The sequence below is a fragment of the Parambassis ranga genome, chromosome 19, assembly GCF_900634625.1.
Source record: "Parambassis ranga chromosome 19, fParRan2.1, whole genome shotgun sequence".
Classification (NCBI taxonomy): domain Eukaryota; kingdom Metazoa; phylum Chordata; class Actinopteri; family Ambassidae; genus Parambassis; species Parambassis ranga.
In genome coordinates this window covers 21,613,632-21,751,459 of record NC_041039.1, presented here as the reverse complement: position 1 = coordinate 21,751,459, position 137,828 = coordinate 21,613,632, and the positions used below count along the sequence as shown (strand labels likewise).

The 137,828-nt window shown below is 42.7% G+C and overlaps 5 protein-coding genes across 11 annotated transcripts; 2 read left to right on the top strand and 3 right to left on the bottom strand.

Moving 5' to 3' along the window:
- Positions 1-45,580: 45,580 nt before the first annotated feature.
- Positions 45,581-49,584, bottom strand: alx1 (ALX homeobox 1). The gene is made up of 4 exons (XM_028431679.1): positions 49,265-49,584; positions 48,642-48,946; positions 48,248-48,376; positions 45,581-46,315 (listed from the first exon to the last, which is right to left on the bottom strand). The coding sequence occupies exons 1-4, from the start codon at positions 49,452-49,454 to the stop codon at positions 45,971-45,973; spliced, it is 969 nt and encodes a 322-aa protein (XP_028287480.1). The 5' UTR covers positions 49,455-49,584; the 3' UTR covers positions 45,581-45,970.
- A 3,434-nt stretch (positions 49,585-53,018) lies between these two features.
- On the bottom strand, positions 53,019-79,548 carry lrriq1 (leucine-rich repeats and IQ motif containing 1). The gene is made up of 27 exons (XM_028431346.1): positions 79,333-79,548; positions 78,987-79,083; positions 78,852-78,910; positions 78,383-78,443; positions 77,984-78,135; positions 77,810-77,884; positions 76,240-77,658; positions 75,937-76,089; positions 75,490-75,640; positions 75,061-75,254; positions 74,420-74,547; positions 74,239-74,312; positions 73,911-74,004; positions 70,036-70,215; positions 67,345-67,704; positions 66,643-66,826; positions 65,857-65,982; positions 65,441-65,515; positions 64,569-64,705; positions 64,132-64,203; positions 63,970-64,058; positions 63,205-63,306; positions 58,146-58,242; positions 56,995-57,055; positions 56,348-56,468; positions 53,804-53,962; positions 53,019-53,130 (listed from the first exon to the last, which is right to left on the bottom strand). Exons 1-26 carry the CDS (start codon positions 79,483-79,485, stop codon positions 53,829-53,831), a joined length of 4,548 nt encoding a protein of 1,515 aa, XP_028287147.1. The 5' UTR covers positions 79,486-79,548; the 3' UTR covers positions 53,019-53,130; positions 53,804-53,828.
- An 8,747-nt stretch (positions 79,549-88,295) lies between these two features.
- On the top strand, positions 88,296-105,119 carry slc6a15 (solute carrier family 6 member 15). The gene is made up of 12 exons (XM_028430575.1): positions 88,296-88,430; positions 90,940-91,419; positions 95,156-95,313; positions 95,954-96,080; positions 96,160-96,341; positions 99,699-99,809; positions 100,823-101,064; positions 101,182-101,380; positions 101,528-101,720; positions 102,279-102,438; positions 102,630-102,792; positions 103,866-105,119. The coding sequence occupies exons 2-12, from the start codon at positions 91,113-91,115 to the stop codon at positions 104,244-104,246; spliced, it is 2,223 nt and encodes a 740-aa protein (XP_028286376.1). The 5' UTR covers positions 88,296-88,430; positions 90,940-91,112; the 3' UTR covers positions 104,247-105,119.
- Positions 105,120-106,632: 1,513 nt separating this feature from the next.
- Positions 106,633-130,117, bottom strand: lrrk2 (leucine-rich repeat kinase 2). Of its 3 annotated transcripts, none has more exons than XM_028429932.1 (52): positions 129,495-130,117; positions 128,983-129,068; positions 128,627-128,736; positions 127,101-127,189; positions 126,700-126,834; positions 125,978-126,112; positions 124,905-125,036; positions 124,447-124,566; positions 123,778-123,938; positions 123,606-123,685; positions 123,424-123,530; positions 123,216-123,345; positions 122,977-123,101; positions 122,042-122,169; positions 120,984-121,128; positions 120,572-120,711; positions 120,339-120,464; positions 120,070-120,240; positions 119,592-119,856; positions 119,285-119,473; positions 119,004-119,119; positions 118,604-118,676; positions 118,322-118,518; positions 117,984-118,234; positions 117,703-117,851; positions 117,523-117,616; positions 117,254-117,440; positions 116,997-117,178; positions 116,552-116,775; positions 116,332-116,459; positions 116,009-116,227; positions 115,729-115,930; positions 115,540-115,628; positions 114,830-115,017; positions 114,603-114,757; positions 114,381-114,527; positions 114,057-114,248; positions 113,811-113,957; positions 113,604-113,716; positions 113,323-113,513; positions 113,070-113,230; positions 112,759-112,929; positions 112,458-112,558; positions 112,132-112,344; positions 111,628-111,821; positions 111,437-111,509; positions 111,156-111,346; positions 110,808-110,960; positions 110,304-110,530; positions 108,847-108,915; positions 108,609-108,741; positions 106,633-107,051 (listed from the first exon to the last, which is right to left on the bottom strand). In XM_028429932.1, the coding sequence occupies exons 1-51, from the start codon at positions 129,628-129,630 to the stop codon at positions 108,623-108,625; spliced, it is 7,626 nt and encodes a 2,541-aa protein (XP_028285733.1). In that variant the 5' UTR covers positions 129,631-130,117; the 3' UTR covers positions 106,633-107,051; positions 108,609-108,622. The 3 variants fall into 3 exon arrangements, with proteins under 3 accessions (XP_028285733.1, XP_028285734.1, XP_028285735.1); XM_028429933.1 differs by having other exon boundaries at positions 111,156-111,343; positions 129,495-129,630; XM_028429934.1 differs by lacking the exons at positions 123,424-123,530; positions 123,606-123,685; positions 123,778-123,938; ... (6 more) ...; positions 128,983-129,068; positions 129,495-130,117 and having other exon boundaries at positions 122,977-123,096; positions 123,216-123,243.
- A 12-nt stretch (positions 130,118-130,129) lies between these two features.
- LOC114451384 (proton myo-inositol cotransporter-like) lies at positions 130,130-137,414 on the top strand. 5 transcript variants are annotated; one of them, XM_028429938.1, is made up of 11 exons: positions 130,130-130,262; positions 131,800-132,269; positions 132,341-132,500; positions 132,582-132,790; positions 132,874-132,982; positions 133,128-133,291; positions 133,468-133,582; positions 134,377-134,502; positions 135,339-135,457; positions 135,628-135,780; positions 136,075-136,944. In XM_028429938.1, exons 2-11 carry the CDS (start codon positions 131,828-131,830, stop codon positions 136,299-136,301), a joined length of 1,824 nt encoding a protein of 607 aa, XP_028285739.1. In that variant the 5' UTR covers positions 130,130-130,262; positions 131,800-131,827; the 3' UTR covers positions 136,302-136,944. The 5 variants fall into 5 exon arrangements, 4 of the variants coding, with proteins under 4 accessions (XP_028285739.1, XP_028285737.1, XP_028285738.1 ...); XM_028429936.1 differs by lacking the exon at positions 130,130-130,262 and adding an exon at positions 130,865-130,965 and having other exon boundaries at positions 131,803-132,269; XM_028429937.1 differs by lacking the exon at positions 130,130-130,262 and adding an exon at positions 130,878-130,965.
- Positions 137,415-137,828: the final 414 nt, after the last annotated feature.

Sequence of the window (137,828 nt, the reverse complement as noted above, 5' to 3'; positions counted from 1 at the left end):
GACTCATTTTGGCCGAGCGCTGATGTTTATATATATTTACAAGTGTGAAACCCATGACAAGATGACATCATTTTTTTTAACATTAGTCATGTTAAGGCCAGTTTTTTTCCTGTATTTTAAAAGGCATAAAAACACCACACATGTATCTTAAAACCATCAAAACCAGTAAGCATGTTAATTATCTTATCTGTCTGTATCTTGTGTGTTTTGAGATGATCTTTAATTAACCCTTCACCTTGCCTAACCTTAACCAGACATTTTTTTATGCCAAATCCACCACAATTAAAGAGGAAAGGTAACCGAAGGTGAAAACAAAACAGCTGGCGGCATCAGAGGGACTCCTAAGTTAAATTCTGCCAGGTGGCATGGACCTCCTCCGTCCCCGGCCTGCCTCTTTACTCTGACTTTTGCTGTGTATCGGTCACATGACATCAGCGAGGGTCCACTTGAAGCCGGATTCAGAAGTGAGTCAGACCTTCATGTTAATTTGATCAACAGGAATGAATGGCTTTAAATGACAGGTTGGTGCTTCTGCTGCTTCACGCCAGCCTCCGCTCCACTCACGCTCCTTGTGCTGTCGTCCTATAGAATACATTGTAAGCATGTTGCTTTGTGTCAAAGATGTTGGCATCTCTTCAAATCAATTAAATTTTTCTCCAAAGACCTGTTGGGCCATGCAAACTATTAATCTGGGCCGACTTCAACATGTCAGCACACGCTGATGTGTCACAGGTCACATGTCTGTGACGAATATTTCAAATTAACTCACACAATAAAAGCCTTAGAATGTGATAGTGTCTCTCATCATAGGAATAAAAACAAATCTGACACTTGAAATTAAATTACCAACAAGTTCCTCTGCATCCATCATTTAAATACTGTTAATACATGGATCCAGTAATCATAACTGAAAGATTGAAAAGCAATTTGCATGCTCTGATTGGTGAAGAAACAGCTGTTAGTCCATGCAATCCGCTGATTTGATTTGCAACACATTAAAATGTTTGTCTTCACGTTATGTTTTCCAGAGAAACTCCAGTATGTCATCTTATGCATGTGCCAAAAACCTGCTCTGCGTTTGTTCCCACAACACACCCGACAGTAAATGCAGTGTGATTTTTGCCCGAAGCTAAAACATGGTACTCTTTAAGTAACTTCTCCAAACTCAGAATAGGGCCCATTTTTGTGCTCAAAAACTCAAAGAGCATTCCAACCGTCCAGCACGGAGTGTGTTCTTGCAGTGGCCTTTCAGAAAGTCCCAGCAGCCACATCTGGGTTCAAGTTCAAGCAACGAGTCAGGACTTGTCAAATTAGTTCAAGGGCCTGGGGCTTAATTGCCTCAATCAAAGCACATTTGGAGTGCCACCCCATCAAAGAGGCATGAATCATTTGATAAAAGGAGCAATAAACTGTCACCGCTGCCAGGTACCAAGGAGCAAGCAGACATGCAAAAGTGAGAGTGTGCGTGCTGCTGCTTTAAAGAGGGGGAATTTTAGGAATATGATCCAGGTCGTGTGGTTGCTTCTTGTACAAAATATAATGTGGTCACCAATGCAAATGAAGCTGAGCGTCAACATTAATGGCCTCTGTGCAAACACGCACTTCAAAGGCTCCCTCTTTAATCCTCCCACCAGCACTTCGCTCACAGTAAACACATTTGATTTTGGCATGGATGTTAATTTTCCTCTTTGAGAGCTGCTGTGCTGGCTGTTTGCTTTTCTACAGGTGTTCTCCAGCACACACACACAGCCTTTCATTACAAGAAGGTGGAGACACTTGTCGCCACTCGGTGAGGTGGAGGCAGAGACAGAAAAGCTGGTCTCAGTTTGATCAGACACCAAGAAAGAGGGCATGGATGTGCCGAGTTTACTGCAAGCAATTGTAGAGCTGTTATATTTACTGTTTACTATTTCCCTAGAAATAACAAAGTCAGCTGTGTATCCTTTTTATTTGTCTTCTGTGGAATCGTAGCCCATTTTTCTTTGGTGAGTCCTTTAATATCCTCCACATCGGATGGTGTCCTTGTTGGAAGAGAAAACAACAAACAACTGCCAGCTGCTTTAAGTTTGATTACCATTACCAACAATTGATTTGTATCATTTATGCTTGAAACCATGATGTGTCTTCTTTTGATTTATTTCGTCTCCAAAAGAAAAAATACCTATGGTCATGAGCTCTGGTGACCGAAAGAATGAGAATGAGGGTGGCTGGGAGCTCCCTTAGAGATAGCGTGAGGAGCTCAGTCACATCGAGAGGAGTCAGCTGAGGTGGCTCGGGCATCTGTTTCAGATGCCTCTCTGGGGAGGTGTTCCGGGCATGTCCCTCTGGGAGGAGACCCCATGGGAGACCCATGACATGGTGGAGAGACTACGTCTCTCGGCTGGCCTCAGGATTTCACCGGAAGAGCTAGAAGAAGTGTCTGTTGAGAGGGAAGACTGGGCGTCTCTGCTTAGACTGCTGCCCCCGCAACACGGCCGCCGATAAGCATTTTGAAGATGGATGGATGGATGAAAATCGAATGATTCACACACAGTCATTTCATGCACAGCCAAAAGATGATTTCTCTGATGATATCTGGCTCTGAGGGAGGACAAGGACCTGACCATTGACTCCTATTCCTCTGTGATTGCCTGACAGTGGTGGTCTGATTGGTTACTTAAGTAAACATGGAACTCTTTCATATCACCTTCCCTCTTGAGAAGACTTGCCACATGATCTCTGCAGCGTTTTGACGTAGTTTATGGATTCCACAATCAGCTGCTGAGTGGTGACCTGAGTGATGTTGTTGCAGCCGGGTCGAACAACATCACCTGCTGAAGGAGGAGGAAAGACAAACTGCTGCACTCAGACATGTTTAATTATGACGTACATTCTGCAGTGGAAACTGGATTTTGATTTCCACGATGAAATTAAAGACAAAAAACTTCTTAATTCTTTATATGGAGGACGTTTAATCTGGTTCTCATTTAGTTAAAGTTAATATAGCTAATAAAATCATTGCAGTGCATTTGCTTTGTCTCCACAGCAATACAACATTTATCTGGCCTCCAAATCTGCAAGAAAAGGAGGTTTCAACCACTTTTAGAATATCTAACCAACGTCAATATAAAACACTGTTTTACTGTAAGCCAAATGATTATTGTCGAGATTACGAGATTTAAGTCTGAACAAGTATTATTTTGTGTTTTATTGCTTCTCCCTGTGCCTCAAATATTATGTTTTAATGCAACAGCAGCAGCCGGTGTGTCCAAAAATATGTTGTTCAAGGTTTGATATAACCTTTGTTGTACTCCTCTGTCTGAAGGTGTCATCTCCCACATGGACATGGTGGCAATGTAGGTGATATATGTTCCATATATGCATATATTTCTGGAATTTATAGCCTAAACTTCATGATCTAAGGGTAAACATGAGCTGTTGTGCAGATGTCTAAGTGCGTAATGTGTTGTGGCAACTCTTCTGTTCTGGTGAAAAATGAAATAGAGACTTCTGCCGGCCGACAAGGATTTATTCTTTGCAAAGAAGGTTAATCAAACACTCTAGCAGTCAGAATGGGGAGAAGAGAGCATTTATACCTGGGGAAGGCACTCCCCTAGCAAGTCACAGCCCTCTGTGTCTGTGACCATATTTAGCATTGATTTCCTGGAATGTGGGATGTTAATTCACACCAAGAGGATGCCTTTCTGGAGTCTCTTGTATATTGGAAAAGGTTTAGACATCAACATGGAATGGCAAAAGGCAAGAGGATCTGTCACCTTTGTGAGAAACAAGAGGTGGGGTGTCGCAGGGAAGTGAACTCCAAGATTAAAGGAGAGGCTGCATATACAGAGACTGAAATTACCATCAAAAACGTGTTTTTAAGGCAAACCATGATCTTACCAAACCCCCTACCAGTAGTTTTAATGCTTAATCCAAAGTTTGGGTTAAAACAAAACAGCTCATGGTGTCAGGGGGATGCAAACACAGATTTCTGTGTAAAGGTCCATCATACCCCACCATCCCCAAACTAACCTCCTAATGCAGACGCAGTTTATCACATTTTATCATAAACAAACCAATCATCCACCCTTCTCCTGCTGACTCAGATGAAGTGTGAGATCATGCTGCCCCACAATGGAAGCCAATTTCCGAGAGCCAGGGTGGAGCAACACCATTTTGATCTTCATGTGTGGAGGACATAGTATATTTTTTGACTGGATTCCCTTATAGCATGTCACAGGAGGAAGAGGACTTTGAAGAAATGCTCCGTGTTGGATCTGAAATGCCTTTGATGGAGGACAAGAGGCTCTCTGGTTTCCTGTGCCATGAGGAGGCTGGATGACGGCACTAATCTAAACACACTTCCTCTCCGCTTTGAAGATGTGAGATTATAATTTGGGCTCTACTTCCTGAGAGAAGTCCTATCATTGATGTGATGTGATATACAATGTACACACACACACACACATTCATATGTGCAGCATTTATGCTAATGCCTATTACACTGTTTGTACAAAGCAAACAAAGAAAATACACAACTCACAGCAGCTGTTTCTTTCACGGCTCATCGCCATGGTAACTGGAAGCACAAGCAGCTCCTTGGCAGTGGACCCCATCTCTGTACTTCTAAAAGGTGCAAAAGTCCCCACGGAAAACTCTCTGCACAACATTTCCTGCTTCAGTCACTGTAGTTTATTTTTATGCGCCCTGCTTTCAGTCTTTCCATAAATTCATGATGTTTACCAAAGTAAATCTTTCAGAAAATGAAAAGAAATACATTCAGACTGTATTTGAATAAACAGTCTGTTGTTGTGCTTTTCTCTTGACAGCACTGAATTTACAGCAGAGATCTGACGTCGTGTTGACTCTGACACAAAGAAGGTCGCATTCCACTGCTGCCTGTGGACATGAAGGATGAAACGGGGGTCTGACCTGGCCTTGCTGGGCCAAGGCCCTCTTTCCAATTGCTCCTGTGCACCCATGAGTAGAGGCTTCCTGTGGTGTTTCCTGACAAAAAGAAACAGCAGGAATGTGGAAGATATGAAATGAGAGAGCTACACTTGTTTTTACAAATGCTCATTTTTATGGTTCATTATTTTTTTTATTTTTTTTGAGGGGAAAGCTCAAAACTTACTAACAGCTTATAAGGCAACTTTGGTCTTTAGAAATATATTCAGTTTGTGTGTCATGACCAAATGTCTTTAATTATGTTGATTACTAATTGTTAACAAGCTGCAACACTGTGGGGTTAAGGGCCAAAACCTGCAGTTCCCCAAATGGCCACGTCTCCCTAGAGTGTAGAGTGCACCTGAAAGACTACAGGAGAACAACGAGCCTGTTTATAAACTTGTCTATAATGCTTCAAAAATCCAAAAATGTAAAGCAGAGACTTGAGCAGTGTTTTTCGTGGACAGACTCCAGCAGGCTGGTAGCAGGCGGCGCAGGAAGCGGGGGAAGCGGTGTGTTTGTGCAGAGAAAGAAAGGTCAGCATTGACAATGGAGCCTGGCTGTGTGTTGTCTGGAGGAGGAGGAGGCTGTAAATCAGCAGTGTCAGGACACACACTGACTCATAGATCCATATGTTGTCAGACAGCCTTTTTACGTGAAAAATGTTCTGAGGAAAATAAAATACATAGAGACATGTTTAACTTCAAAGACGTGTGTCTTCATCCTGTCTCTGCTGCACAGAAATCAAAAGTTTTGATTTTGTTCTCATGGATAATGAGAGGTGAAACAAAACGAATGAAAGGTTAATGTGGGATAAATCTGTCACAGTTGTGTTATTAAGAGAAGAAGAAAGGAACCTGATTATCGGTGCAGACACAGAGCAGGAAGAATGCACAGTTAACCTCTGAACCGGCCTTACATGGAACGATGAAGGTCAGGTCCTCTCTGCTTCTATATGGCCTGATCAGATTACCGATCATAGGTTTGTCTTTGCTCTCCTGCAGTATTCTCATTGTAAAAACTACAATGAGTGATTTGATTTTTAACTCTTTCTGCTGTAGGTGTTGTCACAAGGCTGCACATAGAGTGATGCTTTATAAATACTTTTATTTAAGGATAAAAGTAAAATTAAAAAATGTCATGTTTTCTATAGATTGTGACTTCAACGTCAACATCTCCAACTTCCAACGACACAAACGCTCTCACCAACATGTTCTCTATGGAAAAATGAGCAGAATGAAAGGTGTCAGTGTGTTCAGCAACACTCTGCTGATGGCCTCTGTGCTTCGTCACATGTCCAGCTGTGCTCAGACTTTTGTTTAAATGATTTTTTCAGGGGGAATTCACAGCAGCTAAACATTTACTGTATTTGGCTTTGGAGGAAATGGACTCATGGAAACCCCCCCCCCCCCGAACACATTTATGATCACCTGTTCAGGCATTTCCTGCAGCGGGCCTGTGACATTGTTTTTCTGTGACACAAGGACTGAGGTGCATGTTATAGCTGAGGACAGCCGGGAATCAAATTACCAGACAAGAACAAGTGGTACAACTCTGAGAAGCTGCTGCACAGCATGTGAAAGCTGAGCGGCTCAGAACTTATGCAACAACACACATTTATTTACCTGACAGTATTTGAAAGACTTTCCTGGCTTTTCTGAGTTTAGACCTGACAAAATAGAAATCTTATAACCAGGATGTCATGCCTTCAATTGGACGTCATTGTACTATAAAAATGCTTGTTAGCTGAAGTGCTAAGGTGCTCCCAACCTCTTTGTCCATATTTGAAGTTTAGGCAGACTGCATGATTATAAGGTAAATACGATGCAATTAAAATATTAAAACTCACAATAAATAAAATATGTATTTTACACTTTTTTTCATTATGAATGATTCTGCTGATTATTTCTAAATTAGTACTGAAGAAGCATTTTCTGAGGCTGTGAACAGAAAACAAAACAAAACTGCAGTTCCACAAATGGCCACTTGAGGCTGGTTTCAAAAGTGAGTCAATCAACAATAGTCAAAATGTCCAAATTAACAGCAGAAATAAACATTTTTACAATAGCAATAGTTCTAAGTAGGGTGTATTTTCAAGATGTCTATCTTTGTTCACAGTTTATTTTTCTTAGTTTATCACACAACAGTACAATAACATTTTCCTATTATACACTGATATACTATACACTGATAAATTATACAAAACTGCATAATTTAAAGTGCACAGACATGACTCTTTTCCCAGTCCAGATTAGCATAATGACATAATTGCATTTATTTGAAATTAGGTTTAATTTCATGTCAGTAGTAAATCTTTAAATTCATAGAGCACTTAGGAATAAGTAAAAAACAAGAAGAATAGGAAGGTTTACACTTTTATGTATCGTATAACAAAAACATTTAAAGTGGCTAAATTAGGCTACAAAGATTATCAGTGAAACATCATGTAACTTCCAGGCTTGCCTATTAAAATATGGAAATCCTATGACTCATCACAGAAAGTGTATTAAAAACCCATTAAATCAGTGCAAACAGTGTAACTACATAAAATAAATAAATAAAAGTGAGCCTGAAATTAATTTAAACTTCCTACTGGCATTAAAGGAGCCATTGTTATGATCATGTTAAATGGCTTCCGTGACCTTTATGACTATGACACATCACCAAAATCAATCCTGCCTGCGTGGACTCTGCAGGAATGTCTTTTTGTTAAACACGTCGATGTCCTCAGTGTTTCCATTAGCTCTGCCCATCACATTAACTCACTTCAGGGAGACGTGGCGTGTCGTAAACAGCAGCCCCTGCAGGAGCGGTGACATCACAGTCCATCCCCTTCCTCTGGACTTAAGTCAAATCTCATCTTAATTATCACTTTGCCGAAGCCATTTCACAGTGGAGATGAACAACCCCCGCAGACAGTAAACAAACAAGTGAAGCATCATCAGAAAGGTTGATTGCACCACAAATGTGATCACAGCCAACAGTAAACAGTAATTACTCCACTTGTGGCTTTTTATCTCTTGTACATATATGAATATGCTAGAATAGCCTTTTCGCGGTGGTTATTAATGTTTGTAGGGAGCTCGAAAAGTGTTGGAAGATTAGAAAAAAACAGTCATAGAAAAAGAAAAATCGGCCCACGCAGAACGAAAAGGAGAAAACTAAACATCAGACTGACATTGACAGGAGAACAATAGGAGCCAGCTGCTCAACAATAGCTTTAAAACATAACCCTTTCCTGTTGCCCCTGAAACCGGTTTGTCACAATGCGAGAATGAGAAGAATTAAAAGTGGAACATAATCGCCCGCTCTGATAACCTGAGAAGTAAACAGATTAATCTTTCTGCCAGGGAGCTTTTTGCACAGGCATTTGGTTTGAGCTCAGTTATTAATGTGTTGGATGTTTTGCTTTCTAATGTCGCTTCATCTGCAAATGCACCACACTTTGTTCCGCACACATACTGTTTACACCCACATTAGAAAGGCCAGTACACGTTAAAACAGATTAAACTACAGCCGACAAAATAAGATGGAAAAAGTATACTTCAATGATGTTCAGCCAATGAAGGAAGGACCAGTGTGTTTTTGTGCTTATGAGCACCTGCAGATATGAGTTGTCTTGTACTTTACTGGCAATCTGCAGTCTCACAACTAGATGTCACTAAATCCCATACACGGGTCCTTTAAAGTGAATATACATTGCTTTAAAAGGTTAAAGGTCTCCCCAATAATGTGACGTAATGTGAACGTGTGGAGCTTTCACATCAAATATTTTGTTCAGTTTTGTGCACCAGATGAGCGTATGTATACACATTGTGGTATGTGGGAGGAAGCTGGAGTGAACCCATGCAGACACAGGAAGGACGTGCAAACTCCATACAGACAGGCACCAGCCAGATTTGAACCAGGAAAAATATGAAAAGTCCACCAAAACTTCAAATATAGGCAGAGTGGAGCTGAGGCGGACGGGCAGTAGTAGGCAGCTCATGGTGGTTATGCCCATAATAACATATGTTTTCAAGTAAGTGCATTATAAGAAAAATCAACCCTGTCACAAAAAAGTGAATTTATTAATAGACACCAAACCTGTTTTTGTTGCAGGCTCTGAAAATATTGATCTCTGCTGTAAAGTTGGACGGTTCAACATGGGACAGACATTTTGAGCCAGCCCCTAGAGGCTGTGGGAGGAACTACAGTTTTTAACACATTGAATGTTCATGAATGTTCATGTTTCTGCTCCAGAGGTTTCTGCTTGTGGTTGTGTCCATGTTGTCAGACAGACCTTTAAATCCTGTACTCAACGTGCTGATATATATGAAGATGTATTTTTAAAAATCAACATTGTCCAACGTTCTGTCCATGATTGTAAAATCAAAGTGCTGCAGAGACCTTTGACTCCATCATTGTTCTCGCTCTGCTTTCCTTGGCTGCTTCATGCTGCCGTACTTTGGGGAAATGATGTCAGAGCGGACGCAGGGAGCACCTGTTGATTTACGCAAAGAGACGGGCAGTGAGCTGATAGGTTCACGACCCCCTGCCAGCGCTCGTGTGGAAGCACCTGGCTGGAGACACGGTCCAGCCTCTAATGTACATACACACTGTGTGTGTGTGTGGTCACAGTGGAGTGAAGCACCTCTTCTGGCAACATTCAAATACTGCTTATTCACACACACACATACTCGCTCAGTAATCAGAGGAAGCTGGTGGCAGAGGTGCTCTGATTCCAACAGGAAACACCCTCCATTGTTCGTCCATGGTTGCTGACCCACACCCACAGGCTGGCCTCGCATTAAAAAGTCATTTTTACACTATTTTTCATCACTCTGTCAGCCTTCTGTGTTTTAATATAGCCCCTCCAAATATCCTACATTCCACAACCATTTTAGGCATTAACATTTAACACCAGAGGGCGGCTGCTTAGAGTCGTTTAAAATGTCTGTTAAAGACCAGGTTTTACACGCATGAATGCATTTTTGTCAAAGTTAAAAAATTAGCTTTGTTTTTTAACTCATTGTGTATATATGATTTGTGTTGATTTCCTGTCTGTCACTATCAATCGATCAAACTTTATTTTTATGGCACGTTTCATGCAGGTTAGTGCCGTTCAAAGTGCTTCACATTAGACATTATAATTTGATCATTATTAAATAATTTTAAAATTAGAATACAGTAAAGAAAGTGCCAATGGCAAGACAAAAGCCAGATGTGTGGGTGTGTTTGTCCAGTGTAAAAGGGGCTTTTCCCTGATAGGCAGTTCTCACTTGAAGAGTCTTTGCTAGGGTTCCTTGGAGGCCTTAAAGTTTGAGAGGCACACACAGTACAAATGGAGGTGCACTGCAAAAACAGAGCACCATTAACGACATGGCCTAATGACTGCTGTCGGTGCATCTTAAAGGTACATTTCACAATTTCACGGTTACATGGAGATGACTCAAAAACAGCCACTGTAAATAGTTAGAAAAAAGTTACTGCCTCACTTCAGGGGTGAGAGAACAAGATTACATTGCTGCCGTTCTGTTTCCAAATGTATTCTTAATGTACATGTAGAAAAAACACAAGGTGTCATGCCTTCATCCCACTTTTATCATATTTAATTCTAAACAAACAGACACAGGCAGCTAACAACAAATGTAGTCTTGTGATTACTATATGTTTCCATTTGTATTCCTCCCATTATCTTCCTCCCCCAAAGGACCGGCCAATCAGTGGCTTTGATTCATCACTGCAAGAGACAGGGTGCCCACGCTATAGGCACTGAAAAATCACATTCCCATTACTTTGTGAAAACGTCTACAAATGCAGTAAGTGGGTGAAAGCACTTCATGGAAATTCAGCTGCCGCCTCCAGTGAGGTTAGAGAAGTGATGGAAGCAGCTCCTTAACATGTTTTTCTCCTTTTTTAGTCCTTAAATAGGTTTAAGCTTGTCAGGTTGTGAAAGAATCCTCATGCCCGTCTCCATTTTTACTGCTAAGGGACTCGGTGGAAGGGGCCGCCATAGCTGTCATGCACTTATGAGGGCTCGACTTCACCAGGAAAATGAAACATGAGGTTAATATTTCAGTCCTTGAAATGGAACGTGTGTGCGTATTTCTCCGGCCACCTCTGTATGTTTTTATGCGGGCTGGGACTCAATGGTAGCCAAAAATGTCTCTAAGCCTCATGACGGCCCTGGCTCTGCATTACTTTCTGTCAATCATTTTAAACCATAAAGAGATTAAAACAGTAAAAGTATTTATTCAGGCTTCTTCTGCAACACATACAACAACATATCTAGTTGACATGTATCATTTTTAGCATTTTACTTTATTATTGATCATATTTTTTGAAACATTTCCCTCCAATGTTTGGTAAAGAGACATCAAGAACTAATGAGAAGACTTCAGAATCTGGGTCCTGCCGTCTGTCATCCACTGAGTCCTCTAATCCACATCAGACAACCAGGAAGACCACCAGCGCCATAACATCCTGTTAGGTGCTGGAAATGCTACAAAAAGGTCCTTGAAAGTGCTTGAATTTGACTTTGGTTAGGTGTAAGAACCCTGTTATATGTCATTTAGGTGATGTGTTGTGAAAGATAATTATATTAGCTCTACATAGATGTATGACATAGGCAAGTGTTGACTCTGGGTTTGTCAGGGGGACGGATGGAGGTCAGCATGCCGATCAGCGAGGAGCGAACCTTGCAGAAAGATACAGGGAGAGAAACACAACACTACTGTTACTAGATATAATGCATGAAGTATATTTTATGTGATGCTAAAGCCCCTTTTCTGCATCCTCACAGGCCTGTTGGTGAATTAATTGCAGTCAGTCTGGTGCTTGCGCCTGCTCAGCAGAGGTGGACTTCTTTGTCTAAGGAGGATGTAACTGATCTTGAATCATCCCTGCTCATCACCAGGGTGAGCATCCTGCAGTGTTAGATATATTTTAGGAATAGTTGATCACCTTTGACCTAATCTTTCTTTTTTAACACTGGATATTATTCAGTTGAAGATGCAACACAGGCAGAGACTACTGTTTTTGGTAGCTGTGGGTACACAAGTCAGATCAAGCTGGAGAGTCAAGATAAAACTTTATTATTAATCCTGAGCCAGAGGTTTCAAGTCACATTAAATACAATTAAAGTACAAATAAGTGTCCATATAAATCCAGATCAGAGGTACAGTAAGCAGTATGACTGAGCACAGTATCTGTTGCATGGCTGAGAAGGTGCTAAATAAATACAAATATAGAGCAGTGGAGGGAATGACATTGATTTCCATTTGAACTATTCTGTCTATAGCTATGACTGAATTTCCATTTTCTACTTTGTAGCCAGATGCTGATTTCATGATGATGAACCGCCAACCACGTGTCAGTGAAAGGAAGATTATGAACATGGTGACAACCAGCCAATAGTTCCCCTCAGGGTCCACTTTTCTGATTGGACGATGGTTTTCGTGTTTTATCGCATCCACAGATGATCAATATTCTTCGTTTTGATGTGAAACTTTCTAACTAATCGGTTGCTATCGGATTACAAGGAAAGTGTGGTTTGTAAATTCTAAATTTGAAACATTTCTCACTTAAAAGCCCTAAAAAACAAAACAATAACTCATCCACAGCGTGCCTGAAGGCCCGGCCTGGGGCCAGAGCAGGCGGTCTGATAGTTTTGTCTAAAGAAGTCTCTGTTCTTAATCTGACTGAAGAGTGTCTGGTATCTGGTTCGGGGCCACGGCATCTATATAGGGGTGAAATGGGAGGTCTTGTTTTGACACCGTGGGACAGCTGGCTTTGTTCTCACTTATCTCCCCCTTCTGTAGCTAAACCCCCACATGCTGCTTCCCTGTGATGTCTGCCTGTGAGATAGCAGAGCCCGAAAACACTCTCTGCTCATCTGAGAGCATCCTTTGGATAAGGACTGCTCAATCACTTTAACATTCAATAATAAATGTGCTGACAAAAGATTCGGCCTAAAAGGAGGAGGAATGAGCTCAACACATGTTGGAGCCTTAGTGGAAAAATCCAGGAAGAAACATTTGATACCATACTAACAGTATATGTAGGAATATGGTCAGAAATGAGAAACTAGCTGCATAAGCTTCCCCAGACCAAGAGCAGGGAGGTCAAATCCTGCCTTCAGTTACATTTTATCTTTCAAAGAGGAAAGCTGACACCACGGCTGATTCTGTGCGAGCTGGGTAACGTCATGTGTTTGTTTGAGAAGAAAGGTAAGTGTAACATTTGCCAAGTTACTCAGGAGCCCCTAACATCAACTCTGAAGAGAAGGATGCTGCACAGTCAGAGTGGAATATTGATGCATTTCTTTTTGCTCTCTGTCAAACAAAATAGAGGACATTAGAGCTTTCAGGTTTAAATGTGGTTACTAGCATGCCATTTCACACCACTTCAGTTTCCAGTTTTACGTAGTTATTGTTATGAATGTGTGTATTTTAAGACGAGTCATGATGTTTACCTGGCTGGGATAGGCTCCAGCCCCCCGTGACCCTGCACTGCAGGACAAAGCCGGTTCAGATGATGGATGGATGATGTCTACCTGGCCCTCAACCCTGTTTTTATAAACAAAACCTAACAGCAAATGAAAATAACAAAGCGATGCTTTGACGTTGTTTTACGTGGCGTGAAATAAGATAAGATAAGATAAGATAAGATAAGATAAGATAAGATAAGATAAGATAAGATAAGATAAGATAAGATAAGATAAGATAAAACTTTATTAATCCCGAAGGAAATTCTTGTGCCAGAGGTATCAAGTTACATTAAATGCAGTTAAGTACAGAGTATAAGAGTATAAGTGTCACTATAATCCAAAATAAGAGTACAGTACGCAGTATGAGCACAATATATGATACATGGATACAAATATGGAGATGTAAGGTGCTAAGTAAACATAAATATAGACAAGTGGAGGGAATGACAGTGATGCCTGACATGATTATCTAGCGCTTCTCCCTACAGAAAGGGGAGGAGTTATACAGTCTGATGGCCACTGGCAGGAAGGACCTCCTGTGGCGTTCTGTGCTGCTCCTCGTAGTCTCAGTCTACCGCTGAATGTGCTCCTGTAGGACAGCAGTGTGTCGTGCAGGGGGTGAGACGTGTTGTTACAAATACTGAGGAGTTTCCTCAGTATCCTCCTCTCTGTCACCTCCACCACAGACTCCAGCTCCACTCCCAGTACCGAGCCAGCCTTCCTGATGAGCTTGTTGAGTCTGTTGGTGTCGGCCGTCTTCATCCTGCTGCCCCAGCACACTACAGCGTAGAAGATGATGCTGGAGACCACTGAGTGGTAAAACATCTGCAGCATGATCTGGCAGACGTTAAAGGATTTGAGTCTCCTCAGTAGATACAGGCGACTCTGTCCCTTCCTGTATATTGCCTCTGCATTTGTGGACCAGTCCAGTTTGTGGTCAATGTGGACACCCAGGTATTTGTAGCTGTCAAATGCACAGTTACTGCCTGCAAAATATCATTACATCATCATGTGGCATTTATACGCATCCACACATGGTTAAGTCGTTAAACTTCCAGCCAGATGGGGGAGACAGAGGGGCTGCACCGTAGCTTTGCTATTGTTAGCAGAAGCGAAAAATGAGACATGTTTTAGAGCACAGACAGCAGGTCTGACTTTCAGACCAATATATACATATATATATATATATATATATATATATATATATATATATATATATATATATATATATATTAGAAAATGTATTAAAGCATAAAGTTTTTATATGAAGTACAAAAGTTAAACCTTAGTTAAACAGGTGTGATACAACACATGTGCATAATCCATCTGTACCATCTATGCTGGTGTGCAATGTTTGTACATAATTCCTCTTATCTTTTATTTTAGTGTACTATATTCTGTTTTATTCTACTTAACTCTTGCTCTGACTGTTGTTGTATTGCTGCTGGTACCTGAATTTCTCTGAGGGACCTTCCCAAAGGGATTAATAAAGTATATTCTATTCTATTCTGTTCTATTCTATTTGTATACGGTAATCATGAGATTTTTAAGGTGCACCTGAATTTTGGAAAAACAGCACTGATCCCTGATGAAGCTGCTTCTCTGAGCATGTGCAGAAAGCCTTTAGCTTGTTTGATGATATACAAATTGTGCTCCATCCCTGTGTGTACAGTCCTCTCTTTCATTTTCAAGGCCAGTATGGCACAGTTGATGCATTGTTTCAATTCTGAAATTGTCAAAACCTTTGCACATATCCATTACAGTCCATACCGTTCACTTTTCTTATAAGCATTCGACTCCCTGCCGACTCTGCAGCACCTGAGCGTATTGTTTCTCGGAGAGCCCGTGTGATTTGCTGAGCAGAGCTGCAGATTGTGTTTCAGCCCGAGGCTTTGGAGCGGCCATACGTCTTGGGAGAGTGAGAATTGGCTCCACGGGGGGAAGGCCAAACAAGTACCCACCGACCGGTTCTCCTTCTAATCCTATTGAATAGCAGTAAGAGGTGAGAAACTCTATCGCACATAAAAAGACAGAGGCCTCATTTTACACCCTGTGCTCCCAGATCCCGGCTTCCCACAGCCTGTCCACAACAGGAATTAATGGATTTGTAGGTCTGTGCAGCAGTGTTTGTCCTAAACACCTTGAGATTTGCATGAGAGCCTTTTCCGTCAGGGAAGATGGAGAGCATGACTTTGTACCCTTGTTTCCCTTTGGCTGCACTGAGCAGTGGATTAGTTCTGAACTCCTGCTTTTAGAGTAGTGTTTCATACACTTTGCTAGGTTTGACTCACAACAAGCACAACAATGCTCAGGATGCTGCAACGCATTCAACTCAACTGTGGACAAATTAAATATCTCTTCTTCTTCGTCTTTTTTTTTTATGTACCCACACAAAAAGGGAACACGCAGATCAAATATGTTTCCATTAAATTAATTTGCCGCTCTCAGCGCAGCTCATACAGGAAATGGAGAAGCTTCTCACAGCTGCAAGGAATTAAGACTGATTATAGATGATGAAGATTCAGCTGCGGGAACATCTCAAGGAGAAACGGCAACATCTGAAATGTTATTTGGAGGAAAGAGTGTGTTTATGTGTACAGCTGGAGTTAGCCTAAAATGTAGCAGTTGTTGCAGATTAGTGCTGATGCTCATGTTTTATTATAGCTTTACTCTGAACACGGTCTAATTAATTTAGCAATAAAATTCAGGCATATTAAACATATTTTAACACATCAGTGTAAATTTTGCCCAATTCTCTGTAAGTAAAGAACCTAAGCTGTCAGTCTTTAAAAAATCAAATGTTCACAATTAGCATTTAGCTGGCTGCTTAACTGCAGTCTCCAAGTACAGGAATGAATTTTACAGTAAAGTGGATGCTAACCAGCTAGCTAGCTATGAACTATAGCCTATAGGCTGTGTAATACTACTTTGAAACTCTATAGAATTGGAATGGTCAGTCAAGGTAGCCTGTAAGTCCAACATGGCAGGAAGAATGAATGGCATTGATGATGTAGTGTATACTGTGTTTATACCAAGCGGCAACCTTCGGGGCTCAAAGTTAGCCCATGTGGAAGTGTCAAAACTTGTAATTCTTGCTGCTGGGGGCTGGCTCCAAAAGCGAGTCATTTCCCATAGACTCCCATGTTAAAATGGCCGACTTCACAGCAGAAAAAAACATGTTTACAGCCTGGTACAAAAAAACACTCTGGTCTCAGATGATAGGTTCCCTTCTAGTGTCAATTGTAGGGGGGGTGAATTTTTTTACAACTCACTCGTTTCAATTGTATTCTGACTTAAAATTACGCATAATTATGGGCGTTGCCGCTTGAGTGACAGACAGTTGACGTATCACAACGTGAGTTTCCTGCTTCCACGATCGCCCGCCCCCCTAAACCCCGCTCGTGCTCCCCCTTTTTGTCCATATTTGGAGTTTTGGCGGACGTGACGCTGCCAACATGGCGGCGGTCATCAACGTCCTGGAACCTCCCACCGAGCCTCAGAACGGCTCTTCAGAAACAAACGGGTGACGTCACGGAAGCTCTGTCCATAGTTTTTACTGTCAATGGTTTATACAGAGACCTGACAACACCTCTAACATTTTGATTGCCCCCTAGTGGCTGACTGCAGTATAGGTCATATATCACAGTTTATTTGAAGACAGTTTATTCATATTTAATTAGTAATCACTGTCTAAAAAGGAGGGAGTAATGTTGGGCATAGTCTGGTTCCAAGATGGCGTCAGTTGGATGATGAGGGCAAACATATCTTACTAAAGGTTGGACCTTCAGTGAGATATGTTTGCCCTCATCATCCATCTGTGTATACAGGCAATGGATGTAGTACAAAAACATAATGATAAACAGAAGGAGCACCACAACCGTCACTACAATGGTTGTGTTCAACCATAGTCATATAGTCCTATAGGACATACCTCTGCTGATTATGTCCTCTGAATCTCTAAATATATCCTCTTGTTAATCATGTTTGCAGGTAACACAGGATGGAAAGAAAAGTTAGTTTTAGCCTAGCATGGATCTATTGGTGGGTGGCGCTGCAGTGGTTGATGAAGTTTCAGGTACTCTGGCCACATTCCAAAGGTTCCAAAGGTTAAGTGGGAACTCTAAATTGGCCAGTGTGAACCTCAGGTGTAACTGGTTGTTCATCCCTGTGTCGGATAAAGAGGGTTAACTGAGGATTGACCTATCACACAATTGACTGGGGCATCCTCTTTTGTGGCTTCTTGCATCAGGCAAGGTCCCAGAGGTAGACTGCCATGTAAGCCAGTACCAGTCACTACTGAGGGTGGATTCAGACACCCATGTGTCACACCAACACTGGACAGAAACAACAGCTGCTTATTGGATCCTGAATAAATCTGTACATGCACATTAGTTCTGGCTTCTAAGATTTCACCAGAGATAAACAACCCTAACCCTCTGAGCGTCTCCATCTGAGCTGAGAGACGCTCACATGTATCGGCCTCCTATATAGTTTCTCACGCTTTGAAGAACAGTGCGTCTTTCTAATTAGTCGACTGTGCTATGTAGGTTTGAAAATTGCCTCTGTGTGTGTGGATTCTCAGCGGTGATGACTCAAGGATATGAAAGCTTGATGCAGTGAGTCTTCATAACGCACGACTAGCACGCTAAAACGGTATCCAGGAGCTTATTACTTCCAGCTTATTAGCAACCTGAGAAAGTGCATGCAGTTCTTGTACGAGTAAATTGATACTAAGTGGTGGGATTAACTCAGTGTTATAGTGACAAATTAGTTTTGTCTTTTATTCAGCTCCGTCCTCTCTGAATGAGGATGAAAGCAGTGGATGTGTGACCCTGTAAAAGCACAAGGAAAGCCTTGTGTGCCTCAGCTTACGAACATGTGTTGAGTTTCAGCAGGAACAGGTCTAGACGTATTGATGGTTCCTGATTTGCCCTCAGGGTGAGCTGTTTTATCACCTGTGCCAGGCAGGTTTACCTCACTTCTAACTGGCATGTGGTTTCTTAATTTTTGCCAATGTTCGATCACACCCGCAGCTTCTCAAAGCCCAATAAATCACACGCGTCAACACTGCTGTAAAAACCTAAATCTAAACTACCTGTGTTGTGCCGCACACACATTTGCGGTTGCTGGGTGTTGGTTTCAGACTAAAAGCCTGTAATTTGTTGCTGAGAACGACTCAAAGACCAACACAGTGAGCACTCGGCAGAAACGACACTGTCATCGCATCTGTGTCGTCAGAACAAAGGCTCGGTCTCACCATGAGAAACAGACAAACGCACTTCAAACTGTGATCTTTTTGATTCTCAGCAGACTTCAGAGTGCTGAGTATAAATATCGGGAGGCATCTTGGACATTTAGCTCAAGTTTTCCTCCATCCCCTGTGAGCGCACAGCGCCGACATCTAATGCAGGTGTTTGCTTTAAGCTTCAGCGCCAGCTTTATGTCCGCATGACTGCACATTTCTTTCAGTGTTAACATGAGGCTACCCACGCATTAAATCACTTGGCCTGCAGCATACTGTGTCTATTAAAACATGTTCTTTTTCTGTTACTACGCTGTGCTATGAATGCACAGACTTTACTGGATTGATAAGAGGTCAAGTCTGAGCAGCTCAGGGCCCACTGCTGCAGGATAATAGGTTTTTATAGTGTAAAGAGCTGATGTTGTCACGGTCACTGGTAAGAGAGGACATGAGAGCCTGTGAGGGATAAAACTACAAATGAGCTTTGTAGTATGGTTCCAATCCACTGAGAGCTTGATAAACAAGTAAGTAAGTGATACTATGAACCAATCTTAACGACAAAGAACCAGTGAAGTTTGGGTAAAAAGAATTAATCACAGCTCAATGGATGCTGAGAATTTATTTATAAAAAGAAAATCTAATTGTAAGGGTTAATGAATAAATTAAATTAAAAGTTAATGTAGATAGATAATAGAAAATAACTTATACTATACATTTCATTTGAATGCTTTTGTTAGAGGACAGAGTGTTATTTACAAGCAGTGGATTATATTGATGATATCAGACTTGATTACCCATAATGCTCTAGGAGCTGAAGGGACATACAGCGTCATTACCAAGTGGCAGCCTTCGGGGCTCAGACTTGAAGCCCATGTGGAAGTGTCAAAACTTGTAGTTCACGCCGCAGCCACTGGGGGCTGGCTCCAGCAGCGAGTCATTTCCCATAGACTCCCATGTTAAAATGACCGACTTCACAGCAGAAATGAACACGTTTACAGCCTATATATGTATATATATATATATATATATATATATATATATATATATATATATATATATATATATATATATGTGTGTGTGTGTGTGTGTATCAGATTTCAAGAGTCGCCTTCAAAATGAAGGGTCATCATTCGTCTTCTCGCCCCCTGACCCTCCCACCTGGCCTTTGACTGCTTATGACAGGTTGTCTCAGGTGGATCAGCATTGTCTCACTCAAGGTGGATACATGCACACAGCTCACTTAAAGGAACAATTCACATCAACTTAAAAGCTGCCATTAGACATGCACCATGGTCAATGTGACCTCATGTAATTATTAGGGGGGCACTCTTCTTCTCTTCGCCTTTTATTGTTGTTTTTTTATGATTTTAAGGTCAGTGTTTGCATTCTTTTGGCCAAGACACACAAAAATAAGATAAAGTGGGTTTTTTCATAGAGTCTGAACAGTAGAATTGAACAAAAGAAAGGCTTGCATTGGGTTTAAATCTTAAATGATCACAGATACTAAGCGATGTCGCCCCATAGTCATCAAGCTAAATGCTGGACTCATTCTTCACAAGCTAATTATGTTCCAACCATTGTGACACTAATGTTGTATTTTTCAGACAAAGTAATCAACAGAAAATGAACTTTGTGTCTCTGTGGCTCACTTTCTGGAGGCGTAGCTAACTAATCTGTTTTATAATGCTAAGCATGACAGCATGCAGGCAGCAGTCAAAGCCAGAGGCCCTAGGTTTGTCTGTCTCATTCTTCTTGTAATAGAAAAAGTGTCACCATGACACTGGGAGACTCCAACTGTCACCATACTGGCAGCATCATAGTCCACCTAAACTCCAAATACAGGCAAAGAGGTGGAGCATAAGTGGAGCTGAGGAAGGCAGGCAGCTGCTGATGTAGAAAGCTCGCACTGTGATTCAACTCACACCTGTCATTCAAGGTGCTTATGCCCATAATTATGTGTAAGTCTTAATACAGTTAAAACAAGTTCTCCCTCGTACTACAAAGACGTAGGAATGCCTTACATTTGGCACAAATATTTGGCAAAAATGTATCAAAGTGTCAACAGGTCAAGGGTCAAGATCACTGTGAAGACATGTATTTAAATTTTGTGTAGCAGTAAATTAGTAAGTCCATTGCCTGCCTATTTTTGTGGGTGTAACTGCATTCAACTCTCCAAAAGGAAAGGAAAAACAAAGGTATTTATTTCTCTATTAAAAAACAAACAAAGGTCTCTAATAAGGTAATAAGTCTCTAATCAAAATATTGACATTTTAACAGGGCGCCTCACATGGATCTGAGGATTTTCCTTTAAAAGCTGCTGATCTCATGTGCATGCAGGTTTCAGGCCATGTTCATAAAGGCTGAGAGCAAAGCAGAGCAGCAATCAGCCGGTGTATTCTGACAGATATTAGGCTAATTAAAGCGCACAGATGTGCGTTATGCAGAGCGTCTCTGCTAATGAATTTAATTGTTTGCTGAGTAGTAAAAGCAGGAGAGGAAACACTTTAAGTGATTACGCTGTAATTTCCAGTGTGTGTCAGGACTGAAGGGGTGTTAATTCACAGTTTGGTTACCAGCGTTTCAACCAGCTTCAGCTCCTCCACAGAGGCCTGCGTGACCTACGGCAGCATTAAAGGACACCCTGCAAGTCACACCCAGAGAAGCAGTTACATTTTTTTCCCCTCTCCATATGCAAGGATGTTTTTATGACAAGTCAATTATAGGATTTTTTTGAGCATGCTAAAACACACCAAAAAAAATGTCAGCTGACTGCATGTTAGGCTGCCATTCTGATCAAAACAACAGATATTAGTACATTGATTGTATGTACAAGGGAGGAATTGTCAAAAAATTATTGAATTTACAAAAAAAAAAAATGTTTTCTGAGATTATAAAATCACACATTTGACAAGAAAACAAAGTCTTTTGGCTTAAAAACTTTGAAAGACATTGATGAACCTCCAGCAGCTGGTTGCTGGGTACTGGGGCCTGCATTAGATTTGGGATGAGCTAATTAAATTAGCAATTTAGCAAATGAGATTTAGAGATGAGGAAATACTGGTGATTTTGGCCCAGAATTATCATAAGTATCCGGACATTGAGAAGACATTACCGCGATCCGGGTCCATCCAGAAGAAAACAGGACACTCTGATTGGGATGTACTGATGGCGTTTGTGTAAGGATGTTGCAGAACATGAATGGTCATCAAAACATTATGATATTTTAATGAAACGAATCCTACATTTGCAAACCTTCAAAAATGATAAAAGGAGCATTTTCTGCAGAGTCTCTGTTAAACAGGGATTTGTATGCAGGTTGCTTATAGACCTCTCCTGGCAGCCGCTTTGAGCCTTTAAGATGCAGCTGAGATGTTGTGAAAACAATGAGGTCAGCCAGAGGATCCCGAGATGAGATATAAACCACTTTACCTCTCTCTCTCTTTTCTCCCTCTGTCTCTCTATCACGCATCTTAAAAGCTGCTCCTGAATAATTTCCAGGAGGTTTATAAAACAGCTCCATAAATCTGCCACACGCTGAAGTGAAAGTAAGCTGCTGTGCAACAATAGCCACATTTATATTGCTTTTTTCTCCAGTCTGCATACATTTAAGCCGTCTGCTCCCAGCAGAAGGTTTCCACTAAAGCTGCCTTTTTATAAGCGTTACTGTACAGTATATCCGTGGGATTATTTTAATGGCATGAAAGCTAATAAAATAAAGTATGTTTTTTTACACTCTTTGCATTGAAAGGTTGAGGTTTTCCTGTTATTGTGAACAGTCAATTAGTAACAAAGGTTTACGCATGGCTGCTCTCTGAGTGTTTTGTGTGGGTGTGATTGCGTGTGTTCACTGTGGCACATCAGAAGTCTGTGTTGGATCATGAGTAATATTACACAATCATTTTTGATAATAAGTAGCTTTCAAATCATATTCTGGCAAAGTCCCAATGCTCTTTGAAGATTGCATATAAAACAGACAGCAAACTGGAGTGGTCCACAAACACTGAGGCTGTGCACCAGGAGGGCAGGTGTACAGTTTACTTTCTGAGGAGACTAAGACCCCGTTCACACTGGGGAAATCAATCCAGCTAGAGCGGGATTTGGGCTGTATCTGGATATATCCTGATTTTTTTTTCTGAGTGTGAACACTGCGAATCCGGCTATATCCAGCTTGATTACAATCCACCTCATGGAGGTGGATTTAGCCGGACTGGCTCAAATGTGGCTCAGGTCTGAACGCAAATAAAGATAGCGAATCCGGCTAGCGATGTGATACGTCCGGTTAGCAACATGCTACTTCCGGTTAGCGGTGTGCTACTTCTGGTTCACGGGGAGCGACACAGGACAAAAAAACGCACGACGCATGCGCACACGCAGTCCTACCGCGGCCTGAACGGACTCTGTATATTGTGGTTTGGAGGACCACAAACTGGATACGTTCAGACCTAATTTCAAATCTGGCTATCACACACACGTGTTCGTGCTCAATCTGGTTAATCCGGTTTATTTGTTTTCCTCCAAACCGCTAGGTGGCACCTTGTGAAATTCAGAGTCCGTTGAGGCCGCATTAGGACTAGCAGGATTCGCTAGTCGCATTTGCGTTCTGACCTGAGCCAGATGTGAGCCAATCCGGCTAGATCCACCTCCGAAAGGTGGATTGAAATCAATCCGGATATATCCACATATGGCCTGAATCCTGCTCTAGCCAGATAGATTTACCCAGTGTGAACGGGGTCTAAGGCCCCGTTCACGTTCCGTTGCTATCAGATTGTAAAGAGAAGTTACACTAATTTAACAAAAAGTTTAACAAAATTATGGGTTGGATCCTCATCCCTCATACCTTTCCCTTCCTAAAGAACTTGTTTTGACCTGAAACTGCTGACTGTAGACAACAGTGGCAGGGGTCCAATGCCATGAGGGATCACTAAGATATCACACACTGTTTACACACTGATGGAGTGTGTACACACCCACAGTGGTGCTGACTGTGCCACTATGTACAACACAGCTGTACAGGAGTGGCTGGTAGTGACACTTGGGGTCAGCTGTGGAGCACCACTGAGACGATGCCAGGAGGTAGCAGGTGGCAGGATTCAGCAAAGTCTGGCTCGCCTTCCCCTGATATTAAACACCTGAACCATGTAAACCAGGCTTACGTCTGAATAATAACCTCTAGGTGTAGAAATGACCTGTAAGGCTGAACAGCATAATTAGTTTTCAGAAATGTCTTCTAACGCTGCAGTGACTGTACTGTCAGGCTCACACAGACGCCAAGGTGTGGCTGCCACAGTCGCTCAGCTGTGTCTCCTCACCAGGCACATCTTCCCCACCTGCACATATGGACTGTGTAAATGAGTGAGGTCTGGAAATAAAGCCAGCGACAGCTCTCACCATCACATCCCCTATCCTAATTAAAGGTCCTCATTACAACACAACACAAGTTCTCCATAACTTCCAGCTCGCACAGAAATACCTCAACAAGCCTCTTCTTCCTCTTGTTGTCATGATACATTACAGTGAAGCATTGATCACTTGCTACACACACACCAACAGCCACATGAAGCTGCAGGGTGACATATAAGGCTGATCCTTTTCCTGCACTTACACTGGAAACATGTTATAATAAGTGATGTGCATGTATTATGTCAGTGACAGTCAATCTGAAATTTGAAAAGGAATTACTCTAGGTCACATTGATCTACACCTGCTGCTAACAAGGGCTCCTGATGAAACCATCATAGACCACAATAAAACAATTTAACAGATTCAGATACACAGCATGGGGCAGATGGACGGGACAAAACAAAAATTAATTTCATTTTCATGTTGTCAGAACCATCATGCAGTAAAAAGCATGAAGCACAGGCATACGTGCAGATGGTATCAATAAAGTCACACTGATTGAACGCTTCTTTGCATCTTTACCAGCTGAATAGTTGCAATGATCAATTCATAAACATGTTATTACATACAGCATTTGACTGCTGATTCTCCCTCTCTATGAAATCTGGATGTTTAAGCTTCACTGGACAGGATGATGTATGCACACTGACATAACCTCCTAGGCTAAAATATGAAGCCAAACCTGCAAGTCCTATAGTGACCACTTGAGGCTGACTCCAAAAAGTGAGTCGATCCTGATGCTAACAGGTCTTCATCTTAAAATGTCATCAGAGATACAGTCTGTTACAAGGCTGTGCAGGGTAGTGTTTTTCTTCAACCTACCCTTTAAAGTTATATTAAAGCTTAGATTTCGCCATATTTGGATTAAGCAGGAGTTAGGTGGACACTGCCAAGATGGTGACTGCTGGAAAACACATGCTGTTCAAGCGTATTGCAGCTTTATATGAATATGTTTCGTGAACTGCAAAGTTATAGGACCTAAACACATAAACAAAAGGACTCTTCATCCAACGATTTTACTGCACTTTGCTGGTTCTGGTAGTGCCCTGTGTGTTTCTGGAAAAACCACAAAGCACTAAACTCTAAACCCTTACATCGTTTTTTTAATGCTTCACTTCAACTGTGAGGAAAATCAAAACTTAACCATGGGTGAATATGAAAGTAAAAAACAAAACAGCCTGTGGTGTCAGAGGGCCCTCAACCCCAGAGTCCTAAGAGAAAGTCCACCACACTGCATGTAACCCCACCCTACATTCTAACCCATCTCCATACTGGGACTTGCAGCAGCATCATTGGTCCCATTGGTCCCATGATCACATGACATCAGGTAGGGAGTAGGGAGTGGACAATTTCAGACAAAGCCAACATGTCATATCTGGGATATGTATTATCGACCAAATGTGGCATTTTTTCATAAATATATGTGAGAGCAGGTCCTGGCTTCTCTTAGAAGATGGTGATCAAATTCAACAAGTGAGGAGCTTTAAAACAGGTCACTGAATTTGTTTATTGGCTCAAACAGTCAAATGCAACAGACATATTTTCTCATAAACTTGTCCAGCCACAATATGAGTACATATTTATGTGTAGTACCTCTAATATTCTCACTTGTTAGCTCTGTTCTCTCCAGCTCCGGAGTGAAACATGCTTCATTGTGTTTTTCTGTCTGATATCTGGTGCAGAATCTATCAGAGCCTCTCTCTGCTGCTGGAAATGACACATGTGAGAGCAGAGGTGAGAAGCTCTACAAAACTCTCAGAGAGTTCGCTGAGAGTTTTCTGAGGGTTCATCACTGCAAACGACCCCTTTCACGTGTCACCTTTGGTTTGCCAGGCAGTGCTCTGTAACCTCCAAATGATTACTGAAGTTAGAGAAAGTGGCCATCATAGACTTTGTATATGCAGCCTGTGTGACATCTCTTTTCCCGCTGCGCTCGTGACACTGACTCATGTTCCCCGTCATCCTTATCTGGACAAAGTGGCTTCATGAATCATCAGAATTGTGTGACGTCCACCAGTGACAGCAAGAACAACGCTCCAAAACTATTATTATGGCCACACTTTCTTAACAAGTGCAGTGTTATGGATTAAACCATCCATCAGTGTAATAAGTGGCTAAAATCAAATGGTAAATATTGCAGTTAGGAAGAAAGGATGAAGGAATCTTTTCGACAAAATAAGACAAGATCAGAAAACAAAAGATGCTCGTAGATGTTCAGTGAATAAAAAAATATTGCATTAGTCACTTGTGAGTGAGAGTCGGACATGCTGTGAAAAGCTGTTATCTTTGTAAAGTTAAATAAAATTGGCCGTTCTGTAGCAGCGTCAATGGAGCTTTTCACAGATCGCCACAAAGCCACTCAGCTAAAGAAAAGCAACACAGACGCTGTAATTGTTGGATGTTTCGGTTCTATCAAACATGGCTCCCTTATGCAGTCTAGAAGATCACACTTTCTTCCTCTTTGGCCTGCATGATGAATAGCTGAGACATAACATTAAATAATTAAGCTTTTACAAGTTGACCGAATTTGTTTGACAATATTCAAAAAAAGAAGCATTCATCATGTTTTCCTGTTTTACCAGAACACTGTGACGACACTGTGATGGTAAGACTCTGTCATCACATACTGGATGCATCGTTATTGCCACGTACAGCCAGTCCTCACCAGGAAGACATAGGGTTAATATCTCAGTCCCTGAAAACTGAACATGTGATGACATTTCTCAGGCCGCATGCGATGGCTTTATGCCTTGTACGCACATTTCTCAGGTTATTGTTTTGGTTGTTTGTTTGGTTGTTTTTTTTTCACTACTTCATTGTGAAGATAATCAGGATTCAACCTGTATGCAGCACCCTCTCCTTTAGATACATGTTGACATAACTGGACTGCATACAAGTGCTTCCTTGTAGTCCGTGCATTGGCTGAATACCCACAATCCTCCTCTGAGGCCTACAAATGGACACAATGGAGATGCCATAAATTCTTGCCTGAAAAGGAGAAGCCCGTGTCTTTTCCTGCTGTTAAAGCACTTCCATTGAAGTCTACTGAAGTCAAGTTCAAAACTGAGGCCAAAGTCAGGTCAAGCTACTTTCAGACCCTGACCTGTGCGTAAGTGACCGTCCTGGTTTAATCACTGAACATGCACCCATTCTTCTTTCTTAATTGTGTCTCCCCTGAATCTGAACTGTCTAAATCCTATTTACAACATATTTGTCTTTCTTTTCCCTCCTTTATACGCTTTAAAATCCTATTTAGTTTGACCTTTACATCAATGGAGCCTTAGTGCTAATGGACCAAATAAACATCTCAACACAATCGTATCTCTGTGCTGCTGTATCAGTGTGGCACTGTTTGACTCACACTTTCTGTGCATGCCATTTAAAAGTCTATTATGGGTTTTCTTCTTTGTTGACCAATGGCAACAGTGAACTCCAAAGAAGGGCATCTAATCTCTCACCTCTCACTTCAGGTTTCTGGTAACCCGGATAGGTCTGGCTTCTGCATACCTGGGATTCCTCAGACCGCTTACCTCTGACTTTGCTGGCTAAATATTCACTCATTTGGTTCTCTTAACTTAATCTCCACCTCCAGACACCTTTCCTGGCTTCAGTTTTGGTTGACTGCATGACATATTTCTTGTGTTGACATCAATGACAGCCTGTCCTTGTGGGCTTCACATTGTAGACCTTTTCAGTACACTTTGTGTGTGTGTGTGTGTGTTTTCTTCTTCTCTGTAGTGTGAGAGCATTTAGTGGGTTTTAAAGAGCGTATTCATCCCTTCCTGTGGCGACTTAGCTCATTCCTCACACACTGAAAAGAAGCGCTGAATGCGGTGGGAGAGCGCTCGAGTGTTTATACCCACACATCTTCCCCTGGGCCTTCTTACAGTTGCCGCTGCTAAATCTATTTCAAAAGCTTACGTAAGCCAAGCAGAGGCCGCGGTGCCAAGTCCTATCAAACCCGAGGGGGTGCCCGGTGTGTGAATAAAATTTCAGTGTGGAAGACGGTGAATATGTTTGACCTTTTGTGAGGCGCGCGGTGAGGGTCTGCCTCCTGAGCTCTCCGGGGGCATTAACCTTATCTCAGAGTCGCATAATAGCCTATTGACTGCTGCCTGTATCTATCCTGTGGCTCAAAGTTTAATGGCTGCGGATGTCTTTTTCTCTAAGAGGACTTTTTCTGTACAGCATGCCTCTAACATTACTGGGATTAAAGGTTTATGTCCAGCAGTGTCAACACATATTTAATGTTTGCTTAAATGCAGAGGGACGCCTGTTAATTGTTGGTAGCACAGTCCACCTCTGGAAGCTAATGTTAGCAAATGCTAGCAAACTTACTGCTCTCTAAGAAGGAAACACAGCTAAAAAATAATATCTTATATTCAGAGTCTAAACTTTTGGACATCAATAATACACCCACAAATATATTTAGTGTAAATCGATTGTCAGGACCTAAGCAACCATCCATCCATCCATCCATCCATTTTCTACCGCTTATCTGGGTCGCGGGGGCAGCAGGGACACCCAGACTTCCCTCTTACCGGACACTTCCTCCAGCTCTTCTGGGGGAATCCTGAGGCATTCCCAGGCCAGCCGAGAGACATAGTCTCTCCACCGTGTCCTGGGTCTTCCCCGAGGTCTCCTCCCTGTGGGACATGCCCAGAACACCTCCCCAGGGAGGCGTCCAGGATGCATCCGAACCAGATGCCCAAGCCACCTCAGCTGACTCCTCTTGATGTGAAGGAGCAGCGGCTCTACTCCGAGATCCTCTCGGGTGACTGAGCTTCTCACCCTATCTCTAACAGAGTGCCCAGTCACCCTTCGAAGAAACTCATTTCGGCCACTTGTATTCGCGATCTCACTTAAGCAACCCACCCCTGCAAACTAGTCTGCAGTGCCAGGGGACACTGACTGACTGAGGACTGATCATCCTGAACAAGCTAGGAGGGTCATGATGCAAACCTTAAGCTGAATGGTGATAAAGTCATCAAGCAATGTCCAGACTGTAGTGTTATGAAACAAACAACAGCTCACTATGATCCTAGAAGTGGTCACTTTCAAGAATTTCATGTGCAGTTGAGGGGCTGCACAAAACCAGAACTGTCCCCCAGCAGAAGGCCCTGAAGGACCTGAACATACAGCTCAAAGACACCAGCCCTGACTGGTACAGAGGAATGATGCAGGACACAATGGATTATACTTTCATGCTTTCAATACAAATATATAAACAAAAAAGCAAAATTGTTGTGAAACTTTCTTTAAATAGAGGAATTTTCTTTAAAAAAGACAACATTTGGTCTCAAAAATCTAATCTAAGATAACAAATATTTATGAACACTTTCTACAGACACCAGAGAGGAATGGCTTATCCGGCCATGAGGCTGATGTAGTACATGTTTATAAAAGCCTCCAAAAGTTGTGTTAAAAAAGTGTTTCTTCATAATTGTTTTAACTTTATTTGCTCCAGAAAATGTCTTGTTCTCTTGACATTTCTTTGGCTGCTATATAATCTATAACATTAAAAGAGAAAATTTAAGACTGTAACATGTCTTTATCTTTAAATGTGTTTTAATATAATTTAACCCCCACAGTTGGACTGTTCCTCTGGGCTACAGAAACATTTTACACCATGAATACCACATAATTGCCTCCTATCACACTAAAGGCTCACTGCCTGTGTAATTTCTCACACACTCCACACTGCACTGTGTCCCATTACTGGATCAAATGTGCAAGAACACAGCTCACATCCAGCATGTGGAGGCAGACATTCATTCATTCTCTATTTTCAATAAAGATTAAGATAAAGAACAACAACAAGGTGAGCATTTCACATGTGGACAGAGTCTGGAAGAGTCTATCAGTGTGAGAAAGCTGTCTGACCTTTGGGTACAGACATCAGAGTGATTTGAAACAGAAGACAGAGCAAAACTTGACAATGTGGTTCAAGGCAAAAGCAGTAACTGCTCCTGATCAAAACTGGACCAGACCTTCTGCACATATGACACCCTTATTGCCCTGAACCTTTACTGTAGACATTCAGGGTGGTGGGCCTTTTCAGGCTAAGCTAGGCCAACTCTACCTCCAGAAGTACATCCTGGGACTGCTGGCACCAGACAACACAGTTCTATGGATCCCCAGGACAAACCGAGGCCTGTGTAGGGATCTGGACCTTAAGAGGAACCACGTCAGGTGGTTCCTGCACCTGGTAAGGATGTTCCATGGACCTTCATAGCCAGTAGAGACAAGGCTGAATGGTCCAGCAGAGGAAATTGGCGGGGACAGAGAATATGGGCGTGTCTCCTCGCTATGAATGAATGAATGAATGAAGGATTAGATGCTTTCTTTATCCCTAATCACAATTAAGAAGACATTAATGAGCCTTGCATTGACGCCATCCACATGTTTTATACTACTACTGCATTGCTAATGATCAATAATGTCCTGACATTATTGGAAAAGCTGACTGGTCATCTCCTTGGATCTCACGTTGAATCTTAATGGGCTGCTTTCTGCTTGCAGAGGACAGTCCTCAGAGACCAGCGCTGCAGCTGAGGCCCAGCAGGCCTGGCACGGAGACGTGACAGACTGGAAAAATATGTATGGTTTTTGCTGCTTAATGCTGCAGGTGAACACTGAGATTGCATTGACTAGAAATTGACTAGAAATATGAAAGAAGTGGAAAAACAACCAAACAGCTCGGACCCCAGAGAGTGTTAATCACTCTGACACGAATTGAGACCAATCAGCAGATATTGGGCAAAGTCAGACTGTTAAGAGTCCCAGTAGCCCAGGCCTGATCCTGTGTGGCATCATTACTGCAGCAACAGAGATGATCTGTGACAGTAAGGAGAAGATCTGCGTCACTCCTGAGTCAGCTGTGGTTTCATAAAGAAAATGATGGGATGTGTCATTCCTCCTAAACTTAACTCCAAACATTAAACAAACTGTTCGGACACATGGTACAAAGACTAACTCATTCACTGCCAGGCACAGATCCAGCCGGGAAACCCGATCCGTCTCTCGTCTCCAGCTTGAAACTGAATACAATATCATGAGAGCTCAAGCTTCCTCCTCACCGGACGGGCTGCAGCCTTCATTAGTTTTAAGGAGAAATGACACTCGTTAGGCTGGGAGCCTCCACGATGCTGCTTTAACATTCAATTCGGGTCCATGAATAGTCAAACTGTCACAGATCCAGAAGTCAGTTAGCTTTTATCCTCAATGTCTGAATCTGTGTTGTCACACGAAGCTTTACAACAGCTTGATATAAAGAAATGCCCACCAGCGCCGGACAGAGTCTGATCCTACCGTGTGAAGCATGTTGTCCTGCAACACGATCTGTGCAGCAGATAGAGGCTATACGCTGTAACTAAGCATCCCTCGATGTATAAAGAATGTAGGCTATTGTTGTGTGACATCAGATACAGTCCTCGTCCTCTTACAGGGACACGGTCCTTTAGCATTATAGCCGTGTTAGCATCCACAGGGCGGGTTCTGTGACACCGCAGCTCTGTGTGGGCCACAATACCCACAGGGAGTGTTTCACTGATAAAAGAAGTGTTGGACAATATAATACAGGACAGGGCTGCTCTCCACAACAAGTGTTGATCCTGTTCGTGCCCCAACAAGAGAGAGAGAGTACTGACACACCAGATGATTTGTCATTATTACACTCTCACCGGCCCTTGCTGGACCTGAAGCTAACCATCAGCTGGAGGTATGTGTGGGTGAGGTGTTACAACACCAGGCGGCTGTTCTCGCTCTCTTCTTCTACCACGTGTTCATGGACAAAAATACTATATAATAAGATATAGTTTATTAAATTAAATTGTGACAGATTTGAGGAAAATAATCTCACTCTGAAGGAATAAACTGTTAGCTCACAAAAACATTTCAAGCAAGAACCTTACAGTAACCTCATAATGACTTTAGTTTTCTCCAAATTAATTGTCAATTAAACTGTATTTCTGTAGTTTCTCGGGGTCTCAGGGCAGCTCCTGGTTCAGATAAGAGGCGAGCAAAGAGAAACACAGAGGATTATTTACCCTGTAAAGTACACAAATAACAATGAAAAGCCCAAAACCCAACACAATCATTCAGATTTTAACCATACGGCTTCAAACTGATTATTTTGTTCCGCTGATAGTCCCAAAGATATTTAAAAGGCAAGTAGTAAAAAGCAGCTTAAAAAAGCAGCACATTCTTCTTTCAGTTCATTTTCCATCTGTTAACTAACTGTTAATTAACTGTGGATTTTATGTCTTATTATTTTTGCTATTGCATATATTAAAGGTAGGGTAGGAGATTTCATTCTGATGCACTTTTTGTTAAATTAGTGTAACCAATTAGTTCGGCAGTTTTGCTTTAAAACGAAGAATATGAACCATCTGTGAATCATCATCATCAACGCTAAAAACATCAGCCAATCCTCCGGGTGGACCCTGCGTGAGTATTGGCTGGTTGTCACTTTCTTCCTGCTCTGCACGCACCAGAGAGGTACGTGCATGATGGCCGAAGTCACAGACCGCAGCTCGTCTTCAGGTAATGCGCGTCCATGTGATTGGGGTGAGGTGAGCTCCGAGAGAAAGGGGCGTGTGTTTACTTTCAAAATCTGGCTGACTCTCACTGAGTTTTCAAAATCTGCTACCCTACCTTAAATTCCACTCATTTAACTTTTTTGATGTTTTTATTTCCACATGTTTCCTGCTGGTGCTTTATGTGTGAATATGGAATGGACTGTCTTATCTTGTGACCGTGTTTACTGTAGAAATCATCCAACAGGTTGGCCCTGTATGACAAGCTGGACAAAGTCTGGCAAGAAGCTGAACCATCTGGAGCAATTTAGTATACCATGAATCTGTCTCCCATACAAAAAGAACAAACAAACAAATCTCCTATTTATTTTACCTTCCTGTTCATCTGAGTATCCACTGAGAATTCATCTTCATGGCTGCTCTGAGTTATTTTTGCTTTGCTGCCTCTGTGTTCATCTGGGCTGAAGATGCATTACGAAGGAGCTGCTCATCCAACAAATGTACATCAGTGATTCATCTCAACCTATTTTGCTGTACATTGCAGCTACAAGCATAAAAATGAGATTCTTCAAGAGCACAGAGGTGATATAAGAGGACGCCAGAGTGACTCAGTCAGATCATCCACACCATCAATAATCCCCTCTACACGGCTCCATTTGTGATTCCAAGATGATTTACCGTATATAATCTTTTGTCACTTTTGGCTCTGGGCTGCTTATATCCTGGAAATCTAGGAAACTTTTTTGTCCTTACTCTATTGATGAAGCCTGTGAACGGCCGGTCGCTGGTCGTTGGACTTTGATCAATACACCAGAACTGCTGAATCCTCTCATCTGGATTCTAAACGCAGCACCCACCACTCCCGCACACACAACACCACTGCAGCATGCCACATCTAACAGCCAACAAACATTCATTACACAACTGCAAAAACGAAAAAAGGACAGACGAGTGGAAAGTGTCAAAAACCAATGTTACAACCACCACATCAGTGTCTCAAACATTGTCTCAGAAACATTCAAGGAAACAAACAAAGGAGGCTGACAAGGATGACCACTGCTGGATACAAGATCACAAAAACAAACTAAATAAACTAAAATAAGCAATTGACTTTTAATATTAAACCTGTGCATGTGCTCCGTTTGATTTGCTTTCAGATCAATGTAGCACTGATTTATTCACCTATTTTAATACTCTATAGACTAGCAGACTTCAGTCCCATTCAAACTCTAACAATGGGCCGTCAACTAGTCCTGCACATGGCCCAGACACAGTTTCTGGTCGTTAACTGACCATTAACCAACTATAGGGATCTTAGTCATGTGAGCTCCTGCAAGATCCACCCACAGAGGTCCTGAACACATAAAACTCAGACTCCCAACCAGAATAGTTGCATAACTGAAGAAGCCACTTGGGGGGGGGGGGTGGCAAAACGTCTTAAAAAAAAACAATCCTTGAGTCCAGTTGCCTCGATTAAAACTCTTGGAAATGACTATGACCTGGATGAATGAGAGCATCCAAAGATATACTCTATAGACTGCCTGCTTTTATAAATTCAGCTGTGAAATCGTGTGATTTTTCCTCCTGTGAGCAGTGACCTCAGAAGCTGCTGTCATGGGGAGAGAAACCTCTCTTCTGTATCTTACTTTGAAAAGAAATACTTTTATTTTGAAAAGCCAAGAAGCTGATGTTATTTATCATCACCTTCATTGACGGTCATATACCTGATGCTAACAGTTTGAACGTCTAACGTTTCCCTGTTGGCGTGTATATGAACGTACAGTCCATCAACTGATCGATGTGCTTTAGGCTCTTTGGGGAAATACAATGAAGGTAGCCTGGATAACATTTAAAAAGATGCACCTACGGCCTCTCCGACTACCGCCAATTCATTCATAAGCATTCATACCAGTGAGTGCACTGGAGTGCCTTGCCTAAGGACACACAACAATGACTAGGGAGGAGCTGGGGTCTAACTGCCGACCTTCCGGTTATTGGTTATTGGATTTGAGTTGGTCAGGATTGCTTATATTGTTTGGCTGTCACTCAAAGGCTCAGCAGACCCACTACTGTATGTTGGTTGCCGCGTTCTAACCATGGATTCTCCTTTAGAAGACACCACGCTTCAGAGAGACAGACGAGTGCACAGACAGGCAGACTCATCTTTATGCCTCCCTGACAGATGTGGTGACAAATGTGAGCAGCGAGGAATCAGCAGCTTGGTGTGAAAGCACAACAGGACTCCTACTTAAATGATGCATGTAAAGGTATATGTACTGGTGATTTCACATTTCTTGCTTTAAAAGAGCGGTGGCCCCCTGTTGTGTTGTTAAAGTAGCTGTAACTCAAATTTGCCCCCAATCCAACCTATGAGGGAGTGAGTCTGACTGAAGTCATTACTGACAATTAAACCAACAAATCAAACTGTGATCCTGTCAATAACTGGTTAATGTAATAGGCAGACAGTGGAGCCTCGTTCACATGATCCTCTGCAACCTGAGGATGCTCATCTCCCCTGCACGAGTGTAAAATGTCAGACTGTAGCTGGTGGCTTCACGTCAGGCGAGACTTTCACACGTTTAACAAGCTAACAGGATGAAGGGTGTGTTGGAGGATCGGGTTTCTCTCCTCAAAATAATGGAGGTGTCTTTTTGTACACCTCATTTTGAACTCGATAAGACCGCACAGCAGCCCTGGAGTTCCCTGTCTTCACCTAACAGTGACTTTGAAAACAATTAAACTTTTGGGGCATAGGAATAGAAATTATTTTACCTTTTTATTAATCCTAAAAGCTGATTCTACAGAAAACACAAATACTTCATAAGCTCTGCTACTTAAATTTGAATTATTGACATTTCAGCCACTAGGAGGCAGTAGAAAAAAATAAAAACAGCCCAACATAGACATGATGTAAACAAACATAAATTTAAAGGAGCAATTTGTAACACTTTGATAAAATGCTTTTAAATATTTCATAAAACTGAAAATATCCAAAAAGAAACAGACTCACTGATTAACTTTGTCCTGATCACTGGCGTCAAAAATTAGAGTGCAAAAAGAGTGAAATACAGAAAATAGAATACTAAAATAGAAACAAAGAACTGGAATGATGAAATTTAACAAATATTTACAGTGTTAGTAGTGTAATTGTACATCATAGTTCAAAGTGTCACGGTGGTACTGCACTTTTGTCACATGTGTGGAATGGATTGTGTTTTGTATTATTATGGTATTAGGCATGCTCTGATTATTGTTTGAGTCATTTACACGTGTTGAGAGCACTGATGAAAAACGCTGACCCTGAGTCTGCTTATGCAGGTTTTGTGGGCTCTGTATGGGTGCTCAGGGCAGCCAAAAAGAACAAAGAATGATCAGCTTTGTTAAACATGTAGAACAATGTATGAGGTCTAATTACTTTATATTATAAACATATATTATTTTTTTTATTGATTTTATTTTTTTACCTTAAAAGCCTCAGATGCCAGGCTATTCTGCACTGTTCATACAACTAAACTTCTTTATTTTTACTATTTAAAGGTGAAGAGAAACTTTCTGTTTCTGATGATGTGGACTATAACAGTTATATCACAGTTTTATTGACATACAACTTTACAGATCTGAACATTAAAGAAGAATTCAGCTCCAATTCTGCATATTTAATATGTCATCATAGCAAGATTTATGACCTCAGTATTTCTGGCTACAGCCATGTGCACGCCAGCACTTAACCCTAAAAGGCACCCAGTGGTTGCACAACTGGTGTGTGAATGTGTGTGTGCCTGTGTGCACAAAGGGATAATGTGAAGTAGTTGAGTACTTTTGAGTAGGCAGAAAAAAAATATTCCTCATGTTTATTATAGGTTATTAGCTTTAGATCAATATTCCACTCATAATTAGTTTACTAGTTTGGAATTTTGAGGCCATATTTATTGAATAGTAATCCATAAACTGCTGGTGATGGCTGGTGTGATGAAGAGGTGTTTATGAAAAAAGGTTTCAGGTGAGTGCTGCCCCCTGCTGTCAGTTAATGGTATTAGTTATTGTTACTTGTTGCTTTTTTAAAGCTGCAGAGCTTGGCGGTTACACAATTATTCATAAAAAAGATAAACATATTGACAAAACTTCAGCTGGGTTTAAAAAAAGGGAGAGAATCACTTCCTTCAATGTTCCTCTGTTTGTTTAACCCTTTGAGGAGGAATTTCAGTAATGCTAACCTTGACATCTGACCTCCCTGTGGTGAACTCAGTTTTAGTGTGAACAGTCAGTCAGTAAAAAGCAAGGTGATAAGATCTGCATCAATCTCCATCAATCAACACCTCCATCGAGTACACCGCCATGCCACCCAGCCATTACCACCACTCTGTCTTATCTCCAAGTGTTGGGTGTGAAGTGCATTCATCATCTTTCGCTTTTATTCCTGGGCCCGTGGACTGAGTGCACCATCATAGCACCGCTGCTCCGCCACCTTCCATCTTCACTGATGAAAAAGGTGAGAGAGTGCAGCGCTCAGTCCCACCTGATGCCCCCTCATTGTCCTGAAGTGGTTTTAGAGCCACTTGTACTGTGCTTTCAGAAAAATATCACTCTGGCAGAAGAAGGAGAAGAAGAAGAAGAAGAGGAGGAGGGCCACAGTGGGGCAGCAGGGTCCGCCATCAAACTCAAGCACTGCATGACACCTCAGAGTTACAGGCTGAGGACATTACAGCTGCTATTGTTGTGCTCATGCCAGAAAAAAAAAACAGAAATATCGGCACTGATATCATGCACTGAAGCACTGAAGAGGACAAATAGATATTTGTCCAAAAGTATGTGGACACGTGTTCACCTTTATGACAATGCTGTACTGTACTACAAATTCTGCTGCAATGGTTAAAGGGGAAGTTCACCCAAAACTCATTACTTGTAGCATGCGGCGTGATTTATCCACCCAGATGTTGTTTTGTTGTTGTTGCACACAAATAAATGCCAAAAAGCAGAATATCCACAAAACTGATCTTTGCACACGCTTGAATAACCAGGCTAACTGTATTTCAATGTGCTGTTTATGTCCATTATATTGGAATTTAAAGAGGATTTTAAGGACAAACATCACTGCAGACTGCAGGAAAAGTCTGAATATTTGAGGAAGACACTTTCCTGTCTCCACACGATTGTGTTCTTGACACAGCTCTGTGTGCACCCTGACCTCGACCTCATCCAACAACGTCACAATGAACGTGAAGAATGAGGAAATTCCTCATCTCTGTAATCTTGGAGATCTTGACAGAATGGTAGGAAGCTGTTACAGCATTGGACTGATGATAATAAATGTGTATGTGAGTGTTTGGGTGGGTGTCCACATACTTTTGAACATGTTTATAAATTCTTCAACTCATTTAAGAAGATAAAGTCCCCTGTGGTGGCAACGCTTACACCAAAATCTCAACCCTTTAAACCCCACTGACAAGCGTTAATTGTTAATTATCGCCTGTTTTGAAGATCTCTCTCGCTCTCTCTCTCTCACACACACACACACACACACACACTTGATATAAATTCCCACAGGACTGGTTAAGTTCAAGCTAAGTGTGAAAAACATTCGCACACAAAATGACCCTGCTTTGTTGTAATCTTCTTGCAATGTAGACAAAATGTCCACATACTTTTGGTCATGGTAAACAGCGAGGAAAGTATAGCCTCGTGTGTCCATTCAAACCGAGGTGGTGCTGCCATCTAGTGGACACTTAAAGAATCCCCTGATTTTTAAGAGTCCTATAAATCATGTATATTATTTAAACAAACACACTGAATTTAACCACCTGCTCTTATTTTAGCATCAGCTTCAGATCAGTGTGATTTGGTGCGATGTTGTAAATATCAACTATATTCTCATAAAGTGTGCAGAGCTGTGATTTACAGTCAGAAAGGAGATTACAGCTCCATCCCTCCTTCAGCCTGCCTGCACGTGCTCCCGTGTTATATTTATGGTGTGTATGAACTACCTGGAGGTGTAAAGCAAACACAGTCCTGTCAGATATATGGGCCGCTGAGGGGGCCCGCAGAGGAGTCTGGCTGCAGTTTGGTTTGGCCACCGCGCAGCAGGAGCCATCTTCCCTCCTGTCAGCTTTCATGTGGTGCAAACATTCATCTCCGCAGAGAATTACAGCTTGATGAATTCTGCCTCTCTGTGGTCTGATCGCTGATCGCGGCTGAGAAATGCAGCTTTTTATATTCTCGGCTGCTTTTATGAAATAGTTTTTGATGCTTTTGTCTTTGAGTGGATGTGACTGTTTGGACAAAAAAGCTGCCTGACGTCTAGCTCTCTCTCTCTCTCTGATGCATTTTACTTATGAGTTACATGCATACAGATTTCTGCATTATTCAAATGAATGTGCTAAAAATGTCTTTTTGCACACGTCTCACCTTTGTGCTTCACTATGTAGCTGTATGAAGGGAGTATTGAGTCATGACCACGGGATCAGGGAGATCCCCCGCTCCTAATCTCCTCTCCTTTTACACCTCCACCCTGCTGGGCCTCTGAGCCTCACTGCAGGCTGCAGGCTCATCCACACACAGTCCTTTATCACTCCTGAACAGCGTGAGCTCTTTGAGCATTTAAATGTTGTCAAAGCAGGACAGGGACATTAGGTGTCAGTGTAGTTCACTTCAAAGCTGCAGGATTCTTTCCTTCGGCCTTATTGCTCCTAAACCGTACTGAGGCCTTTTTGTTTGGCGTATGAGTGTGTTGTTCAAGAAAATGAGAAATGAGATTATGAGATTTAAGACAGCCTTTAACAGATTTGGAATAAAACAGGGGTCTATTTATCTATCTATCCTACCTCAGCTTTCTCCCCTGAGGCTTTGGGGCAGAACTGCATGAATATAACTAAAGATGATCCACAAGCAGCAGCAGTGATAAGGTGAGTGAGACATCATCCTGTACCCGAGGGAACAGGAACATTGATTTAAAGTAGAGCCATGATAGAGTTAACTGCACAATGCACAAGAATTATTTGGATGTGTCCTTTTTAACTCCTGAACCCTGTTTTCACTTCATCTTTTTTAGTCAGTGTAGGTTCAGTGTTTGCTGCAGACCTACACAGACATCATCCCTGTCCTGTCTCCCTCTTCTTCTCCTCTCTCTCTCTCCTTCATCCTCTCTGTCCCGTCTCCCTCTTCTTCTCCTCCTCTACCCGGCTGACTGGCAGCAGGAAGGTTCTCCCTTATGAGCCGGATCCTGCTCAAGGTTTCTTCCTGTTAAAAGGGAGTTTTTCCTGCCACTGTTGCTCATCACGTGGTTATGTTTATACAAACACACGCTACATTGATGTTAATGCAGCATATGATTGCATTATGAGCTAAGCAGCAAACTTTCACTTAGACCCTGTTCAAACATCAAGTAAACCCTGTTCATCACTGCAAATGAAAAGAACAACACAAACTTTAAATGGCATTCAAATCCTGTACAGGATGCTGGCTGGCATATGCTAAATAATAGCAACAAGCTAATGGATTTGACCTTCAAGAGGGGCTTGCGTGGTCTTATGATCCTCAGAGCTATGTTGTCCAGAGCTAAATGCTCCTGGTGGGGTCTTCCAAGGCAAAGAGGTCTAAGGGAAAGATCCAGACCGCAGACCCAAAGGAATGTTGATAGGGCACCCGGGCCCTACCCTGGAGCCAGGGGGAGGGGACTCATTGGTGTTTGTGAGCCCACCATCCACAAGAGAAGCCTTAGGGGCTGGGTGATCTTGGGGACCTTGGCGTTGTGACTCTCACTCTCGAAACACATCGGTCAACTATACAAATACGTGCTACAATATACAGTAAACAGGTTAAAGCTACTATGAGTGGCAGCTTCCAGCGCTGTCAGTCAAAGCTTGTGCACAGCAGGGAGATGACATCAAGGATTAGGTAATATTCAGCTAGATTCCTCATTGGTTACGGTGGATTGGACTACATTTACCAAGGGACCCAGCCTGCAGCTTTCCCACAGAAACACTGATAGCACAGGCCCTGTCTGTGACACAACAACATGGATACACACACACACACACACACACATACACACTATAACTGCTGTCATACTGACAACACACACACACACAGACACACACTAATATGTTCCACTCTGAATTCTCTGGTAACTGGACACCTGCTTGCTCCCACCCTGACTGACAGCCTGCAGTAGAAACTCCAGATCCAGTCCCAGCTCTTCCTAATTGGATTTGTGAGGCATCCTGCCACAGGCCTCTAATAGCCTCTTGTAAGCCGCCTCGGGCCTGTTGTGGAGCACTTCCTCCCCGCGCTGAGAATAAGGGACCTCCTAAAAGGCATTTTTGGCTGGACACCCTGATTCCTCGGGGCTATTAGGCACTTGTAGATTCTGAGGGGCTCTGACAACAACAGGACACGTGCTAAGAAAGAAAATGGGTGCAAGGTTGAAGGTTTAAAAGGCCCATCCACTGCCAGCTGATGTCAGTTAGAAGATGTGGAAATATTTTCACAACAGGATGTCTCCTCATCAAACAAATGGCAGAAAATTACTAATTAAAGGACAACATTGATGTGTTCCCCGTTAAATTTAAACACACAGAGGGGACTCTGCTGCAGCACATTTTTTTATTCTAAATATTATTTTAAGTTGTTGCCTCTATAACCAGAGTGAAAAAGTGATAACATAACCATTTTCCTTCCTTAAAAATAAGGTCACTATTTTATAATATATATTTTAAAACACAGGCACTGAGCAGGCAGCTTATATGCTGCAGAGTTTGTGGAGAAGTCGGAGGGCGATTTTAAGTAGAAGTTCCACAAACACTGGAAACACTAGCTTTAATAACACACTGGGAAAGCCCACATAAAATCATGCAGCCTGTCCCCACCAAGAAAAACAGAGCATGAGGTCGACATTTCAGTCCTTAAAAACTGAACGCGTGTCAGCCGAAAATGACGGAGAAGCTGAATAAGAACTTTTCCCTGTAAATGTGTTTAATGTTGTTAATTAATTTGTGTGTTTACAGGTGATTCTTACAAAAACTATTATCATGTTTTTAATGTCAAACCCAACTGCAATTGAAAACAAATGTTAACAGCAAATTAACCCTTGTGCAACGTTCGCAAACACTACCCTTTCGTGTTGTTCGGGACAAAAACGTCCTCTAACTTTAACGGTTTCAAAAATATAACCCTATTTTTTGCATATTTTTTGCATAGACCTTTTAATTAACTTCAGTTTTGATCAAAAGTAGTAAAAAAATCATTTTCCACTAGGATTTTAACTGTAAAAATCACAAAAACCGTTAAAGTTAGAGGACATTTTTGTCCCGAACAACATGAAAGGGGGTAAAATTTGCCCACAGTGTATTATTGACCTATGAACATACATAGGTCAATATAGGTCAACAACTTGCTCACATATAGACAACGTTATGGCCAAAATAAACAGAAAAGTTACTCTCAGAGGACAAAAATGTCAAGAACAGTGCATAAGGGTTAAAACAGAACAGCTGGTGGTGTCAGGGGGCCTAAACCTCACACTCCTGAGTAAAAGTCTGCTGCTTTTTCTTTCATTACTCGGATATCTGTTGCTGTAACAGTCCCATAATTGGATGATGTTGTGCAACACACACTTTGTATGTCTGGCAACACATCTTCAGGTTCTGTTGGCATAAACATAAACCACGTGTCTTATCTGTTGGCTGTCTTATTCACAAAATGTGGTGTTTTTTGTGTTGAACTCTTTAGAGAGCCCACTGACTCTGTGCATGAACTCCAGAGGGCTTTTCATGTCAAAACAAATTGAATTTAACAAATTTAATATACATTTTCATGTGAATATTATTTTTATGTTTAAGTATATACTAATTATGTTGGCTCACAAAAACACAGAAGGTTGGGTTGAATGTATTGCCTTTGTGTATTCAAAAAAAATATTCATTTGTCAGTAAAAGCAGGAAACTGGGAGAAGGTATGCAGCTATCTGTTGGCTGCAGTGGAGGTATTTATTTTTAAAATCGTTGATTTGCTTAATTAGCCTCACCACGAGTCACATGTCTAATAATTGAATACACAAGGTCTGCCTGGTGTTGTTTTACTGTATTGTTCCAGGTCCAACCTGATCACGTTTCTGCCTTCAGGCTTTCAATCAGGTGAGTCCGTACACGGGACAAAACTCTGCTTTGTTTCAGATTAAACTGTTATATTGATGTCAGTCACAATAATCTTCGTATCTACTGGCTAACATGAGTTTGTAATTGTTAAAAATGTGGCTTTGACACAGTCATGTGACCTCTTAAAGAGCAGGGACTGGTCTGAGAACATCAGGAAAAGGAAAAAGGAAGAAAAAAGAGCAGAAGAAGAGGAAGAAGAAGAAGAACATCGGTGTTGACTGATTGGAATAACAACCTTGGTCAGACACTGAGTGCAGATCTCTGCTGTGAAACATACGTGACCACCGATGCCATTTTTCAGCTGCCTGCCACTGCAGCGTTTGATCTACCTCTGTTTCTTCATGTCAACAGCCATGTGTGTATTCGTGCATGTGTATGCACGTGCACCCGCCCAGGCCTGTCCTCCCTCATGTGAGGTTGTGCGGGAAGTTGGGAGGCAGGGGAGGGAAGCTCTTATTATTAATGGCTGCGGTTAACCTGGAAGGGTCAAACCCATTGGAGCTGTTGATGGATCTGGTCTGCAGGAGCTCTCTAACACTCAGACACACAGAGCCAAAGCCCTGCATGATACATCTGTGGTCATCCAGTCACAGTGTGATGACCGCCGCCATGCAGAGAGATAAAAGATGATGTGGAAAGAAGGCCAACGGGGACGAAGACATGGTGGAAAGTAAGATGATGGATGTAAATGAATGAGCAGATTGGACTTTTAGTTACAGGCAGGAAGAGGATGTCACAGGACGTGGAAAAATCTCAGTGGGTAAAGACACGGTGTTCCAAGATAAGGAACAGGCAAAAGGTTTTATAAGGAAGACAAGAGAAGGCACAGCACAGGTCAGTGGTGGAGGCAACCAGGAAGGTGTGAAGCTGGTGCCCTCGTGTGGTCATGTTTACACAATGCATAGAAATGGCAGAGAAACTTGTTGCATTATGGGAGAAGTTTGCTTCTTAGAATGTGTTTTTATGCTGTGAAAGGAACCAGGAGCCAGGACTGGCTATCCTGGAAAACAGCATCTTCTCAGAGCTCCGTCCAAACCCTCCAAACCCCCTCCCCTCGAGGAAACTTCCAGAAGCACACCCCAACCACAGATGAGCCCCACCACATCCAAACAGCTTCACATCTTCACAGAGTGGAGAGACAACCTCATTCACAAGCTTTACGTCTCCTTCAACAATAAGGAAACACCAAAAGGTCGTTAATGATGTTTAAAAGCTGTAAAGGTAGCATGTTAGCATTACTAAGGTGAACAACTAACAGATATCTGAGGACAAGCTAACAATGCCGACAAGGATTATTATGTTTTTGTGCCAGAGTGACTGACAGTGATAGGCTTTTGGAGGGTTACAGCAGCTACAGATGCCTGGAAGTTCCCGACAGGTGAGGACAACCTTTTTTACACTAGAACCTGCTCTACATTAGTCTGATCTGCGTCAACAAGTCATATTATCCTGGTCATACTCTGACCTAGTTACTACTCAAAATCCACTTGGAAATGAGTTTGAATACATTAAAAATCAATATTGGCACGATTAACAATGTAAGTCAGTGGAAGAAGAACATTTTTTCTTCGAGCGATGAAAAATTATGAGCACTGCTATCAGAGCGGTCCATGATGGAACGCTGGGAGGATGAGCTTAAATCAGACTCTTTGAGTGAGTTTGCTAACTTTTTTTGCACAGCTGTTAAACTTATCTGTGTTATATGGACAATATGAAGATGGAGATAATGTGGGATGTGTCATCATTTACAAATACTGACACTGAGAATGTTATTGCACAAAAACACAGAAGACGAACACAGAGTAACGGTTCAGTATTCACCAGTTAGAAACACCTCACAGCAACACATCCAACACTCCGGGATCAAAGTGTCTGCGTGCAGATAAAGCCCCTGGTTTTGTACCTGTGAGTGGCAGTAACCAGGAAGTACCCCGAGGAAACAAACTTGTTTCCAAACCAAAGCATCTGACACAAGTTAGCATCCTAATTAAATCAAGCCCACTGTTCCTATACGGAGGGTTTCCCTGAGCTGCTATCCACCGCCGGCTGTGATCTCAGAGCAAAACAAAGGGCTGACGTCAGTAAGGAAACAGAACAGAGACGAGAAGACGTGCTCCCAATTACATGTCATCGTGATAGATGAAAGAAAGCGGGCTGCACGTTTTACAAGAACCGTGTAGCGTTAGCAGGGGCCTCATGGAAACGACCGCTATTGATGAACAATGTGACATGGAGGAGGGCCTGATTTTGGATGGAATCTAAAGGATCAGGTCAGTTAGACTGTTTGTATGTTTGATCTCTGAGGAGACCGTGTTGATCTCATGGCATGGCTATCTACCATGTGGCACAGTCAAGAGTGGGATCACTCTCGCTGACCGATAATGTCACCAAGGACAATAGCACGGACTCTGCTGTGTTTTTAACAACACTAAAGCTCTATGGGACAGTCCACTCATGCCTCATGTTTCTGTGTAACCCTTTACAGATACTATCACACCAGAATCAAGTGACGTCCGTTTATTATGCGCCTGCCAGATAAAGTTACAACACAATTACAATCTCATAACCCGTCTCCGTTACCCTGCGATGTGGACAGAACAGAGGCAGAAATCAGAGATTACAGAGCTTTGCTGCAAAGCACACCAACATGTTAGTTACCGTACATCAAGTCAAGTTTTTCTCCGCCCCTGCTCATCTTCACTCCTGAGAGGGAAACCAGGGAGGAAGAAGAACGGCGCAGGTAAACAAAGCTTCATCACAGTGCTTGGAAGTGGTTCGGGATCCCCCTCCCCTTTATAAGATCCACACGTACCCGCACTGGGCACAGAAGAGTTATTTCTCCCACCCTTTAAGTCTCAAGTCAAGCGGAAATCCCCGACTTCAAACAACAAATAAAGCTTACACGCATCAGACGTCTCTCACCAGAGTGCGTGAGACTTTGTGGACCAAACACTGACGGCACCTGAAACTCTGAATAATATATGTATCGCTTCAGTTATTCTCCCACTTTAAAAAGTGTTTTGTCAGCTTTATCATCGTCACTTGATTCTGAACACAGAGCATGGTGGCTAATAATTTCGTTTACTTATATGACTCACTGCTGTAAGTCCTGGCACATTTATATACCGACTTTGACTCAGCAGATAACATTTTAGTCAGAGTTTCATGTGGATGTACACAGCAGTCTGCGGTTGACAACAAATGCGGTTAGAGCTCCACTGTGTGGGACAAACGTTTTCGACCCTGATCACATGGCCCAGGAGATGTTGGCTGTGTGCTCCTTGGCCTTCATACGCAGCACGGCGATACTGGACGAGCGTCTCTCAAACTCAGGTTTGGTCTCGAAGGCCGGATGACTGTTGGCGGCCGGCGTGAGGAGGGAGTCCGCGCTGAAGAAGTTGTTTAGGGAGACGTGGCCGAACTGGTTCTGCTGGCCGGGGAAGCCGACGTAGGCTCCGTGGTCAGCGGCACCGGCCGCAGAGCGAGGGGAGTGCGAGTAGGAAGTGACGCAGGGAGGGGAGCCTCGGGGCAGCATGCAGGAGGAGACCATAGAGCCGCCAGGAGCCGGGCTCGGCCACAGGTTGTTGGGGATCTGTTAAGTGAAGAAAGCATTATTAGTTTTCAAATGATTTGGCACAAATATGTCCACTTGTTGACATCACAAGCACAAACTGAAGTGCAGACCAACTGATGGGTGTCTAGAATTTATTAGTGAGCCTCTGAGTGGAAATCATTCTGACACTGTGATGTTTACAGAAATATATTGCATAGAAAAACCTATAGAAATGCTATTTTTATGACATGTGCTTTAATGGGATGCCAATACAGAAAATAACGGTAAATATATGGCAGCTGAAAAAGTCATTTTATTATATAAGAAGGTAAAACCTGCTGATTTCTTTACACACATCCAAGTTTAAAATGCTTCAAAGGTTATTTTGGGTGAAATATCAGCGTGATGAAACAGGGATATGAGTGGATTATCCACACTAACCCAAATAAAGACACGACTTTCGAAACCACCACAAGCAAAATCCTTTCTAACTGCACAGATGTAGAGGCAGATAAGAGCATCTCCAACTGCTGACGATCCCAAAGATGTGTTGGTTGTAATGTTGGAGTTGTTTTGTTTTCATAAATATCTATGACGGTCTGAGCTCAGACGGTACAGACAGTCTGTGTGTAACTACACTCCACTGACGGCTCACTCACTCACACACAAATGACTTTATTCACTCTGCAACAGTTCATTTAGGCTCATTTGCCAAACTTTCAATCAAACTTAGAAGCCAAGCCAGCGCAAGTCAATCCAAATTCATTTGTCATTTAATTATAGCAAAATGTGCCACTGAAGCTTCCTCTGCAGCAGAATTGATCTAATTTTTCTCAAATTAAAACATTCACCAGAATTGGTCCATAAATAGAAATGCCTGTGTGTAAAAAAAAAACCCTGAAACTAAATCGTGCTCAGCCGAAGTCAAACTTTCCAAAATTACAAATACCACAAACCAATTATGGTTTGGTCTAAGAAGTTAAAGTCCACTTTGACGGTCAGATAAACCTCCCTTGTAGCATGAATATGTGGTTGTACCATAAATCAAATGTATCCTACACAGTGCCATTTTCACAATGTTTGCCACCGATAAGAAGGATTTTAATTTCTGCTCAAAGACAAACAGCCAAAGCCAAAACCTCACAGTCAGAACATTCTCTATAAAGCCACAGGAATGCAGTGCATGTCCAGCGTGCTCAGAGAGACACAAACAGCCGCTGCCAACGCTGTTACAAGGAGACCCGTCCATTTAATGACAGTAATCAGGATCAGCTGTATGAGCGGGCATGGCCGGTATCCAAGGGGATCTATCAGAAACATGTGCGAGGGAAAAAAAAACAAGACAGTCCAACAGATATCTGACCTGGTCCTCGGCCAGGGCATAGCAGGACTCTGACTTCTACCACTTTCTTTTTTTTAATAATAGCACCTCTCTGAATTAGGGCAAAGAAAACTCTGTGAATGCGAAGCTCTCTGAGGAGCAGCTCTTCTCCATCTCAGAACAAAAAAAAACCCTTTGGAGGCCTAATCTCACTTTCTGATAGGGAACACCTACCAAAAGGAGAAACTGACATCCTGCATCTCCTCTCACCTCATCTTGTACCTGACCTTTGTCCAAACAGCAAGATAAATGTCCAGCCAACATGAAATCTGATATAAGGCCATTAATTCAGCCATGACACCTCACAGAGGATCTCATCAGTGCGCAGGCTCTTATCTGAAGATGGGGTTAATAATAAGTGATTAATAGAGCTTTAATGGCGGCCCTGAGTGTCATGCAGTTTGTAGTGAATTGCATAAACTTACTTAGTACTTTAAAATAAGACAGAAAAAATAAGAAGCGGCGATCAGAGGCCGTTTTGGAGCAGTATTACGCACGATCTTCCTTTGTTACATGCAGCTTAAAATCCGCAGCAAAGCTTTATAAAAAAATTAAAAAAAACTAGAAAAACAAAATGAAGGAAACGTCACCTGTGTGTAGCTGTCGGTCCTCGGTAACACTGATAAATCGTAGGTGGCTGCAAAGTGAGTTTTGGCTTGTTGGATCTGGCCGTAGCGCTCCCTCTTCCTCCACTTCGCCCTCCTGTTCTGAAACCACACCTATAGGAAAAGAAAAAATATTAATTTTTTCCCACAAAACTCAAGTGTTTTTCGTTGCATCTAAAAATAATTGGATATAATTAAAATACGCAGCATTTAAATATCAAAATATTCTGCAAATGTAAAATTAAAAAGCGCGTTTAAATAACTTTTACTACATTTTTACGCGGAGCCCAAATTAAGTTATATTTTTACGCACAGCAGCCGATCACTCCATGTTGTCGTTTTATTTTTCTTTATTTTAAAAGTAAAAACAAAACTCTACCTGCACTCTGGCCTCTGTTAATTCCGTCCTCATCGCCAGCTGTTCCCGCACGTAAACATCTGGATAGTGAGTTTTCTGAAACACTTTCTCCAGCTCCTCCAGCTGCGCGCTGGTGAAAGTCGTCCGGTGCCTCCTCTTCTTGCTGCTGGACACGTTACTGTCGCACTTGTCTCCTATGTCATCCAAATCACCTTTGTCCTGTTCGGTTGTGACTGGTGACGCTCGCAGAGTGCAACAACTGTCCATCGACCTCCCGAGGTCCGAATGCAAAGTGTCGTCGTCCGATTTTGGCACACCGTATCCGGCTGGGAAAAGGAAAGGATGTGTTGGAACATGTTACACCTAACGTGTATTATTATATTATATTATATTATATTATATTATATTATATTATATTATATTATATTATATTATATTATATTATATTATATTACATTATAGACATTTTAAACTGCATTAAGAATAAATAAAAGAATAAAAAACATTACATTACATTAATAAGATAAGCGAACTGAACGAAACTGAAAGTTAAATAATAAAAAAAAAACATGACGTCAAGTAAAATAATTTTCCAAATGCAGAGCAGCTTTTATAAAGATGCGTAAAAGGCGCTGTCTTCTCACCGTTTTGCTCTCCGCAGGGCGAGGAGCGGTGCTCGCCGCTCTGCAGCCCGAAGGCCTGCACACATTTGGCGGAGGACTTGGTGAAGTACTGCGCGCTGTCCAGACTCTCCATGACTTGGTCCATGTAGTAATCGCTGGCCTTCATCGCTTGGCTTTTCAAGGCGAACTTATCCTCCATGTACTCCATCATCTTCACCGAAATCCGCTCGCTCTAATCAAATGTCACCATAAAACAGAAACTAATCGCCGTCGCGCACCGATGAGCGCACAGTTGTCTTGTAATGCAATAATTCGCCAATGGAGTTAATTTGCTCTGTCTTGAAGGCAGAACGTCTTTATAGCCCCGAAGAGAATCAGATCCTTGAAGAGTCCCCCCTCTTCTTCCTCCTCCTCCTCTCTGAATATGAAACAGCACCCAACTCCTCCCACGCCCCGAATCCAAACCAAGCAGCAGTTCGAAGTGTTTCTACAGACCCACAACCAGTCCGAGGATACAACCAGAACTGACTTTAATTTACATCATGTGTACACACCTAAAATCAGGCGAAAATTCATCCAAAGGGATTTCTAATTCATTTTATTTTAAATTGTAGGTGCCGGAATTCAGACAACAGGAAAACCGCACATTTACTTTAAAATGGATTAAAGATAAAAAACAAAACAACTTTTATTTAGTTTTTTAGTTTAGAATTATTCTGTGACTTTCAGGCTGAATAATTAATTAATGGCCCTTTAACGACGGCGGGCAGGTCTGCCTTTGTTAAATACTAAATTGCAGGTCTTTTAATTATCTCCTCTCATATTTATTAAACCATTTACAAATCTGTAATATTACTAATCTTTGAACTTTAATGAATAAAAATCTGAGAAAAAACTGTGTCATTAAAATTAAAAGCATGTTGCTGCTGATAGGTCATCTGTGGCGCACAAAATAAATATTTTTAATGTGACATGAGCGTCATAATTTTCGCAACACAGCGCAAACTTTTATAAACACATAATAAAAATGTGTTTTTTGTGCACTAAAGAATCTGCAGAAAATGCGCAGTTTATTTTGACGAATCGAAATTTGTTAATGGAGGGTATCAGGAATCTTAATTTATTATGCAAGCACAGTGAGACTTTGTTCAGCATGTTTATCCACAAATAAATTAAAAATTCAATACATAAAAAAGATTATTTTGTTGTTAAAAAAAAGTATAAAAAAATCCATCTATGCAGTTGAAAAAGTGTTTTTCTCCTTTGTAAAAATACACATTGAATAACTTGAGATTTGTGTTATTAGGCCTGTTTGACACTCCAAAGCTCCACAGATGATGTATTGATCATTCTTTGCTTGAATTAAAGACCAAACATCCTCCTCCTGCAGGAAAGTGAGGATTATTGAACCCAGGAGCCCTCAGGAGCCGACACACAGCCCTCCACAGGAAGGGTCCTTCTTCTATTCCTCCTTATTGGAGGAATTATGTTTCCCCATCTCCCACCTCCACATCTCCACCCAGAGCCCGCACCACCTGCGAGGCACACCATGAATAGCTTTGGTTCGCTGTGGGGTCAGTGGCAGTTACCTGGGGCTGTCCGGTGCCACGGGAGAAAAAATCAAAATAAATAGAGGTGCTCTTAAGTAGCAGGGGGGTGGTGTCTTATTGGGGCTTCTAAGATGACCCCGCATACTGGCTCACGCTGAGGAGAAAATGTGAAAAGTTCACCATGGTGTGGTGGAGATCTTTGGATAGAAGATCCAGTCACAATAGCTGCTGCACAAGTCTGTGAAGTTGGAGGGTTTCAGTAGGTTGATCAGTGCTGCAGCCAACATGTGTCACATGAGCCACCTGGAAAGACCCACAGCTCCACTTTAACATGTACTGCCAGCAACATGTAGCACTCATCACGGTCAAACTATGATTGAACTGAACTAATTATCTGTCATTTCAGTCCCAATGTGATTGAACACAGTCCAAAGAACCCAAGCCGAGGCCAAAACATGCCACTTCAGAAGGCAGGAACATGACATCATGATGCCCAGAGCCACGCTGAGGTCTAATTCAATCTGCTAAAACGTCTCTAAACGCTGGCCTGCCACGAAACACAAAGAAGAAGAACAGAGTTGTGTGGGGTTTCTGAATGCCGTTTGAGTCGTGCAGCTCATGCAACATTTTGGTTCATGCAGCTGAATTATGAGAGAGTGAAAGCATGCAGCACTGTGGTGCTTTAGGGTTTGTTTCCATTTTGTTTGTTTGACTTTTGTTTGTCAGGCATTCCTGAGCGTTTACCCAGTCGACAACCAGGCAGCAAGGCAGCTCAAGGCTCCTATATAGGCTTTCTATATATATATATTTAAAGAACTACAACCACCAATGATCACTTGTTTTTGCCAAAAGTTGTACAAACATAAGGTCCCAATAAGAATGCAAAGTCATAATAATATTGAATATTAATAATATTAAAACAAGATATAACATTTAAAATATGTTTATATAAAAACACAAAGAATAAATCATCATAAAATCTGTGCCCTCCGTGCTCAGTACATCGTCTCATTTCATAAATATGGCAGTAATCAAAAGAAAAAAATGACCATTACTTCAAGTGATGTTTCTGCTTGTGTATTTCCAGTTTCTATGAGCTGAGTTCATATTTCCATGAAAGCTTGCACATTCCTCAGAGATCGTGTCTTTTTTGTTTTGGCTAAAAGAAGCTGGATAATTGTGCCGAGAGACAAAAATAAATGAGAAAAGACAAACTTCTTTTTCTATTACTGTCTTTGATATATATATATATATATATATTTATTTATATATGCAAAAATTAAAGCAGTGTCTCCACTACTATTACATTATAGATCTTGTTCTATTGAATAATAAATAAAAGCACTTTTTGTTTTACAATAATTAGAGAAACAGCTTTGTAGTGATTTAAAACTGTATATTTTTTTATGTATTAACATTCAATGACATTATTTTCATATGCATTTAGAGAAATGAATGGAAACCAGTGGTTGCCTGGAACTGTTTACAAACATCCATTAAGCACAGAAAGCTGCACAGTGTATAAGTGCATAATTTGTAGCTGAAACCTGCTGTTATGGTCTCTGAATGCATTTGCAGACTGCACTTGGAGAGATCCGGATACAAACCCTCACCCTGCCAGACGGCGTTTGACAGCCTCCGCTGACTCTGAGGTCAGGTTGGCAGGGCAGCTCGGGCTGAGAGGGACATTCTTCATCTTATCTAAATGTGCGGTGGTTGCAGCAGCCAATGGATTTTGGATGTCTTAGGTTACATATAATTTACTCATAACCCAAAAGTAAACAAATGTTACGAAGAGCGGTGGATGATGGTTTAATTAGTAGTTGCAGACAGGAACATTTAAGTAATCCTTAACAAAAGAAACAGTGACAAGATGCTTCTTTCAGATCACCTGTCAGTTATAGTTATATGTACAATAAAAACTGATTTATCCAGTACCAGGATAAGGACAGAGGAGACAAAGATCGTGCTCTGGGGTTTCACAGCAGCCCCCCCTGTGGGCAGGACCACCTCATCTCTGACATGTGGCGCTCTCCACGACAAAAAATCCCCCATCAGCTCGTGTACAGTCCAAACACCCCCCCCCCCCAGACATGTGTAAGCGAAAGATATAAGGCAAATAAACACAACAGACGTGCATTTCCTGCCAGGGAGCCACTCTGCAGCTCCCACTATTTGTTTTTACATTCATTAACTTATCGTTTTCAGGCAGCAGCGCAGTGAGGAACCCTCCGAGCCCTGAGGTTCACCGCCTCCGGTACGGGGCCGGTGTTTGTGGACGGACGCCGTTCAGCCCTCCAAATTCAAATACACATGCAAGGCCATTATAATCCACAGCTGAAAATAAAGAAAACAGCGTTCTAATTCTAACACCAATGTTTGTGCTAGGGTCACAAAAAGCAGTCATTTCAAGCCCAGTGTTGGCTAGCAAGAGCTATATATAAACTCAGAATCTGCAAGTTGCACTTAAATCTCTGGATTTTCTTAAAGGCCATGAGAAAAGTGGGAAGAACTCTCCCCGTGGGTCCAAACTATATTTATAAATCTGCACGGAAACAACAATTCAGCATCTGATGAATCCAACAGGTATCGTCACTCCTGGTTCTGATTTCCTGCCATCATTTGCATATGAAGCGTGTCATTTACTCAAGCTTTGAGACTTTGCTCCATGTGCTGTGGTGGGTGGGTGGATGTGATCAAGTTCAGGCAGTGATACTTGAGCAGAATGGACATAATGGAAGCGCCTGAAGATATTTGGACTGCTTCAAGTCCTATTGGTCTTAATTAATCTTCAGAAGGGGGAGCCTGAGGTTTCAGCTGAGTTTAAAAAAGAACAGCTGCAGGAGAATTCACCACGATCGATAAAATAGCATTATAAATATTAAAAAGTACTTCTTTAAAGGGCATAAAGTGACAGTACTTCGCACTGTCACTTTATGCCCTTTAAAATAAACACTTAAACACCTTAAGAATGGTGCGCTGCAAGAATAAATAAAGAAAAGACTCCTACCATTTGGTTGTGTAGCGTTTGTGTTTCACTTGTGCACTCTGTCCCTCTTCTTGCCTCCTCCCCAGCCGCCACTCATGTTGACAGGGTTGTCTCGGAAGGAGATGCGCTCCTTTTTGGAGGGTGCAGACACAACTCGCTTGGGAGACGGAGGCTCTTTCCCTGAAGACAACATGAGAGAAGCAGTGAAATCAATAAATTATAGATATGGTTGTTGGTACTATTTGAGTTATTTACATGATGTGTGTGGGATTGTTTTCCTGTGCTATTAATAATTAATATATGCAGCTGTTTTAAATGGATGCTATAATGCCTTATAGTCAAATAATCTGTGTGAAACAGGTGGTAAATTAAGCATGGAAATCTAGTAATTGACTTCTACAGTGTAGTCAGTGTCCCCATATGTCACAGCAAAAACAACACATACTTAAAATGCTCCATCAGGTCTTAAGCTTGGAAATATTGAGTTATCTCTGACATTATATGAAAACTCGGGCCGAAGTCTTGAGGAGGTATATTGTGTGTTTTTGTTCTCGGCCTGTCTGCTGCTCTGTGTGTGCTGTATCAGAGGCCCTGCCATTTCACCTGGGGATCAGCACAAAGCCTTTCAAACACACAGAACAAAGGCAGCGCTTCTCCCGGGTATGATGCATTCCACGTGTAGAGCCCAAGCCTGCGGTCTCCACGGCCGCACCACACAGGGAGCCCAGACAGCAGGGAGGAGGGCTGTTTAGGTGGGAGGCCCATGAATGCATCACAGGTACTGACCTGGCTCCAAATGCCTGCACAGCTGCCACAGTGTATAGGATATCCATTCACCGCCTAATCACACCTCTTTAGGTTCGGATTTTGCTCACGGTGTTAACGCTGTGTGCGTCCTCTCCTCGTGGTTTGTTGTAATATAGTTTACAGATAAACCGCCACAGTCTTCGGGGTTTATTTTCAAAAATTTTCAGGAAGCTTTGGTGTCTGATTTTAGTATATTACAGACTTTTTGTTCGACGATGTGCCCTAAATCCAAACCAGAGCTTTGTGCACATGTTGCTAATTTTGATACAAGCTGTGCGTTTGATTATTAAAAAGTGGGGAAAAAGAGATAAACAAATGGCCGCACGTTTGAGCCAACCGCTGTGACCAAACAAATTGTTTTCGATCATTTTACTCCTATTAGGTCTATATTGAGGGGGCAGATATGCAGCTTAAGTGGTTTCCTGTGCACACATAATGAAAATATTTAGTGAGCCTGGAAACGCATTTTTATGGTACTGTCCCAGCAAGTGGTGAGTATCACATTGCAGCAGGTTATAGAGTAGGCTACAGAGTATTTATGTAGTCTTTACTGCGATGGCAAACTAAGTGAACCCTCTAACTGTAAACCTTCACTTTGATGCATGTCTGCCATTTCAGAGGTAAAAGCTATACAACTCTATGATAAATAAAACTTGATGTTGTAACACCCTGACTTATACGAGATCTACATCAAAGACACTGCACGTCTCCCTCACTTGAATAGCCTGTTTCCTTTGTTGACACACTGCTGACACCATCCAAGTTTATGAAATATCTAATTGGCCTTTTGAGAAACGCTCTTTCCTTACGCATACATTCATATTTCAATTTGCCCTTGACAATTTTGATAAGTGGTGTTTTCATCAGTGCAGACAAAGAGGCCTTCTTTCCAGCAGCTGTACTCCTGAAGAGAGAACAACAGTTTGCCTGCTTAGCACAAAGACGCTCGCTCCTCCTGCTGCTGCTGCTGCTGCTGCTGCACCTCGTGGATATCATTTTGAAATCATCATCGGAATCTAATTTGGCTTCGTTAACGGGGACAGGGCTCTCCTTCACTGAGATTCCTGGGCTTGTTTAAAGTGGTCATCTGCTGTCAGCCTGTCAGTAGCATCTTTGTCACTCAAACTCCTGAGCCCCGCTTCTCCTGGACAGAAGGGTCAGTCATTCTTCACTGAAAAGACTGATTTTTTTTCCCCCCACCTTCCTTGCTGCCTCCTTCCTGTCAGAGGAGAAATTCACGGCACTCTGTCCCCAACCCGACCTCTTGGCTCCCCTCCCCGATTCCTCCTGCAGCAGCCGACCACTGGCCTGAGTGTGTCGGCTGAATAAGCAGTGGCCTTTATCCCTGGCTCTCTGCACTCAGGTCCGTGTGACCCGAGACTCATGTGTGCAAGCATGCAAACGTAAAACATCTGTACACACATGTAATAAATGTACAGTAACATGTGCACATGAGTCTAAGCTTGGCCCCTCTGTGCAGAAATCCCTGGGCAAATTGTGCTTATAATTAACTGGCTGAAGCAGCCATGCTGTTACAGTTTGCTCTGTTTTGTATTGAGCTGCTATTTCTAATAACATTTTTTTACATTTTCACATTTATTTACTGATAAATTAGCATGTGCATGACATGACATAAAAAACTGTGAATAAAAATCTAATGTCTCTAGACCGTGAAGTTCATAAAGAAAGCTATTAATATCCTGTAACACAGTGATTACAGGTAGAGAAACAAATGGCCGTGAAGTTCCCCAGACTCACTTGCATGGCCCAGGGAGTTTCTTCGAGGATAGCTGCTCGGATTGCAGGGCTGGGCAGCAGAACTGTTGTTGGCCCACAATCCGCTGGCCTGATGTAGACGATCTGTGTATGCTGGGTCAGCCTGCGTGCACCACACACAGAAACACACACAGAGAAATGAGGCCTGCAATGACACGTCTCACGCAAGCAGTCCAGCATTTTCAAAAACATTCAACAAGCGACAGCTCTGCAGGCCAAACATATCTAAAGAGCGGGAGGAAGGGGGAGGCTCCTCGTGCCAGCGATCATAACTCAAACTGCTCTATAACAGCACATGGAGACCTGCGGTTTCAGACTTCAAAGGGCTCTGCGAGCATCAGTATAGTGCTCAGGTCTGGGCACACTGCTCCAAAGTGACACAGAGAGTTCTGCAAGTGAAATGGAGAAATTGCAGCCAGTTGATCCAATTGAAAGTGTCAATGCAGAGCTAAACCTCAAACCTGCTCCTCTCCCTCCACCGCCCCCTTTTACTCCTTTGAATCAAAGCCGATGAGACAGGGTCTAGAAGAAGGGGGCCTACAGCATGACTGTGACTGCTGAATGCATACCTTCCCATACATGCAACCCCAATCAACACTAACTGTGAAGCAGGAGGGGACGGGACTCACCATGAGCTGCACTCTGCCGCCATTCAGCACAAACGAGCTTATCTCTGGTAAGAAATGCTCACTGAGAAATAAACAAAACAGCAAACCAGTTATTTTCTAATCCACACAGTTAACTCTGACATTAGAATAAATAAATACACATGCAGTGGATGATTGTATGGTGGAGGCATCACAGGTCTACACACTAACGTCATCTGCTACAGCACAGCTAGTTTGTGAAATTTTTTCCACTTTTTCTTACTTAATAAACACATAAACATGTAAACAAATAACTTATGACAGAATATATTTATGGCTTTATAACATGGTTTATCTGAGTAATTACAAAAGCTGATATATTTGCCACCTCTCAGACTCCGTAGAAACAATTTTACCTTTTACAATTGAAGACAAAATGACTAGCTTTCCTATGAAAATGTTTTTTTTTTTAAATATTTACCACATTTTGTTTAATAGAGCTCTGCCAATTAATGCTTGTAGATATTCAGTCTTATTTTTTCATGATTTTTCCACACTGAATCCTCCTCACAGCATCATACTACCACCACCATGTCTGACTATGAAGCCTGTTCTTTGGGTTCTACGCCTCTCCTTTCTGTCTCCACATGAAGACATCTCGCTCTAGTTTAGCTTCATCTGTGTGCTCTGTCTCCAGGTTGTGGCTTGACTTCAGTCTGGCTTGGAGGTGTCCTTTCTGCAGAAGTGGAGTTTTTCTTGGTCTGCAGTCTGGCGGTCCATTCCTGAGCAGGACTGTTTTCTCTGACACTTCAGATCCAGACTTGGCTCAATCATTCACTGTTGTTCTCGGCTCTTTAGACTCATCTCTCACTAGGTTTCTTTTTTCAGAACCTTCCACATGTTTCTCTTCCTGTCTTGTTCTGTGTGACTCTTTGAACTTCTTAAATAACATAAAACCTCTCACAGCAATTCTTGAAACTTGGAAGCATTTTGATTTGTACATCCCTTTGCTTTGTAGGAAACGGCTTAGCATTTAGGTGGCTAAAAAATTGTCTCTAACTGTACAAGTGTAAAATATTAACAGAGCTTATCTATGTGCATTACTAAACATTAGACAATAGATTTAAATGATGACCAATTGATGACAAATTAAGTGACCAACAGATTTAGAGGTAACTGCCTCCCGAGCTCACCTCTCTGACAGCCGCTCCGACTGGGTCCGCAGCCACTGTTTCACCTTCATTTGCTCCGTCTTCTCAGCCTGCCGAAAGGCCCGCGGTGCCTCACCATCTGCTCATGACAGAAAACATCAAATAAACGTCAGCGGACATTATTTTTACCCCTCGATGGTTTGGAAACATTCTTGACGACAGCAGCAACAAAGAAAGAACATGCTGCCTAATCAGCAAGTGCTCAGCATGTTCCTAAATGACAGGGGGCGTAATCAATCCTGCAGTGAAGGAGCTGTGTTAACACATGCACACCAGAGTGCATGTTCAACAAATAAACAGCCCATGTGGCATACTTTGACATGTTTCATTGTAATTATAGTCTGCCAGGTTTTCCAGCAGTGGGGAAGATCAGTGGCCAAAGCTCTCGGCGTTTATGTTGGGGCTTAAGGTGGTGTATTTGTTTGAAGGGGGTTAAGTTGCTGAAAGATTTAGCAGGGGAGGCTCCACAATTGTTAAGAGCTTGTGGTTCCCTCTAAAATTGAATCCAAGCAATGTTTCAAATAAGAGAAATCTGAAAGGCTGCTGATTTATGAGCTATGCTGCAATCCCATTATAAGGTTGTAATTCAAAGTAAACATTTATGTTGCACTGACAGCAGTGCTGCCGTGGATGGGTGTAAACTGATAATGAGTTCTGACAGCCTAATGCTGGAACTAATGACGCATTTATTTAAGCTATTTACTTGCTTTTGCTGAGCTGTAAAAAAAGAAGAGAAGGCCTTTACAGTTTTCATGGGTTAATTGAGGAGGCCCACTAAAAATGTCAAGTGATGGATGCTTCCCCTCGGGCAGAAAACGCCAGGAAATGGTTACTTGCACTTCACAAAGCTGTGAGAGAGAGACTGAGAAGATGCAGTGAAAAAAGGTCCACAGCAGCTCACTCACAGTTTACTGTGCCCATGATGGCACTGCAGGACCTGAGCAGACTCGGCCTTATTTACATCATAGGATTCTACATGAGCAGTTCAGCTCAGCAGAACAACTCGGATCCAGTAGCGGGAGAAACTTTTCTTCTCCCTTTTTCCCCTCAGAACCCCCAACTCAAGCTCCCTCCTGACTTCCTCCAGCCGCCTGAATTCCCCTCCAGTACTCCTCCAGGACATCAGGAGGGGGTCTATCACAGTCACGCCTGTTAAGGGGGGCTCTTAAGCCCATTAGTGAACTCTACTGAGAACTCTGACTCAATATCAGAGAGCCTAGGAGGAGGAGGAGGAGGAGGAGGAGGAGGGTGGAGGCTTTAGCCCACAGCAAGATGAGCAGAGATGAAGGAGAGGTGATGGGTGTTTACCAAGCAAGGTTTGGAGGGACAACACTCACAGATGTTGATGAAAAATGAAACGGCACCACCAATTAGCTGCTGTAAGTCTGCATCCTAAAGCTGTGATGGTCAATGTTGCATTCAGTCTTTGTTTAACCCTCTACACACCTGGTCATAGAGTATGTGAGCGTGTGATTATCAGACTGGCCTTCTTCCAGCCCCCCTATGTCGGTTTCATGCACTGTTAGGTGACTAGTCTGCAAACATGTCCATAATTGTAATTTGAAGCAGCCTGAGGTGCAGAAAATGCTGCTGTCTTTTCCAAATATGTTGGCTGGTTATGGTTAAAAAACAAAAATAAAACATTAGTTTTGGACATATGAGAAATAAAATGATGTTTTAGACTTGTTCAAATCTGGTATTATATGGTGAGAAAATAAAACTACTGGAATACTTCCAGATTGAAAGATCTGCATATTAGCTGTGTATTTGTAGATTTCTGTGCAGCCCTAAGGAACATTTGTCTTATAAAACATCTAAAGTAACCTTAACCCTTATTTTGTTCTGCGTATATGACATTTAATTGGAAAATATAGAACAGCATGAAAAGAGTTTAAAATTCCTGTTTTCATGGCATTTGCAAAGTGGAAGAGGAATCCGAGCGTGTCTGAAATGTTCCTGACTCAGAGTTTCTTGTTGGACGTGTGTCATTGTTTCAGATTGGCTCTGCTCAAACATACAGAGAGCTGCACTGCCTGAAATAAATAAAAGCTTGGAGATTATAGCGGTAAAAAACCGAAAGCATGAAAAGTTATTTGGGATGATAGTTGATAAACAGAATGATTGTGTTTCAGTTTGACTTCGCTGATGACTTGAAGTGTGAAATCGAGTTAAGTGCTCAGGATGTAAGGGGTTCCAGGCTGAAATAAAAACATATACCGTTGTGTCCCTGTGACATGAGGGCGGATGTTTGGTGAGGTTGGATCTCAGTTTGGAAGGAAGAGTGTGTGTGTGTGTGTGTGCCCGGACGAGTGGGGGTGGAGGGGGAGGGTTAGGGAGGGAGGTGTTGCTGGAAAGTAAGAGTAGGAATGAGGAAAAACGCCTGGAGACATACAACATCTTCAACATCTGCAGCACCCTGTCACTTGAAGATACAACTCATATAAAAATGTGAATCTAGATTTTTTGCCCCTAAGAGAAATTTTTTTTGTGGCTTTGCACTCTGTGTCTCCCTCTCTGGGTATGTAAGCTGATACCCATTTCAAGTGGGTTACTCATGTCCAGCACATCCACACAAAGAGCCCGGATAAAATAAACACGCCGCGTCAGATATCTTGGAAAGAATCTGTCATGGGTTTGGGGCTAATCACCTCCAGAAGGGGCTTGACTCAAAGCCTGAAACGTTAGCCCCTGTCGGGGAGCTCTGGTTGGGCCAGGCTTGGGCTAAGCTGGCTAGGCCCCGGGCACTCAGGGATGGATCTAGAGGAGGGGTGGGGGGGGGGGGGTGCCTGCCTTCTATAGGTCAGGATAAGGGGAGCAAAAGGGGAAGCTAACCTGGGCCCAGGATCACAACACCACCAGTCAGCTCCCAACACACTACCTCTGTCGCCACCACCGTCACCGTGGCCTCACGGTCATCCAGTAAAAAGACAGCAGGAGTCGTCTCGTCCAGGACTGAGCTGGTTAGAGTTACACTTTTTACAGGATCCAGCTCAGTCAGATCAGAAATGTGATCGAGGACGCAGAATGTAAAGCAGAGTGAGGGAAGATAACCCAACCAGAAGATCCCATGTCACTATCAGCTGATTACATGCCTCACAAACACCAGTCCTGTTTGATGAATAATCACGACAAGGGCGGAGAGGAGGAGATAAGCAAAGCTGGAAATATCGTAACGTAATAGGTCATTCGGATACAAGCGTTCCTCCTTTGCCAGCTGGCTGCGTGCTTATCCACTGCATGACTGTAGTCAGACACGTTTCCAGTGTCAGTAATCACAGCAAAGGAAAGTTGACATAATGCACCTGCAGGCCACATAAACTGAATAACATAATGATGATCGATAGTCCAAGGTTTGTCAATGGAAGTAATTATGAAAAGACGCTGTTAAATTTTTGTGCATCACATCAGTTAATTATGTTTGCATAAGTTGTCACTTGATTGTGCAGCACTGAGAAAACATGGGGATTCCTACACAACTGTTGTAAAAACAAATTACAACAGTGTCACACCCAAAACAGACGAGTTAAAGGTTGTTTGTAATATGAAATGACAAATACACAGCCCTGCTCCACAGCTGATTAAGGGGTGTTTCATGCTTATTGCAGTGTTGGACTTGGACCAGTCACTTCACTGCCTGCTGGCGAATGCTCTTGTTACCGCGTCCGTCTGACTGCCGGATGACTGCGAGCGTCATGCTCTGTGGATATAAGGCCTTGACCCCGGTGAGTGGGAGTGGAGTGGGGTTGCAGAGGAAAGATGGAGACGGGCCCTCATGATAAAAGCAGACTTTCCCCCCTCCTATCCTCCCTCCTGCTCTCCCTCAAGCACTTCCCTCCCTTTTAAGTCTGGCTGGGGATGTCACAATGCCAAATCATCTCTGCACCTCAGGGCAGGGCACCAGGCCACGGCAGAAAAAGATGGAGGGAGAAATCTGCCCCTTCTCGGACACTTGGGCTACTTCACAGTTCGGCTCTGTGTAAGTTGTTAAATATGTACGGTGGCCAGAAGCCGGAGTATGCTGCCACAAACTTCATAAACACTGCGAAATAATTTGTCCGCTCAGTGGTCTACATCATGTTGGCACATTTTTAGAGCTGTTAGAGCTAGCATGAAAAAAACTGGCACTGCAAGGTTATAATCATAATGTGGTCATGGAGAGGTGGGAGTGTGCCGTGTTGCCAGATCTGAGCAACTGCTAAACGCAGTATTAAAGGTAGGGTAGGAGATTTTGAAAACTCAGTGAGAGTCAGCCAGATTTGGAAAGTAAACACATGCCCCTTTCTCTCGGAGCTCACCCTGAAGCCACGCCTCCCAATCACATGGACGCGCATCACCTGAAGACGAGCTGCGGTCTGTGACTTCGGCCATCATGCACGTACCTCTCTGGTGCGTGCAGAGCAGGAAGAGAGTGACAACCAGCCAATACTCCGTGCAGGGTCCAGCCGAACTGATGTTTTTAGTGTTTTATAGCTTCCGCAGATGATTAATATTCTTTGTATTAACAAGAAACTGCCGGACTAATTGGTTGCTATCGGATTATAAAGAGAAGTTACACTAATTTAACAAAAAGTGCATCAGAATGAAATCTCCTACCCTACCTTTAATCTGTGAGTAATACAGATAACTACCAACTCCAGACTTCACTCAGGAAGGCTCATGCATGGACTGAAGGTGTAATGTTTTTAATTCAGGCACAAATTTCCAAAGGGAAAACACACGAGGGGCCAAAAACTGTAGTTCCTATTAAATGGCCACCCATAGAGGTTAATGTTGATATTTTAACGATTACATTTTTGCATGATAAAGGCCACGAACACTTTAAATGACAGATGAAGGCCGTCCCACGTGGTAAACTGCCTGCTTCTGCTCACCTCAGAATTTTCAGAAAGTTTCAACCAAATCTGGATTAAGCAGCAGTTGGTCTCTAGCACTGACAGCCTGAGACGCACTAAGCTGTCCATCTTCAGAGTGTCTTAAGCATTGCAGGAAATGATTTCATGTTGTCTTAAGTCAAGTTAAAGCAAGATACTGTATGTCGTACCTTTTACATCACTTCTGTGGTGTGGGGTACGCCTGTTTCGTGCCTCCACTGGACCCAGCTGGTAATTGCAGTTTCTGAACAAGGCAAGACGGACAGCGGGATCTGACACAGAGCAAGAAACACAAGGTCAAAGAAGGACAAGGCAGACCCAAAACCAGAAGCAGAGAACCCCCCCCCATCCAACATTCGGAAAATATTAGAACTGTGCTCTGGTTCCACTGAGGCAGATGCCATTAGGAGTTAGAGCAGACATAGACCTGTGTGCTGGTGGAGCGAGATGACAAGAGCAGTGCTGTTAGAATCATGCCCCCTTAAATCCTGATCAAAGAGCAGCCTCTCTCTCTGCACGGCCCTGCTATGATAGCCATGGCAGCACTACTGTTTCTTGGAGTGGAGCAGAGGTGAGGTCACCTTTCACTGCAGCTAAAACTCAACCGCTACAATGAGGTAGAATGAAAGTCATCATGAGATGACTTGTCAAGAGGGTTCTTGGCAATGGCCATTTACTTTGCAGGCTTTCAAATAAGGCCCAATAAGAGGTGACAGGCTCTGGCTTCTGCCGTCTGTTATGGCTCATTAACATACATGGGGTGGAAAGGTTCGCTGCGGCTGAAGGAACAAAGATGACAATAAAAAGAGGAAAACTTAGTCCTGTTCTTTAGGATTTGTTTAGCTTCTCCAGCTCTTTTGATATTTTGTGATATGAAGCACTATCGCAACATGCATCAATTAAAAGCTTCTAACTGTCCGATACTGAAGACTTACCTCTAAATGTCTTCTCCTGATGTTTCCTCGACTTCATTTTCTGAGCTCTCTTCAGCATCAGCAGAGCTGTGTGGCTGTCTGTAAAACCCCTGGAGACAACAAGGGCCGACAGGTTAAACCGAAAACTCCACAAAAACATCAGAAAAGACGACGATGATTTACCATTCTTCCAGAATCTTTTCCGATCTTTCCGAGAGGCCGCTGAGCACTGAGGGTGAAGCAGGAGATTTGCCCCTATAACCACAGAAAGACTTGTTGAGCATTTTATGGATGTCAAAACACCATTACATATATATATATATATATATATATATATATATATGAATATATGTATATATGTATATATATATATATATATATATATATATATATAAAGAACCACGATGACATAATATTGATAGTTGAGTGAACTTGTATTTTACAGGATTTTAGAGTAAATATGTTTCTTTATGTATTTTCTTTTTCCTTTATTATGTAACCTCTATTTCACCAGATTTAACCCATTGAGGTCAGGATCTCTAGTATCCAAAGGTGGTGGTGTGATTGTGTGGATGTATCAAGTGAATTATAACCAGCTTTTAGATTGTGGATTGTCCCACCTGTTGAAACTTTCAGGTGAATTTCTTTGTTCAGCCGAGGCCACTTCTTGGTCTCCAGCCATCCAGGCCTGCTTTGGGCTCAACACACGTGGTGCTGGGAGTATGTACTGGGAGGGATGCTGATAGGGAGCAGGAGGCTGAAATAACACACAAATGAACAATCATCACTTTGTTTAAGTCAATTTAACTGTTTTATTTTTTTAAACAAAAGTCCAAACTACTGCAAATTTTAAATTTGCCTCATCTGTTTTAGTAAAAAATGAGGTTTAACCTCTGTCTGGAGACCTCGCAGTCTTCTGTATACCTTGCGGAAAATGAAATATGGTGTGCAGTATACAATGATATCCAGTCACATTGAACTCAAGAGCATATTTTCTTTTTAAGTATTTGGCTGACACTTCTAACCGAAGTCAGTTTTCAATCTGGTGGAATGCTCATATGTAAGTCAAACTAACAGCTTAATTACTCTCTGGGTTCCATTTTTTCTTTGTCGAAGCGTTAAATTGTTCATCCCTCCTTTTGATGTGTACCTCAGTGTCAACAACGCTGAGGCCGGCCACGCCAGCAGCTGCACCACATCAGCTGGCCTAAACTGGCTACCATGATGTACAGTGCTGAGCACGCTCCAAAGAAAAGATCCAACCAGAGGTAAATGAGGAAAGAAAAAAAGAAAGAGCACGACAGTCCAGCCGGCGTGAAAAATGACATCTGCTCGGTTCTGAGTAACCTTCAGCCCTCCAGGAAACAATGTTGTTTTCCAAGGGAATAAATTTAAAGATCAATCAGGAGGGCAGAGACAAATCTTGAAGGTGGGGGTGATAAGCAAATAACTCCTTCTTTGACATGGCATGGGGTTGGAAAGAAGACGTTACCTTTAATGACACAGAGTAATTTCTGGGAGGTGGGTCCTCAGGTAGAGTCAGTGTCCAGTGTTCCTCAAGAGCTGCCTTTAAAAAAGAAACAAAAGATTTCTGGAGTCTATAAAATATAATTCTGTCTGTGGTATACATATAAATACAGATTAAAATGTATAAATCAAGATGTATGAATGTGTATACAGGTGTATATGCAGAATTTATCTGTTAGTCACTGTCTTTGTGGTTTCCTGTATTTGTGTATTTTTCCAAACTTGCACATCTGCAGGTTTACGTCTGGAGAAAGTGGCGGGTACGTATAGATGTGTTTGTGCATCTGTGTCCCCCCCCCCCCCCGCAGTGCATGTTTGCGTGGGGCGTGTGGAGGGTCACTGAACCACGAAGGTGAAGAACATGTGAACTTGTACTCATACCTCATCAAAGACAAATTCATCCACGTCCACCTCCTCCAAGGTGTCGTCCTCTTCAGCATCAGGCTGTGTGGCGGCAGCAAGAGCAGATGCGAGCCTCCTCCTCAGAGCGAAGCCCCTCCAAAGCGCCTGGAGGTATATACCCAGAGAAAGAAACGGTAGAAAATGCGCCATAATTCACAGTGCAAAACGTAAATATGGTATGTTATCCCATTAGGGAGATAAAACATGTTAACCCCTCTTTTAATTGCTGAGTGTTCTGCGGTCTGAACTCTGTGTGACTCGGGGCTGTTCTGAGACAAATGGAGCTCCAGTGTGCCTCTAAATCCTCCAATTCCCAGCGGGCTGGGGGGGCACACTTCACTTATAGTCGAGGCGCACAGGAATTCTAGAACTCTTACTACCGCACTTCTTAGGAATCTGATTAATCACTCCAAACACACACACACACACACACACTATTCTAAAACACTACAACCCCCTCTTCTACCTCGGAGAGCCCTAAAGCACTCATCAAACACTTTTTTATGTTGAGAAGGGATTTGAGAGAGGTGTTGAGTAGCATGTTTTTCAGAACAGCAGCTTAGACCTCTGTGCAGAGGATTAGCTAAGTAAGCCTCCACGGCACATATGTGGCCTGAAGATCAATGTTAAAGGATGAAAATGGACACTTTGTGACACACAAGTCCTCTCACAGGGTGCTACAAAAAAATCTGCATAATATACGAGCTGCAACAAAGGCGTGAGTACGGTTTGTGGAAAGGTTTATGTGTCCGCCAAATGTTTTACCTGGATGACAGTCGCTGCGTAGTCTTGGCCAGAGACTCTGCTGTTAATATAGGAGGATCCTGACTCTGGCTTGCTTCCATCTCCTCCTCTTTCTCCTCCCTTTTTTGCGACGGAGGGTGCATTAGTGTTCCCACATTTCTGTTTGTATTTCCTCCACTGCTGCTGAATCATGACTGCTGCTTTGCTGCTCCAAAAAGGACACACACACACACACAAAGTGAGGGATACACATGATGTCATAGCACCTTCATCTTTCAAAACATGGATTTATTTCTGAGCGTACATCTGGAGAGGAGGACTCTGGAGAATTGAAGCCTGTCCAGAGCCACCCTTCATATCAAAGATCTATTGTCCTCCCAAAGATAGCGCAGTGTTAATGATAAAGCTGCGTGTTAAAATGAAGAAGATCTTCAACATCTTCTGCTGTAAATCAAATAGAGGAGGTTCCAATGATGACAAATGCTCTGCAGCAGAAACTAATAAAAATGCTGAGCTGCTATAAAAAGAATTATAGAAAAAAAAAAATTGCAGTGAGAGTGTTTGCTTTGAGCCAGCTGAGCCTAGCTGTGTACCACAAAAGAATCTGGAGGCGGTCATTACATGCATTATATCCACTGATCTGTCGTCAACAGTGTAGAGTCTAATGGAATGTATGCACAGATGTAAGCCTCACCGACTCAGATAAAACATTCAGTGATTTACTTTTTGAGCTGCAGGACTCCACCGCTGGACACAGGTGCTTTTTCAAGACTGAAGGAGGTAGTTTTTCTCTCAGCCGTCAGCCCCATCTCTGCTGTAGGTCTTCGCTCAAAACTCTGGTCGCAACATCTCATGTTGTCTCCGCTTGGACCGACTGCTGGTATTTTATTTGTGGACTCCATCTCAGCCATTAAAGCATCCACACCCACTGCTTTCTCAGATGTTGGCTGGTCCCCAGCCTCATGTCCGTCAGACACAGCGGTGTCCCCGTATTCGTGGGCAAATCTCTGCTGCTCAGCCAGATTCAGAGACATCGTCAGGTGGCGGCAGAAGCTTTTCACAGCATCCAAAGGAGACGCATCACTGTAAACAAACAAACACAAACACAGAAAATATATATAAATATAGTGCATGCTCTGTTTTAATATATATTAAGTGTCAAAAACTGGAACATTTCAATCAACTGATTGAATGTAATTTATTTAGTAAGATGGCTGCATTTTCTCCCTCCCAACAAACACATCAATCAACTTTCTGTTTCAAGAGTCATAAACAAACAAACTACAATGCTGAGAAGGTTATTTAGATGATCACAGTAGTGTCATTTAAAACTGGATGCACAAAAATCTCATTGTAAATGTGTGCATGTCCTGCCTGTCCTGCCTGCTCTGTGTGCACCCTAACACCATAATGTCTCTTTCATTAAGGGGATAAACGGACAACAAAGCCACCTCAATGGAAACTTAATGAATCTATTAGTAATGCTTAGCTCTGCTCTCCTCCCCGTCTTCAGCCCTGAGGGGAAAGAGGCGCTTGGTCCAGTCTGGAAGCCTGGTAGTCACAGCTTCTTCTCTACAAAGAGCTAGGTCTTTCTGCTCAGCGGGACAAAGGAGAGGGAGATGTCGGGAGGTCCAGGAGGACCTCTGTGACCCCTGTGACCCTCCCTCCCTGTACCTGCTGGTTCACTGCAGGGTCACCATAAAGAACTCTGGTATAAGCTTTTTAAAGCTGCAGTGTGCAGCAGCCATGATAAGAAAATCGATCTTAAATTCACTGATACTATATGGATTTGTAGTTGCCATTATATATACATGAAGTCACTGCTGAATGGAGGAACCAGAGGTTACACAAAGTTTTTATACTGGCTCTTATTTCACACCAGCAGCTACACAGGTGCAATTTACATCAATATCAGTACAGCAGGATCAATAAAATGGATGAAATATGAAATCATATCATTTAAAAACCTTCAGAAATAAACATTAATAGTGGTCTTTCCCCTGTCCACACAGACCAAGAAGACATCCTTATATCTGTCTCTTTCACAACACAACTGCAGAGTAAGAGGCTGCAGACAGATTCCACAGCAGGTATCTTTAATGGCTGGATGTGATTTCTATAAATCAGCCTGTTAAAATCACATACACGCTTAAGTTTCTGAAGTAATCAGAGCATAGAATACAGTAACTCTCAATATGCAACTGAATATTGTTTTCAAAATTAAGCTCAGTGTCCTATCCTGAATGATTTGTTATTCTTGGGCCTGAATCTCTAAAAAGTGTATTTGTTGTTTATTTTAAGCATGAGTTTGTAAAAACTTCGACAACACTTGCTGTAAGAAAATATTATTTGTATGGCTCGAGAGCAAAGTATGCGCCAATAATACAGAAGACGAAGAAAAAAAGGACCTGTTTTTGGATTCCCCTATTATTTATGGTCACTGGGGGGCACAGAAACATTTACTTTACTACTAAACTATGTGCTTGAGGGAGAGAAATGTCCACATCAGCAATGTTTGAAATAAATGCCCTATACCCTGTAAAACAGTGGTAAAAATATATACTCTGAACACAGCCCACAGTCTGCCTGTCACCTTACAGTCACCAGTGGAGTGGCGTGTGGCGCTCCTCTCACCTCCCCGAAAGCTCAGTCTGACACAAGGTCAGGCTGGGGGTTAAACGGCTGTGTTGGCTCTTGCAAAGCCCCCAGAATGGCTCATTGTCCAGAGGCCAGAGGGGTAGAGGGCAACACAGTGAGGGGTGAAGCAAGGGGAGCGCCACCGCTAACCCCCCCGAGCCATAGGAGTCCTCAGTATGACCCATATGAGTTCACCGCCGCCACGTTTCATCTTTTGTGCTGTGTAAATTGGAAGGGTCAAGAAGATAAGCAGAAAGTTGACCACTGTTTTAAGTGCTGGTGGTCCTCCTCGCACAGGTTTGTCAATGTGTGCGGAGGCCAGCGACACTGAAGGATTTGTGAAAATAGATAGACGTTGTCTTTAGGCTCACTACGCCCTGTGTATGAGACATAACAAGAGGATAGCTAACATTCCTCACTGCTTGATGTCTGCATGTCTGAAGGCCTGATCAGCACAAGATAAAAAAGGTGTAATATAACCTCTTGTAAACAGGCTCGCAGCTATTTAAAATGTCTTACACCGTCCTCTTTGCAGTCTGATTCATCACTTCTTTCCTTTCATCCACTATTTATCACACATGACTTTCTCTACTTCCTGGTAGAGAGACATACTGCTGTCATACTGAGCTGGAAAAAAAAAGATCCCCACTGACAGTATTGGAGAAAATATACATGAGTTAACAAGAAGCACCAGCATCCACAGAGAGGGTGAACAGCACCAACCGCTGCCAATACTCATCCTCACCCTCTGATGGTGCATCCACATTTGTCTCTTACCTGAGGTCCCCCCTGTGACGCTGCTGTAAATCACGAGTCTTCTGAAGCTGAGCCTGACAAAATGTTAGGAAGCCGCCTGAGGCCAAGCCGACCTGTTGAACAGCAGGGGGCAAGAGAAAGGAGTCCGTCTGCTGGCCGTCAATAGATCTCAGTCCAGGAAGAGCTTTCTGCAGTGTGGACCTGTAAAGGATGGGGGGGGGGAAGAATCATCCAGTTTAATTAAAAATATTACATATCACAATTACACCAGACCAAAAAATAAAAGCCATGAAATCAACAAATAATCCTGCCATTTATTTAGAAAAAAGGAACTTTAATGTGTGTTTCCCTGATCCCTGATCAACTTTTGATAAATGTTTGTTCATATGTCACAGTCAGTTTACATGAAACATGACAGACATGGCTAAATAAATATGATCATTATTTATAATGTATTCTTGAGTTTTGTTTACTTCTGCTGCTTTATACATCTGTTATAACCTATAGATGTGTAGTAGGTGATGAACACCAATAGTGACTTAAAAGTGAAATATGTAGTTTGGTTCATTGAATTTTAAGACCTTTAAAAATTTCCAAGATGGCCGCACATAGCGGTCTACATAGGTTGGACTAAACCCTCTGTAATTTTGTTTCCCTTAATTAGAATGAAATAAAAGCTTGGCAGAGATAATGTCCACAAGCTTAGCTACAGATTTAATACTTTTGAAATTTAATACTTACACATCTGAGCAAATCTCCCAGGTGTTCCCTTTATTATGACACCAAAAGTATTCAAATACACCTTGTGGTTGCTGAGATATACTCTTTTTATTTTGGGCATGCTATTTTCAAGCTGATGCCTTAAAAATGGGCTTGGGGTAGAATGCAGCAACTCTGTTTAGCTTGATTGACTTATGTAAACAGTTTCAGGTTCCACTGAGATTACTCATGTACAGGCTGTTTGTGCACTGTACATTTTGTCACTTGAATCATTGCAATTACAGGCATGTATTTAGAAAAGTCGCTTTTTACTTCACTATATGGTAAACGTTAGGTTGTCTGAGCTTCAACTGGAGGGGAGCCCTGAATGGCTGTGAGTCTGGGGGAGAGGTAACCGCTGCCCGAGGCTAAGGATGTACGAGCAGAGGAATCTCAACTATCCGCCAGAGAAACAGACTCAGAGCATCTTACCAGCAGAGCACTGGCCAAATGTGGTCTGTGTTCAGTGGGAAAATGTGAAGCTGGAAACTCTACAGGACACCAGGGAACGGCAACAATAAAATCTGTAAAACTACAAACCTTCAGGCTGCAAAGTTGAGTTTTTAAAACATTAAGAAGTGTTTTTTTTTTTTAAATCGATTCCCAGAGTACCACATGCTCTTAAATTTTAAAGCCGACCACGTCACCGGAGGAGGATAAAACATGTGTGGAGGTCAAACCTTCCATTTACTGGTTCAGATGGATTCATAAAGGGTGCATTTGTGAAACGTTTGAGGATGTCTAACTTTACAATGTACATGTAAAGCACTGTGGTCATGCTTTCATGGCTTCTTGTTGTCCTCATCTCTCCAGAGGACTGAAAATAATCCGGCTGTCTAACGCCATATATTTACAGAGCTGTCCTTAAACGATACTAGAGTGGAGCTACAATGAGGAATCGACTCAAGATTTTCTTGGAAGATTTGATTACACCTGATAGAGCAGAGACTACAACTGTGTTTTTAAAAAGTAAACAGAAATCATTGTATTAAGCAGTGCTGGTTCAGGTGAGGGCATATGAACATCTCATCCTATGCGTAGATCGCAGTCATGAGTTTTTTTTGCGACCCTGCTACCAGCCTGAGACAAAGACACGGCCGCAGAGGACAGGCTCTGCGCACTGTCAGAGCTGGGATACGGTCTTGATGTGGCCCACTGCATCTCTCTTCAGCACGGATCTGGTTCAGATTCCAACCCTTTGGGCATGTTGTGTGGCTGCCTGTCTTCAAATGAAGATCCAAAACCAAATAGGACCTTTCTGGTCGTTACATGAGCTCACTGAGGTGGAGAGAATGTAATTCAATTCAGAAACGGACGCCACTTGGAACTTGAAAATAATTAGATGCCATGAGCTGTGGATGTTTACAGTCGAATGAGGTTGGCTAGTGTCTGTTAAAGCATCACAAATTGAACTGGTTAAAAGTGAAGTGAAACTCTTTTTACCGCTGTCTCAGCTCTTCAGCTTGAATCTCTCCTAAATTAATAAAATTGTATCCTCCTTTCTCAGGGAAACACTTTACTCGGCTCACATTCCTTCATCCTCCTTTTTCCCAGCCCTATGAACACACAAGTCCGTATTTCATTTAGTGAAGACTTCCTCCAAAACACAGGCCCTTAAAGTGGCCCTGATTAATCAGAACCCAGTGTTTTCTTCATCTACGTCTCCCAGATCAGGGGCTGCCTACAGGGAGTGTAATTCTTAGCGCTCGCCTTTTGGTGCTTTAATTTAGCCCATGTTATCACTGGCTCGGGATGAAAGCGCCAGGGCATGAGTGTGGAAATACTGAGGGTTAATTCCACTGTTGGCACAGGAGGTTAAATAAAGTTCAATGAAATATTAAGGTAATGTTTCAGTTATGGCTTAGGACAGAAAGTGTCCTTAAGTCTCCCATGTTTTTAAGGATATTCTGGTCAGGGAAAACTAATAAAAGTAGTGTGACTAAGTGTGACAATTAATATTTGACTCCTTCAGACAGGGTGCTGCTGATTTCAGGTGCAAAGAATGACCAGGGAGATCTGTGTTGAGTATAATTTTTCATATTTTGGATATTTTGCTGTTGCTCACTGGGTGTGAATCACGCAGAGCCAAACAACTTAACTTGCTGACATCACTGCAACATGAGAGCAGCCAGCGATCATTGCATATTTTTCACGTACACTCACTGCGACTCTCTTATAACATGGGTGAAATATTTCAGCACTGTAAGTGAAAGAGCAAATTGACAATGAAAAGATAATTGATTTTTGTGCTGTATCAATATTTGGGAAATTATAAGCACTTAGTGCAGCGTACGTACACACAGATGTCCGCCGAACCTCAACGTAATCTAATAGGCAACGCGGATCGCAGTGGTAATCCTGGGAGGTGGGACAGGGAGGCCTGTGTTCGCCTGGAATGTTTAGACTACCTGAGCCAATAGACCGAATTTGTGATAAAGTACTGGATTTTCGATGGTATGTTCCTTTGAACATCCATCATAGCGAGTGATATTTCAGAGCGAAGGAAGCTGAAACTGAAACTTTGGTCCAAAGAATTTGCAAAAAGCACAGCGGAAAATTTCTAATTATTCCATTCTTATTTGAAACTGAGAGGCAGGTACTGCAGAGGAGAACGTGCTTAACGCAACTGCACTGCATGATGTGTCTTTAAAACATATAGATTAAAGGTAGGGTAGGAGATTTACAAAACTCAGTGAGAATCAGCCAGATTTGGAAAGTAAACACACGCCCCTTTCTCTCGGAGCTCATCCTGAAGCCACGCCTCCCAATCACATGGACGCACATTACCTGAAGACGAGCTGCGGTCTGTGACTTCGGCCATCATGCATGTACCTCTCTGGTGCGAGCAGAGCAGGAAGAGAGTGACAACCAGCCAATACGCCGCGCAGGGTCCACCCGGAGGATTGGCTGATGTTTTTAGCGTTTTATAGCTTCCACAGATGATTCATATTCTTCGTTTTAAAGCGAAACTGCCGAACTTATTGGTTGCTATCGGATTGTAAAGAGTAGTTACACTAATTTAACAAAAAGTGCATCAGAATGAAATCACCTACCCTACCTTTAATGAACAATTTAATTCAATTCTAAAAAAACGATGGCCTGCTTTAGGAACCTCATCCATGCAGCCTTTATCTCACCTCCAGCCGTTCTCCCTCTGAAGAGGATTCCCTGTGAGGTGGACGTCTCGCAAGAACTGACATCCCTCCAGGTTCTCGCACATGTTCTGCAGATCTTAGAAAGGAACGCAAAAACAGCTTTTATTCCAGTTTAACTCCTTAATTTCACCAGAAAACCATGGAGGTTTGTGGCGCTTAATGAAGTCAGTGAAATAAACAGGGACAAGTCAGAGCCAACAGAAAAAGACATCAACATATATAAACTACACAGAACAGAACTGCAGTGAACATGAAAGTGTAACGGTTTTAGTGTATAGTGTGTGTACATTACAAACATACATAATGTTACCTGATAGACAGTTGAATCTAAGATCCAGATATTCAAGGGACACAAAATCAGACATGGAGGGCAGCGCCATTATTCTAGGAAACAAACAAAAATAAATTAGGATTATTCATGATAACTTAATTATTAAATAGTTGGAAAAAAAAACACATAACAAACGTCACAGGATGAGGAAGGATGGTACCTATTCTGGGACACAGTGAGCTGCTGCATGAGGGGCAGCCAGCAGGCGCTGAGGCCTTGCAGCGAGGCGATGCTGTTGTCATCTAGATGCAGCTCTCTGAGGAGGACCTGGTTGTTCAGACCGGGGGGCTGATGGGGGGGGAAACAGGGTGAAGCCGTCAGTGTGGTCACACGCTGAGGTTAGACTAACTTCACACTGCTGCTAGTCCAGCAGTAAAAAGTGACGCCATCCATCACTGTCAGCTGTTTTAGTCCTGCTATGGTTGCAACCATCAGTGTGAAGCTCATCAGGCGCCAAGTGGTGACAATACCATGAGGAGGTTACTGCCTGTTATTAGCCACTCATACACTTTCTGCATCTCTTGTTTTAAACATGAGTAATTTGTCATTTCTTAGACTCATAGGTTTCTCACCGTGATTGTTCACTGTGAGACACCTATGAGTCTCACAGTGATTGTTCAGCTTGTTAATTTGAAAATAAACTTATATCAATAATTAGTTTGAAACCTATACCAGATTTCTAACTATTACAATCTGTTTATCATCTATATTACTCTCCCCTCAAACATCCAAATCTAGTTCCTCTACAGGTCTTACAGAACTGTGGTGTGGTGCCTGCAGCCATCAGCTGTGGCTTTTTACCTCAGTCAGGTTGTTAGCTGTCAGGTCCAGCGTGTGGAGCAGAGCGTTGTTCTCCAGACCATCCACACTTGCTAGGTGGTTGTGTGAGCAGTCCAGGTGGAGGAGTGTGAGTACGTCCCTCAGCCCTTTGGTGCTGATAAGCTGATTGTGGTCCAGTGACAACTTCTGTAGTCTCATCATAGACTCCAAACCAGCTAGAACAAAAAGCACATAAACATAATGCTAAGCACAGAAAAAACTCAACCTGACCCAGGCCATCATAATATGAACATCAACTTTCACTATTAGGTGAATGCATGGGGCTTGACAGTAGAAAGCTGCTGCCCTCTTGTGGAGCATTTCAAACTTGACAGAAATAAAGGTCTTTTCTACTTCTATACACATTCTCTGTATTTGACACACCCACATACAAATCAAAGAACTTCTTACCAATACGAGTTATGGAGTTGTGAGACAATTCAAGGACGTCCAAATTGTCTGCACCACTTAAACCATGGATCGACGTCAGTTTGTTGTGGGACAATCGCAGAACGCGTAAACTCTTCATATTTTCACAGTCCACAAAGGAGATGTCATTTTCCTACGATAAGATAAGATAAGATAAGATAAGATAAGATAAGATAAGATAAGATAAGATAAGATAAGATAAGATAAGATAAGATAAGATAAGATAAGACGTTATTAATCCAAAAGGAAATTCTTGTGCCAGAGGGTATCAAGTTACATTAAATGCAGTTAAGTACAGAGTATAAGAGTATAAGTGTCACTAAAACACAGTTGGCACTGGAGGTTATGCAAGTAATGAATAAGTTAAACAGTATTGTGCACAGTTGTGATTTTATATTACACAGAAACTCCCTTTGGATGCATGTTTACCTGTAAGTCAATGTAGCAGAGCTCCTGTAACTGGCTGATGCCCTCCAAAGATTTCAGGCCGCAGCGTCTGAGGGTGAGGGACTGAAGGTGAGCACACTGGGCAAGTGTGGACAGACTGCAGCCAGGCAAGTCCTCCAAGGTTACCGTGGTTACCTGGGAGAGACAAAGGTGTTTAATGTCTTTGGTTCCTGAACATTTATATTTGGAAATCTGCTCAGTCATTTAACATCCAAACATGTCTATATGCTATTAGCTAATATATCAGGTAAGTGTGTGTCAGGGTCCCGGCTGGTTATCCGTTACCTCCTGCAGGGTCCTCCAGCCCGCAGCCTGAAGCAGAGTGTCCGGGCAGAGAGGGGGCAGACCGCAGGTGTCCGCTGTCCTCCTCAGGCCTCTGCGACTCCTCGCAGCTCCTCTCTGCCTCCTCCTGTTATGCAGGGACAGGTTGGACCAGGAGATGCAGTCCCTCATCCAGGACAGCCTCTTCTGCTCCGTGTGCTCGGGAAGGCACACGGGTGAGGACGAAGACGCCACAGCTGGATCTCCGTGGTCGGAGGCTTCGTGTTTTTGGGTGGTTTCAGGGCTGCTGGGGGTGGATGTGGGTGAAGTCTCACATGCGGCGCTGTGTCCTTGGTTTAGATCATCAGTGCCGATCGTCTTCTCCTCGTTTTTCTTCTGCAGCTCCTTCGTCATCATCATCATCAGCTCTTCCTCACCACTGGTGTCCTGCTTCCTCTTTCTGTCTCCCCCCTCTCTGTTTTCGCTCACCTCTTCTCTGTCTTCTTTCTTTTCTGTGCCATTATCTTGTTTCTTCCTCTCATCCTTTATCTTGTCTTTATCTCTGGTTCTTCTCTCATCATCACATTTATTCCCCTCTTGTTCTTTTTCGGTGTTTCTACCTTCTTCTTGAACTTGTTCTTCCTCTTTTGTTTTTATCTCCTCTTCTCTGTTTGTATTTTTATTTTCCCTCATGAGTCTCTTGTCCTCACATGTTGTCCTCTCTCCTTCTCTTTCACTTAGTACTTTGTCTTCATTTGTTCCGTTTTCCTTTTCCTCACTCTTTTTCTGGTCATCCAGCATCTTCCTCCCGACCTCCTCATCCTCTCTTTCTTCTTCATTTTTTCTTTTCTCCTGTTTCATCTTTACCCCGACGTTCTCCTCTGGTCCTTTGTCCTCCGTTCTCGTCTCACCTTCCTTTGTTTCATCTCCTGTTGTCTTCCCAGCCAGCTCTATCACATGTTTCTTCTCCCCCTTAATCTGCATTTCTTTCATGTTTCTTTCTTCCACCTTCTTTCCTTCTTGCTCCTCAAGTTTCATCTGTTCTTCTTCCTCCTTCCTCCTGTCCTCTTCTTCTTTAAATCTCAATTCTACAGTTTTTCTCCTTTCTTCTTCTGCTTTCTTTAACTCCATTACTTTTCTCTCTTTCTGTATTTTTCTTTCTTCCTCTTCTCTTGCCCTTCTCTCTTCCATCTCTTTCATTTTCCTTTCATCCTCCCTCTTCTTCCTCCTCTGTTCCATCTTCTTCCTTTTTCTTTCATCCTCCTCTTCCTTCTTTCTCCTCTTGTCCATCTCCTTCCTTTTCTTTTCGTCCTCCTCTTCCTTCTTCCTTCTCTCTTCTTCCTCCATCATTTTCCTTTCTTGCTCTTCTTCTATCCTCTTCTGTTCTCCTTCAATCCTTTTCTTTTCTTGTTCCACTTGTTTTTGTAGGTTACTGATGACTTCCTAATTGGTAAAAAAAAAAACATTACTCAACTAGCCTGTTAGCTCTGTCAAGACTTGGACTAGCTTAACTTCATCTCAATGGGTGGGTGTAGTTTCACTGTGGAAGCTTCTGTAGCAGGTCTGAAAGATGCTCAGTGTGTTTCAGGCGTACCTGCTGAAGCAGCAACTCCTGTTCAAGTTTTTGCTGAGCTCTTTTCTCCATCAGCTCGAGTTCCATCTGTTGAAGCTGCAAAAGGAACACGATATTTAAATTAAAACATTAAAATTATAGTTTTCCTCAGGATAAAGTACTGAGAACAAAATCCAAGGGTCCAGAGCTCAGTACCTTCTCTGTCTCTATTAACCTCCTCAGCTCTTCTTGGAAGTCCAGTTCTCTTTGTTTCCTCTGCTCCTCTTCCTCACTGTGCCGTTTCTTTGCCTCTGCTTTGTGCTCACTGAGTTTCAATGCCAAAGTTTCCACATCTGTTCCAGCTTCCTCTGTGACAAGTACACAACAGCAAGTAGCAGCAAAAAGGCAGGAAAACTATACATCTGAGTCCTGCAGATCAAACCTGACTGTGTGTCATTGTGTTTAATGATTTGGGCAACACTTGGGCGGATAGAACATGACATTCATCCAAGTGCGTATCTGGCCATGGAACCGCATGACTGAGAACAAAAATAAGACAACAGCGACCTCATGTGGGGAACACTGTGTATAACATTTTCAATTCTTACACACTACCTTCATCAGTCAGTGTATTTAGAAGGTCGCCTTCATCTTCATTTTCTGTTGCACAAAGAACCTGGATCAGAGAAAAACAAACAAAAAAGTCACTTTAACTCTATGACATTATTTTGGACTTTGTGCAGCAACATGCACAACTGTAAAGAGTATACCATACCAGTCTCAATAAGCTGTTATAAGTTAAACCATTCCTGGACTGTTTACATTATGCCAACTGCACTGTCTTGCACTATACATCCTTGGCACTCTCACTGCATTGTGCCTTCATTTTGTGCCTTGTATTTTGTGTGTGCCTCATTGTAGGTACACTTTTTTACACTTTATATTTATCTTAAGTTCTTAGTTTGTGTTATATGTTGCGGAGTGAAGAGTAACGCAATTTTGATTCTCTGTATGTCCAGCACATATAGCAGATTTGACAATAAAGCTGACTTTGACTTGACTTTTGACTTTGAGAGCCACTAACCTGCTCCTTCAGTTTTTTATCCTTGTTGAACTCAGCGGGCAAATTCAGTGCAGTGAAATCTGTAAAGAAAGCAGAGATATCAGCTCATAATACAGCAAAGATAAATATGGAAATATGATATTTTTGCTGACCTACCTTCAAGGTCCTCAAAGATGAGCTTCTCACAGACTGCAGCTCTGCTTTTTGAGGTTTTAAAGTAGTTCAGCAGAGATAGTGGGATATCATCTGAGGCCTGCAGACAGGAGGGTTTAATATTACACAGGTGCCAGTAAATACCAACAGGAAAGACATGTGGTGTGTTTTAGTTTGCTGCTTTTGTGCTACAGCATCATATTAAATTTGTAAACAAGACTCTGTTACAAACTTCCAACACACAAGGAGAATGACTCGCAACACACGGTGCCATCAAAGAGCTGCTGAAGCTACTTTCAGCTGCTCCAACTTAACACAACAAACACATGTATTTCCGTGTTGAGCTCACCGCCTCTTCCTGACAGGAAAAACTCTGCTGCTCTTCTGTCGGTTCTTCAGTATCACAGCTGACCAAATTATTCAGCCCTAGCATAACATTTTTACGCATCTCATTAGCTTCCGTCATGGTTTTTAATATCAGAAGCGACTCGTTAGTCAGCATTCAGTTATCAAGAGTATTATAATGCTCGGAAAGTTGACTTAAATTGCGATTAATCGATCCATATTTGCCTAAATATCAGTATTATGTACGCCAAAGTCTACAAGCTTGTAAAACAAGTCGGAAGTATCCTTGCGCGTCTGGAGCAGGTACTTCAGTCTCCATGGAAACCACGCTGGGGACTACGGAATCTCGCAAGGGACAAACCGTGCAAAACGCAAAGGTGGACAAACAAAAGTTGTTTTTTTTTTTCTCAAAAAAGGCACATTTTATATGAAAATATTCATAAAAACTATCCTTTGCATACATTTATTGATATTTTAATTTTATTTAGAATGTTCAATTTAATATTTTAAAGGACTATTTTTATTTCAAAAAGGGCAAAGTAAATACTAGAGTATTATTTATGGTGCTGTAAATTATTCAAATAGAAAATCACATAAATTGAATACTCAAATTTGTGCATATACACATTTTATATTTATAGGTATCAATTCTGTATTATTGTATTAAGCTTTTTTCTCTTAATGCACCCAACTCCCTTATAAAAATCAGAGACAGAGGTAAGGTAAGGTTTTCAAAGTTACAGACAATCTGAGCAAGCCGAGCTGTTTGATGGCACCACAGTGGAAATAAAATGTAGTGTCACTGACTTGGGGGGGGGGTCAGTGAGCCTCAGGCCCTGTAGGTGAATCACCGGACCTGAAGAACAAAACTCATTTTGGCTGTGAACAATGCGCACTCTTTCCATGGCATTTCTGATCACAAAGACTGGCTCCTCTCTCCCGTGGTGAGGGCTCTGCTCTCGTGTTGTACTCCTCTTTGAGGAGATTCCAGGGGCCCACACAGGTTTTCCCATACACATTCCTGCTGGCTTTCTAAAAGGAACCCAGTCTCCTTCCTCACAGTTTCAAAGAAGAACAGCTTGTCCTCCATCCCAAGCTGTTTGGTCAGGAGAAACACTGAGGCCTGTTCTCTATTCCCGTGACGTTCCTGGACCAAAACAAAACAAAAGAATGGCGCCAGATCAAACTCATTTTTCTTTTAAAAGGCCAATACTGAATTCCACAATAACAATGAAAGGCACTTCATCCACAACCCTTACATGTATGTGGCACAAGATCAACACCTTCACAGTCTTCACAGGTCCTGCATGGACATACTTTTGTAAAAAGGTCAGCACAGGTCAAAGCACAACTTCAGTGCTGGAGGTGACGGGCAGATACAGGACAGTTTGGTGCTGCCCCCGTTGTTGGAGTCAAACTGCCTGTCCCTTATGTTTCATTAGGTCCTCTAAGATTCATTGACCAAGTTCAATTGCTCAAAAAGGCTCCATCAGCAAGCCTTGTCTGCCTCAATTAGGGCAAGGCCCTTTGTCAGTGGGCAAGGTGTCCGTCGCTTTTGTCCAAGTGCACGGAACCCAGACAGCAGCCAGACAGAGCCAAGCTGCAGATTTACACAGCAGATTACGCCAGTCAATGGCGGTCCCGGCCCAAACGCAGCAGCGGTTTGGATAGCAGCCTCGTGTTTACTCTGTCAAGGGTTTTCTGTTACTCGTCTGTTGCCATTATCTTGGCAGCTATTAGGCATATCAAGCCTATCATTTCCATCTGCGGGCTTTGATGAAAAAAAGGGATTGGAAGAAGAAAAAAAAATTAGCACAAGGCAACCCGTCAACTTTCTCCGACGGCACATTCTGCACAAGTGTATGAAATGAATTAGTGAAACATGCCAGTAATTTGCTTGGCTTGACTGAATTTAGTCAGTGTGAGCAAGAACTGGAACATGCATGGACTCTTGACAGCATTTCAAACCTTCCTTCTCAATGCACTGAGCCAGATTAAAGGCTTCTGTGAGTAAAGCAAAGCAAACTTAACTATAGACCCGATGGAAGTTTAAAAATATCAAGTGCACGTGAGGCGAGAACATTTTAAGCGAGTTAATCTTCCATGAATGACATCGTAAGCCTAATCACTCTCGTGCTGCATTCTTGTTCTTATCTGCTGTGAAGTCAATTCTTGCATGTGTAACCAATATCTGGTTCTAAACTTCACCTTCATACCAGTGCTCCAAAGATCACTATATTTACCAAGTAATGGTGATCATTTCTGTGTTTCTGAGTCCACCTAACAAGCTGGGAGGAGAAGGTGTGTGTGTATGTGATAATAGAACCTTTGCACACGTCCTCTTTGTGTGTCTAACAATCACATGCTCAGAAGAGTGCCTCCACTCGAGGCTATCAGTGGTAACACTAACAACCAGGGGCACCGGGGAATGTGAGCACTTCTGTGTTCTGAATACTGTACATCTACAAAGAGAGTTATTCTGTGTCAAGACACTGTGCACAGTCACCCACAGTGTGAGTGCACCTCAGAATATAAAGCGTTGGAAGTGTAACACTGCAGATTAGAGGGAAATTACATGAAAATCCTTCCATATGGTTGACGGTTTGATCCCTCGCCCTGGCTGCATGCTGATGTGTCAAGTGGACAAGTTGTTTATACTACAACCACTTTTAAGTACCTTTGAGTATAGGTAGAAAAAAGCATTATATAAATTAACAGCTTTTTTATTTACATATTAAAACGTTGTACAATATTTTAGTACACTCTTTTGGTGAAGATCTGCCTACACAATCTCATTGTCTTGTCTTATGCTGGTAGACAGCAGAGCAGAAAGGAGCCTGGCTCCTTCATGGCTTCTGTATAAAAAAAAATGTCAAAAAGTGACAGCGACCCCCTTCTAAGAAATCAATGATATCTTTATACAAACTTTGAGTGTGATTGTAACAGCGGTGGGTTCACCTTATAGAAATTGCTCTAACATTGTATGCAGTGGTGTCAGACCCACCCCCATGGTGCCTGAGAGGGATAAAACAAACCATAAACACAGCACATGGCCAAGTTCCTGTATACTCTGTAGGTCCCATGACTCGTTGGAGGTCTTGTGTCACAGGACAGTTCCTAAGGAGAGAAGAGAGGGAGAGGATATATATGGACTAATGGAATAAAACAGCTAAGATCAGCTGACTGACCATTTGAAGAATTTCTGAGTTCTTTGCCTTGAGAAACTGTATGTTTTGTTTAACTGTCCATCTCAGCAGACAGCATAGAGTCAACCTGCTGCTTCTTTTCCCTGACATCATTCTGGGTCAAGTTGATCTTCATCAGTCCAGAGAATCTGACTCCAGAGCTGTTCAGCTGTTTCCTGTCTGACCTGTCCTCTCTGTTCTTGAGTGTGATCAGTGGTTTGCTCCTTGCTGTGAAGCCTCTGTATGGCTGTAGACTCTGACAGGCCTACCTCCTCCAGAGTGCTCCTGACTGGTCTGGATGTTGTGAAAGGCTTCTTCTTCACCGTAAACTAAATCCTGCTGTAGTCCTCTTTTGTTTTCTTCTGCGGTCGTCAAGGTCTCCAGGCGAAGGCACTATATAGGGCCATATATAGTGATTAGGGAGCCCTGGACATGCAACTGCTTGCCAGCCTTTTGCTCTATAATATAATTTCATATCTGAATGGTTAACTTAATACCACACTTTTGTCAAATCCATTGAATTAAAGCAACCTTTGGTGTACAAAGGTCAAAAAACCTAACACTGTTCTACTATTAACTAGGGATGTCCCGATCCGATCACATGATCGGAAATCAGGCCCGATCACATGATTTCAGACTTGATCGGAACATTGATCGGACATTACCTCCCGATCAGGACTCGAATATATATTTATTAGGGCTCTCAAACTTAACGCCTTCTGTGGAGGGTGGCTCTGTGTCCTGTAGTGTAGGGGTATTACAGTCGCACGTTTTGCTGCTAGGATCGGATCGGGACTCGGTATCGGCAGATACGATAAAAAAATCAAATGACTCGGAATCGGACTCGAGGGCAAAAAAACCTGATCGGGACATCCCTACTATTAACTAAGCCAACAGGACCTTAGTTAAAAGGCACCTAAAAAAAGGTCAAAAGGTCAAAGTCAGCTTTATTGTCAAATCTGCTATATGTGCTGGACATACAGAGAATCGAAATTGCGTCACTCTTCACTCCGCAACATATAACATATAACTAAAAAGTTAAGATAAATATAAAGTGTAAAAAAATGTACCTACAATGAGGCACACACAAAATACAAGGCACAAAAAGAGGGCACAATGCAGTGAGAGTGCAAAAGATGTATAGTGCAAGACAGTGCAGTTGGCATAATGTAAACAGGAATAGTTTAACTTATAACAGCTAAAAGGACAGGACAGGACAGGACAGGACAGGACAGGACAGGACAGGACAAAAAAAGGCACCTAAAAAAACAACAACAAAAACGTTCTAAAGTAACCCAGAACACGTTGACTCTGACAAGACACAACACAGTGGGAGCAGACAGCCTTTATCAGCACCTACTGTAATTCTTTTGTCCATCTTCATTCCTACTATCAGCACCTATCACAGCCTCTTGGTCTCATTCCAGTCTTGTCTCCCAGGAAAAAAAGCACAAAGCTGCATCAAGGTTGTTACAGTGAATGTCACCGTTACCTCAGCACTGATGCTTTTCTTTTGTTTTATCAAATCAAGACGCTGCCAGAGAGAACATAACATGCTTTCTGTTTCCCATGGCTTTCCAAGACAGCAGCACACTCATAGCTTTGCTAAAAAAATAATAAAGAGCTCATGTTATAAACAGTTCATCGAAATATATACATCTATAGACAAAGCTTCCATGACCTCTCCCAGGTTTATGAAGCAGCATTCTGAGTATCTGTGGAAAGCTCCAGCTGTCACCATGTTGGCAGCATCACAGTCCACCTAAACTCCAAAAACAGACAAAGTGGTGGAATATAAGTGGATCTGACGGAGCCCCCGGTGGCTGTAGGGTGAAACTGCAGTTTTTAAAACATTCAAATGGACTTCATGTCTCAGCCCCAGAGTCTGCTGCTGGGAGCTGTATAGCCATGGTTTGTGTAGATTCTTCATTGAGTGAATTAAGAGTAGCGTCAAATCACAGATTTCCTCCTATGTGCCAGCACTGGCAAATTCCTATTGGCTGTCTCTGTGACACATTGAAAACCAATACGCCTGGACTTTCCATCAGAGAGCAAACTTGTGACGGCCGGATGGCATCGTGTTACCGTAAGTCAGGTCCACTTCATGAAGAATTCAGCAGGTGAGCTGCCATCTGTGACCGGCTCACAAAATCAAAACAGTGGTGCAGGGTGAGTAACACCATGTCCCCAACATGTCCCCTCTCTAACCGCACATCTCTCTGAATAATCATAATTTCAGATTCATGACTGTAGAGAAACAATCATCAAAAATCATGAGGGTTAACTGTTCCACAATATGCAAGCACAAAGGTGTTGATGCACTACAACCGCGATGACACAGCCGTACTTATCAAATTACCTTTGCGCCCTAATCTGCTAATGAGGGCGATGCCAGCAGCACCTGCGTTTGGCTCTTTGCATTCAGCTGATTTCACTGACATCTTTTAACCAATCAATCAATCAACCTTTATTTATACAGTGCCTTTCTACAACCAGCAATTGCCCAAAGCGCTTTACACATAAAAGTAGTAGTACTTTGTACTTTAGTTGTTTTATTTATATAAAGCACGTCATAACACTTTGTTTTGAAAGGTTCCACCTTACGTATGCATCCCTGTCTTATGCTGTGGCGCTCTGGAACCTGCACATCAAGGCCATTTTCTCTTATCATTGCTGTTTGTTTCACCAGTGACCTCATCCTGTATGTTTTCTCTCTCTGAATGTAAATATTTCGTTACGCCTGCTGTTGTTACAAAGAGATCTTTACTCTTAATCACCACATGAGGATCATCCTCGTCTTCCTCCTTAAGGCAAAGTGATCTTTTTTCTTTCATGGCTGACATGCACAGCTCGACAATCTTATCTTCTTTCATTGCCAAGACAAGGACAGCACTCAGATACTCTACATACAAACACATTACTCATCATACCACCAGGAACATTTCTAACCATTTAGAAACAGTACAATCCTATTAAAGCCGAAGCTGCCAGCTGCTCTTCTCAGATTTATGACTTGACAAAACCAACAAAAACCCTGAATCACTCACAATCACCAAAAGCCACAAATCCACTCTATCCAATCCCCAGCAGATGAACACAGGCTTATCAGCTAGCTGTGTGCATTCTCTCTTACTGTTCCATGTACACTGTGTATACAGAGCATGCGGCCCGCTTTCAGCCGGTTACAAGTGATGCTGCTCCTGCCCGACATCCTCTTTCACTTCTCATTTTGTCCTTTAATGAAACCACAAGGGGTTTGTCTACACTTGCATTTCTTCTGAAACAGTAATTTAATGAACCCAAAGCTGCATGAGTGATTAAGACGTGAACTTTTTAGCCACCCCTGGTCTTACTTTAATGTCAATCATCACTTTCTACAAGTCCATCAGGGTTGCCATAGCAACAACACAGATGTTTTGTCCAGCAACATCCGCCAGCAGGTCCTTCACCTAGCTGGCCGTGCCCTTTATACGGCACCACGATCAGGTTCCCCAACCAACCACACTGTAGGAAAAATATTAAATATACAACAAAGTAGCATACGCTAAACATGCTAACATGCTAAGCTGCCAACAGTGCCAATGATAGTACTGAGCGTGCTGTGCTAGATCATGTTCAATCCACTAAAAGAAGCCCCATATGAGTCATTTTGAATAAATATTTTTTTTGTAAAATTATCTTTAGCCTGGTTACATGCTTCATTTGAATCATTATTGTGGATTTAAACATGATGCATGACCCATACCCTGAGCAGTGCAATCTCCCTCCTCAGTCTTTGACTAGGTTGTTGCTACTGTCTTAATAATTAATGTATAGCTTACCTGATCACCCAAACAAAATCTGAATGCTACGATAGAATTAACAGGAGCATTGTTTTTCTGTTTGTGCTCTCAGGGTTCGTGTGCAGCCCTGCTGATCAGATGGAGGCTATTAACACAAATCAATAAGTCTGTTACTTAGGCCGCCCTCACTCAGCTTCTGCAGAGAGAAAGAGAGAGAGAGAGAGAGAGAGAGGAAACTGCATAGAGCAGGCAATATCCTGGACATTCTGTATGAGGAGGACGACAGGCAGTGTTCACAGACACACACAGTGTCTGACATACTGGAACTGGAAGTAGCGGTATTTGTGGTATAGGCATCAAATGCACACACATTTCTGCCTGCATGGCAAAGACTTCCTGACTGTGGGAGTTCTGACATGATGTACCTGAAACCCTGTGGGTGGATATTATAGCAGGCAGCTCAGGACTGAGGCGTGGGTGGTGGGACACTAACTCCATCTCTGGAAATGAGACTAAAAAGTCTTTCCAGAGAAAGCAGCACAGTGTCCTCTCTCAGGTTACAACGCTGCATCAGTGATTCCTCTGTTTGGACAAGTTAGGACATGAGATAATATCAGAACGAGTCAAAATCAATTCTTGACTTTTAGATAATGTCACATCACAAGTCCTGAGTGACAAGATATTTTAAAAAATACTATACTAACAATACAATAATATTTAAGTCCCACCATAGTATTAAACACAGCTGATCATACAAGTGTTAATATGAGGATGTAAACAGATGCCCAAGGCCAAAATCACGCCAATTACGAAATTCCATATGCACAAAAAGAGGGTGCATTTTTTTTATTAATTCCTATTATTATTATGTTTCTTCTTATTATTATTTAAACATTTAATGTAATCAGAGCAAAGAATGAGCGCCTCAGGGGTACTGATTAGATTCAATCCTTTAGCTGGAAGAAAATTATACTCTAATGGCAGTAGAAATATTTAAATAATAAAAAAGTGTTGTGTAGTGAAAAAAAAAACAGGTGCCAAGGGAAAGACTATGAGAGGGAGAAGTATAGCATTAGCACTTCTAAAGGATTCAGCATAAGATTCATCAGGAGCTTATTTACCTGCAGGTGTCACAGATGGCACCACAACGGCCCACAGCATCACTGCAACTTTATCAACAAACAACAACAAAAACAGGTGGAATGTTGTCAGTTCCTGCAGCTAAATTATTATTATTATTATTATTATTACCCCATAATATTATTTTTAACATTTTTATATTCTATAGATTTTGTTTTTTATTTTTTCAACGTTTTGTTTCCTGTGTTTGACGTCATAGCAGATGAGGTCCAAAATGAACACATAAAGAATGAAGTCATTTAGTTCTTTGTAATAAAAGAAGAAACAAATATCATATTAATAACTTCCTATACTTTATTTATAACAAAAATAAATCATCAAAAACTGGATTCAGGAGCAGATTCCTGTCCTGTCTAGGCTTTATGTAAATTTCCATTGCACATCCTGGGAGGCTGAACCGGCGTGGATGACGCGCAAAATGCCGACCTTGAAGCAAAATCGCTTTTTACAGGTTAAATCACTGAACACACTCTGCATTCCGTCACTCAAAGAAAATAAAAAAATAATATTTCCATGATAATAATTCGCCATCATTAGCAGTCAGGGAGCAAACGATCGTTTATAAACAGAGGCACATTGCGGCTCAAAGATGAGCCAGCCCCTTCTTGATGGACTAGTAGTAGTGGAACGTACCAATCACATAATAGGGGGGTTGCGCAGAACAGAACATACTAGTTTCAACTAAAATCTCAGCCGTACGAACGCATCAGAAGTATTGTGTCAGACACACGGGACTCATGTTCCATGAAATATGAAACTCATCGTGGATTAAGACGCGAGAAGAGGCGGAGATGTGCGCGCTGGAGGCGGAGAACCCCCGCAGGAGGAGCTGCGGTTCTCACCGTCAGCTAGATGAGTCGGGCGCAGGAGTCTGGAGCGCCACAGAAGCCCGTCTGCCTGAAACGCGTAATGATGAGTGCCCCGTGCATGTGCTCTCACAATTTCATCCCTTGAGACTGAACATTTCAGAAAAGGACTGCTGTAGTTACGCACAGGTATGTACCATCTATTCTGGCGTGATGTGTGTATATATATATATATGTGTGTGTGTTTTTGTGCATGTGTGTGTGTGTGTGAGAGAGAGAGGATGGCTGAGGTACCAGTGCGCAGGATGGAGCTGACCAGTGAATGATGAAACACCCCACATGGATGTCATGCAGCCTGAGCGGGAGGGAGGACGGTAATTTATGCGCATTCCTTGGAGAACAAATTGTGCCCGGGCAGAACAACGAGCCACATGGCACGGCTCTCACGCGCGGGGTTATTTATTTATTTATGTGCCATCATGTGCTTCGTTATCATTGGAAACCTCCAGTCATCCTTACTGAGTCATATATATATATATATATATATATATAAAAAACATCTGTCAACAGTCTCCGTGCGTTGACTCATCCTGAGCTCATTTAGGTTTAGGGACAGAAATTCTCTCTCTCTCGTTGCAGCCTGTAATAAATGAAGGTTACTCCGCATCCGCGTCCTTTCTGGCTGCTGTGCTGCGTTCACCGGATTATGAAACGTCGGCCTCACACAAACCAGGCTAATCTGAAAGCGGTGAAGGAAATCTATTAATCACTTTATCCGCTGCGTGGTGAAAGCCGTGAGTCGTGCTGTAATGTTCCGGTTTTTGTTTTCTTAATTGATTTTATTGAAGACTCGTTAAAGGATGCTTAAATGTAGAAGACGTGGATGCTGCGCACCTTAACCCGCCTTTGGCTGGCGTGGTCCACACCCTTCACTCCTTCGCGTCTGCGTCTTGTAGACAGTTGGAGGGCTTTCCCCATCCATGGGTGCTGCGGGGAGGAAAAAAAAGGAGTGTTTGGGTTTGTATGCAAATGGGTTTTTGTTGCTTTAATTATTCAGAAGGATGGAAACGTGATCTGGACCTGTCAGTGTCTCAGTCACCGTCCACAGGCCTCAGCACAATGACTTGGAACAAAATGATCCCCATGTATTTAGTTTGATTGCTGTAAAGCAAGCAAACAATCAAACATACACTTCAATTTAAAAAAAAAAAAATTATAATATTCAAAATATTAAACAATTTCTGCGTCATTTTTAACATGGGAGTCTATGGAGGAGCCTTCAAAACCACTGTCAACTTTGAGATGTAACTACCTCCACATGCTTTCAGCTACAGAAACCGTTCAAACATCATTCTGTTCAGCTCTTCGAGGGCTATTAAACTTTTTAAACAGATTTGTTCAAATATGTTTCGTTTTCAAAATATGAATAAAAATTCAAAAGCCATTTAACATTGAAGTCTATGAGAGAGCCCTTTAACGAGGGTCATCTGCCAAATGTATCTCCTCTTACAAATTTCAATCTACAGACTCCAGTTTAGTCTTAAAACACTCATTAGATCCTGCTCTATCAAACTTGTGTTCAGAATTTTCTAATTCAGGATCATTTCCGCGCACCAGGCTCTCAAAGTCGGAGTGGTTTTTGAGGTCTCCTCTGAGTTTAACATTAGTGTGTATTGCGTGGAATGATCAAAGGCAGAGTGGATGATGTCATCACTCAGAGTGGAGAGAGGCTGAGGAGATGCCAAAAAAAAATCTCTCTAACCTGCGCTCAGGCCTGCACCTTCCATCTAACTGGGATAATTTGTATATCAGTTTGAAGGAACACTTGTTAGCTTTCTGATGGTGTGACTCTTTAAACTGAACACCAAACCGTTTTGCCCATACAGCCAGCTGTTTGGGGAGAGTGCCGGTCATTCTTCCATTAAGACATAATGTAAAACCAAAAACAGAGAAGCAGAGCAGCCATATTTTCTAACTCGCTGACAATTCCACATCTTTGACATCACAGACATAAAAATTAGACTGTGCGTAGAGCAACTTCTTGTGATTTTGAAGGTGTCCATATTTTTTGTCTGAAGGCTTCGTTTTAGACAAAAAGAGAAGTTGTTCGGAGGGTGCACCCCCCCCATTAAAATACATGGGATCTGCCCTGAGAGGAGTAAAAGGAGGCTGACACACCTGAGTCTCCAGCGTAATAAGACAGGCAGGCAGGCAGGGCTGTTACCATGGTGACAGGCTGACAGGAAGTTATTTTCGAAGATCAAAGGTATTATACCTTTAAAGAAAACGCTGGGAGGAAGCTATTGTCTACTTAAAGTTACAGTAGATGGTATTATTTAGCTGATGATCTGTTGTTTGCCATATCTACGGTGGACATAAAGAGAAGGGTTACAGGCTGGAATTAGTAGATGCAGCAATGCTTCAGCTGCAGCAATCAAACTTGCATTTTCTTCAGGAAATGCCTTTCTAGTTAGTTTGGTTGCTGTTTTTATATTGGTATATCTGCTCTTCCTGCAGCCATGTGACTTTAATGTGAGCATCTGCTCAGATAAAGGTCTCCCCCAAAGATACACAGTTGTCAATGTGTTTTTAACGCCCATGTTTAACCTTTCGGTCACTGAATTATGAAGGAATTAATGTCTCTTCCTCAAACCTTTATGTGTTCTAATTGCTCAGTTTCTTGTTTTCTGCCCCACAGATATTTGGTGATAATGAAAAAATAAACGTCCTGATCACTCAGCTTCTCGAACCCTGCAGGACCTTTGAACTCACCAGTCAAACAAAAAAACTTTGCCACAGACGTACGCCCTTGTGCTTTCAGCCCGCCAACCTAAAAGACATTCCACCCCTCGCCCTTGTTTGCTTTATCAAATGCCCAAAAACAGCAAGGCCGTCAAGAGAGAGCTTGACGACGATGTCACAGAGTCTGTCAGAGACCTGCTTTCCAACGAGGACGCCTGTGACGATTCCTTCAAGAAGAGCTCGCTGATTGTCAACAACCATGAAGGGGAAGGGGAAGGAAACGAGCGCGACGTGGAGGAAGGCGGCTCTGATAGCGAGGAGGAGGAACGCCCAGCATGGAACAGCAAGCTCCAGTACATCCTGGCCCAGGTTGGCTTCTCTGTAGGCCTGGGCAACGTCTGGAGGTTCCCCTACCTGTGTCAGAAGAACGGAGGGGGTGAGTTAACTGTCATCCGTATGATTGTGGTTTATTAGTACATCATGATGAAAAAAAACCAACACAAATGAAACATACTGACACAGTGAGAAGGGCCAGATACAGTTTCTCCAGGAAGTTAGCGGGGTTGATTGAAAACAGGTTGACCTGGATTTTCATGTTTAAACCTTTGCTGTGTTTAAAACATGTCTGGTCATTCAGATTTTTATGTTTGTTTATCCACTTTTTTAGTCACTGTGGATCTACACAAACAGCACAATCATGGCTGCAATAACCAGCAACTCAAACATAATTCGGATCCGAAGGGGTTAAATATTACAGTAAATCAACTAGCAAAGCTGCCATATACTCAGGCCTCAGATGTTACTGTATATAAAGCAACACTAGATTAGAACTGAAGCTGTAGTAAACCCAAGCATGTGTAAGCACATGTATGCATTCAACAAACAGCACAGAATGTCATATTATGATGCTCAGGCTCAATGCAATATGCATTAAAACAGACCACTGTAAGTGGAAGTGCAAGCGTTGCATACTTCTTCCTACAGTGGCAGAGTAGGTGCTAAGGGTCTATCTATGTGATTCGCTTCTATGGCTGCATGGATTTCATCAGCAAGTCATTTCCTTCCTTTCCTTTTTGGTCTGTTAGTGTTATAGTAATTTAACCATAATAATGCAGCATGTATTGTGTTGATGCAACATCTGCTTACTATGATACGGTGTGTAATGCAGCAGCATTATTTATTCCTGTGTCAAAATGCTATGGTAAGAAATACTACTGCCAATCCGATCCACCGCTTACAACATCTTAAAACCCGTCCTCTGCGTGCAAACCTGCCTGTATGATAACCAGGACAGTCGCCCGTCACAACCAGACAGCTCTGTGACCTTCAAGTCTGACACGAGGGTCACGTGACTGTCTGTGTCAGCGTGTCCTGTCATAACATTCTCCAAAAAAAAAACATATAAGAGCCAATATCACTGCTCCGCTCGGATGCTCCAGATTATGGTCTAATAATAACCACATTGACTGTCTGCATCTTTCAATTCACTCTTCAACCAGTGTTTATACTTTAATGTGCACACGTCCAGCGAAGGATAAGGTGTTGCACACTTCCCAGCTGGAGATTATGCAAAGCCAATGACCGCCTGTTGAAAGCTGATTAAATGAAACCATCTCAGACAGGTAGGCAAGACAGGATAGAAGCGATCAGTGCATGTTATCTTATGTGATGTCTGAAAGGACAGAAATCGTTAAACCGTTACACTATGTTGTGCTCCACAGCACACACAAAGCAGTTACACAAAAGAAACCTTAAAAAAGTGATCCTCACATTGGTCTGTGGCAGAGTGTTGGAGGAGATCAGAGGATGGTGTGTGTGTGTGTGGGATGATGTGAGATGTGATGAATAAAATCAGCACAGGTTTGACAGACTGAGGAGGTGTGTGTGTCTGTGTGTGTGTCCATGCACAGCAGCCTTCAGGAAAGATCACAACCTCTCTCCAGACCTCTGTCATGTTTTTAAGTCTGTTTTAAACAGCTCTGGTCGCCCTGCTGTGTTCAGCTGTAATTAGATTGAAATGGCAGATCTGTGGTCTCTGTGTGTGTGCGCCTGTGTGTTGTTTTTGCGTGTGTGTGGCTCTCTGTATGAGAACATATTTGAGACCAGGCTTGGAAGTGAGGACATTTTGGCCGCTTTCTGACAAGGTGTGTTTAAGGGTTTAGACATCTTTGCACAGGCATACAAACCTGTGTGTGTGTGTTTTATCTTTGACTTTTATCTAGGATACATTAATATGAATAATATTCTTGGATATTCCTTGGATGTTTTTACAGTGTAGAGGTTTCTGTTGTAGTCTGAGTTGTAAAATCTACACAACATTGTCATTTTATTATCAACTAATCTGTCAACTATTATAGTAGTAGTAAGTAGTACATCTAAAAATGTAAATGTTAAAAGTTTAAAACAGTTATTTCTGCAAATCTTTACATTTATACACATCTTTGCCAATTAATCACACTTTCATTTCAGTTTACAGTGGTGAACTGAACTGCATATTTTCTGTGGTAGGATGAAAAAACTGTCTCGTTACTAAACTTGTTAATTTCTTTTAAACTTTCTCCTTCGGAGTGTTCAGACTGTCAGACCCCCAAACTGATGTCATAATCAGTTTATGACTGATTATTGACTCAATAGTTTTAAACAGTTTTGTATGGCTACACATAGGAAAGCTCATGAGGCAGTGAAGCAGTTTTGCTGCATCCTGGACAGACATCACCATCTATCATCTAATCTGGATTAAATCATTGTGTTTACTGACTCATTAAATTCCTTGTAATGAGAGTCCCTGTTTAATTGATGGCCCTCAGAGCGTTCCACTAAATAACCAAACCTCCCACTCTGTGTGGATCATCCTCCAGTGTTTTCTATTAAAAAATGATCTATGCTCCTATTTAATCATAAATGAACTCAAACAGATTTAAAGGTGGGATGATGATATAAAAATAATCCACACACCTCGTTGCGGCACATGTGCCAAAAAAAAAAAAACAAGCCTCCGACATGTCACACACCTGCCTGAACCAGATAAACCACTTCTCACCTTGGAACTGAAGAGGACTGCTAACAATGAGACTAAAGTCCTCCTACTCTTCCTATTTTTTTTTTAGATGTTTGCTTTCTCAAAGTGCCGTCAAAGGGTTTGGATATCCGAGGGGGAGACTGTCGAGGTTTTTCAAAGACAATAGAGACCAGAGGGGGGTTTTGATGCAGACTGAATGAACCAAAATTAGACGTTTTAATATTAGAAACCAGCACACAAACAGACACACACATTTATTTCCTGTGTGTAACCAGCCACTCTCATCTAGGCCAGATCTGGGAGGAACAGCAGGAAAAGATCTGAACGAACACCCTGCCAGGTCAAACAATCACCTCTGTTAAAACAGGGATGAAACTATGATCTGAAAAACAATACCCCCGAGGAGGAACATATCAGTGACTCATATCAAACCTTACCCGCCCTGATCGCCCTAAAAGGTCTGGGGTTTTTTCTATGGTATTGTTGGTGGCACCACTTTGAGAATGATGCAACAATTTCACATACATTTAGGTTCTGAAACTTTCAGTGTGTGCAGACAGGAAGTCTCGTTTCATGTGAGGGTAACAAAAACCACTTCTTACATTTTCCTTTTTATGTAACGGAAATAAAAACCTACATTATTTTTAAGATCTATTGCTGCTGAACACATCTAACCTCTGGCCATATCTCGTGAGCAGAGACTGTTCTTCTAAAAACCGTCATGTGGTTGGCAGTCTCATGGCTCACAAGTGCTCCGACTGTCACAAGAGACAGTCACCCCCCCCCCCCTTTCTCACTGTATATTTTATTGCACCACACTATTACAGCCTGTCTTAATGTTAGTTATTAACCCTGAAACCTTAATGCTAGGAAGGGAAGGCTGTCTTTGTAATGTGCCTCACAGTAATCCCACTGTAATTTAGATAATTTAGGACTGCACGTCTTTTTTGCTTCGCTGAATGGTTTGATTGCACACACACACACACACACACGTTTAAGAGGTAGCAGTGTGAGTCTGCACCAGACACGTGGCTGATCTGTTGATGTCGCTATGTGCCGCTTCCAGGAAATGAAATGTCTTCACCTCACAGCTATCTGATGACTATTTCCCCTCCTCTGTCTAACTCGCTGCTTGTATTGTTTTGACTGGCAGGAGCGTACCTGGTGCCCTATCTCATCCTGCTCATATTGATTGGCATCCCGCTGTTCTTCCTGGAACTTGCAGTGGGACAGCGAATCCGCAGGGGCAGCATCGGGGTGTGGAACTACATCAGCCCTCGGCTGGGGGGCATCGGATTCTCCAGCTGTGTGGTGAGTCAGACACAGGGGGGTCCTATGGGACATGAAGTGAAAAGTGAATGAGAGCATGGCTGAAAACTGGGACAATAATCATAAAAATCAGCAGTAAATGGGTTAAATGTAATGAGCAGAACTCGGTGCATTAACCTACTTATTACATGACAAATAAAAAACATAATTTCACACACTAAAACAACATTTAATGAATTTCCTTACCAGATTAGCCTGCATAGCAACAGCCTATTATCCATAGCAACAGCGCATTCTTCACAAATAACAAAGTGCTAACAGAATGCTTCTTTAGTTCATGATGTTTCCTTGCTGGGTGCTGCACACTTCCTGGATGCTTAGGATCATGATTGTGTAATTTGATCACACAGGCGTCCAACAACTGAGCCAAGACAACCTCATACAGGTGTCTGACATGAAGGTTTATCCTTCAAAAAAATCACTTAATGGCCTTACTTCTGCATCTCTAATATTGACTAAATAACTTCAATGCATAGGTCCTGGGTCCATTGATTCCTATGGGAAAGGTGATTGTGATCCCGAATTTTAGGTAGTTCACCAAACTAAATGTCCATAGAGGAAACCAGGGAATGCCAATCTTTGCTTAATGTATCTGAGGTTAATTTTGCTCTTTTGCCTGTAGGTGTGCTTCTTTGTTGCCCTCTACTACAATGTCATCATCAGCTGGAGCCTCTTCTATTTCTCCCAGTCCTTCCAGCATCCTCTGCCATGGCACGAGTGTCCGCTCATCAAGAACAAGACCAGCACATGTAAGACAACACAAGATCAGCGGCATCATCAGATTTTATCATCACAGTTTAATAATAACTGCTGTGATTTTGTCCTCAGATGTGGTGCCAGAGTGTGCGAAGAGCTCGGCCACCACCTACTACTGGTACCGCGAGGCCCTGGACATCTCTGACAGCATCTCTGAGGGAGGACGACTCAACTGGAAGATGACTCTGTGCCTGATGGCTGCCTGGTCCATGGTCTGCCTCGCCATGATCAAGGGAATCAAGTCGTCTGGGAAGGTAAGGGGAATTTAGTCATGCAGCACAGAGGGAGAGGTTTCGTGAGAGCAAGAAAAGCAGAGGCTTGATGCTGCTGCTCTGCAAGCCTGGCCGAAAGAAAACTGTACTTTTTAGCTCACTTTAGCCGAGTGACCACTGTAATGTGAGTTGACAAATTTTTTTTCTAATGATACGATTCTGATAGCTCATGTGATCTTGTCTCTGGCTCAGCTGAGTGCAACAACACTGACAGTAGCATGACTAGCATCCCAAATAGCCCACAGGCTAAAGGATTTCCTTCACTTACTTGCTCCTTTTTTTTTTAGCAGGTGATAATTATCATTCCATACTTTTTTGTATCATATGACAAGCATTTAGCTGGTGTACTTTCCCAGTCAGTGTCAAAAAGTAAAATACTTTGAGGTGTGCAATATTTTTCAAGCTGATTCAGAATGTTGAACAGATGTAACAGAATGAAACGAGTTGGACTTGTCATAAAGTTTCAACTTTTGTGGCGCCTTTTTTAGGTTTTCACCATCTCGAAATATACGGCACCTAACTCACTTATTAATGTTAAATATTCAAAATTCAAGAAATGTATTGTCAAATGCACAGCCAAGGTTACACTGGGCAATACAATTCTTTGTGAGTTCCCTTCACATGACTATAGTACACAACTAAACTAAGATAATGTGCAAATTGACTTTTACTTTTTGTTTACTTTGTACAACAAAAACAAATATGTGCACGTTTCGTAAATGTTTAACGTTCAGTGGGTGGTTCAGCAGCCTGATGGCCTGTGGATAGAAATTGTTTTTTAGTCCTGTTGCCCTTGCTTTCACGCTCCTGAAGCATCTGCCTGACGGTGTGTGCTGTGGGTGAGTGCGGTCCCTTATAATTTTGTGGGCCCTCCTTGTGACCCGGGCATTGTACATGTCCTGTAGTGGTGGGAAAGCTGCTCCACAGATGAATTGTGCAGTTTTAATGACATGCTGGAGAGCCTTCCTGTCCTGAATGTTGCACTTCCCATACCAGACTGTGATGGAGTCTGTCAGGACGCTCTTCACTGTGCATCTGTCGAATTGCTGAGGAGTTTGGAGGATAATCCAAATTTCCACAGCTTCCTGAGAAAGAAGAGTCTCTGTTGAGCCTTCTGGATGATTTGCTACATGTTGTGAATCTAGGTGAGATCTAGGTAGGTACCAAGGAGTTTGAAGGTCTTCACCCTCTCTACTTGGGCCTCAATGATGTAAAGTGGGGTGTGCTGGTCTCTCCTCTTTCTTGGGGCAATAATTATCTCCTTAGTCTTCTCAGCGTTTAAGGAAAAATTATTTTCCTGGCACCATCACTAGTAAAAAGAACAGGTAATTTCCAGTAGGAGCAGGAGTGGCAGGGTTGGAAGTGGAACTTAGAATTTTGATGTATTAACAGAAGAGGGGTTGATGGAAGAGATGAGTTTTCAAGAGCTTTTTTAAAGTATCACTAATAGTGATAAAAGGTGAGCATTTCAGGAACAAGGTCTCTGTATGCCTGTAAAGCTAAAGAATGTTGACACAAGTCAGCTTGTGTTAGAGTGAATGCAGTCTGAGTTGCTGCACTCTGGCAGTGAAATGTGGTGGATGTGTGTGTTTGTCTCAGTTTTACCGCCCCCTACAGGACATAAAAAAGTGAACTGCAGCTTTAAGACTTGATCTTGTCGGTCAACATTTTCAGCTTTGTGTGGAAAACAGGGCCGGCTAAACGAATTTCCTCACCTTTGATCCAGACATTGTCCTTATCTGAAGCCTTATCCCAGCAGCTGTCTGCTGTTTGTTTGGCTCCACTTTCAACACAACAGCCAGAGACAAAACAGGACGGATGGCTTCCACAACAGAGATGCTTTAAGCACCACAGACTCTCCCTTCCTCTGTCACTTTGGCGAGGTGCTGCTCAATAAGAAGATACAATGAATTATTAAAAACACATCGAAGCCATCATTTTTTTTGTTTCTTTAATCACAAACCACCCAAGCCGCCGGTTAATTTGTACAGTTAGAGCCAGATGGTCGTCCTCTATCCACCTGCTGTGCCTGGATGGCCTTTTTAGAGCTGGCCGGAGTAGAACTGGGTATTAACTTTCCCTCAAAGGGGGCCAGCTCCAAGTGTCTTTGAAGTTTAATCGGCACTGTGTGATACAAAAGAATATTAATGCCTTCTCCTCCCATGTTCACACAAAAGCCTTTTCCGAGGAATATCCCTACTGCGATCTGCTTGTCTGTCCTGTGTGTGTGTGTGCGTGTGGGCGTGAAAAGGGATCAGACTGTTTGGTTGCCATGGTTATACGCGCTCTTTTGGCTTGGCTTGATTGTCAAGAGCTTGGGAAAAAAAATCAGGAAGGTGATGGAAGTAGGTTTTGATCAAATTAATGAGTGATAAATTGTGTGAGATGTAAAATCACTGCCACAGTTAGATGTGTGAACGCCTGTTATATCAGCTTACAGGTCTAGATAACAGTGCAGTTCCCAGAAGGTGACCTTTGCAAGAAGAACCTTTCTATCTGCTGTGAAAAATAATGTTTAAAAGTCTCTCTCTGATAGGCTGAGGTTACAAAAGAGGCATATATATCCCCCTGTCTGGCTTTGTGCTGCCCAAGGCTGCAACTGTGTTCTTAAGTGGACTTAATCAGACTGACAAGAGCAGCAGCTGAGAAACAAAATGTCACAATTGACTTTGTATTTTTGGGTAAAATCACTTTTTGGTGTGTAGTTCTTTGACAAAGAAAGCTGTGCTGTGTTTCTTTGATTTAAAACAAAGGAATGAAGGAACAGTTTTCTTGTACACTGTCTCCTTCAGAGCTACATATGAACCACCAACCAGGAGAGTCACTAACCACACTATGTCACTCAACCCCTTCTCCCAGTGTCTGCACCCACACCCTAAATCTATGTGTCGCAGCGAGGCGGCTGACTCAGGCCTTCTTCTCCCGCTCTGTCTTTAAGTGCCAACTCGCCTGTACAGACGGGGCCTCCAGTTAACGATGACAAGAGTCCCACCTTCTGATTAGTGGGATAATGGGACAAAGGTCCTCGCACAGGCCCAGCAGCTTAACCTCTACCATAATTATCAAGAATAAAGATTCCTGAGCACATCTCAGTGCTGCAGACTGAGATGCTTGGGACAGCACAGAATACATTTGAATGCATAAATGAAAATGTCAACATCTGTAGTCAGAGCTGCCTGCTGTCGCCACGATTTGTTCTTAAGTGTCACACTCAAATTCTGATATATCTGACATATCTGTACATATGCACTGATATCTATCTGCCACACTGGATCATATGGTGTGTGAGCGTACCTTGACCATACACACTCAGACCCTAGACCCTGTGTTGTCTTGCAGGTGATGTACTTCAGCTCCCTCTTCCCATATGTTGTTCTGATTTGCTTCCTGGTTCGGGCTCTGCTGTTGAAGGGCTCGCTGGACGGGATCCGACACATGTTCACACCCAAGGTGAGGCAGCCAAACTTCATTTTCCACCTCTGTAGAGACCAGTGTGCGTTAGAAATGCAGAAAAATACACGATATCATCTCACTGTTTACTCCCTGTTGAAAAATATCAAATTAAACTGTGTCTGAACTCAAAGAGACTCACTGAGCTGTAATAGGCCGACTCCTCAGCACCAACCGGCCAATGGCATCTCAGGCTGCAGAATCGTGTCGCTATGGAAACAAGAGTCATTCAGTCTTTATCTAACCAGCCAAAGACACAGCTTGTTCACAGACAGCGCGTATCTGTCTTCTGCGTCTGCTCCGTCTCGTCTGTCTGACATCTCAAGACTTCAAACCAGCAGCAGGTCTCTCTGTGTACCTGCAGACATCAAAGTCCTGCTGCAGTGTGTCTGTGTCTGGGCTCAGACCAGTTTCATAACGAGAAAGGTGTTACACTCTTGACACCAAAATGAAGACAGGATGAATAGATATTTATAAAAACTGTGAATAACGTTTTCTTGTTTTGTACAAGCAATCATAGACCTAAACATATCCAATGAATCCATGAAAAATGGTTTGAAAATCAATTCCTAATTACCTTGTGTACACAATATACAATTTGATTCTTTTTAGGACACCTTAAGATTAAAACTATTTAGCCATATGTTATATTTCTGATCTTACAACAAAGAAATCACTGCATGAGAGAATGCTACACTCAACTCAACTTTACACCGATTTGCAGCGACCCTTTATAGGGGGGCCACGACACACATGCACTTGCCCACTTGTGGAGTCGATGGTGGAGCATGCCTCATGTTTTCATGAGTCATGCAGGCCAGTGTTTGTGGTTTTTGCACCACTGAACTTTAATCTTTATGATGAAGAGTTTACACACTGCTATAATGTCCTCCTGTGTGTAATTACTCCTCCTGCTGACAGTGTGATCTCATCCTGTAATGATAATCTCATTCACCTGACTCCATTTTTTTTGACGCGTTTAGACTTCATCGCCTCCTTTGTTGTCTTTTCAGCTGGAGATCATGTTAGAGCCCAAGGTGTGGCGAGAGGCGGCCACGCAGGTCTTCTTCGCGCTGGGTCTGGGCTTTGGCGGCGTCATCGCCTTTTCCAGCTACAACAAGCGCAACAACAACTGCCAGTTTGATGCCGTCTTGGTGTCTTTTATCAACTTCTTCACCTCCGTGCTGGCCACCCTGGTGGTGTTTGCTGTGCTGGGCTTCAAAGCCAACGTCACGAACAGCAAATGTGTCAGTCTGTGAGTGAGGGGTCCTTTCTACAAAAACTTCTTTAGTATTTTATATGCAAAGATTATTATGTTATTTTCGGTAAATGTGATCTTATCTTCAATCATTTGCATTCTTTCCATTTTTAGGAACACCAATAAGATTGTGGCGTTGTTGGGAAATGGCATCGAGCACAGCCTTATTCCACACCACATCAACCTCACCCAAGTTAATCAAGTCAGTACTGAGGACTACCATCAGATGATAGAGATTATCAAAGGGGTGAAAGAGGATGAGTTCCCTGCTCTGGGACTGGAGCCCTGCAGCATTGAAGACGAGCTCAATAAGGTCTGCAAAACAGAAATGTGAAGAAATATAAATGACATTTTCTGCCTTCAAATGAGATCTGATCTGTAACTTTAAGGCAAAATGTCACCTGTTGTATCTTCATTTGAGGTCATGTACTCAGTCCTGTTTCCTCCCTCTGTTTGGCAGGCGGTTCAGGGCACAGGCTTGGCCTTTATTGCCTTCACGGAGGCCATGACCCACTTCCCGGCCTCACCCTTCTGGTCTGTCATGTTCTTCCTCATGCTGGTTAACCTCGGCCTCGGCAGCATGTTCGGCACCATCGAGGGCATCCTCACTCCGCTTATAGACACGTTCAAAGTGCGCAAGGAGTTCCTCACAGGTTAGGAAACACTATACATATCATATAATAAGACATTTAAAATCACCGGTGTACTTTCCTGTGGATAGCGAAGGGATTTTTAGCCAAGGAGCAACATGTGTCCCAACACGTTGTGGTTTCAGGATATGTGGAGGTGGTAATGCCAAGATTTGTTCCAAAAGTTGGTGGAAGAAACCCCACATAAGACTTCTTGTGTGTTGAGATCAGGTTATTTTAGCAACTCCTTGGAGAGATACAGAACATTTCAGCACTGCTCTGGCTGACAAATACCTGCATTTATCATTTAAAAAGAGGAGTTTTGTTGAAAATAGAAATAAATGCTTAAAATGATTGCAGAAAACTCCACCAGAAAAACCGTTTGGATTAATGGTACTTGTGGCTGATACTGTGAACAAATGTGGGCCATCCAGATGGCTTTTAAATGGGTCCTGTTCTACTTTAACATAGCCCACTTTAGCTCAGTTTATCCACCCCTCTCCTCAGTGTGGGAGATCACCACATCCATTTAAAATCTGCTAGTAAGCAGAGTATTTATAGCTACCTGTGTCTCTCCTGCAGTGGGGTGCTGCATGTTGGCCTTCTCCATCGGTCTCCTGTTTGTCCAGCGCTCAGGGAACTACTTTGTGACCATGTTCGATGACTACTCGGCTACTTTGCCTCTGCTCGTTGTGGTCATTCTGGAGAATATGGCCATCGCCTGGTTCTACGGGATCAATAGGTAAGTACTCCCCCCCCCCCATAAGCACTTGTAGCAGGTGTTATGTGATCCATGCAACAAAAACCTCTATATTTGGAAGCACTGTATATATTCTGAGCTAAACATGTAAAGGCCATCGGGTTTGTGAAGCAGACTATTGTGAACTCTCAGCCACAAACGTCTGATCTTACCACCTGCTGCTTCGCTCTCAGATTCTATGAAGACCTGAAGGACATGCTGGGTTTTACGCCGTACCGTTTCTACTATTACATGTGGAAGTACATCACGCCCATCCTGCTCCTGGTCCTCCTGTGCTCCAGCTTCATTCAGCTGATCATGACGCCGCCAAGCTACAGTGCCTGGATACAGGAAGAGGTGAGATAATGTCTCAGACTCTCCTCTTCTGAGAGCAGGGATCAATGGGGGTGGAAGTTCTTCTACTTGGTAAACCTGGAACAAGTAAAAAGCAAAGTTCAAAGAAACCAAGCGGCAGATAAAAGTAGGGAAAAAAGGCAGCGTTTTCACTGTTTTAGGCGTCCTTTAGATTGAGGACAATCAACAGGATGTGTGGCCTGCCACACAGAGACTCAGACACCTGTGTAATTATTTTGAATCCCTCAACAAGGGGAGCAAAGGCCAATCCAGACAGAGCGTCTCTGCATGTGCTGTTTAGTTTGTCTACAAGTCTCAGTGCCCCAAAGCAGCTCACATCAACAAAGCTGCACAGAACTGGATGAGGGACCCACTCTTAACTCTCTAAAGACTTTGCTTTTAAACAATTACATTAACTATAGAAAATAACTATACCAACAGGCCTAATCTTCAGACTGTCAAAAATACCACCAAATCTAGAGTAGGCTGGGGATTTTAAAGGAATAAAAAAAAAACAAAAAAAGCTCAAGATCTGCAGGCTTTTTCTAGGAAAAAGAATCTTGTTTATAGAGGTGGTAAAAAATAAATAAATTAAAAAATATTAGACAACACTGTCCAGAATAAGAGTGCTATACAGGATGTGTGATGTGTGTGTAACCACTACAATACGGGTCTTCTTGTTCCTCTTTGGCTACATTCTGCAAAAAAAAAAAAAAAAACGACAACCATGTATTTGTGTGACAGTCGAGTTAGAATCTATTTAAACATGGGACCATTTTTTTTACCTGTTACACATCTTCCAGAGATTCCAACAATCACATTATATATATTTGACATTTCAGTGTTCACAAATCCCATTCGAAATGTCACAATGTGGTTATTGGCTGTGTAACTATTATTTAAAAAAAGTAGTAGTAGTAGTTTTTATGCAGTAAAAATTAAAATTTTAATTATATACCTCTACTGATGACACAGCTTCTTATGTGTCATTTAAGCAGCCACGTTCATTTCTTCTGTATAGTCTATATTAAAATTCAGAGGGAACATATTAAACATCTCCTTTTCATTTTTTTCAGGCTACAGAGAAGACCTTAAACTTCCCTCTATGGGGCACCACAATGTGCATCTCCCTGGTGGTGTTTGCCCTCCTACCTGTGCCCGTCGTCTTTGTCCTGCGCTATTTCAACATCATCGATGACAACACTTCTGGCCGCTCCACTGTCTCCTACAAAAAGGGTCGCATCATCAAGGAGAGCGCCCAGCCGGGTGAGGATGACGACACCAGCCTGATCCAAGGCAAGTCTCCCAGTGAGGCACCCTCGCCGATGCCCAGCAACAGCATCTATCGCAAGCAGAGCGGCAGCGGTGGCACCGATGTGGACACTGCACCCAACGGCCGTTATGGCATCGGTTACTCGATGGCCGACATGCCGAATATGCCCAAGTCGGACTTATAGACTGACTGTAATAGTAAGCCCTGCACAGCCATGCCGGCTGGCCACCTCTCCCCTCCACCCCTCTGCGTGCGTTTAATCGGCCGTGTCATCAATGTATATTTCATTCGTACCATATATTCTTTGAAGATATTGTAGCTGCTCTCTTATTTGTTGTCTCTGAACCTTATATGACTGTTTGGGATTAAACACTATCCTAATTGTTCACTCATTTGCTTAGGGCTGCTTCCCAAACTCATCTCTGTCCCCCTCCAGTCTTTGCACCCTCCTGTTTGCAGATCCTGCAGGGAGAGAAAAGGTGTAGCAATAAGGTGGATGCTCCACCAGGCCTACTTGAAAAAGAATCTGCAAAGAGGAGTCCGTAGGCAAAGGCAGGAGGCCATGAGGTCTCCTTGGGAGCACGCCTGTATCTGTGGGCAGTGTACTGTAGATCCAAGCCAGCTTTGAGTCCTGCTGTGTAAAATGGTTGTGTACATAATGACCCCCGTCCCCCAACTGCTGGCCATCAAGTACTGAGACTAGTAGCAGCGTACTGTAGCCGCTCTGAAAGATTATTTTTCTTGGTAAAAAAAAAATGAAAGGATGGCCTTTGAAAATTAATCCCATGATTGTCTGAGACAAAGTGTGCCTAAGTAATTTATATTTGTTTATAGAATACATGACGGATGTGTATATTTAAAAGTATTCTGTAAATATAATATAAATATTATAAATATATTTATCTTAATAGTTTGGATATCAGAACAGTGTTTTTAAGGTTCAGACGTACTGCAAATCCTTAACCCTCGGCTCTTTGTTTTTTACTAATGTGCTGTCAATGTCGGTGAGGACTGAGTCCTCTTTGTAAATAGTTTTTTTTCCATGAAATGGCTTCTTTTCCCCAAATAAAGATCAAATATGATCCATACCCTGAAACCCATGTTGTTGGTTTTATTTTTTTTAATCTGTGGTTTATTCCCTTCATTTTGTTTTTTTAATAAATGATATTATAAAACATAATTTACAGTGGAGACACTGCAACCTAGGAAACAATGTAGAAAAATACAGAACACACCGTTGGAAGAATTGTTGTACAACTGGTGTGTCTGCTACTTGTTTCTGGTGTTAGATATGAGATTTATTAGGTCCAGGTCCATCGCTGTTTTGTTTTGATTATTTCTTGGCGTTTAGTTTATTTTGATAAAATAATAAATATATTCTAAAGCTGTAGACAACGATATCATTTTCTCTGAAATATAAAAACATCCATGAAAATACCACATGTTCAAATATCCATCTAAAAACATAAAATTAGAATTACAGCTTTTACAGTCGTATGCATAGTTACACCCTTATCAGATCAGCGGTGATGACTAGTATAGAGAAAAAATGGTTTTAAAAACATTAAGTCACAGTGAAGATGACCTTTCAGATATAAAGTCGACTCATTTGTATATCATTTTACAAACATCTGTGCTACCTTTCGTCATAATTTGTATATTAATTCGTGACATTTAACTCTAAAACCTGTGAGGATCCTGTGCTTGTTAGTTGCTTTACCTGCTTCTCTGCAGGTTGCAGCTCCTCCTTCCTCGTTGAGGGATTGTTGTCACCTGCCTGAAGTCCTTACAAAGATGGCGGCCTCTTTAGCCTGTTGCCAGTGTGGCAGCAGTGCGGAATCTCCCCAAGTGGAGTTAGTGGGGGTTCAGTATAGGGCATTATATGGCGAAATCATCTGGGAAAACACTGTAGTTAGTGCATCTTTTTCTGTCGCCGTTAATTACGTCACTGCTGTCGCGTAAATAAAACGTCCAGATCTCTGCCGGGCAAAACAAGCTAACTCGCTAGCATATAGCATTGTTTGTTCCGTAATAGCAACATTTATTAAATAAACGTATTATAACGCGACAATAACTAATAAAACGACATAACACGTCACGTTCCAGTAGCGTAAGTAGCAATAAACGGACAATGAAGCTCCCATTGACGCCCTTCTCGCTGGTCTGCTAGTTACCTCCCGCGCAATGGCTGACGGTACATATCGCTAATGCGCACTCCTTTTTTTTATGATGCATTATGGGATACATTGAAGGCATAGGGTTTTTTCCAATTGTTTTGTTTAATTATTTTATTTTGCTATTTTTTTCTGAATATCTAACTAAACCTTGAAAACAATTCTGCTGCATGCTGCAAATTATAAAATATGAATAATAATAATAATAAAGTATGTGCACAATTTGATGTTCTAATGTTAACATCCCAGGCAGGGAGGTGTCATTAATTCCATATTAAAGTTAACATTATCAGTTTGGTTAAAGAATAAAACATTAACAAAATAACATCTGTTTTAACCTATATTGCTTTTAGTCGACAATAACATAAACAAAGAACCATGACAGTACACAAACCAGTCTTTACTGACGTCAACTTTTATATAACAGGCAGCATTATATGAAGTGGAGTGACTGAGCTTATTGGTAAACATCCAAACATGCACACAAACACACACATGTAGACATGAAAATAAATAATCAAATGTACACCTTTAGTGGCTTTAATCCTCCTTTGGCTTTTTTTCCTATTAATTTACAGGTAAACAAATATTTCTACTCTACAGGTCTTCACTGCTCTCAGCCCTGATTGAAAAAAAAAACACATATCTGTGTCCCTTTTAGAAAACAATGATTGTTCTCATCTAAAACATGGCACAATGTTTTGTATAAATGCATTATTAAATAATAATTCAAAAAAACAATATGTGCTCCCCTCTTTAGTTCTTGGTTTACTGCTGACATGTCAATGCACCAGAGAGTTGATCCCTTTTTAAATCTGTGAAAACATAAACAAAAAAAAAACACAAACAAAACAGTGTTATCTTCCACTCTTTACATGTGTCAAAACATTCATAACTCCATCACAATATGACTTAAAATCACATTAATACTACTGCACACTGTAAGAAACAGGCATGTTTTCTGTGAAGGAATGAGGAACATTAACTCACAGAAATGGGTTAAAGTGTAAATAGTGAGAGGAAACAGCCGTTAACATGTCACCAATCACATGAGGCCAGTGTCAGGAAGGGATGCTGTGTGTTACAAGAGACAGAAGCTGGTGCGGCTCGGACATCAACTCAAGTGAACCAACGGGAGTGGCTGAGGGTTTCAAGATCACTGGATGTAGTTGCTATGGTGCCTAAGATATGGTTGCCATGGTGTTTTTCCAGCCGTCACTGTATAAATTAACATACATAATGATAAAAAGAAAATGACCCACACAACTAATTATATGTGATACAGCTATTATTATTTAAAGCTGAAGGAAACGTGACCTTATAAATTAGTATTAGACTGAATCAGTATTTATATAATTTACATGAACAGTTCGTAACTCCACTTGGAAGTCAGCCCATCCTACACTGTGTTATCTCCAAAGACTGCATAAAGATGGACGTCATGATTGCCCCCTGGTGGCTGGCTGCAGTATAGGTCATAAACCCCACCTCCTCCATGTTTCCATTAGTGGATGGAACATGGACCAACCTAAAAACTAGGGATGTCCCGATCTGTTTTTTTTTTTGCCCACGAGTCCGAGTCCAAATCTGCCGATACCCAGTCCCGATCCGATACTTTCAGGGTTCTCTACAAAGGCAAATAGCAAGTCACTCTTCGCGTGTGTGCGTAGGACGCTTCACACACGCATCGGCTCATCGAGGTCTCGAACCCAGAACCTCTCGCACCAAAGGGAACTGTCATACCCCTACACTACAAGACACAGAGCCACCCTGCACAGAAGGCGTTAACTTTGACAGCCCTAATAAATATATATCCAAGTCCTGAGCAGGAGGTAGCGTCCGATTCCGATCGAGTCCGATTTCCGATCACGTGATCGGATCAGGACATCCCTACTAAAAACGTAAACTTAAATTACACATCAATTTTCCCACAGATGGTTTTCGGCTTCTCGGCTACTGTACTTTTCATTACATTTTTTAAAAAGAATAAGCAGAAAAGCAGCTCTGGTATCTGGTGTGTTTACATGAACTCAGTTTCTAGTTCCTTCTCCTCCTTGGTGGAGCAGTGGATCGACTCCAAGGGCAATATTAATTATCGTTTAAGTCAATAAATACAAATATGCATGAATATTAACACATCAAAGTAGCTTTGGCGTCTCAGAAAAGTATTATTTAAAGTTCCACTTACTTTGACAGTAAGTGCAACAAAAAAGATACGCCTTGATTGATCCACTATAAGAATGTAATTCTTAGTGTTTCTCTTAAGAACAGACATAACTGGTGACAGAGACCAAATCCAGACCACCCAGCCACTCTGCTTCAAGTCAGGAATTTGTGTTTAGCTATTTAAAACAAAATAAAAACCAGCAAACCTGTGGGCTCGGTCTTAATGGAGCTGCTCTCTCATTTTGGCTGTGATCTGCTCTCTCTTCTCGCAGTGCTTCTTCAGGTCTTTGACCTCCATGGGCAGCATGCTGTTCCACACCATCAGAACAGACTCCTCATCTGAGACAAACACACGCTTCGGACTAACACGCGGCCAAAGTCGCACAGCAAGACAACTGTTTTGCTAATGTGTGTGGCTGAAAAACAATGAGGCGGCAGACTCACCATCTTGGTTCTTGTTTTGTGGAAGTCTTCGGCCCAGAACCAGCACCACATTCTTCCAGTTTAGTGTTTCTGTTTGTGAGAGGAATTCACAGACCCACAAGCTGTGAGCAGCATGCTGGGATGTTTTTCCATACAAACAACCCCTAGAAGCCATGAACCCAAAACAAGGGAAAAACCAGCTGCCTGCAGTTTTTCTGCTTAAATACCTCTGCTTTGAATTTGGTGTAGAACTTCTATCTATGCTTCAAAGGAAACGCATATCCTGTGATTATCTCCACCTCACACTAGGTTTAACAGATTTCTTTAGGAAAATTATCCAATATTACATTTATGAGGTTGGCAAAAGTATGTGAAGCTTCACTTTTAGTATGATCTGTGACCTCCATGTGCAGCAGCAATGACAACTAAAGCTTTCTGTTAACTGCTAACAACATCGTCCACAAAGCCTTGGAGGAATTTTAGTCCATTCTTCAGTGCAGAACAGCTACAATCTGACATGTTTGGGGGGTTTCCCTCACATGAACTGCTGGTTCCAGGTGCTTCCACAGCATTTCATTTGGATTAGGGTCACAACTTTGTTCTTTAATGATTCTTTTGTAAAACAACTCGTGTGTTTGTTGTTGTCTTGCTGCATGGATCACTTTGTCTTCTCCAATTCAGAGAAGGCTAGTCATCGTGGTTCAGGCCCAACCCTGATACTACCATCACCATGCCTAACAGATAGGTTCACATACTGGAATGCAGAGTCATAATTTTTGTCAACATTAATAATGATAATCCTATTCTGGTCTCATTTGTCCACATTTTATTTTCCCAGCATGCCTCTGGTCTGCAGTGGCAGCAGTGTTCTTTTTGGAGAGCAGTCACTTTCTCCTGGCAGCTCTGCTTTGTACACCATGGTTGTTCAGTTCTCTCATGATGGTGGATTCATCAACATTAACCACCGAGAGAGGTCTTTAGCTGCTTAGAGGTTACGCTGTGTCCCTTTGTAACCTTCCGGCCTGTTACATGACTTGTTTTGTTGACACACCACTCCTGTGGAGGGTGACAATGGACTTGAATTTCCTCCATTTGTACACAATCAGTCTGACTATCTATGGATTCATGGAGTCCAAACTCTTTACAGAGGGTTGTGTGACCTTTTCCAGCCTGATGAGCAGCAACAACTGGTTGTATGATTATGTCTTTATACATTTCACAAACACACGTCGTGAAGATCAGACCTTTATAGATAACTCTTTTTTTTAAGTAAAACAGGGCACTCACTGACATCTTCCATTGACTGAAGCACCTCTGAACCCATCGATTCTAATTTGCTCTTTAAATAAACTGCTAATCTTTCAGGTTGACAAACTGTCTAAGCATGTCAGTGTAGAGGGAACTTTAAGAAATTGCTACTGTGCAAACATGTAAAAATGACTGACACTAAAATCTAAAAATAAAAGCTGAGGACTCACGTATAAGTGCAGAGGAAATGCAGCGGATGGAGCTGCAGCTGGGTCCCATCACGTGCAGTGTCTGGTGTTTGGAGAGCTCCAGCAGTAGCAGGTGGCCCCCTCTAGTGCCAATCCAGAGAGCTGCAGCGCTCTGAACCAGCAGGGCCTTCACAGTGAATGAGGAGGGTGACGCCTCAGCGGCCAGCTCTGCTTCACTGCCCAGTCTGCCTCTGCAGCCAGAGTCATGTCTGTCCAGGGAGGGAAAACACCTGAATATTCACAGGCTGGTATGGTGTGTTTATTTCCTCTTTCACTTTATGTTCATCACATTTACAGACGCAGTCCTTTTTTTTTCTAAAGTCTAAAGCGGAGTGTTGATGGGAGACCTTAGGCCTGCAGTCTAGTTAACATATGTGATAAAGGGGGGAGGAGGTGAGTTTTTACCTGTATGCCCACCTGTATCACATAAAAGAAACCCAGCTGTTCCTCTAAAGAGATCAAAACAACATGACGTTTCCATATTACCTGATAATCTGAGCACAGTCGATGCAGTCCACCATCCTGTCACTCCTCTTGTCCCAAACCTCCACAGTTGACATCCCGGTTTTGCTCAGGTACACATATTTATCCACATACATACGAGACACACTTGCCTCTGCACTCAGTGTCCGATGGTTCCTGAATGCAGCGCACAGACACACACACACACAAACATCTTGGCATCGTCGTAGCATTTCAACATCTGCAGCCTGTCTACTAAGGCCTCATCATACATCTCTCACTCACACATTTAATTACCATCTGCACCTCTTTTCACCCCTTCTAAACTGAATTGAAAGTGCCAGTCTGTCTGACCTTTGCACACAGACTCACTGGAAGATGAGGTTTGATTTAGTGTTGATGGTCTTGCAGACGTTGTAGTCGACAGTGAAGGAGAGGATCTTGGTCCCGCAGCCGGCCCACACGGACCTGCTGTCCAGAGAATGTTGCGAGTGGCCCAAACACATCACGGGAGTGTTGACGTTACCCAGGGTGAGGGTTTTAACTGGCTTGCTGTTCTCCTGCTGGGAAGAGCAGAAAGAGGACACAATATCAGAATATAATTATTTTTAATGATAATAAATATTTTTTTTTTTAAATCACAGAATAGTTACCATGAGCACAGAATCTTCAAAGATACTGAGATTCCCATTTGCTGTCCCAACCAGCAAATAATTCTTTCTTTGGCTGCAAAGAAAATCTGAATTAAACTCTTTGAAAACCATAAAAAAACTACAATATTATACCATTTTATAAAAAGGGGTAAAAACCTTTCAGACACACACACACACACAGAGCAGCTTACTTGCGACGAGGTGGCACATGGAAATACAGTGAGGTGACAGAGTCGGTGACACTCTGCAGGCAGTGCCAGGTGGACGCGTCTTGCGTACTGATGACCACCAAGGAGCCGGACTGGGTGCCTGCTACCAGCCAGTCAAAGGCATCGTTTGGGATTTGCACTGTCACGAGGCAGAGGACGGGACTGGTGTCGACTTTCTGTTTAAAACAGTTGTTCTTGGTGACAACGATGCCACTGACTCTCACAGTATCATAAATAGTTCTAGCATGTGACTGCAGGAATTTTAAACTTAGATGTGATGTGTTTTATCATATCCCACACAAATGATGCATTTAAAGACAATTGGAAAGTTCAAAATTTGACATTTGTGGCAATTATAGACAGAGGACACCTGACAGTTCCTCATACTTAAGAGGTCTACACACACAAAATGATACTATGAAAAACGCAGTGAATATTAAGATATGATTTTACCTCTGAACAACAGAGAAGGTTAAAAAAAAGTACCTGTGTAGTGACCATGTGTGTGTCCATGTCCACGGCTGTGATGGAGCCCTGCTTCTGGGTGCTGCTGCCCCCACCCAGCCAGGCCGTGTGACTGGGTGAGTGACAGTCACGGCTGCCGGAGCTCACCACCAGGCACTCTGCGTTGAACACCCGGGGAACCACAAGCTCTCTTATCAGACAGAGCATTTCACCTGAATTCAGCCTATCAAACACCTGCAGACATGACAGACAGTGTCTTATTGTGTTTGTGTGGTGCTGCCACTAGAGGGCTCACAGCTCATCTGTCAAATGCTATCCTTCTCAGAGCAGAGTCTCCAGGTCCTAACCTGAGCAGACGTGGGTCGATCCTGTGGACTCTCCCTGAGACAGTCCTTCATCAGGGCCTGAAAGCCCGGCCAAGGGGAGCAACTGTAGTGTTTGACTGGGTCTGTGCAGGAGGCAGTGAGTATTTTTAACTTTAACATTTTTTATGTGCAAATTATCAATACAACAGAAAGACTTTTTCCTATAATACAGAAAAAATTTCTGTTTTCCACCGACATCTAAATGCAACATGCATTCATGGGAAACTCAACAAAGGAGCATCTGTGCATTCATATTGAACCCTGCTGCAAGTCTGACGTTTACCTGGCAGTTTCCCCTGCACTGCCACTTCATCAAACTCGCTGGGGAACTTCATGCCATCAAAAATACGCTCGCCACAGGTCAGGAGGTCGTAGAGCAGCAGGCCAAACGAGAACACATCAGCCTGCTGGTTGTAGATCACATTACCTCGTGCGACCTCTGGTGCTCGGAACCCTGCCAGACAGAAATCACTTTCTCAGTGTTACACACAGACATATTTTCACTTATACGATTTGTGGAAAATGTATTTGTAAGGATAATATGTCAGATGATAATGACCTAAAATATATATATTAACATGAAGCATGTCTGACCTGGTGTGCCCTCTGAGCTCCTCACTCCCATGCTGCAGCAGTACTGAGCGATGCCATAGTCTGTGATTTTGGCAATGATCTCGGAGTCGGTCTTCAGGTTGAACAGGAGGACGTTGTGTGGCTTCAGATCCCGGTAGATGATCATAGCAGAGTGAAGATACCTGATTAAAAAGATCAAAAAAAAAAAGAAAGGACATCAATGAAATTTCCTCCTCGTTTTTTTTTCCCCCCCTGTGACCTGTCAACACCTTACCTGAGTCCATCTGCCACCTGCAGGGCGATCCTGTGCTGAAGCTTTTGGTTGAGGCTTCCGTTCTCGTGTTCAAAAAGGGAATCTAGTGAGCCTCGCAGAGCCAACTCCATCACCAGGACCTGAGGAGCTGAGCCGGCTGCCAGCAGTCCCACAAGGCTGGGGTGACGGAGACGACCCAGCACCACTAACTCCTGACGGGTCAGAAAGGTTCACATAATGAAGTATAAACCTACACTGACAGCAGAGCATTAGGGATAGCTGAATGAAACTTGCAGCCGTACCTGCCTGAGGAGTCTGTAAATATAAAGCTCAGAAGCGTGCTTGTTGAATATCTTCACAGCTACTTCCTCATTTTTATACACACCTCGATAAACAGTCCCAAAACCACCATCCCCTGGAGACAACATGTGATTAGAAAATAAAGATAAGGACGAGAGTCAATGATGAAATGACAGCAAAAAATAAAATAAAATAAAAATAAACAGCACCCAGTCGGTTCTCCTTGGACATGTCTACATTCAGCTCTTCACTGTCCAGTATTGTCCCTGCAGGCTGGTCACTCAATACCAAGTCAGGGGCGATCTGAGAGATGGGAAGCGTGCAGTGTGGATCCTCTGGGCTCACCAGCAGAAAATCTGCATTTGATAATAACACGATTGATTTCAGAGCTGGAACTGTTCATTGATCATAATAATAATAAGTAATAAAAGGAATCCTTAAAAAGTGTGAACTACCACTGTCAAAGCAGGTAAAGAGGTCTTCCAGAAGAATCTTGCGGCACTCCTGCCCGTCCTCAAAGCTGTACAGAGCCCACTTCTTCAGCAGAGCCTCTCCGCTGCCGTGCACGTCGGTGTTCAGCAGGCCTGGAAACCACTCCTCCAGAAGGGAGTCTATGTGATCCACAACCTGACCCAGTAACACTCGGCCTAAGTGAAGAAAGACACGGATGACATGTTTTATTCTGTAATAATAATAATGTTAAAGCTCTTGGATGTCATGAAGAGTTTCTATGTCCAGGATCAGTTATGGAGTCTGCGGTTTAGGAAGACTTGCTCCACCTTTGCGTGACGAAGGCACGGTTATTCTGACAAAGCTGGAGGGATTTTCCTCCACCGAGGTAGCCTCCACCAGGCAGTACGCTTCTGGGGACCAGGTCAGGTAGATTCCACGACTCCAGTAGATGCGGTTGGGTCGAACAACTTTTTCTGCACAGCACATATAGTCAGTTTATTACATCTTCTTTAACAGCACTGAAGAAGCAGTGAGTCTGTTCAGTTTACCTCTTCCACAGAGCAAGTAGGAGGAGACTTCCAGCAGGCGGCTGATCTGCCGTGACCAGTAATCCATGGGGAAGTACGGCATCTCATACAGACGCACAATCACCTCGGAGTTCTCGCAATGAGGGAATTCTATCTCTGGTCTGTTTTTGGACAAACTGTCGATCACAGCATGAATGGTTAGAGACGGTCACACAGTTGTGGTTGCTGTAAATGTGAACATACGGTACCTGCTGGGTATCAGAAGCTGGTCCTCGCTGAAGGGAAGAGCAATCTGAAACTTCTCCAGCAGTTTGAAGAACTGCATCAGGAGGCACTTGGGGAAACATTTAGTCTCAAGCACAAACTTTTCCACGGCAGAGCGCTGAACAACTCCTTTAGGATGCTCCAAGAAGCCACAGCTCTTCAATGTCAGATTCTACACAGAGAGCACAAAACATCAGCACAAATGAGACCTTTTACTAGGCCCGGGACGGTTCAGGAAAAAAATCGCGAATAGCGACAAATCTAGCAACTTTTCTCTCATGACTTTTGGAGACTGACGTATCTTTCTGCAGTTCCTCAATGAGCAGCGGGTGCGACCGGCAGCTCCTCCCCTGACTCAAAGCACTCACAGGCGGTCAGTTTCAGCTGCAGTCAGAACAGGGAGGAGACACACACCACTCTGCGTCCAATCATGTGCAAAGCTGCTGATGGTGCCGTCATGGCTTACAGAGCGGGATCTAAATATTATATTTAAAACAGTGGTAGTTCGAACCCTTTGGAGCATCTCTCTGAAACTCTAACACAAGAAGCGACAGAACGGAATCCTCAGAGGAGCAACAGCAGCAACACAATAATATCAGTAATAATTGATTCTTAAACATGGTAAATGTTGGATAATTAGGCTATATATTATATTTTATGCTGATCTATGGTATTTCCAGAGAACAATGGCTACCTGGGAGAGGATGTTGCACAGCCACTGTGGGTCGATAAAATAGAGCTCTTGGAGCTGGAGAGCAGGATCATCAAAGTGCAACAGGACCCCTATGGTGACAAAAACACAACCCAACAAGTGTTGATACAGACAAAGCTTCATAAGTCTCTTTAAAAAAAAACACACACTTTGCTTGGCAAAATAACAGACCAACTTCACTGAGGAAGTGGATGGCATGTGGTAGTTCAGCCTCCTCCAGCTGCAGCTGACTCTCCTGGATAATCTGCAGAAGATCGCGATGCCTGAGCACGGGGAATTCTGGAGGAACCCTGGTCCTCTCCTGGAGAATCCGGTGCTCCAACTCCACGTAGCTGTCTGGAACCAGCTGACCCATCACAGGCTGGCCCTGAATCTGTGAGAGGAAGAGGAGGAGATCAGTGAAGAGGTAAAGTAAAAACAAAATAATAAACCCATTTGTTTCCTTTTTTACCTTGAAGTGGATGACTTCCCTAGCGATGGCTTTGCGCAGTTTGGCCATGGCGTCTGAGTCCTCACAGACAGAGACCATGTGATAATCCCTGATGGCGGGGAAGCCCTGATGGTTCAGTAGCTCCTCTTTGATTTTAGTCAGGCAAGTTTGCAGCTGCATGTCCTCGCTTACATCCGTGTGGGTTCCCACCAGAATGACTGGAGAGAGCGGAGCTACTGCCTGAAGAAACACAGCAACAACTTATCAAGACATGTAGAAACAAATGTAGACAGTCATTTAAATACGCATGTCATAACCAGAGCAACCTTTGGTTTGTGACTCACTTTGATGTTGAAGAGCCAGGGTTTGAGACCATCCACCTGACTGGCTCCTTTGCTGAGGTTGTACACAACCAGGTAGAGAGCTCTGGATGTCAGGAGGTGAGGGTGAGAGCCACTGAACTCCTCCCTGCCTGTTGGAAGGCAGGATAAAAAAGCTAATATTCAGATATCTGTCACCTCTACTGGCACAAGCTTCAACATCAGACTCCATATGTTGACAAACCTGAAAAATCCCAGACATTCAGCAGCATTTTCTTCTTGTCCCGCTCTTTGATGATCCAGTCCCAGACGTCGATGCCAGCGCCAGTTTGCTTCAAGTTTGACTGAGAGCGCTTCAGCTTCATCAGCTGCTGGATCAGAGTGGTCTTCCCGCTGCCTGGATTCCCCACCACGATGAGCTTCATCCGGTAGTAAGGCACTGCCTTCTTAAGCCGCTGCTGCAGGAACCTGGAAGCAGAGAACAGGACAGACACTGTATATTTATCTGTTTATGAAGTGGTATTTTTTTCATATTATCTCTGATACATGGTTCAATTAAACACGCTAACAAGATTCTGTAAAAAAACAAATAACCCTGACCTCGTTCGCTCTAGCCACCTCATCCAGCTCATTCAGGACTAAGTGAATATCAATATCTAGTAAAAGCAGCAGACTGTAAAGACTCTGACCTGACGATGTCTTTGGTCTTGCTGCCAATGAGCTTGAGGTCTAGCTGCAGCCGCAGGCCGTCGAGCGGCAGGTCCCACAGTCGGCTTAGTTTTCCCATCTCATCTGGGAAAGACCGCAGGTTAGTGTTACAACTCACATCCAGGGAGGTCAGGTCTTCCAGCAGGCCGATCTGCGGAGGGATCTGAATGCAAAGCACACAAACATCTCTATTATTTTCCAATAATGTTATTATTTACGCTCTCACGCTGTTGCTCACCTCAGTCAGGTTGTTCTCACTCAGGTGGAATTTCTCCAGTCTGGCCCACTTGTAGATTGGTCCGCTCAGGTCCAGAGCTTTGATACAGTTCTGACTGAACATCAGCTCTCTGATGTTGCTGGACATCCAGAATTCAGGGCCAGGCAGAACAGTGATGTTGTTGTTTCTCATGTCTACAGACCGCAGGCTGGAGGAGGCAGCACACAGAGACATTATAACTTAAGTGTTCATTTATGATTCACTCACACACAAAAGTGGCGCTGACTTACTTTGGGAGATCAAGTATGGTCTCAGAAACATAAGTGAAGCTGTTGTTTGCAAGTTTCAGTGTTGTGACCTTGGATGGCAGATGTGACAGAGAACCTGAAGGGGTCAAAAAATGAATTCCGATCAAATGAAGAAAAAACATTATATACTCTGAATCTAATAACATTCAGGACAGAACTTACAGATTTGGTTCATAGAGGCGTTAAACGTTTCCAGTTTGTGGCAGCCGCTCAGGAAGTCTGGGGAAATGTTCTCTATGCTGTTTTTGCTCACGTCAAGCATCTTGATCTCCGGCAGACACAGAGGTGTGCACAGCTCAGTTATACTGTTACTGAAAAGAAAAGAGAATGAAAACAACAGCTATCACCAACATTTGCCATATAAGATCAATCTTTACATGTTGACCCAGTTCAAAAACATCCCCTGCTCTGTGTGTTGTATGATCAGTTTTTCAGCAGCCTACCCGTCCATGTACAGCTCCTGCAGCTGGTCCATGGTGCGTCCCAGCTCGTGGGGGAATGTGGTGATTTTGTTGAACGAAAGGTTGAGCTGCCTGAGCGACGGGCAGATGACAGCGGGGTCAAAGGTCAGCAGGGGGCCGACGCAGTTACGGGAGATGTTCAGCATGCTTAATGAAGGCAGAGACAGTAGCTCCTCTGGCAGCGACTGGAGCCGATTCCCCTGCAGGTCAAGCCGAGTCAGACTCTTCAAACTCTGTGTGGAGGAGAAAGGTGCGACACAGATTAAATATTATGCTTATGTCATCCATCATGGTCATTATGCACGAGACAGATTCTTCACCTGGCAGAGCTGAGAGGGAAACTCTTGCAGACTGTTGTTGCTCAGGTCCAAGCGGAGGAGATGTGACAGCTGCTGCTGGACGAAGCCATCATCCATCAGGCAGGACAGAGTGTCCAACTCATTCCCTGATAAGTCCAGGAGACGGATTCTCTCCTTTTCTTTGAGCAGAGCAGCAGAGTTCTCACCTGACCCCAGCACTGAGGCGGCGATACCAGAGAGGAAGTGTTACAGTATTTCAAACTTTGTATTAATATTCACAGGTATGTATAAAGTTGAACTGACCTTTTTGGCTTGAGCCGGTCCTTCCATATCTCCTGTGTACAGGCTCACTGTGGTCATTCTCAGTCTGACCACTCTGCGAAACAAGACAAACAGTGAAAGAATGTCCCTGAAGAAGTCATCTCTAAGTAACTTTACTATTGTCACAGTCACCTCTTGGCAGTGATCGGGCCGTGGATGTGTGGGAACTGATCCATTAAGACAAAGTTATGCTTGTGAGTAATTGATGCTGAGTGTACCATGATGTAGACAGCTAATGTCGACACACTGACACACACTGGAGGCCTAAACTAAACTACACTACTGGAGGTTTCCAGAAACATGTATTGTTCCTGGGATGACTGACTTCTAGCATAAAGAACTCAAGATAAAGCGTGAAATACTTCATGTTATGAGCTGGTACCTCAGCACTGGCATGTCGTCTTCGACCCTGTTTCCTCTTGAAGGACTCCCCCCTCAGCTCCTCTGATGAATTGTTATGCGGCTTCGGAGACAGAGCACCAGACAGCGAGTCACTTCCTACCAAAGGAAAAGCACACAAAGCCACAATATCAGTGCCGTTATTGTGCCACATATTTAACAGCATATAAAAATATACATATATATATTTCATTAGAATTTAACCCTGAACATGTGTAGATGTTTACAAACGCACACACACAAAGAATTATTCAGACACTTTACCATCACTCTCCAGGTCATCGGTAAAAAACAGGCTGTCCTCTGCAGAGACGAAGCTGAAGCTGGAATCGTCACTCTCATCAGATATGTAGCCAGACGTCAGACATGGGTCAGTCATTGCTCTGGAAGGACCGCTCGCACTTTTGGACCTCTGTAAAGACTGGATGTACCTAGCTAAACTTGCGCCTTTACCTTGGAGATGGAAAAGAGAAAAGGTGAAAATTGAACTACAATGAGGTCAAAAAATAGTAGAGAAGCTGACATTGCCGTTTCATATCAGTTAACTGAAACAGGAGATAAGCAGCCTCACTGTTGTTGCAACGTAGACTGTAAGTTCTGCCTCTTTCAGCCAGCAGGGGGCTCAGCCAGGCAGCATCCAGGTGGCCCAGTCGAAAGCCGCCGAGGCAGAGGGCACTGTTGTTAAGGTCCAGACCCAGACGGCCCAGCAGCTGGATGACAGTGGGTTTGTCACCCCTCTTGGCACTCACAGCCAGAGCCCTGCGGAGGTGCTGCTCGTGGGCGCCACGGCTGAGCAGGAGCTCCACCAGCTCGAGAGGCCCACCTTTCTCACACACCTGAAGAAGTAAGCACAGAGATCAAGACTGAGCCCTTCCCAACATATATACAGAAAGATTTTTTCCATGTTTACAATCTTAGCATTTAACATTTGTCGAGTGGCACTAACAGGAAGAGACTGAACATCCATCTGCTTTAACAAGTCACATTATATGCATGGTACAAATTTCACAGGGGTCCTGGAAAGACTGTAGGATCCTGTGACCTCTGACCTGGTAAATGAGGGACTCTGCTTTTGTCTTCCTGTTGATGTCTGCGCCCAGTTCGATCAGACATTCAGCCATCGCCGTGTCTCCCTCCATGCAGGCCTTTTCCAGCATGCTGTAGTGTAGCTCTGAGTCGCACCACATCTTAGACAGAGCCAAGCACACTGACTTCCGCAGCTGACGGCAAACAGGGAGGAAAAGGAGAAAAGGTCTAGACATTGCAGCCGTTTAGACATTGCACTCAAAGCCTCTCAGACATTGTTGGACTGACTTACCGGGCTGATGCTCTGGTCACTTTCCCCTCTTAGATGTTGGAAGATCTGCCTGTCAAAGTCTACCTTCTGCAGTTCAGCAGCAGCTCCTGAACAAGCGTCCAGCATCCTCAACGCCACCTGAAAACACTGCAGAACAGACAGCCAGAGGGGTGGAGAGTGTAAGGGCACAAAATTGTACAGAAAAGTACAGAACAGCTGGTGAGAGAGCTAATGTGCTGCCAAAAAGAGGTCACCTTCAGCAGCATCTCTGAGTCCTCTGTGTACTGAACGAGAGAAGCGACCACAACAGAGGCCAGAACAGGCACGATCATCCTAGACAGCTTCTTCTTGGTGACGAGGTAGTTGAGCAGGGTCAGACCCCAGTAGTGTATCTCTGAAAAAAAAACATGGAAGTTAGTGAGAGCTCATTCAATCCTGAGTATTTTTATTCAAATAAAGGTTCTTTCTCCGAGTGCACTGTCAGAGTACGTCACTTCATAAAAGCGATGTACTCTGATTATTATTAGTATTATTATCTGTTATTAGGCACTGTTCTTCTTGGGTTGTAAAGTAAACACTTTTTTTGTTTTTATTTCCAACATAATTATTCTGACTGAAAAAAAATCTAATTCGGCCGGCTCAAGGCAATGAATGACAGCTGTGTACCTCGTTCCTGTGGGAACATCTGTAGTGTGTGCAGAACCGTGTCTATCGCCCCCTGCTGGCACAGAAGGTCCACCGCACCGGAGCAGTCAGCCAGGGCGGACAGCACCTTCAGACCACACTTCTGTATGGCAGAACTGCTGATGAACTGCACACAGTGAAGCAGAAGTGAACATCATGCTGGTTAAAAACCAGCCAAGCTCCCGTCACATGCAGTTTTTACCTCTGCGTACCTACAGCATCAAGATACATGCTCCATTCCTCAAAGGATTTTTCACATCTATCTTGTGTCCTGTAACCCATTCTTTCATACGCTGCCACCTCGCACAATTCAGTCCACCACCCCTTATAGGCTGGCTCTGCAACTTTCTTCCAGTTCCTCTGGATTATCTGACACCCAATCATGATCACGGTCTGTATCCAGCCAGGAGGAAAGCCCTCCAGTACTCTCCCAACACACACACTGGGGCAGAATCTTTTTTTATAACAGTGTGACTGTGTCCTTTAATCTGGGTCCTTTAATCTGGGTCTAAAAAGTCTACTTGGGGTCCAGTAAAGGAGAATTTTAAACTGAATAAGGCTCAACCACAACACCAAGGTCATGAACCGAGCCCTTCCACATGGGCTTCATGGTGAACTCTCATGCCGCCCATGTTTATATGCAGTCTGTGTTTACTTATTGATAATGTTCACAATAAATGTGACTTCACAGTGACAGTGAACTTTGACCTACAATCATCGAATGGACAATTTGAAGACATGATGCCTGCAGATGTGGCTGTCACCAGTGCTGAGGCAAGATGCCTATTTATTAGCCATTTCTGGGGCAACGACATGGAAAAAAACATGTTCATTCATTCTTGTGTGTATGTCAAGTGGCACATTCTTTTTGGAAATGTAATTACAGTCCCATGTTCCATCTGCAGAACAATCTACTGTACAGTTACTGCAATCAATGGGTGAACTGTTGTGTAATTTGGACTTTGTTCAGAGCTGTTCATCCACATTTTAAGTCATATTCTAACAGCCTACATTAGATTTTATATCAATGAGGATCATACCCTGTTGAGAACTTCCAGGTAGAGGGTGTGAGCTCCTTCCACCACACACTGGTTTTTCAGGACCTTCAGCGATATGTCGGCCATATCGGGATCGGCCACAGAGACGCCATGCTCCCTTACACTCCTGTCTGGGAAACAAGTAACGACAAAGAGATGGGTAAGCACAGTCAATACACATATATACACACACACACAGACAAAACCGCTCTGTTATCAATCGCTAATTAAATTAGGACTGCTAAGAAAAGAGAAAGAGGACATTATAGCCTAATTTTGATAGAGATCAAAACAAAGCATGCTGCTATACTGAACAGGATCTGCATTCCCCTGGTGAATGAAGAAAATGTCTCATTGCTTGGACATACCTACACAATTAAGATTAAGATTAAGATTAAGAAACCTTTATTAGTCCCACAATGGGGAAATTGCAATACTAAATACTGTACATTAATGAGAACCGCTAGTATGAGTAGTGCTCATACTAGTGCTTTTAACATCCCCTATACAACGCTGCTTGAAAGTGTATGAACCTTTGACTACATTTCTGCATAAATTTGATCCAAAAGTAGAACAGAGAAGCCAGTCAAACAAATGAAACATTGATAATTCATTTCTTATTTATTTATTCATATGCGTCAACCTGCTAGAATTAGCAGTTTGTTAGAAGGTCAAACTAGAATCCATTTGTTTTCAAATCAGTGGAAAATGTCATGACGTGCCCTGTTTTACCTAATTAACAATGATCCATCAATGTCTGATCTGCACAAGGTGTGTTTGTAGAAGTGGATAATGACATAATCATAGGCATTCCTAGGCACCTCATACATAGTTCTTGCTGGAAAAGGTTACACAACCATCTCTAAAGATGGTTGTTAAAAAGAAAGCAGACAGAAAGAACACTGAGCTCCCAGCAAGCCGCAGTGAGAAGAGTGTACCTGGGCAAAGGAAGACCAAGCTGGCATGCAGAGCCTCCAGCTGAACATCTGGCTGGAAGTTGTGGACCTTCATGGTGCTGAGGATCTGACCCATGGCCATGCTCAGCTCATCCAGACTGGCTGTCCTACAAATACAAGAAAAAAAAATGAAACAAAAAAGACATGGCTGCTTAGAGTGACAGGTAAATGTGTCGTTTGTCATGAGTAAATCCTAGAATAGAATCTGTGTTTGTCCTCACCTTCCTTGGAAGAGCAGGTTTAACAGCCTGCAAGCGCTGATGGAAACTTCCACGGAGGCTGAATGTCTCTTCATCATCTCCACCAGATTAACGTGAAGGCCGCTGGACAGCAGCAGGGAGCGCATCTTACCTGCAGGCAAAGCAGATGTTTGCTGCACCAACGGCCCGAGCTGTTATAAAACACAATTATGTAGCACTGAGGGCTCACTGTTATCTGCGATGAGCGTGGCGATAGCACTAGTAGCAGCTTCAAACACACTGGGAGAGGAGGAGTGAAGCAGCATGGCCGCCATAAGCTGTCTGTGAACAGGAGTCCTGGGGAACAAACGAGCATAAATCATCAGTGTTGTATGTGTATACAGGGTGTGTGTGTGCCATTTTATGGCGTACCTTTGGTTCTGCTCCTCTTCTGAATGCTTCCCTCCAGCCCCGTGCAGTAGCAGGTTGTGAATGGCCCAGCTTGCAGCTTCCTGAGGCAGTTGAAGTGATCGACACAGATTAAAGACCACAAACAGGACTTCTCAGGATGTCCTCAAATGCATCAGAGGAATGTGTGACCGACCTGAACTGCTGGATCAGCAGCGTGACGCTCCAGCGCCGCACAGCAGTCCTCCATCCAGCCCAGTCCCATGTCCTCCACCTTCTCCTTACCCCTGTTCTCCTCCTCCTCCCCTTCCTCCATGCCCTGCTCGGACACAGCTTTGTTCTGCACGATGGTGGCAGCTGAGAGATAGAAAGAGTACGCTGACATTAATGAGCTCAAAGAAAAAGGAGTGCCACATATTATAGCTATTTAACTATTTGTTTACAGCTTCCACACTTGATTTTTTTTAACTTTAACCTGCATAATAACTTCAGATCACTCTTTCTGTCTTTATAGTGTATATTATTATATTTGCACATTTGCACATCTAACACCAGTACTCCCACCTATGCACCTCTAATTTTTACATTTTCGTTCTATTTAGTACCTAATGTTTATACTTTTTTATGCATCTAATGCTTCACTGGATACCTGAATTTCCCCTTGGGGATCAATAAAGTATCTATCTATCTAATTTTTTGACTGCTTGTTGCAAGGTCATGTAATTTCAGGTTTCCTATGTGTTTTGTAAAGTGAGACAGACATCATCGATCTTGTGCGTTGCTATGTGTTGACAGGCCAAGCTATTGTTCTGTTGCCACCATCACCAATCTTTAGTGTGGATGAAAGAGTTAAACATAGCCTCACTGAGGTCTGCCAGGCAGGAGAGGGCGGCGGCTTGCAGCGTGGCGTTGTCGGGGAAAGTCTGGCAGGCTCTCACTGCGACTCTCTGGATGCCGTTCATCACCAGGATGTTGAGGTAGCTCTCTGGAAAACAACACAAAGCAAACAAACTCTGATTTAAACTGATGCCTTCGATCTTTAAACGTAAAGAATTAGCATATCACATATCACTTATGAGTGAAATCCAAACACAACTGTATTGACTGTGAGGATTATTGGATTGGGCAAACACTGTTGTCATCACAAGCAAATGTGTGTGTGGATACTCCACAGTTACTTATTGACCACCATAATCAGCCAGTTACACAAGTACGCAAACAAATACACGCACCATGTATTCTCTGAGAGTTGAGAGTTGCCTTAACACAACGCAAAAAGAAATGACAACCCACAACACACTGCACAGGAGGAACTGATCTGACCTGATGTAAACCTCCTGAACAGGCAGCAGCCCGTCATCTGCAGCTCCTCCACCTCAGGGAAGGCGTCCATGGCGGCGACGATCACGCTGTAGCACCGAGTGCCCCCCGACATCAACACCTCCACATTACTGCCTGCAGAGAGAGACAAAAAATGCATGGAATGAGCAGAGATAAAACAAAAAGCAGGAAGTCAGAAGAATTCCTTCACAAATGAAACGGACAATATCATTCAGCATTTTGGTGAAACTGACAGCTGACAGTTATTTTATTTTTTACTTACATTCTTCCTAAAGATGCTAGATTAATGTAGTCTTTCTAGAAAAAAGGGGTTGACACTTCCTGCATTCTAATAATTGCATTTTGTGTTTCAGGGAAAAACACATTCATTTTCAATGAAACATTAAAACCCGATTATCTGTTGCAGGCAGAGCACAGCTAGATAACTGCAAAACAGTGTTCACTCTGTTCTTGTGTCTCTCACATTGAGGGAATTTCCATGAAGATTTGACTATTTTTTTGTTGTTCCAATTCGTCCGCACAACATCAGACATGATTAACAGCATTTGATGTATAATCAGATTTGCATTAAGGCTACTGAAAGAGCACACAGTGACATCATGGTGTAAATGGTGAGGCTAGAAATAGGCCAGGGCAGAGATTTCCTTGACGCACTCTGTGTATTATCCATTTACTCTTTCAGTATTTTACATGGTTTGCGGTCCTATATTTATTTATTTATTGGACACAAAGGACATGGTCTAAATTTGAAGTATGATTAGGAAATGTTGGTCAGAGCATAATCAAAGCTAGATTGGATCTGTAATTATAAACTTTTATTAGACTTAAGATCCTTATTTGGTGACCTGGAGACTAAAAATGGCTGAATCCCACTTTCCTAATCCTGAACCTGGTCATCTGGCCCCTCCCTTTCCCCCAGGCCTAACCCTGATCTCCGCTTCCCTGGCTCTAACTCTAACCCTAAGCTCCTCTTTCCCGCTGCAGTGACAAGAACGCGGCTTTTCTGTACGTCTCAGGTACCGTAAACATCAGCGTGGTATATAATCAGGTCTTACCAGGACCTGCCAGAGGGAGCAACGTTTTCAACGCCTGCAGGAGCAGCTCTGCATTGTCTGGAAACTTCTGCAGGGCCACCAGAACCACAACGTGATCCTGGTTCTCCACAAACTCCACGAGGTGGTCATCAGTCACTGGAAAGATAAGACATAAGAAATCAAGCTACAATTCAAAGCTACAGATAGAAGTTAAAAGAAACTAAAACGTCCTGTTATGCACCGTTTGCCTTTGTTAGCATATATTAGCATATATTATGTAATCAGGTGGACGCTAGCATTAAGCAGTAGAGTGGTACAATTGAGGCAAGGGTAAGTTAAGCAACAACATCTGAAGGTGTGAGGTAAAACCAACAGTTAAACATCGAGGCAGCTGGACTCATCGCATACAACAAATAACAGTGAGATGTGCACATTTTATACTACCACATAAACTTGAAAATACATGTCACTAAATGACACTACAGGGGTCGTCAGGGGCATTAAACATCATTTCAGAGGACAAATCAAGTGTGCTGTGTTTATTGGTGCTGACATTTGAGTCATGTGAGTGTGTTGTAGGTCAATGATCTCATAAAGAATCAATAGTGTGTAGAAAACTCCCATTTGACCTCACAGTTCTATATAGGTGTCTATTTTCTCAGATACACAATAGCAGCCAGTAACAACTGACTATAGGCTATATCAGATTTGTGTTTGTTGTGGTGTGGTGTGTGTCTGCCCACCTCTCTCTAGGAGCAGCTGTAGGGCTGCACAGCCTTGGAGTTGCACTTCTTCGCTGGTAGGAAACGTCTTCATCGCCTGCACCACCAGACCAAACACATCCTCTTCCTCATCCAGCACCAGCAGAGGAATCAGGTCTAAGTGACAGACATGAAAACACTAACATTCAGTAGCTGCCATTTCATCTATTGCACATTTGAAACGCGTTGAATGCAGAACCTCCTTAAAAATGCAAATATGACAATATAAACATTTCCATCAACATTCTGCTTGATTATGGTCCTTGGCAGTGCAGCCACTGAACGATCTATCCGTTTCACTGTGGCCTGGACTTCTACCAGGCCACAATAAAAAGGCGATATATTAACTTTCCCTGTGCTTCTGCCAGGTGTAGAACATTTACCTGATCTCAGCAGTAGTGCCAAAGCTCTGAGTCCAACCATGGTTACTCGACAGTCTGACCTGTACTGAGACAGCACCTTCAGGATCTGCCTGAAAAACACATCAGAATGAGCCAAAGGTTCACATAGCACAAAATCATCTGCTCATGGTGGGATGAACAACAACAACATAAGCTGCTTTTATCATGTGAAGCCACAAGAAAAAATACATGGACCAGTCCCTGGTACTGCTTCCATAGGCTTTAACAATGTGAGCTGCAGCAGGTGCTGCTGATCATCAGGAGATGTTTTGGCAATTTGCTGCTTTGGAGCTTTTTGGTGTGTGGGAAAGACAACAAAGGTGTTAGAGGAGCAGCTGCTGCTGCACATCAGTCTGAAAGACTAATAAAACGAACTATTTGGACTTCAGTGTTCTACAGTGAGAACGATGATTCACATAGAAAGCATTCAAGACAGCTGTTAGTGTTCACAGGAGGGGACATCCCAGCCCAAGATCAGAGACATACAAAACAACCAAGCAGCTACATGTCAGAGCATACAGGTCTCACTGAGCATGCTCAGTGTTAATGTGACAGCACACTTAGGAGATTGAGTCCACCATGAACTCCTCTGTGTACCAGAGTATTCTGGAGGCAAATGTGAGGACATCTGTCTGACAGTTAAAGCTTGGTCCAAACTGGGTCCAACAGGACAAAAATACAAAAGCACACAGCAGCAAATCAACATCAGAACATCACAAGGTCCAGACAAAGTCCAGACCTCAACCCGACTGAAATGCTGTGACAGGATCCTTTTAGGGCTGTGCGGGTCCAAAAACCTGAGTGAACTGAAGCACAGCTGTGAGGACGAATGATGTGAGACACTGATAAGGTCCTACAGGAACCGGTCCTTCAAGTTATTGCTGCTATTTCAACTATTGCCTTCATTTCTGCTGCATAAATAATGGCACGGTGAAAAAAATGTTGTTCCTTGTGTTATATTTGAATAAACATAAACGAGAGGGTGCTCATTTTTTTACCATGACTCTAGGCTTTTACTGTAAGCTGACTCATCATATTTGCATATTGTTGTGTGCATAAAGCGCAGAGGCAAATACTTTCACAGTCTTCTTTAAACAAAGTTCAGCTTTGACCTTTTAAAACACTGAATTCTAAATGAGTGACTTGATCACAAAGGGCTAAAGCTGGCACTTTAACAAGAACAACACACTGATTTATTGAAGGCTGCTGGCAGAGCTGTTAACATACACAGCAGATATGATGTGACCTTTAAATGTGGTGGAGTAAAACTTCATTATGTACTCGGGAAGTGAAACACAGAAAGGAACATGAAGTAACACACATATGCTCAGGTATAAAAATCTCTTCAATACACTATAATGAATAAAGAGATCATAGATGGATTCATCAATGAATGACTTCCTGCTTTCTGTGAACATGGATTCTGTGATATCATGTCTGTTACTTCAGGGCGGGAAAATAATGTCTAATCCACAAAATCCACACAAAACCAGCATGTCTTCACTTACTGGTGCACACCCAGGACCTCCCACTCCTTGGCCACCTGCAGAGGTCTGGTTAGCTGGTCCAACGTACCGGGGCATATTTCAATCAGCTGACACAGCAGTGACCAGCCCACCTGTAGGAAGAAGAGGAAGCATCTGCTCAGGAGCTAGGGGCCCGCATGTTATGACTGTATGACAGCATGCTGCAGTCTGGAATACACAGCAGTCACAAGACCGGCCTTGACATGTCAGCCGTGGATGATCATACAAGATAAACGGCCTGTGTGACTGGTTTTAGATGGAGTACACTTCAGTTTCCATACATTCAAAAATGTATGAAAGGTTATGCAAATAAAAGCCCATTTGGCTTCTTGCAGTACCTGCTGGACTCCTCTGCTGCTCATGTAGGATGACAGCACCACCATGAGGGGAATGTGGACGTCTTTGTCCCCGAACAGGTCAGCTCCTGCAGCAAAGATAAAAAGAAGAAGAACAAGAAGAAGAAGAAGATGATGATGATGATGTGACAGGCAGCAGTGAACAAAGGGAGGAATTTCTATTTTTAAAAAGGTACAAAACGTCCTGGAGAACAGTGTGGAGAACAACAAGGACATTAAAGGAAGAGAGAACAAGTCCATTTGCATCGATTGCTGCAAACACTTGAATAAGAAGTCATAAAATAAAGCAAATACAAGTGTTAATGTGATGAGTTCAGGTGCCAGGTAGCCTACTAATCTGTAGTCTCTGTGGCAGCAGATTAACTAATCTTGTACAGAAATAGCTGAGTAAAATGTACAATAAATTATGCAGTGATAACTTATGTTAATGTCATACAATATTCTGGCAGCACTCAGCTGTTTGTGTTCCAGAACAACAACAACGTGCTTCTTACCGTACTCGGTGTGCGCCAGGAAAAGCAGGTCCTGGATGATCTGGATCAGAGTACTGAGCTGTCTGTCTTCTTGAGGAGTCCTCAGCCTGACCAGGAGCTTCCTCAGCCTCTCCTCCAGCTCCTCTCTATTATCCATGATCTTTGAAGTGCTGTGTTCCAGCTGGAGGCTTGACGCGCATCGAGGTCAATCAGTGCGCTCCCGTAAAAAAACACGACAAAGGGGCCACAAAGCTAACTGCTACAGGAGCTGCACTCATATTGTTACACATTACAGTAGCTACGATAGTTAACAGTGGCTGGCATGGCGAGGGAAGCTGTCCATGTGGCGGAGTTTCTCTTTCGACGTTGACATCACCGTCCTCTGCTAGCTTTCCTCCCCGCGGCAGAGAGAGTTCGTTCCTCTTTGCGCACGGAGGAGACTTTCTGTGGTTTCCGTGCGGTGGAGCCAGTCGCTCCTTCTCTGACAGGCGTGTTTCCTGCTTCCCTGCGGTCACATCATATGACTCCAGTCAGAAAAACTTCCCGTTCAGAGGAGGAGAGGAAGCTGGAGACACACGCCGCCGCGCCGCAGGACGAGGAGGGCGAGACACTGGAACACTTAGCGTTAGCACCGCTAGCTCCTTGATTATAAACTAAACTAAGCTAAACTAAATTAATGAGCTCCCACTCCCCCACTCTCCGCCTTTTACCTGGAGTCCGACGTCGCTTCTTTATGACCGATTTAAAGACACAGAACTGGCACTGATTCCATTCAAAAAGTCCCTCATTGTAAGTTGTGTTTGTGTTTTGACAACATTTTTTTGTCCATGGAGCAAATAATAAAACATTTTACAACTTTCTGGAAGACAAACAAAAACACGGCGTACATAAAATGTACACATAAGTGTGTTAATCAAATAAATGGAAACTTTTAGATTCTGCTGTCCGCCGCCATCTTTGTGTAGTGGTGCGCATGTATTCTTTGTATTACGGTATTTGTTTATAATCAGCACAGTTATGTGTGAAACGGTTGTACTTAGTTAAATATATATATATATATATATAAACTTTTTTAAGAGATTAAATGAGCAGATAAAACGTGCCTGAGTCACGTGTTTGTTTATTTTTTTACTTTAAAAAATATAAACATACAGGAAAACTAGTCCAACATAGCTGATATACTGTAATATTCTATAGAATAATAGTTTTCATTGGGGGAAAAAAAGAACCATCTACTTATCTGACTGGAATAATATTAAAACAAACGTTGCTGTTTCAAGCAAAGTAAACTGACAGTACTGATGGTTTTGTGCCTGAAGGTCAGAGAACAGGTATTTTTGCTGAGTGGGCGTGTTCCGTGCTGTCCTGCAGCAGTATCATATGATTCCCTCACAGAAACTTCCTGTTTGTCTAGAAGGACGCACAGCAGCTGTGCTCCAGAAAACCAGACACTCATAGTTACCTGGTAAAAGGTTAGTTGCGCCTGTTTAAGGTAAGCCGAGCAATATTACTTATGTTATTTAGATTCATATTTAAACTGCTTGAGAGTTGCAAATATGCAAATGTGTGCTAGGAGACGATGAGAGGTGATTATGAGCTATGGGCGCGATGCGAATGGTGTTAATCATTCAGCATGTGTTTAGGCTCAAAAATATATTAGCGGGTTATTATTGATACCGATTAAACGTGCACGCGCAGTAAATGTTGTGCATTAATGTTTTATTTGTTTAAAACGTTGCAACATACAGCGATTCACAAAAAAATGACATATTTTGAATGGAGTTTGGCGATGCGTCCTAAAGAAAGTATATATTGGCATTTAAAGAAGGAGAAGAAGAAGAAGAAGAAGAAAATGAAAAAGAAGAAGAAGAAGAAGAAGAAGAAGAAGACCCCCTGGTCACATGACGTCTTTGCAAATATGGCCGCGCACAGAGGGTCGCTGTGGCGCCGCTGTCAGTGGAGTAAACAGACCTTTGAAGTCAGTTTAAACACGTTTAAATGAATGTTTTAGGAGACTTTTCTCACAGCGGTAAACCTCAGACGCTTATTTTAAGAGGTTATCGCTACGTTAGGTGGATTATCGACGTCCTGGTTTCTACCGGTTTTAAGAAGGACAGCTAAGACTGGAGTCTGGAGTTGAAATGATGCAGAGATGTGATGTATCATGGTTTGGAGTCGCTCTTTTAAAACCTCTGCGGTGTTCTGAACGCGTCGCACCGACTCCACGCCCATCCAGACCTCACAGCACGTCAGATAATGTGTGGCTTAACCAGGTAACCGCAGCCAGTTGTGGGTGAGCTTATCTCCTGGTTTCTCTTATGTCCAGCAGCAGCCACTATGAGTACAGCTTGCACATGAGCAACCTTATGGGCAGCAGGAGACAGGAAGCAGGGGACGATGGAGAGCGGAGTCTCATAGGAACTCCATCTAGGGACTCTCGTGAGAACCTCCTGGGTCCAGATGCCTCCACGCCAGTGTTCATCTACGTGCTGGCGTTTTTCTCTGCCCTGGGAGGGTTCCTCTTCGGGTATGACACCGGGGTGGTTTCTGGGGCCATGCTGCTCCTGAAGAAGGAGATGAACCTGAGTGCCCTGTGGCAGGAGCTGCTGGTGTCCAGTACCGTCGGGGCTGCCGCCCTCTCCGCCGTGAGTGGAGGCTCCTTGAACGGGTGGCTGGGGCGCAGGATCTGTATCCTCATTGCCAGTTTTATCTTCAGCGTCGGTGGCCTTATTTTGAGCCTAGCCCAGGATAAGGAGGTGCTTCTCGTTGGCCGAATCACAGTTGGTTTGGGCATAGGTGAGTACTTCATTTTCATGTATGTAGTCCATTTGTGTGCGTGTTAACACAAAGTGTTTTATTACCTTCAGGTATTGCTTCCATGACCGTCCCCGTGTATATCGCAGAAGTTTCCCCGCCTCACCGGAGAGGTCAGCTGGTCACTATTAACTCTCTCTTCATCACTGGTGGTCAGTTCATCGCCAGCGTGGTCGATGGAGCTTTCAGCTACCTGAGCCACGATGGCTGGAGGTACGATAAGGTTTATTTTTATCCTTTGTGTTACTTCCTTTCACCAAGTTTCTGAGGTAGGAACATTCCTCCATGCTGTAGGTACATGTTGGGCCTGTCCATCGTTCCCGCCGTGCTGCAGTTCTTCGGTTTCTTCTTCCTCCCGGAGAGCCCACGGTGGCTCCTCCAAAAAGGTCGGAGCCAAGAAGCCCGTGAAGTTCTCAGTTGGATCAGAGGATGTTCCAATGTCGACGAGGAGTACGACACCATCAGAAGCAGTATTGAAGAAGAGGAGAAAGAGGCGGGTGGAGGTGAAAGATTTATATGAAGGAGACGATTTATGAGAAGTGACAGATTTATTTGAACACTTTTGGTTGTGTTTTGGTTTATTTAGGAGGCTTTATTATTCTGCGCATCCTCAGTCATGGCCCGACCCGCAGGGCGCTCATTGTCGGATGTGGCATGCAGATGTTTCAGCAGCTGTCTGGGATAAACACCGTCATGTAGGTTCAACTCCAATATAATCGCCGCCATAGTGTTGATCACGATTGACCATGATGACATCAGAGCCTCCTGCCTTTTCACCACATCCTGTGCTGCCTGGAAATTCTTGTCATGAGGTTTCACCGTGTCGCTTGTCTTATCTAGGTATTACAGTGCAACCATTCTGCAGATGGCGGGAGTGCGGGATGATAAGCAGGCCATCTGGTTGGCCGCAGCAACCTCAGCCACCAACTTTGTGTTCACCCTGGTTGGAGTGTGGCTCGTGGAGAAAGTGGGTCGCAGGAAGCTGACTGTGGGCAGTCTTTTAGGTTTGTTAATCTGACAGTAACGACTGGATTAAGGTTAAAAAAACCCTGCATTAGTCATAAATGGACAACATTTCAAGAGACTTTATTACATGAAGCTTTACATACTGTTGGTATGATAAGAGAATATATTTCTTTGTTCTGCTGGATCTTAGTGTGTTTGTTTTTGTCCAGTGCAGGTACAGGTCTGAGTCTGGCTTTGTTGGCAGTTGGGTTTTTGCTCTCTGCTCAGAACTCTCCACCCATAACCCTCCACCCAGTGGACTCTCAGAACTCAACCTGCAGGCTTTATGGGTAAAAAAAAAAAACATTTTTTTCATGAGAAATTTGTACTTATAAATGTAATCTAAATAAATATTAGGTTTGTCACAGTAGATGCAAACTAATGGAGCCCACAACCACCATCATTTTGCTATTTTATTGAAAATAAATTAACATAATTCACTTTCTTTTATGATCAGTGTGTTATCAGTGTTCAAAGCCTCTGCAGCAAACGGTCACCATGTGCTTCTCAAGTCAAATATCCAGTCTTATTGTTTATAAAGTTCGGCAAATTTCCTCACTGTGGCATCTTTGTAAATATGAATATTTTTCATTGAATATGTTATGTGTGCACATATCACCTAACATGACTGTGGGACACAAGTACTGAGTGAAAACTGTGTGCTGGGAGTGGATTTATGAGCAATTCCACAGCTTCTTTTTAGTCTCACAGTTTTTCAGTTTCTACACTGACAGAAGCGACGTTCATGTGAGGCTTTAAATATTGGACGTGACTCAGCTTTTCTTTATAAGGATATTTCTTACCTTGCAGTCACCGTGGCTCTCTCTCTCTACACCCCCACCTCCAGGAGCAGCATGTTTATCAGGCATGTTGAGGAAAAGTGGATTGTACATTGAGATTTTTTTTCTTTTGCACAGCATTCCTAAAATTAGCGTTTTGATGAACTAATGATGTCAGTTAAATTGAAGTCACCACATGAGTCTAATTTCTGTGTGGTATGATTAAAATGCACAAAGAGCTCCAACTCTTCATCTACTTGTAACTCTAAGATTCACTTGTTTGACAAGACTGTTTTTGTCTGTAGGTCCTGTGAGCGCTGCATGTTGGATCCAGGTTGTGGATTTTGTTACCGTGACAACGGCACCACAGTGTACGACTCCTCCTGCATTCCTGTCAATGAAGCATCCACGGATCTGGCAGCTTGGGGAAGGTCAGGCACCGTGCAGTGCAGTGTCTTTAGAAGCAGCTCTTATCAGGATCATGTGTATTTCTGGCTTTACCTATGGGGATCTACACCACGGTTAGATTGCTTTGCACAAGAAATATTTCCTTGTGACGCTGCAGGATTCTAACATGATTTATCACATGGCGGTCATCCTGCAAGTTCTTTGATGTGGCAAAATAACGATTATCAGTTAGATTGCCGTTGCTAGGCTGTTGTTCTTCACCCTATTTCTTCTTCTTCTTCTTCTTCTTCTTTTTTATTCTTCCGTACGTTTTTTGGCGCAGCGTATCTTCAGCATACATTGACCGATTTCAGCCATTCAACTATCAAAATGTTCATCTCACAGAGGACATCCCGGGTCAACTTCAAGTTTTTTTTTCAAAAAATTAGTTTTTCAAATATTTTCAATAATTTTCTAATTCCGAATCGTTTTCGCACGCCAGGCTCTCAAAGTTGGAGTGGTTTTTGAGGTCTCCTCTGCTGTTACCATGGTGACAGGCTGACACACAGAGGCATACAAAGCTCTGGATTGCTCTGATTCTCCAGCAATTCAGAGCAATCCTTCACATCAGCATTCAAAACAATGCTTCAGCTGCAGCGATCAATCTTGCATTTTCTTCAGGAAATGCCCTTTTCTAGTTTGAACTAATGTGCATCCTGCGAGGACCACAGACAGTATAGAACCATCCGTGATGTCATCAGTAGGTGCTTTGACTACATGCTTGCAGCTACCAGTGTGTTTAGGCAGGGATCATAATGCAGACACACACAGCTGTAAACGCCACAAGTCTTATTTGTCTTTCATTGTTTTTCTCTTCCAGATGTTCCAACCAGTCAGAGGCAGCTGATGGGGCGATTTGGGCTTACAACTACTGCCCCACATCTTACTCCTGGATTGTCCTGCTGGGCCTCATCCTCTACCTTGCATCCTTTGCTCCAGGTGTGTCTTAAGAGTTTCACATCAAATTTATATTACTGTGACTGAGCCGTCTCTGACACTTCAGAGGTATTTCTGGAAAAAGGACAATGGGGAAATTCTAATTCACAGTTAATAAATAGTGTGACTATTAAGAATCATCACTGTTTCGTCACATGTAATACATATTACAGGTATGGGCCCCATGCCCTGGACAGTGAACTCGGAAATCTACCCACTGTGGGCTCGTAGCACCGGTAACGCCTACTCAGCTGGGGTCAACTGGATCTTCAACGTGGTGGTGTCTCTGACTTTCCTTCATGCCGCTGAATATCTGACGTATTATGGTAAGTCTCCTTGAGCATATAACACATTTTTCAAGTTGTGATCAAATATTTGTATTCAATTTAAGAATATTTTCATGCCACCCCAGAAGAAGGCGGATCTCACAGTGTTTATTACTCCTTGTATAACAGGGTGTGGTCATTATAACCTTTACAGTGGTGAGGCCGATCAGATGAACTTTAACTGAGGTTCTATTGTATTCAGACCGGGCAGCAGCAAATGTTTTATTGTTTGTATTGTAATTATAAAGGTTTTTGTAGCTCCATAGTAAAAATCGACATGTGGAACTTTTCCAGGGGCATTCTTCATGTACACAGGCCTTGTGGTTTTGGCTCTCCTCTTTGTCCTGGGCTGCCTCCCAGAGACCAAGGGCCTGCAGCTGGAGGACATCGAGAACCTGTTTGCCGGTCAGCTTTGCTCTTGTGGCGACTCCTCGCCCAGTGACACTCGTCACGTCCACTACATCCGGGTAAAAGGCCACAACTACCTCCCCTCTGACAACGAAGCTTCAGATGTAGAGTAGGCCGCCAAGACTTTCTGTCTTTTTGTTTCTCTTCTGTGTTTTGTTTGTTTTTCTTATATGATTGGGAAGGCTGCTGGTGTTATGGTTATCATGCTGCCCATAACAGACTTGACTGTACATGTGTAAAGGGTACTATCTCTCACTCAGGCAAGTCTTTTCCATCATGTTTTTTTCCCCTTGCCTTTGTCTCACCTGGGCTGCTTTGCTTTGTTCTGTTAGATATTCTCCTCTTTCTGTGGCCTAATTTAAAAGGGAACCTTACTCACCAGCCGTAGTGTCGGCGAGGTTCGTCTGTAACAGTGTTGCTAGGATAATAAAATAACTGGTAATATGAGACAAGCTGTTCAGCAGAAATGACTGAACATTTTTTTGTTTTCCCAGGAAGTGGCAGTAGAGAAGTGTTTTTAAAAGATAGCAGTTTAAAGGGCTTTAAGTTCTGTATTTGCCAAATCATTGCTAGAGTGAGTTATTCAATGTTTTTAGCAAGGTTTGGAAGTCAGCCCATCAACCCATGGAGCGGTGGGGTCAGACAGTGCCATAGCCTATATAACTGTAAGTACAGAAATTGTATTCAAAGCACTAATAATGCCTTTCAAACACCAAAAATGCCTTTTTTTTAATGTTCAACTCTTTGTCCCTGTTCTTACAGTTCTGATAGAGGTGACCAAGTGCCCCAGAATACCGTAACACAGAGCAGCTTTGTACACAATGTCCTCTTTGCACTGGTACACTTTAATATTAGCCTATTTGCTTTAGCAGGTCTACTAGCAATATGACACTTACTAACAACTACAGGACATAAGAAGAACCATAACACAAAGATATGTGGTGTTTTTATGACAACATGTTTTGGTTACTGATCCATTATGATTGCATTGGTGTCTCACACTTCTCCTGTGTGCCATATATTTGCAACATATCCCAATATTCAGAATACTGCTGCCATATTTCCAGAAGGTGTTTCTAGGCCATGGATGTATTTTAAAATGAGGACCAAAGGAGTTGTCTACATTTTGAATACAATGCTGTTTCTGAAGTTTGATTCCTGTCTTTGTTACGGTCTGTTTATCAGCGTGCAAGCCTGAAAATAAACTGATCCAAGCAGTGAGTTTACAGATGTCTCTAATGGGTGTTTGAGAGGAGAATATTTCTTCATTTATACAAGTGTATTTCAGCATTTTTGCATCTTAGAGACATCCTGACGAGGAATACTTTATTTATATATATCTAGCGCCCCCATGAGGTCACATGAATAAGTTCACCTGCCAGGTGAAAAATAGGCTGGTTGGATTATAATCTGTTACATAAACAAACCAAATGTGGAATTACAGATTAATAACAGTTTGTGTTTAGATCCAATCCAGGTTATAAAACACACATTTTGTAATTGTAATGTCTGTTCTGTGTTCAAGTATTGACAACACACACAATATATGAAAGTATGCAATAGCTCTGCCTCCTAAACCACCCGAACTTCTCCTCAAATCACTGATGGGTATCCACTCCGTCATGCACACTCACCAGGTT

Excerpts from the sequence above, each read along its gene's own strand:
- alx1 (XM_028431679.1), bottom strand. The coding sequence starts at position 49,454 with ATGATGGAGTACATGGAGGATAAGTTCGCCTTGAAAAGCCAAGCGATG. Across the intron at positions 48,377-48,641 it reads TAACAGAGGCCAGAGTGCAG|GTGTGGTTTCAGAACAGGAG; the intron begins GTAGAGTTTTGT and ends CTTTTCCTATAG. Across the intron at positions 46,316-48,247 it reads GGACCGACAGCTACACACAG|ATCCCCAACAACCTGTGGCC; the intron begins GTGACGTTTCCT and ends TTCACTTAACAG.
- lrriq1 (XM_028431346.1), bottom strand. The coding sequence starts at position 79,485 with ATGCTGACTAACGAGTCGCTTCTGATATTAAAAACCATGACGGAAGCT. Across the intron at positions 74,005-74,238 it reads TAGATTCAACTGTCTATCAG|ATCTGCAGAACATGTGCGAG; the intron begins GTAACATTATGT and ends TTCCTTTCTAAG. Across the intron at positions 53,963-56,347 it reads AAACTCCCTGGGCCATGCAA|GGAAAGAGCCTCCGTCTCCC; the intron begins GTGAGTCTGGGG and ends TGTTGTCTTCAG.
- slc6a15 (XM_028430575.1), top strand. The coding sequence starts at position 91,113 with ATGCCCAAAAACAGCAAGGCCGTCAAGAGAGAGCTTGACGACGATGTC. Across the intron at positions 101,065-101,181 it reads AACAGCAAATGTGTCAGTCT|GAACACCAATAAGATTGTGG; the intron begins GTGAGTGAGGGG and ends TTCCATTTTTAG. Across the intron at positions 102,439-102,629 it reads TGGTTCTACGGGATCAATAG|ATTCTATGAAGACCTGAAGG; the intron begins GTAAGTACTCCC and ends CTTCGCTCTCAG.
- lrrk2 (XM_028429932.1), bottom strand. The coding sequence starts at position 129,630 with ATGGATAATAGAGAGGAGCTGGAGGAGAGGCTGAGGAAGCTCCTGGTC. Across the intron at positions 123,939-124,446 it reads CTCCTGCCTGGCAGACCTCA|CTGCCACCATCGTGCAGAAC; the intron begins GTGAGGCTATGT and ends TCTATCTCTCAG. Across the intron at positions 116,228-116,331 it reads CCTGGCTCTTCAACATCAAA|GCAGTAGCTCCGCTCTCTCC; the intron begins GTGAGTCACAAA and ends GTGTTTCTTCAG.
- LOC114451384 (XM_028429935.1), top strand. The coding sequence starts at position 131,792 with ATGTCCAGCAGCAGCCACTATGAGTACAGCTTGCACATGAGCAACCTT. Across the intron at positions 133,292-133,467 it reads GACTGTGGGCAGTCTTTTAG|GTACAGGTCTGAGTCTGGCT; the intron begins GTTTGTTAATCT and ends TGTCCAGTGCAG. Across the intron at positions 134,503-135,338 it reads GATCTGGCAGCTTGGGGAAG|ATGTTCCAACCAGTCAGAGG; the intron begins GTCAGGCACCGT and ends TTTCTCTTCCAG.